Consider the following 127,130-nt stretch of genomic DNA (forward strand, 5'->3'; position numbering starts at 1 on the left):
AACAAGGACAAATTAACATATTTAAACCTTACTGAATTATTATGCATCAAATGCAAGTTTTATCCAAAAGTAAATATAACATGACATTTCCCTAATACAATTAAGTAATCTATAACTAATAATCTGATAATGGGGTCCAAGACCATAGTTTGAATCTATAACTCCATTAGCACAGCAAATTGTGGCTATAGGCATGTTATCAATCTGTCATAACTGGCAATATAACTTCTTAGACAACAGAAGTTAGCAACAATCAAAACTCATTTAGGTCTCTTGCTGATACCAACTGAGATAGTTAAGAGTTTTATAACTCGGCTTTTTAGCTTAGAAGCAAGGCTAACATATAGCATAAAAATGAAGAGTTTGGTTACAAAACATTTTCACATTGAAATCAACCTGAATAACAAAAAAAAAAAAGAGGGAACAGCATGATGTTCCTTAAACTCTAGAACAGTTTACAAAGGTTCCATTAATGATTATTGGTCTCTGTTACAAAATTGCTAAGGACTTTGAAAAGTCTTGAATTATGCAAGTACTAATAGCCGAGTCACTCTAATTTCCTTTTAAAATTGATTTTCTGAATTGGTTACTGACCTCTAAACTAACTTCCACATATATTAATTTTCACAATCACATTTACCTCAAAGATTATGTGTAATGAAAGATTGACATTGTAATGAATTTTCCAGAAATATTTTATTACCCAAGTCCCTGATATGTTGCATTTTGAGTATAACGTAACAGTTGTAGGAGTACAAAATATTGTTATATCTGGGACCTTGAATATAGTCATACACAGTAAAAAAGTTATTTAAAATTTGGTTGGTATACTGACAATAACGGCAAAGACTTAACCGTTTGATGCTGATAGAAAACCAGAAAGTATGAGTCATTGACATATTGATCAATTTAAAAGACCACCGATTTAATACAACATTAATGGAGGCACCAAAACAATTTACTGCTTTCAAATCAGGCCTGAATAAACACTGAAAAACTCAATACAATATCAATTAAATTTGGGCTATTCTTTAAACACATATAGAGAAGAACAAAAGATATTCATTTTAAAGTCTTCTTTACTAGGCTACTAATAAAGAAAATTAATACAAAAAGGGTATATTGAAACTACATTAAGGCTCAGATTTTAAAACAGGAGAACCAAAGAAATCCAGTTATGGCTATTACTGTGTTCGTACAGTGCCTAAGCAGGTCAGCCCTTAGAGGATGGAAACGCATGCACAGCTCATTATGTACAGTATCGTGGGAACTCAAAGGTAGACACGGCCAATTCTAGCAACCGTAGCCTTCAGTTTTAAATTTCTCTATTAGGTGGTTTAAGACAGACCCTTAAACGATTTTTAAATTCTCTTTTTATTGTAGTTATTAAAATATACATCCTAGCAAAAAATTTATGGCTCATTGATCAATTCATAAAACACAGTCTAACAACACCAACTGTTACAATATAAAAGAAACTTCTTATAAAAGAAGTTTAATTAGATGTCAAAAAACCCTGTTTAAACTCACAAATAAAAAGTATTTGTGTAAGGGTCTTTTTGAAAGCTAAAGGTGTCCAGCTGGAAGCTCATACCCTGGGACATCTGTCTCCAAGCCTTCTAATTTTGGAGACAATGGCGTTAATATCAGGCTATGGAAAACATAAGCTAATGAAGTCCATAGTTTATCTGCATACTCGGGAGAAGGCAGAGATAAAAATATATCATCAATGAGTCAGTGCTCTATTCCCATATCTGATCAGAGGGACAACTGCAATCACGTGGGTACTACAGCTCCGTGACCACTCCAGTGGGACGTGAAACAATCAAATGCTACCATTTCATACCTGCTCCAGGACTGGAGCTGTTGCAGTGCAGTCTTCTTTTTTTTCAGCACCATCTACCCCAACAGCTTTGGATGCCAACAAACCTTGAGAAGAATTGTAGAGAAATTGCTTGTTAGAAAAAATTAGTAATTTCTGCATAATAAACTTCTAAAATGATAGCAGATGAAATTTCCCATATATAGAAAGTATTAAAATGCTATCTTTTAAAAAATGCAAACACCCTTAAAAAGAGACTAAGTCAATATTGAGAGTTGTTCACAAACTTGGGTAGTATTTTTCTAGATATTACTTTTGAGATCCTTAAATACACACACTTATTTGGGGAAAAAGTTTCTGGCTTCAAAGTCCAGATAAAGATAGTTTATTTTGCTAATACTCATAAAACAGAGTAGAATATCATTCTGTCATCTTGCTAACTTTAAAAAAGTATTACTAAATTTTAATTCCAACCTATATTTTTTAACCTAAACTTTGTGCATTTGTATCAGTGCTTATTTATGTCTTATTTTCCTACAAAAGTTTCAAGACCATTTCATGGACCCATTTTATATAAAAGGGGAAGATTGTATAGTGTATGGGTCATTTGAACACCTGGCCTGAACAACTTCATTCTATAAATGGTGACAAAATGAAAAGTTCTATCACTAACACCTAATTTTAGAAGATAGAATTCTTGATTTATAATATAGCTATTTTCAAAAAACATCAAAATTCGGCTGCCTTCATTAATAAAGGCATCTAGTTGAATACAATTCTTTGCTCATTCATTCAGTACTTTCTGTGAGACCAGGTTTATCAGGACTTTAAAATGGCAAATACTCGGTTTTATGGCTGCTTTGTTTAGAAGAGGAAACATATAACAAGTGGTACCAATAGTAAACATGATATAGCAATTTTTATCAGCTTTATTACTGAAACTGTTAACATTACACAGAAGGGAAAGAGTTCCTTGAAACACTACAGGATAGAGAGCTACTCACAAGGCAACATGGCCTGACTTTCTCAAGTAACTATCCCAAAGGTATTAAGTGACCTAGATGGGAACACACATATTCACACGGCCTCCCTAAAGTAGTAAGAGAGATAAATATTACATGAGGCAGAAGGCACACTGGCTTTACTAGAAAGCTGAATACCTACAGCTGAGTAGGAAGTGGAGGCTCAGTAGAAAATAATGATTTTGTTACATCAGTGACTGGTACTCCACCTATTTTGAAACAACAGTCTATATAGTTTCTCCCTTTCCCACATAATATAGTTAGATTTAAGTAAGAAATAAAGAAATATAAACTATTTTATAAAGGTTTTAGCCCACAAATTCAATCTTAATCACACTGTGCATATTTTATATGAGTACAAAGGTGTAGTTTAGATTATTTCTTTAACATTTAAAACAACAGTCACTGTTCTTTTTTCTTTTCCAGTTAACATTCTTGAGTACAAATGAGCTACTGAAGTTTTGTTAAACGATACAGAATCAAGGTCTTTTTATGTTAGGAAATGAGCAGAAGTTCTATCTTTTAAAGCTATTCAAACATGACAAATATTTGTCATTCAATATATAAATTATACTTATTCTGCTTCATTTCATAGAAGTGATAGAATGGTTTTTTATATTCACCAGGAGATGAGACGAATTATAAGCTCAAATTTCAAAATATGGTACAAGTTGTAAAAGAAACAAAACAATTCATCCATAACCTATTGTAATAGTATAGACCATACTGATTAAAAAGCTATTTCCATATAGTTGTTGGGAAGAAAAAGGACAGTCTTTTCATGTGGCCATAGATAATAATGAGACACAACAAACTACTTAAAATTAGATTTAAAAATACACTGCTATCTGGAGAATTCAAAAGCTCCAATTATAAGCAATAAGACTTTGTGTGCCGGATATACCTATTTAAAATTAATTACCAAGCATAAACAAAAGGGGACAAATGACAAAATAGACACTTGAAGAGGATAATCTACTTCTGCCTGAAGAGAAAGTCCAAAACCAGTTACCTTTTCCTGCCAATTTTAAACCCGAAATAAATGAGAATTTGAATGCAACAGACGCAATAGACACAAAAGAAATTAATTTTAATTATTGCAAATACTTATTATCAATACATTACAAACAGTATCTTAGAGAATTCATGATACAGAATCAAGATATTAAACAGTAGGTAGAAATATAATATCAAATCATCACGAATCCTGTCAGCAAACAAATTCACTTCATAATAATCTACTACACTGAGAAGCAGGAGGCCAGAGCTCCCTGAAACACAAAGGGGAGTGCTCAAAATACTGGTGAACTTTATGTGTCACTAGTAAATTTAATCTCAGGATTTTTTTCAAATATTTCAAAAATCCCTGACATTGCACAAGCATTTCTTACTTCCAGCAATGCCTACAGTGATTAGAGTATACCAACTACTACACACTATTCTTTATTATCTTACCCTGTGCTATTATTTTACAGTTGCTATTTTCAAATCTATTAAAACTCAATTTCTTGCAACTTGTTTTAAAGTTATGAATTCTGGCTTTCAGTGTAAAACTATCTACCTCAAATGAACACACACACACACACACACACATATATATATATATATATATATATATATATATATATATACATATATATATCATATGATAGAACTGTCAATAAGGCACATCACATATTCAAAAGCAATAACCAAGGGGAATACACACATATACAGAATCCAACTACAATTTTATTTCTTCCTAGATGCAAACTTTGAAAACCTCATCACTTTATCATTCTCTATACAACAACTGGGTTAGAATCACCATAGGATTAATAGGAAGGGAAGGAAAACAAAACAGTGCATCATTACACAGTTAAACTTATCCAGTTGCTGGTTCACTAATCTTCACCTAGATTTTAAAAAGTAGAGTGGAATGAGAGGAGAGTAAATGAGAACAAACTGCCATGATTCTTGCCCATTTTCTCTTGTAAAGGAAAGACACACATAGAACTTGGTAAGTTTAAAATACAGCAAAATTTCAATATGAATCTGCTATTTTACACTAGTTCTCATTTCTTTTCATGGATACAAATAAAATTTTTTGTACATAAGCAAATCCAGGGTTAGTCAACTGAAGACAATCTTAACATCTAATGTCTTTTGCATGGCATATTGGTGACATGAAATCAAAAGTAGAAGCAGAGAAGCTAATTGTGATACATTTAAATCTTCTGAGTTAATAATGGGAAAAGGCCATAAAGGCTTCACATAGGTAAGACCTTATGTGTTATTCTTGTTGCTAAACATCACATTTAAAATTCCTATGGAAAACTGAAGAAAAAGTCCTTCACAGAAGGCCTGAGGTGTTACTAAGCAACCAGGATGACAATGTGAGGCACAAGGTAAAAGGTTCTTTTATCCTTACTACTGTCTCTCCAAAGCCATGCATCACTGTGGACTCACTTGTTTTTTAGTTTGGTTATTTCTTTGAAAAATGACCTTGCCCCTCCCATTAAGGCATTTAGAAGCAGGCATATGTCAAAGAATATTGGCTGAAACTAAAAACAGGTGATATGGCTGAAGGAGGAAAACCCATGATGCTGGGAAGCTGGCAATTAGTTGTATCCTGTCAGTGGCATTTCCGTCTTCCTTGGTCTTGAATCCTCAACAGTGTAGTTTCAATCTTTATCACAGTAGAGAGAAGCAGCTTTCCACTCTGCCCTGAAAGTAGCACTGAGTTCTGTATTTTAAGCCACAACCGAAGTCTCAAGTTGACAGCAGAAGAATCAACTTAGAGAAGATTCAGGCTTTCTCCAAGGCTAACAATTTCTAAAGAAAAGGGTTCATTGGGTGAAGTAATACTAAGATATTTCCTGTACTAAGGGCAAAAACAACCTGCATTATAGAAATCCATGAAAGTACTATAAAAAAAAATGGAATAAGCCTGATCCCTGCAGTGTTGAAAGAGTCAAAATCCTCAATGGGCCCTGTCATAGAGCAGCTCACAAAAGCCCTCTGCTCCAGGCATCTGTCAGTAGGTCTCCTCTTCTGAAAACAGACACAACCACACTTAATATTTATTTGTGGCCCTAAGAAAGGAGCTAATCTTCTTCAAAGTACTTAAATTAATGCCAAAGAAATTATTCAGTTTTATTAAACCAGAGGCCCTTGAAAATATTTTGTTCTTAAAAATCAGATGTCTGGGGAGGGACTTGGTCCTGCCTCATTGTGATATGATAAGCTTAGTTAACTCTCCATGGGAGGCCTTGCCATACATGAGGAGTGGATGGAGGCTGGGGAAGGAGGTGATGTGAAGCAGAAGGAGGGGAGGGAGGGAGAACTATAGTTTGTATGTAAAATGAATAAAAATTTTAAAATAAGAAAACAAAAAAATCAATGTCTGAAACATTAAAATATTTAAGCTTCCCTTTAAATGATGAATTATAATAATGTTGCATTTAAATACTAGAAACCAATAAGGCTGACAGCCTAGAAATGTCAGGTGTAGCATGTTTGGTCATGGCTATAATACTTCAGTTCCCTCTTCTGTCAGCACTAGCCTGGCTAGGGTTGTATGCATTTTCATTATCCCTACACTACTATATGCTACCTTACAAGAAAGTACTCTAGAGACCAACCTCAAGAAAAAAGCAGGGAGTAACAAATGAGTAAAGAACTTAATTTACTCAGATATTCAAGTTTTTATAACAAATGGTTCCATTCTTAAGCCTTGTCAACTGTAAGACGTTTATATGTAAAAATATTTAAAACCAGAGAAATGAAGCCACCACAAGTTGATAAATGCAGATAACTCATTCTGACAGAAACTATTCCTACCACGCAAGAGATTTCAAGACTACAGACTCTTATAACATGGGAACTGATGGATCCTCACAACATCCCTGTGAGGTAGGTAAGAAACTCATGGTATTTTCAGCTTGTAACAGACAAAGCTGAGAGTGTTGAGAGATGCTTACTTTGAAGAACCAGAAAGTAATCAACTCATTACACTGAGTCAAAAGATCCATTTTCCTTTATTAAAAAGAAACTACTCTAACATGAATCCCTTAGCCTCCCCCACTGCCAAAAGAATCATTGTAGTTTACCAGTAATCTTGTTAAGTCGTGCTCTCTTTGCCTGAAATGAGTTTCCTTGATTATTTTTCCTCTTGTTTGTTAATGTGCTCTCTGGCTGTGGAAAGACGATCTTTGGAACGCTGTCTATGTGAAGTCCTACTTTTAATAGAACACATATATGAGAATTTGTCTGGAATCCAAAATTAAAACATACAGTTAATAGATAGCAAATTAGTAAAAGTACTTTGTACATTACTGTTTTAAATCTAATGCTTGATTATGACTGGAACAAATAAAAATCTCTCTGGATTGATACAACAGAAATAAAAGTCCCCTTCCTTCTTGAAGGAAAGCTTGAAGAGAATAATTTCTTCTATACAGCACATGGAAACAGCACAATCCCTTAAACACTTAAACCAAAACTTTCAAGTAAGATCCTACTAACAAATATAAAATGATTTATATCAAGAATAGTGAAAGCATCTAATGCCAGTATTTGACAGTATCCTCATAATTATGTATGAGATAATAAAGTTAGTCACCTAATTAAACTAGGAACAAATAATTTAATTCTAAGTTCAAAATTATAGGTAACCAAGAGATTTGGGCTTATTGCTACCTCAGTTTACCTGTGTCACAAGAAAGGAAAGTAAGAATGTATTTTGTACCAAACGGTTCACTAGATGTGGGTAGCTCCTCCTTCTTCTCAGTCTCTACTGTGGCTCTGCAAGTTGGAGTTTCTGCCTTCCTTGAAGGCACTGTAAGCCACTTTCCCCCGTCTCTCTCTTTCTCTTTATTGCTGTTAGCACTGGTCCGAGGCTTAGTCACTGTCTTATTTTTTGCTGCAGCTGCAGCAGCTGCTTTGACTAAAGCAATCCAGTCCTCCAAAGGAAAACATAAAACATGAAGTATTAAAAATCCAAGTTTAATTTCACTAATAAATAAAATTATGTATTACATCTTGACAGCTACTCACACATACACACATGTATAGGCTAGCTATATTTATGTGGCAGATTATCATTTTGATTGAGTTTTTAGTTTAATAAATTAATGGTTGACTAAGTTTAAAATGCATCTATAAGATGAAAAATATTTAACAGCATATAGTTCTTGGATATGATTTTATATAATTAAATAAAAAAACTTATAAAGCCTATAGAAATATGGAATGCTATATGCTATTTCAGAATTAAAAGTGACATTACTTTTCTTTCCCATAATACAGTGGATAAGAAGAGAATTACATTAAACTCTTATAAGTATTGAGATATATTACTACTGTTCCTCTTTAAGAAGCAAATACAATTCAATTCACAGTTAATTTCTTAGAAATCAAACTATAATTTTACTTTTTAAACATTTAAACTTTAGGATCAGTTTGTCATATCTTCATAATACTTGTAAAGAAAATTTGTTACTTGCTAAATTAATTTGTTTTTTAAATTTATTTACTCTGTGTCTGTCAGGATGAGGGACACACATGCATTGGCATGCATATGGTAAAAATTTGCGAAAGTTCTTCCACTATGTGAGTTGTTGGGTTCAAACTCAACTCAAACTCAGGTCATCAGACTTGTCAGCAAATGCCTTTACATGCTGAGCCATCTCCCTTGCTTACCTGAATCTTAATGTTTCATTTTTAACTCAAAATTCTTTATTGTGAAAGTATAACACGGTGGTTATACTATACATAGTATAAAGTGGTACTATATTGAATTTTAGTAGGAAAATTTTTTAAATAAAGGCTTGTGATGTCTCTACAAAGTTAATCTTCCACTCATGTCCCTAAAGCATTGTCTAAATGGGCAATAAAGTTCATCCAACATGATTAATTCCTATTATAAGCAACTGAAATAATTTTAAAACAAAAATGAATTTAATTAGTGGATTTTATGAATGAACATAAGCAAATAAAATGATCATTAGAAAGTTTAAACAAAAAATAAAGGTACTAACTAGTTGCCCTTGAAAATACCCGGTGATAAAGAGGCCATCGTGAACAAACAACAAATGTATCCTTAGATATCCCTCCCCTCCATCAATGAAATGATCTGCAAATATCATGTGATTTACCTAACAAGGTTTTTTGTTTTGTTTTAACTCATTTTCTATTGAATGATACACAAGACAAGCCAGGTGTCAGTATAATACTAAAACACAATGGCTAATAAAATAGAAGGGGTTAGGCAAGAAATTTATAAGGCAATAAAATTAACCATAAGACAGTGTGACAGGGAAGAAACAGGCAAGGAAGATCAAAAGTTAAAAGTTATCTTCAGCTATATGGGAAATTCAAGAACAGCCCAGACTACACGAGACCATCTTTAAAAAATATACATATGGAGAAGAAAAGATAATGTGACAGGACACAGAGAAATGAAAATACTTGAGACAACAGAAGAGAGTATTCTGACTGAAAAGAAAAACTAATGGGAGACTTGAGGGCTAAGGGCATAGGAGATGGTCTCTAAAGACAAAAAGAATTGGTTGGAAAAGGGATAGCTAAAAAGGGAAACCAAGTCTTCCAAACAAGATTTAAGACACTAAACAAAGGTAAAGAAGCCAGTGTGAGATGTATGTGGAAGGACTTTAGGCGAAGAGAAAGTAGCTGGGGACTACTATAGCTAAAGGCTGAGCTTTGAGGCTCACAATAAAATAGTGTAGTAAGTCCAACAACAATAGGAATTCAGGAGTGGCCAAAACAGACGAAGGAGGAGTAAGCACAGCCACACCAGCAGCTCCATGAAGAGTTTACAAACTTATTGAAAGAAGGAAATGTGACTTCAGGTTCCACACTACAGTTGTTTTTTTTTTTTTTGTTTTTTGCTTTTTTTTGTTATTAGTGGTATTGGTGTTGTTGTTTGTTTGTTGTTTATTTGGTTCTTTTGCAGCCGTCAGAGAAATGTCAGACAAGGTTAGGGTCATTTCCAACTCGAGTTATTCTGCTCTTCGGGCTGATGAGGGAGGGGGGACTTGATTGGGGGAGGGGGAGGGATATGGGAGGCGGTGGAGGGGAGGAGGCAGAAATCTTTAATAAATAAATAAATAAAATAAAAAATAAAAAGACAGCAGAAGGAAAATAAGCCTGGCTTTCAAATTTTAAAAACTTAGAATGCTTTTCAATATTTTAAAGTATTTTTTAATTCTAAATACCATAGTCATGGCAAAAATTACAGCCATGCCATTAAATACCTCCAGTGTACCTCCTTTGAACTTTTACATAAGACAACCTCACTGTCAAAAACAACTGATGATGCTTTTCCATGAATCAGAATCAATGACATATTTGAAACACTCTGTAGCCGGTACAATAGAGGAGTGCATTAACAATGAATGCAGTTTTGAAATCAAAGGGTTTGAGTTAGGAGTCACTCAGCAAGTAATGGGAGAATGAAACCCTAAATTCTGACGTTTTCATTGTAAGGTTAAAAACATCAACTATGTATATATGAAAAAATCTGTTCCAAGGTATTTAAAATCCATTTATAAGACAATCAGCACACTTGCAGAAAGAATGAAGAAGATGTGAAGCTGTGGTTACAGACTTTAAATTTCAAATAAATGCCTTAGAATCTTGCCCTGCAGTTACTGCTGCTATGTTTGATAATAGTGAAACATCAAGGAGAATAGCAAGTAGTAACATAGGGTTACACTGAGTGTAAGAACTGATCTCTATCATGGTAAATGTCCTAGGATTCTTAGTTTGAACAGTCAATATGTCTAGCACTCCATATTCTTCAGTGGAGAACAATGTCTACAAACGTAGCACAAAAAGGCATACAGATTACACTTCAACAAAAGCATTTCTAAAAGTTCTCTGAAGGGTCAAGTTATCTTCAGAATCCAGCCAGAGGTGGAATACAATCAACCAACTGTCCCAAAGTTAAGAACTTTTATTTAATAGGACTTTTATTTAAGCTTAAGAAAATTATTCTAGAAGTTCATATATAAAATTGCTACTAAAGCCTTATCTTACATAATTCCTAAAGAGGGTTTAGGGGAGAAGTTTTTATTACATGTTTATTCTTTGTTAAGTTAGTAAAAGATTCTTCACTTTATATATTTATAAAAAGGTTCTCAAACGTACTCAAATTCTAGAAAAAAAATGTTAGCCTTGCCTAATTATTCAATTTATGATATTTCCTAGGTGAGGTAAAAATCTAGTTTGGGAAAAACTCATAAAATAATTTATAAAATATTTAGTTAATATTTTTAATCTGCATATAAATAAAAATTATAAGGGAAAATTAAAAATTAAATGAAAAGGAAATATGCTGCCAATCAAGTATACTTTAAGTAGTTTTGTATTTGGGCACTGACCTTAAAGTTAATGTATGCCATGATGTGACTAAATATTTCCAAATATGACATCCAATAAGTCTAACATCTATAGTCTGTAATTCAACCACAAACCAAATTGACTCAATGCTCCATTTTGAAAGTTTCAAGGCAAAATAAGAGGGTCATTTCATGAAATCTGAATAACTACAAAATCACAGTATTAAAGCAAAAGAAGAAACTGATTTAAAGTTATATGACAAACTATGCTCCCAATATTTTAATTAGTCTTCCTATTTCTGTAACTAAAAAGGACACCACTGGATGCTATAGCTATTTTATGAATACAAATTCACAGGAGGACATAAAGCAATTCACTGGTTGAAGGCACTTTCACTTTAATTTCATATATATATATATATATATATATATATATATATATATAAAATCATTTCAGAAGCAATCACACTTTCTATAATACCCAAAAATAATTATTTTAAATGTGGAATTAGACATTTGCAGATCATAAAATGTTCATGCCTAACTGAAACTAACCATGCAATTGTTAACACACTTCAGGATAACATTTTTGCTACATGGTATGGAACAAACAGGGAACATATTTTCACATTAGACATTTTCATAGATTACTTTCAAGTTCTTAAATTAATTGTAGGTCCAGGTGCTGAAAATCCCAAATAACAGCAGAACATGAAAGAAAACAGTTTTTGTTTCTAATGGCACCTTTCTCTTCAATGACTGAGGAAGCATATTCAATAAACAGAACATGGCTTTTAGCTCCATCCCAGATTCTCCTTCAAATGTTCACCATTCATTCCTGCTTTGAGCAGTAGCAAAGCATAGAATGCACTGCTTCCAATAGGCTATTTAGAGAGCCCTACCTGAAACAGCCTACAGAGTGTCAGGTAAGCGCCTTTTAAGGAAGGTGAATAACTATGATTTGTAGAAGGAAAGAAGAAGATAAGAAACTCAAGTAAAATTTCATATTAAAAATTAGCTCTCTAAATAATACTCCATACCAAATAAAATAAAACAAAATTTAAAAGCAAAAAGGCACTTACCTCACTTCCCATAGACTGGTTACACGATCCAGCTGGGTCGATAGGACAACACCAGCTTAGTGGATGCTGGGATTTCACCTGGAACAGAAACTAGTGACCTATAACTTTAGCAGGTCTAAAGCCAAAGAAGCAAAATCAATTGTATAATTTATTTTACAGTCTAAGCTTCTCTTTCTTGCTGCTATTTGGGGCTCTCAGCACATAAGCCTACAATTAGTTCATTCATTAAAATATATACATATGTATGTTGATCAAACACAATTCAGGAAGACATCCCTTAAGTAGCCAGGAATACTGAACACTCTTACCTGCCCCTTCGCATCCTCAGGCATGGCTTTAATGTGCATTCTTTTTAAACAACGGATTACTCCATCATAAAACTGAACAGTGAATGTTCCTGAAATAAGAGCAGTCAGAATAATTAGAAAGTGTCATGTAACAGTGATATGATGTAAAAAGATGCATTGTGGTTGCACTAACTCAAGCATAGTCTCCTGTAAGTATTCCATTGAGCTACAAAAATATATTTTCTCTCTCCATCTTTAAATAATTATCAACTAGCATTTCCCTTAAAATATGCACAAATTGCTGGGTGGTGGTGGCACATGCCTTTAATGCCAGCACTCAGCAGGCAGAAGCAGGGGATTTCTGTGAGTTCTAGCCTGGTCTACAGAGCAAGTTCCAGGACAGGATCCAAAACTACACAGAGAAACCCTGTCTCAAAAAAACCAAAAAAAAAAAAAAAAAAAGAAGCACAAATTAAGTCCTAATAACTTAGCTGCATGTAACTTGATCTTTACTGAAGAACTTTGAAATTTATTGTGAAAAGACATAAATATCCTTAGACTATCTCATAAAAATAAAACCACTATTTACAAAAACAATATCTCTACATGAATCATTGGCTCTCTTCAAAAGTTACTTTTATAGTAGGTAGCAGAGGAAAAGATTTGATATATGATGATCATTTTCTCGGGGAGATCTACAATAGTGTTAAAGTGGCAAAAAAGAATATCTTCAATATGACGTTTAAGATAGAAAATAATTTAGAAAGCATCAAGATGGAAGTTATTAGCAGGTCATCATGACCAACGTGAGAAGCTGAGGAGAGCAACTGTGTGATACTCATCTCATCAGCAGTATAGTCATTTCTACCATGCTTTGCTGCCAGCTGTGCCTTTCCCTTCCTGCATCTATCTGCTTGTAGGTCTTGAAGCAATTCACTTTCTGTGGCAGATCTCATGCCAGCAAATCAATATAAAACAGGGTTATTAGAAAAAGTAGTGTTAGATTTTACACTTACAGAAAAATGGAACAGCACTTTAAGTAGATACTTGGCCTTTACAAAGAAGTACAAATAAAAAATGTGCTCATGATTATCAACAGGTACAAAGTTAACTCCAGAGCTAATGCCACATATATAAAAAAGATCTTTCTTTTCTTTTTTTTGTAATCTGAAAATCACAATTTTATTTCACATTTTCATATAATTAATATAATTCTACAAATAATTACAAAGTTCTAAACCTAAGGTAGAACTTAAAAAAACTAATGGTCAAGTGAGCACTAGGGATGTAAAGACAATGGCAAAATTTTAAGAATGTCAAACTGTATACATACCTTGCACTATCATCATTCCTGCAACGGTTTCTTCAATTCCTTCCTCCATAAGGCACGCCTGGGTAGCCCATGTTGTTTGTATAGCTACTGGTGGGCCTGCTACTCCAGCCCTTGTTCATGCTATTTCCTCCATTTGGATGCTACCCTGTATCTCTTACTGCACTTAATTCTAACCACTTTTCAATGACCAACCCTATGCAGAAAACATCTCTGACTACTCTAGTTCATATTTCTTACCCCCTTTCTTCACTTTTTTCGTCTTAGAAAATGTTATATATGGATACATGTATCTTAATAATATCCATTCCCCAACTACTTTCTCCCTCAATCCCCACCCTCATAACTCATAACTTACTTACAAGTTCATGGTCTCTTTTTTTATAAAATAGCCCAGTGAATCTAATTACTGTGGCTCATGTGAATATGTACAGTTTGCTGGGGGAGAAAGTAATCAATGGTCTTAGCCTACATGTTACAATACTAACCCACTGGACAAGATGTGCTCATTAGTGTAGTAATGACAATATGCACCAGGGTGGGTAGATTCTATAGGCTCAGGACTGATACTGTAAACGTGGTCAAGACTGGCGCCTAGGAAAGTCATAGGCTCAAGGGGGAACATTCTGATGTTATTTTGCTAAAAGGTCATGATTTTAAACTGACTTCTATATATTCATGTTTATAATTATAGATTTATAGTGCTATCTCTTCACTTGTGTAAGCTTTATCACAAATATCTAAATGTCCACAATAGCTAGCTTCCTTTCACTTTTACAGTGAACTAGAGGTTCACCCACTCCTATTTTTCTTTGGAAGAAAGAGGCAAGCTCATCCACTATGTAAGGCACATAGAAATCAAAATTAATACTTCTAATGAAGAGTTAAAAAATAACTACCAATATTCAGAGAAGAATCCACAGAACTACTGCAGAAATGGCAGTAGTCACAGTACCAGTGGCATTTCTACTAATGCCAACTTAATTTTCTGTTTAAAAACCTGTGGGTGAATAGAATAGGATAAACAATGACAGTAGTTTGTTTGAGCATGGTGTGTATGTACACAATTGCACAAACACATCTTACAAATTATGGAAAGTCCTAAAATGCTCCATATTCATCAAGCTGATCGAAGTTACAGAGCATTAAGTGCTTTTTCTTTGTCTGGTTTGTGGTGGATCTTAAGAAAACAGATTCTTTAGTTCTTCTTGCCAACACTGCTACTGACCACCTACTCTGTGTTAGGCTCTGCACTGGACGGTGAAGAGTGCACAGGTACAAGACTTAAAACAATACACTATGGAACACAGCTCCACAGAAGTGTGAGCACCCAAAGGAAAGGGGAAAACAATCTGCATACTCAATGACAGAGCTATCTCACACCTCTTCCTGCACTAGAAATGAAACCAGTCTCAACTGCAGCTCCAAATCACTGCAACATTAAGATCTTTGTAAAATGATACCATGATTATCAGTTGGACTACTGTAATTTATTTTTCATACACAATTCCTTGACACCCTTTTAAATGTTTGCCAATTCTATTTTACCTTCTATTTCTTTCAAGCTCACTTTTAGTTTTAATCCAAAGTTTAAACTTACTCCCTGTCTTTTATCACTTCCAAATAAAATTCAAATCTTTTAGCAAGGTCCTGAAGTCCCACACATATTGATATTTGCCTCTTCTAACCATTTCCTCACTCTTCCACCCCAAATAGAATAAACAGCTATTCTGTAACTAATTTATGTGTCGTTCACAACTTAAAGGAAGTATCCCCTGGGTAGATCAAGTGCCCCTTGCAAAGAAGCTACCACTCAGTGTGCAGTGTTTGTTTCTTTGAAAAAACAGTAAGTAGTCCAGTTTATTATCTGTCTGAAAGATTTCCCAGGCTTATGGGAAATCTCACTAACACAACCGGTTTTTTCTTTTGATTTATGCTGTGAATAAATCATGCAATATATAACAATGGTCCCAAAAAGAACACTAGCATGAAACTCACACAGGACAACATGAACAAAAAAAAGATTCTATACAACAATTACATACCTTAACTGAAATTTAAAATAAAGGAATTTTCCTACTACATTTAAGCCTGAGGTCATGTCAAATGCATACCTTCTTTGTTAACTGCTTCAATCTTGGCAGGGTAATAGCGGCAGTCTGTCCAACGAGCCAGAACTTCTTCTCCAGCTTTAAAATCCTAGTCAAACAACTTATAAGATCAATTTCATGCATGATACCCATTTAATTAACAAAAACAGGCTGCTAAATTTGACACAATTCTTTTAAAATGTCATTATATAGATAGAAAAGCTTTAAATGGGAAAACCTTCCTACTTACAAAGAACTCTTCCTCATCTTTTAGCCCTTCTTTTCTTAGCGCAGGCCTTTCAAGGGGTCGCAACCTGTTGCTGTCCCAGTAAATCCACTCATCATAACGATGACTCCAGCGCTCAAAATGGACTAACATCTTCCCTTCTTCATAATCAATTTTTTCAATTCGTGATGGATACCTCAAAAAATAAAAAAGCTTCATATCAAGAGTAATCCTTATATTGTCAAGTATAAAGTATTAAACAGAAATATTTTAATGGGTACAACTTACCATCAAAATTATGAGAAAAAAACAAAGTCAGTATACTCCTAAACTACTAAACCCATACACTATGCATCGCTATAGTCATTTTTCAATGACTGCTCTCAAAAGCTGAGAAAATAAACCCTCAGATACACTCCAAATGCAAACCATAAAGTGCTATATGTTTAGAAAGTTAATATTTTAACATTTGTCAAGTAGTAAACACATCCCTACTTTTTTGACTTAATAATCCCAGTTATAAAGCTATATATATGAAATGTATAATTTACAATAAAAAATAGAAACTTGGTAAAAATATGGTTGGAAGAGCTAAAGACATTCCACAGTTACATAAACAATGACCTATCAAACAGAGTATAATATCAATCTTCAAATGTCATGTTTTATTACATAGTAAAAAATTAAATGAAGATTGTATTTAGAATTACGTATGTATATTACATTTAGAAAATATTTCAACATGTACAGCTGCTTCCTTTTGTGTGAGTGAATGCCAGTGTGAACCCACTAATGTGGAGGCTAGAAGACAATCTCAGCTATCACTCTCCACATGTCATCCACTTTATTTTTCTCGTCTTGCCAGGTAAGGAGAGTCAGTCCTGGGCATCTGCCTATATCTGCCTCTCCAGAGCTGAGATTAGAGTATACAATATCAGTTCCAGTTTTTGTTGAGTAGGTTTTAGGGGCAGACTTCATAATTTCAATTGAGCTTCCTCCCCAGACTATACATATACTTCCATTTGGTGTCAGCACACATTTTATTTTTCTACATCCTATTATAAGCATAGATGCCAGGAAGGAAAAAGCCAAGACCGTAAATTTAAAAAAATTTGCTTGTTTTCTTCACAGGTAGATTATCCTATGATTAATTTCAAAGTAAAAAAAAAATAATTCACTTAAACTTTGTATAAGGAAAACTACATTATTCCTAACATACTACATTAAAATGTCCACTCAGCTGTTTAAAATGAATAACATTAGAACTCAAATGCCATATTCGGAAAATGATTAGGCTGTAATAATTTGTCTCATATTTTTCTATTTTAAAAATAAATTCAAAGCTTTCTAAGCATAAAGCCATTTGTAACTTCGAGGTTACTACCTATTTTATAGGTCAGTCATGTTTAGTCATTTACACATCTAAATAAGCTGATTTTTCCTAACACGATTTCTTAGTTTTGTAGCATGACACTGAGCTGTTGTGGTTCCTCACACACCATGCTCCTTCACCTTCCATTCATACCTTTCAATTCTATGCTTCCTGCGTACCCTAACCTGACCTTCCTGTCCTTTTTTATGTTCATTATTAAGGACTTGTTCAACATGCGATGCTCACATCTGACTTCCTGGACTCCTTTCTGTTGCCTTTACAGAACTCCATATGTTAAAAGCTCCTTTAGATAGGCTCCAAAACTATGGGCTGGAGAGTGTTTCTACTGCCAGAGGCATTTATATGTGTCTCAAGCTTCCAATGTCAAATACTCCAGGGAAATACTATATCAAAAAAGTTATGTTACTTGAAGAATTATGGCTGCTATCAGGAAATGGAGATAAAGCACCTGATTTTACTAAACAGGAAATGTTTTTTTTTCTCAAAATATTTATCAAGTCTACAAACAATGCATAGCTAAGGATCATGACGCTAGAACACTGCTCTATCCTATGAGCTCTGGATGTAATTAATAATTAAGCCTTGCTCCTTTCCCATAGCCCCCAGCATCTGGCACAGCCATAACACACAAAAGCTACTGGAGCAGTTTTCATCAGGAATAGGAAGCAATGTGAATGGCAGACAGTCTTCATATTTCCTAACAACTATGAGGGCTGTTGGCTGAATCTAACCTTAACTATTAAGTCTTCAGGGAGAAGTAAATAAGGAAACATTTTGTTATAGAAAAACATCAGGCCTAGCAAACCTCGATTAGCTTTTGGGTAGACATGACAGCCACTTAAAATCAAAAGTACAAAGTTCATCATTTGTAGTGCTACACTTTTGTCTTGTTGCTCTAATTTTTAAAATATAAAGGTATTATAGCACACAGGAAAACTCTCAACAAGGATGCCCTATATTTGCAACATTACTAGCCATTGAAGCACCATAAAGAGATCTTTCCGTTAATTGTAAAAACTGGTAAATCTTTCTCAAGGCATAGGAGCTTTTAATTTCACTGATCCCATCCTCAAATTTTATGTAAAATCCAAGCGCTTTGCTCTCTAGGCTCCTTAAAATTCTAAATGTATGGAACTCTTTATATTTAAAACAGTCTTCAAAGTGAGAAGAGTCCACAGTAACAGAGTCAAATATATCTCTATTTCATTACATGATTTAATTCAGTAAAAACATCAGAATCTGAATGAATTTAAATAATGCAAATCTGGATTGTTATTTTTAAACAACTTAGGGTTTTCCAAAAATATTTTAAATTTTGTTGGCTGAAAGGATGCCTAAAGCAACAGCTTGAACAAATTACATCTTGGGGGACCTCTTCAGGGTAAGTTACAGCATGACAGTCTCTATATAAATGACTAGAGAATGACAAGCATACCTACACTACTGCCAAGAATTAAAACAATGCAAATGCACAGGATTATAATCTATTTTATTTTTCACAAGTTTAATTAGTTAAAGGTGTCAGAAATATTATCAAGAAATCCACCATATACTTAAACATCGAATAAGTCAAAGGTAGTAATGGATGTTTAGTTTAGTAACAAAGACCTTGCCTACAAGAACAAGGCCTGAAGTTTGGTTCATGGGCACTATGAAAAGGTGGGGGGGGGGAATGAAAGGAGGAAGGGAGGAAGGAAGGAAGGAAGGAAGGAAGGAAGGAAGGAAGGAAGGAAGGAAGGAAGGAAGGAAAAAAGGAAGGAAGGAAAAAAGGAAGGAAGGAAAAAAGGAAGGAAGGAAAAAAGGAAGGAAGGAAAAAAGGAAGGAAGGAAAAAAGGAAGGCAGGCAGGCACTGTTGGTAGATTACTAAATTCTATTAGCATTTCATCAGTGAGCTCAGTTTGGAGAAACGGATGAGCAATGCTGCCCTGTATATCGTCTTTGTGTACTGAAACTTGGTTCTTTATATATGCTGTATCTTGGTTTCTTTCCATGCTATAGATATAATCTGCTTTAACAGATAAGGACTAAAAAAATATACATGGTACAGTTTTCAGAGCAGAGGCTGATAAAAATCTTCTGTACCATGTCAGTAGAAGTGGGGTGAAGTCTATATATGAGTGGTTAAAACATACAGAAAAACTTCTAAGTGAATAGACAACCTTATTTCACATGCTTAACTATGAGGACAATGGAAACATCACTGAAGGTTCTTAGGAAACACTGTCCATATTCAACTTGGTGGGACGTTTGAAGAATTAAGACTCTGAGTACAAATGAGAGCATATAGTTAACTAAATGTTCATTATTAAAAATATGACTCTGAAACTACAGCATATAAGTCGTAGAGGAAAACAAGGAGCATCATTTGTCCTCAAGGACTTCACCTTCAGAGATTTAAGGGCACCTGAAGGCAACCATAGTATTCCATTTGGCTAGACTATATGATAGACAGTCCAGGGGATAAATGAGAACAGGAGAGCATTAAACTGGACTTGTTAGCCTGTTTCAAACTTAAGGGGTTTTTGAAATAGCAAGCTAATGAAATGATTCTTTGTTCTAAGGAGCAGAAGTCTTCTATTTAATTTGGCCTTTGGTTATACCTTAGGAAGAAAAAAGCATGCTAAGATCTTTGCAACACAAGTACAATGTACATTCCAACATGGCATTTCACATATAGTTCTAGACAGCAAAATATTTCCTCTCTTCCAACAGATGGCCCATACTAATAGTATATGTTTTGATACACACAGTGAAAAAAAAAGTTTGTTGAGCAAATTTATTCACAAATGCCTCTCTATCTTAAAGCATGTATTATTTTCACATGCTAGTTAGGCTTTACTAGCATTGAATTGAACATAAGATTTTTCTTCCTGAATTTGGAAGATGTGGTGTTAAATGTTTTTGTTTTTGACACTTTTAAAGGCTGAATCACAGAAAGCTGTTACAGTAAAGAATAGTGATTAGGCTTAGTCCCAGACATTTATGAATGATTCAGGAAAATATTTAAGTGGGAGATAAGGATTTCAGAATCCATAGTGTCAAGATGCCACAATGACTAAAGACAAAAGTGAAGAGGGAATCTCCATAGTTGCCCCATCTCAAAGATTTAATAGAAAGAGATGAAGAGAATGTCACCTTACCAAAAGGATGACTCCTCGATGCCAAAATCCTATAGAATGTTCTCTGGCCCTTTTTCTACTACTGCTGAAAAATAACAAAGCTTTCACTATTTACCTTCCCTGCAAAGAGTCCACCTCAAAAGGCAGATGATGTTAGTACACCAGTCTGGTCCAGCAGGATTTACTGCATTGTTCTGGGTTAACTTGGCTTTTCTAAGTCCTATATTCTGGAAGCTGGGAGACAGAATATATTTGACTTGAAAATATTTTTTTGCTAATTTTAATTGGCCTTTAGGTTTGGTATTTGAGCCTTTCCAGGTCTATGTCTTCTAACACCCAAATTTAACCACAGCCTGGGCTATAAAGAGAAATGCTATTGGCAAAAATAAAAATCACTTTCACCTTCTCAGAACTCTTGAGATTTCACTGCCTTGTCCAAATACTGTAATTTCAGCACTGTAACTGGCATTTCCAACTTGAATAAAAATTTGTTTATTTAGAACAGTAACTGATGCTTCTAACTTGTATAAGACTGTTCAGAGAGTAACAGGACCTATTGATTGTAGACTAAATCCTTAACCCAGTAAGAACCAGACACTGGATAAAGCCACAGGACAAAGAAGTTAGCTTCACTTGAACAGTTTCAGTTCCCAACTACATCAACTCCAAAGTGCTGGGAAAACACAAGGAGAACACAAGCAGTCCAAAAAAGGAGCCACCGCTGCTACTGAATACCAACCCTGGCTCACACTGCTCATTTTGTCTTATATTTGCTATAGGATATATATATTTGCTATGTGTGTATACACACAAATTTACAAACACATATATGCTATATAAAATATAAATATACATATATATGCAAAATAAACTTGTTATATATGTGCATGTGTGTGATTATATTTGTTCACTTTATAATTGTCTTAACTAATCCCCTAAAAGACTGGACAATTTCTTTGTTGCCAAATACAGCATAGATGTAGATGACTTTTCTTCAGACAGGTACTCCTAAACTGAATTAAGATTTTTAAAGGGGAGGGGGCATGAAAAGAAAATTTTTTTAAAGGAATGCCCAGAACACATATTTTCTAGAAAGCAAGGCAATCTACTACCTTCAGTTCTTTATTATCTTTAGAGAGCAGAGGCATGAGACAGCAGGCATGTATAACACTAGAAATAGCAATGTTAGATGATAATCTGATGGATTAATTTTAAAAACATTTTAGAGAAGCAGTAAAATAAGCATTATCTATATTGAAGGAATTCATTCTGATTTGTCATATAGCTTGCTACATCTTGATATATTTTTATACTGATAGTCAATTGTAGGAAAGTGACTTTTGAATCTTTTGCACACAAACCAAAGGGCAGAGTTGACAACTATTTTTAGGTTACAACTCAGCAAATATAACCAGAACAGGCTTCCAATCTTTTTGAATAAATGTCAAGCAAACAAAATGGCAAAGATATTTTAAAGAAATATACCAATAAGTTTTCAAGTTTTGTTTTTTAAGTAATAGTTATTTATGTCAATAACAAAAATTGTAATCTTGTAATTTAGGAATTAACAGTTCTTTGTTCATTTCAGTAAAGGAAAATCAAAGCCATGGCAATATAAGAATGAGTAATGACATAGTATTATATAACATTAACATAAAACATGCACAAGTATTATTTAAAAAAGAATATTAGGAAATCTTGACAAAATTAGGTAAGTTTCAAATGATAGTAATAAACTTGAAATAAGAGTTAAGAATAATCTAATGTTAGGACATTCAAGTAGGTAAGGACTGACAATAAAAGTTATGTAGATGAAAATTTCATTTATATCATGTAACTACTATAGTATATAAAACCTATTAGGATAGTCAGAAACAGAGGTAAGAGCTGCCTTATGTATGACTATTAGGTTGAAAGATCACTTGCCAAATAAAAATTAAGGTAAATACAATAGTCTTGTAACCTAATAACTGTTTTATTTTGTTAGCTTCCTAGAAGCACTTTAAGTTTATATTATGCATTGTCATTTTCAATATTCCTTCACCTATTCACTCCTACTACATTAAAGATGCAACAATATCACTATGCTAGTATGTTTAAAGTTACTGCTGTCTCACACGCATGCTAGTTTTTTACATTTTAACACAATAATGTAAACATAAATCATAATTTAAACTTGGTATTATAAAAAGAAATAAATATATGAAATAGTTTAGATTCTCAAGAACATTGATATAATAGATTATTGGTGCAGGAGGTAGTTTGGTGGTGGGACAGAAGACTACGGAGAAACCTGGTGCTAGGGTAACTCCCAGGAATCCACAAGGATGACTCCAGCAAAGAAAGACGCCCTAGCAATAAGTGAAGAAGGTGCCTAAACTGGCCATTTACTGTAATCAGATTGATGGCTACCTTGTCAACAGAGAGCCTTCATTCAGTATCTGATGGAAACAGATGCAGATGGAAGCCAAGCATTGGGCTAAGCTCTGGGAGTCCTCCTGAAGAAAGGGAGGAGGGATTGTACAAGTGGGAGTGGGGGTGGGGGTGTATCAATGTCATGACAGAGAAACCCAAAAAACAGCTGATCTAAGCTTATGGGAGCACATGGACCCTGTACCAACAGTTAGGGAGACTGCATGGTACCAACCTAGGCCCTCTGCATGTGTAAGACAGTTGTGTAGCTTGGTCTATTTGTAAGGCTCCTGGCAGTGAGATGAGGACCTGTCCCTGACACTTAGCTGGCTTCTGGGAACCCGTTCTCCATGCTGGATTACCCTGCCCAGCCTTTGTGCACGGGGAAGAACTCAGTCTACCTCAACTTGATGTGCCATGCTATGTTTAAGTCCATGGGAGGCCTGTCCTTTCTGAAAGGAGATAGAGGAGGATGAGGAGGGGAGTAGAAGCAGTGTGTGTGTTGGGGAGGGGGACAGGAGAAGAGGGAGGAAAAACTGTGGTTGGAATGTAAAATAAAGGGAAAAACTGTTAATTAGGGAAGAGTAAAAAAACCACACATCCTCTCTAACATTGAATTCTAAAAGTTCTCATCAGTGATTTCTTTTTTTCAGATTTTTGCAAACACTCCTGTGACACTTGTCAGCAGAAACTCTTTCTTCAATCTGCTTCTTAGTTTTGGACCCATTACATTCTCACATCATAAACATTATATTACTAAGGACTCCCTCCCACCTTTACTAAAGCATGCTCTTCCTTTCCCTGGTATTGGATTCAAAGTTCATGTACTTTGAACAATTTGTTTGAATTTCTAGAACCAGACTTTTAAAAATTATGTCAGCAAAATCCAGAGTTCTAGATATTTAGCATTCTGAATATTTCCAAAAATAGGGTTTATACCCCGACTGAGTTCTACAGATTTACACTAGCTCCTTGTTTCATTTGGCTCTACTGTATTTGATGCTAATGCTTATCATGTATCTTTACCATGAGGAAGAAGCCATGCTAAGTTAAGTTTTCAATGTAATGGGGATTTTAACCCTCAAAGGATTCTTTATGTGAGATACTACTTCCCCACTATTTGCTGTTTTTGAGACTGGGTCTTACATGCAGACAAAGCTTGCCAGGTCTCAAAATAATGTCTCAGCCTCTGTGTGCTAGGAGTACAGATATGTTACCACACCAGACTCTTGCTACTTTTTTAAAAAAGTGAGGTCACCAGTGTTCCTAAAGGTTCAGTAACTTGTTCAAGTTAAAGAAGTAATAAATGACAGATCCCTGAACTCAGGTTTTAGTCCACAATTTGTTTAACCAATTATTATAGATTCTCATTATGTATTAGTTGGTCAACTCATCATTATGATGGTTCAAATCCAGTAGGTTCTTACTAGTGAAAACAATATGGAAACTAAAATAATTTACCTTTTCTTGTAAACAGTCTGCTTCTTAGACAAACATGTCTGAAATCGGTTTCTGTTAGCCCAAGAATATAGGACAGTTATTATCTAAAATAAATACCCACTATGCATAATGGTATGTCAACAATGGTAACATTTAGTAAGAATGCTGAAAGGGATATGTAGAGAAATGGCTGCCTTTAAATCATGTATCAAACATTCACTCTTTTTTAGTTTGTGCCCAATCTCTGCCATTATATGAACACACAAAATAAAGCACAGTCAGCCTGAGATTTCACCTTCATATATTTACAAATCAATGAAGCCATAAAATAAAACTGTCAATTTAAAGATTGGCTTCTAAGCCAAAATCAGGAGGAAGTTCTTTGGACAGGCAGACCTGAAATTAGCTTGCCTTGCCTAAAACTGTAATCCTAAGAACAAGGGCACCTGAGGGCTCTTACATACCATGTACATACACCACTAGAGAAGTCAGGAACAGTGCAGACCTAGGCACATTTAGCCAACAGGTGAGTGCTCTTGGAAATCTACACGATGCAGTGGACTGTACTGGTGACCTCACCCTACCTGGACTGAAAGGTTTCTATCATCCAAATGTTTCAGACCCCTATATTTTGGTTCCAAGATATATTGGCCTTTCCCTACATGTCTGAACACCATTTCTTCTTCTAAGTGACTAGCAGTTATGAAAAGCTACCTATAGGTTCTTCATACCTACTTTATTTCTATCTCAGATCTGTGACAGGTCCATCTATAAATACAATTATCTGTCAAACCAGAAAAGGTGAAAAGAGATAAAGGAAACGGGTGTTGTAACTGGAAAAAAACCTACAATGGGACACACTCACTAGAAGAACACCAATGCAGAGACACAAAACACGTGACACAAAAAGCATTGACAACACATATTTTCTGGATTCTAATTAAATTTACTTATCAAATAACCCTTTTTTTCCCAAAGAAAATAAGGCTTAAAAAAAAAAAAAAACAAAAACCAACCAAACTTATAAACCAGAAAATGGATTTAAAAATACATCAGTACACTGAGACAAGGACAGAGGAACCAAGCGTGTTTTTTGATGAGCCCACCTACTTCTAATCTTGCTTTTCATACTTTTTTATCAGTAGGGCCTCATCATTAGCATCTTAAACACAGCAGGCAGAGCTCTAGTTTGTAGACGGTTAGTGTTTACACACAGGCACAGGCCCACCTTATGATCAGATTAAACATCAGAATTTAAAACGAGGTTTTTACCATTTCAATTTGAGTTCTCTGCACAAAGGGCCCTTAAACTGTTGTTTTGGTGTGTGTTGGTGTGTGTGTGTACGTGCATTTATGAACCTAATATATAATTCAATTATTTTGGTACTATACATACAACTATACATTTTTTTCCTGAGTTGCACCAGAAATCTGATTTTCAATGGTAGTGAATGACTCAAAATAATTACATTTCAAGTATTAAAGAAAATCTTTTGAAATTCCAAACACAAAAAGGCAAAAACTTTACTCACATCAGCTAAATAATCTCTATCCTGAAATTATTTGAACTCATCTAAGTCCACTTTACTTTTAAAGTGACTAATTTCCAGGGGCATTCCCTGCCAAATATATAGGCTACAAATCGCTTTATTCTTCTGAAAAGCCACCAATATAAAGTTAACTTTTTATTTTGGAAATGGGCACTTATTTTCAATTAGAGGTATCACTACTACAATCTTAACTTCTTTAACTTTCTCACATACTAAAATTCTGTTAGGAACAACTTAAACACTCATATTTGCAAATGTTCCAAACTCAAATTTAAACTGTTTTAGCAAACTCTCATACTTGGAGACATCTCCACATTTTTTAATCTCTCACTTTCCTTTTCTTTAGATCTAGAAGAGAATTAACAGAAATATTCGAAAAGAAGTCAGAAGAGTTGAACTCATCTGAATACTTTGACTGTATTTCAAATCTCCTAAGACTAACAGCATATCACTCCATCTGCTGTGTTCTCATAAATAAATTACTAACTGCAGAATAACAGCCTAATCAAATGGCAGCAGTTAAACTGTTAAAACCAGTATCATCACTTCTTACCAACTATATTCCACGTGGTTAGCTGCTGATGTGTCTACAGAAGCTCTGCAATCTAGAAGTCTACTGGAGGAGAAGATATGCTGAGCAGTTAAATACTAGGCTCCAACAGCCTGCTGCAATGGCATCTTTTTCCTATGTGAGTCTACCTCACTCTCATGCCAACATTACGGTCTACTAAAAGACTGGACACTGAAGACTTCAGATACACAGAGGTTTATTTTCTAGCTGTCCCTCTCCTTTTGCATTTATGTCAGTGTTTTAAGTTTGAAATTGTAGAATCCAAACCAGGCTTAGATATGTTTTTATTTGATTCTGAAAATATTGTATGGATAACAGTGTCAGTGGCACTGTTAAACAAAACCACACTTGCCCATACTTACCAGATCATAAATAACTGCATCAATTAAAAACCATCCACTTAGTATCCTTGGTAAAACTTTATTATAAATATTCTCTTTCTCCAAATATATTCCTATACCAAAATACTTGTTATGGTAGTCTTATGATGGCTTCCAGAGATAAAACTCAATGTCAAGGTGTGAATAGACATAGGCAACAATGGATAATATGATAGAAAACTACAATTTAAAACAGCTGATTACATTAGCTAATCTAGAACATTAAAGTCCTTATGCTGGTTGCTCAGAAAATAAGTTAAAAGAAAATGTCTTTAAAAAGATGACAAAATATTGAAAAATTAAAAGTAGGAGTTTACTCTGTGTAGAAAAGATCTAGGGAACAAAGGCAAATACAAAGTCAAACTCCACAATGACTTCTCAGGGCCTGTATTCATTAGTGCAGAGAGATAAATACATAAGCCATCAATGGCTTTCACAAATATAGCTGCATGTTTACTTTGCAAATAGGATGTAACAAATCACTACTTAATGATATAAGTGAATTTTTAAAGAGAAGCTATCTTTATGAACTTTAAGGAGAATGTGGTGTTGTTGGTTGTTCAAGAACTATTGATGGTATTCTTCCTAGGAAACAGATTGACATTTTCCTAGTAATTCAAGTCTTCATAAACATAAAAGAAGTTGCTTAACTTCATTTTATTTCTTCCCACTAAATTTGGTATATCCTTTTATTACTAGGACACACAAAAAATTATTGTTCTTTTTTTGTACATGAAAAACCTGTTATATATACAGATCAAACTAATTGACATTTTGAGAATTATACCATTATCAATATTTGTGCTTTTTTAGTTGTTGTCTGTTTAGGTGGGTGGTACAAGGGACTCTATCTTAAATTTTATGTATGGAGAAGTGGCTAGAAATGGCTCAGTGGTTGAGAACACTTGCTGCTCTTAGGACCTGGGTCCATTTAACAGCACCTACTTTGTGATTCACAGCCCTTTGTAACTCTCTTCTGATCTTTTCAGGAATCAAACAGGTAAAGGCTAACACATAACATAAAAATATTCTTTAAACGTGTGTGTGTGTGTGTGTGTGTGTGTGTGTGTGTGTGTGTGTGTGTGTGAGGGTACTCTAGAAGCTAGAAGAAAGGATCAGATCCCGTGGAGCTGGAGTGACAGGCAGTTATAGTAAGCCTTTGCATATGGATACTGGAAACTAACTTGAATCCTATGGGAAAGACACAAGTTCCCTTAACTATTGAGCTACCTCTCTATTACCTCTAATTATTCTTTTAAAATAAAATGTGATAAATTGATTCCACAGTAAGTGGTTCAGTGTACATGTCTTAAGATCAAAAAAAGTAAACATTTGCAATACTGCTCTACGCTGCTTGTCCAGTGACTTAACAGTTCAAAGTGTATATATATATATATGTATATATATACATATATATATACACACTGTATATATATATATATATATATATATACATATATATATACACACACACATATATTTATCAAATATGAACCAATAATTTTCAAATGGAACTGAATGTATATGGATGATAAAAGCATTCACTATACATGCAGAAATATTAAAGAATGGAGGGAACAAAAAAGTTCTATTTAGTATTTTGTTTTATTTTTGTTTTCGTTGTGACACAGGGTTTCTCTGTGTAGCTTAGAGCCTGTCCTGGAACTCACTGTGTAGATGAGGCTGGCCTTGAACTCACAGAGATACTTCTGACTCTGCTTCCTGAGTGCTGGGATTAAAGGCATGCACCACCACCACCCAGCTATATTTAGTATATTTTAAAATATTAGCTATTCTGTTCCTTATAAAATTGCTGAAGTTTTAAAAACCAAATTGTTATTAATTTTTATTTGACACTAAAACAAATATATGAAGACTTTACATGAAATATTGAATTTTTTACAAGTAAGATGATACACATACATACTATTCTGTATGAATAGTTAATTGTCTTTAGCTATATAACCACTTAAAAAAAACCAAACAAACAAACAGAAAGCTTCATATAACTTTTGTGCCACCTAGAAATTTAAGTAGATCTTAGCACTTCAACAGATGTTCTGTGGTAAACCACTTGATATTAAATTTGAGGTTGATTTAACTCTATTTCCTGATACTGACAATAAAAAAGCAAAACTCAATCTTAAGAAATTATTTGAATTACCCAAATGAGTGTATATGTATATATGTATACATATACAATACTCTGAAAGGTTTGTGTTTTTTTAAGGAGCCACATCAAGAATAGTGTTTATATAAATGAGTTTATAAAAATTAAAATCAGAACAAATTTCAGTGTTTGCCATGTGATTACTCTGGCCAATGTTTCTCAATGAGACCATTATCACTGAACTCACTAGAAATACAGGTAGACATTATACCAACTAGCATGAACCTCTTGTTGAGAAGCTACAATTCTGATGTATTTTCAGAATTCTACTTTGAAGCACAGGACACTAAAGTACAATCAGCCAAGGTCTGAACAAAAATTCTCTAAAAATATTTTTTAAATTTAATTACTAAATCAAATTTAACAGCCACTAAATTAGAATTCATTTCATCACCAAAAGTAAAGTTCTTATACAACAAGGTCAAAGTTATGTTAGTGTCTCTAAAAACTACTGCATGAACTAATAAACTAAATGGTTCTTCAAAGCTAGACAATAGCTCAATGGCACTTTGTTGATTGAGAGGCCTATGTGAATATATAAATATAAAATAACTTGTTATTCACAAAAGCAGTAGCTTAAAAAAGGTAAAGATTCACATCAAAAAAGGATTCTTTCTATACTCATACCTCACAAAGACTCAACAGTGTACTTCTGCAGTAAAACGATGTTGGCTAAATCACAAACAAGAAAGCCATTCTGCACAAACTGGCATCTTTTACTGCACAGTGCAAAATCAAACTTCATAGTTGTGAGTATTTCGTCACTGCCATCAACACATCCTCGCTGATATCTGCTAAGATCTGGAGACTGTTTCTTAATCACCCTTGCTATGATAAAACCTATTTCTCAGGTGTTTCCCAAGTTCAACGAAACAATATATGTACAATCCACCTCGTAAGAAACAGGCTCCTTACAAGAACTATCCACTAAGGAGCTAGGAGTAAGAGGCAAAATAATTAAATAATTGTCACTCAACCTTAAAGAAGAGTTCCAAACTGTCTAAAGAGCCCAAAATGAGGTCATTAAGCTAGGTGATAAAGACATGCGGAGGTCTAAGGCTAGGTTGTTAACAAAAGTCGAAGGCCAGTCTCAAGTCAATACTACAACTAAACCAGATTTCTGTTTGCCACTGCCAATTTGATAAGATGACTGAATGCAAATATATCATAAGTGAATCTACTGGCTCCCATCATGGCTATAATGAAGACACAGTGAGAGAAAATGTCAAAATGTGTAGTAAATAAAGTCCTGGAGTAGCTACGTTTCTAGGCCCTTCTCCAAAACAAGTGAGCATCAGGAGAAGAGAGCAAAGTTGCAAGACAGAAACTATCAAATGCTTCTCTCAGTGGCCCACAAATACCAACAAGCGGACATTAGCCTAACAGGCAGAATGATGAGCCTCCAATTAGAATGAGCAACTCATTCCCTCATCCTTATTCCTCTGTGTGCTACTTCCCTCCCCTCCTAACCAGATGGATATCACACTAGCATATCACCCTTTCCTACACCACTGTGTAAGTGACACGCATAGGGTGTTTATACTGACCATCTTTCATAGATGCACAATAAATAAGAGGAGAAAGTGCAGTTCTGGAAGACTGCCTTTCTCGTACAACAGGCTTTGAGGTTCTGCTCTTTAGGAAGGAAGAGATTAGATGTGATTTTGGTTTTCTGTGGGATAATAAAGGATGGACATGGATACTATAAAAGGGAAAATCCTAACCACTGATAAATAGCAAGAAAACAGACACGTCCAGGCCTCTGTCCAAATGTAGGAAGCCGATTACGTGAATTAACCTTCCTCCTCTCCCAAAAATAGCTGATAGTTATTCAATGGTACCATTCTATTTGACTCGTATTTTAAAAATCTCAACTATCTAAAGTACTGTACTAAACAATCTCTGAAGTTTATAAAGGCTACACCTAAAACCCCATGTGCACGTATATTTGTCAAGGGACAGATATACTCACTCGCCTGACATGTGGTTAGGATAGCCACCGACAGACTAAAGCTACATATTTGGTGTTTTGGGCCAAAGTTCTGTATTTTCCATACCATTTCTGTAAGTAGTCCAGTGCCTCCAAACGAGCACCAATCTCAAAAGTGATTCCAGGACGATTTGGGGGCTTTTTACTCATCTTGAGATCCTATTCTTCAGTATTTTCTTTCCACTACCTCAAGAGGAAAAAAGACAGTTAGATTCTAATGCATGAAATGCACAGGGAATATGGCTTAAAGGAACAAACAAAATTTAAGTAACTTTCAAAATAATACATAGAAAGTTATAATACTTTCCAGGTTTTTTTAGTTAGATGATTACCAATACCTGCAGGAAGCATGCAACATGAAGGCAATATTGGCATGGCATTAATAAAAGGAATACAGAAAGGAAAACAAGCTAAAAAGAAGGGACAAGCTATTAAAACTTAAGAATGGCTAAAATGCCTTAAACCTTAACTCAAAAATACCCAAGAAAGTTCCACCCAAGGATGAAAATGCTGTTTCTAAAAATTAAGACAATCCTGTTTATTGAAATCCTCGAGGGTAATATAGCTTAATTTCCAGAAATCTTTCAGGATGTCAAAATGTATAACCCTATATAAAACATTAGGACCCTGGAGGAAGCAGTAGACATGCCCTAAGGAACTGAGGATTCTAAGCAATCTTCTGTAAGATCAGCATGCATTAGTACATACTACCTCAGCAGTACACCACTCCATAATTTTGACAAAAAGTTGCAGAGGGTTATTTTTCTTAAATTTCATGTTTAATAATCAATAATGCTGGAGTTTGACTCTGAGTATGGTTTCATCATTAACTCAACATAGTGCCCACAATGATAATCATTAAAATAAATAAATAAATAAAACCTGCAAAGGAATTCCCTGTAGATCATTCACAGATCAAGTATTTGCTATTGTTTAGGTCACACTGGCCTCCTAGCACACTTGAGGCCTTTTCCACTACTAAGTATTTGAGGGAAATGAATACATTCTCCAAGTATCGGTAGTGGAGTGAAAATACAATTGGTATGCCAAGTCTTATCAAAACACAATTGGTAATCAGGAACATAAAGCTGGTATTGCTGGAGGAAGATGCTTAAAACATGTTTTACATTCCTACTGACTAGACTCTCTCCGGCTTATAAAAAGAACTTCACACAAACACAAAAACCCTAAAAAAACACCTCACATAACTGAAATTTATTTTTATAATGGTTTGGTTACTGCTCAAAACAGGGAAAAACATAATGGCAAACAGAATTCCAAATGTGCCTTCCTGGTTTTTTTTTAGAATCTGAAAAGGGAAACAAAAATAGGGGGGATCAAGATTACAAGCCTGTGCCTAAGGGGCTATAGAACATTCTGGCATGGTTTCAGTGAGGTTAAGATTAGTAGCCTGGGTGCATTGGGTGTAATGGCAACAAATCTAAATATTTTAAATAGCAGTCTTGTAAGTGTGCAACATACAAGGCTGTTACTTAAATGTGCGGAAATCGAATCTGAAGAGGCAACGTGCCAGTTAAGCTAACATTTCCTAAAATCAAACTTCCAGCCTGTAAATCTAATCCCCCCCGTGACTCTCAGGAATGAGGCACCTCCATTCTCTTGTGAGGAAATGGTGAAAATGAAGAAGGCATCTGAATTAAAAAACTTTTACAAGAGACAATCTACTGGAAAGATCCTTACAGCAAAACTGCTCAACACAGAGAAGGGTAGGTGAAACACAACAAGAATGGAAAAAAAAAAAAAGCAGGAAAAGCGGTAAAAAGAACTGCGGTGTGAGGACGGTGAAGTTAGCGGAGATGACAGTGAGAGGACAGAGACAGGAACACAGAGCAAGTGAGCGGTGAGGGAAAGACCGCGAAGCTAAGCAGAGGTGGAGGACAGGACGAGGCGGGCCCATATGGGCAAGGGTGGCAAGGGGAGCCAGGAAAGGCCGCGGCGCGGCTGGCCCGGAGCCCGGGAGCTGCAGGTTGACAGCCGACTACCCGGCAAGGGAAAGAAGGCGGGGGAGAGCGGCGGCGCGCAGACAATAGGGCCGGCGGGTGGCAGGGAGCCGGGTGCCGGCCGAGAGCGACGAGGGCGCGAGTGCGGCCCGGGGACCCGGCAGCCTCCAGGCCCCGCCGCCGCCTCTTACCGACTCGGCCTCCTCTCCGCACAGCAACCGGGCCGTCCGGGGCCGAGCCGGGGTGCGTCAAGGCAGCCAGCGCGGGCCTCGTCCGCGTCTGCCCGGGCAGCGGCCGGGGAGGGAGCAGGAGCCGAGCGAGCCCGGCCCGCGGCGCCGCGTCCGCCTGAGGAAACGCGGGGAGGGAGCCGGGTCCGAGCCCTCAAGCCCGCTCGGGGGTCGCTACCATCGCCGCCTTCGCCGCCGCCACCGCCGCCGCTGCCGCCGCCGGCCAGCCCTGACGCGACGCCGGCCGGGGACGTCAGCCGCCGGCGACGCACCGGAAGCGGGCTGGGCTTCATCACGTGACATGCGAGGGCCGGGCTCACGCGGCGCAGCCGATTGGCGGACAGCTCTGGGGGCGGGGCTTCGATCCGGGCTGGGCACCTAGGGAGTAAAGGGACCCTTAGTGCTGGGAGGAGGATGAAGGCCTTTTTTGCTGTAGGTTTTCATCTTATCTCTTTAGCTGACACACTGGGCAAACGAATGCACCACAGACTTTCCTTTGAGATCTGTTTCAGCCTACATTAACGACAGACGCAATGATCTCTATTACAAAATCAGAGTGTCTCTTGAATGGATTCTTTATCACTGACACTATTCTATAAAAATAACATGTATTAATCCCAACCGCACAATTATACTGCTCTCCAACCTCAGAAATTCTTACTAAACAACTAACAGACGTTCCTAAGAAGTGGAGCGCAGCTATAGCTGTAGCTACCATGACGTGACTTCCATGAGTCTACACAACTAGCGATACGTTTACTGGGTAACTATCATGCCCCAGAGTCTGTCTGTATCAAGCACAAGAGTCCCTGTCCCAGCTTTGAGAAAACCCAAAAGTGATCACAGACAAAATACTACTGAGAGGAAGCGTCTATTTTTCTCTCTCTTTCTCCACTCTTATCACTCTGCCTCCCACGTTTTTAAAGTGCATCATTGCATACAAATGGCACTTATATTTATCTTGCTTCATCGTGTACAGAGAAAACAGCAAAGTAACTCTAAGTTTCAATGATACTGAGATTTTGTAAATTAAGCAAACATACTTATTTCAACATTTTATTCAAAAGACATTCATTCAAAGATATGTTTCTAATAGCTGCACAGTTATACTGAGCTTGGTGATGCTATAAACAATGTAAATAAGACAGCTGATAGATGATTTTTGTCATCCAGTTTTTCTTTTGAATGTCTGAAACATTTCCTCCGTGGTTGTTGTTAGTTCAAATGAACTAAATATTTCTAGAATCTTTCTTCTGCCACAGGCAAAATCATATTTTCTATTTTTCTTAGTAATATGCTTGCTCATTTAATTTGCTATAAACTTAAAATATAAGCAATATTTATTACAGGTACTGGCAATGTATGATGCCAGAGCAACAAATTTCCTATGCCTCAAACTGTGGCTTGCAATGTTTGCAACAATTGCTATTTTAGCAGCACATGTCCTTGATACATCAGGATGAGCCCAGAAAACACACATCATCTACAACAAGCATGCAATTATAAACAAGAATTTAAACATAAAAATGTACAATGTTGAGAGGATGTGTGTGTGTGTGTGTGTGTATGAATTATTTGTTGCAAAGTCTAACCCTCCAAAACTAAAGTAATCTTGGAGGAAGAATCAACTTCTCACTAAATGGAATGAAAATATTAAAATCTAATGAGCTTAGTCTTCTTTGTGGCAAAAGGTCTGGCTTTAAATGCTAATTAAACCGTATTGCTTTAAGAATTTGTTTGCAAATATGGTAGCAGTGTTCATAATAATGAAAGATTTCTACACATCACATCACTGGCAGTACCACTAAAGTTTCTGACTTTCAACCTACACCTAAATCTTCTTTAAATCTGGCAGAAACCCCACTCATCTGTAAACCAGTAAATTTATATATATATGAATACATATATTTATATGAGTATATATATTCTTTACTATGTCGAGTGTCTACCAAACCAATTCCCTAACGAGTGATGACTCTGACAGCCAGCCTGCAGCAAGCAGGGTGGGCCCTTTGTTTGCGAGTTAACCAAGGAGCACGGAGTTTCGATCTGGGCACCAAGTGAAACATCATTGTGGTGAGTGAGTGCTGCAGCAGCCGGGAACAGGGAACTCAGACATACCTCAGCCCGCCTACATTTCCTGGTCATCCTACAGGGGCTATACTGCCCGATACCTCCTCTCTCTTCCTATCCCACCCAGCTTACATCCAGATCCCCCCACCCCCTGTCTCCCTCCCTCCCTCCCTTCTTTGGTGGCATAGCACCTCCCTGCTCAGCCTGCTCAGGCCAGAACCCGAATCGGGAGGGCAAACGGGAGGGTGGTAGCTCCTTTGTCTCCACAGCCAGCCTGGAGCAAGCAGGGTGGGCCCTTTGTTTGCGAGCTAACCAAGCAGCATGGAGTTTTGATCTGGGCACCAAGTGAAACATCATTGTGGTGAGTGAGTGCTGCGGCACCCGGGAACAGCCCGCCTACACTTCCTGGTCATCCTACAGGGGCTATACTGCCCGATACCTCCTCTCTCTTCCCATCCCATCCAGCTTACATCCAGATCCCCCCACCCCCTGTCTCCCTCCCTCCCCCCCTTCTTTGGCAGCATAGCACCTCCCAGCTCAGCCTGCTCGGGCGCTGGGACCGAACCCGAAGCAGAGGGCAAAGGGGAGGGCGGTAGCTCCTTTGTCTCCATAGCCTGCCTGCAGCAAGCAGGGTGGGCCCTTTGTTTGCAAGCTAACCAAGCAGCACTGGAGATCCGATCTGGACACCAGGAGAAACATCACTGGGGAGTGAAATCACTGGGAAGGTACATCAGTGGGCAAGAAGACCTGATCCTGTAAAAGAAGATCCTTAGGGGAGTATTGGGAGGAAGAGATGGGCAGATGCCAATGCAAGAATTCACCCAATAATCTGAAAACAACACGAAACCACCAGAACCCAGCGACCTCACAACAGGAGGACATGAACACCTTAATCAAGAAGAAGTAGAAAAAACTGACTTCATGAAAGTGATTGACACCCTTAAACAGCATATAAAAAACGCCCTTATAGAAATGGATGAGAAGTATAACAGAAAGTTCGGGGAATTGAGTAAATCAGTGAATGATACCCTAGGAAACCAAGGAAAAACAATCAAGCAGATAATGGAAACAGTTCATGACTTGAAAACTGAAATGGAGGCAAAGAAGAAAACACAAACAGAGGGCTGGCTGGTCATGGAAAATCTAGGTAAACGAATAAAGACTACAGAAACAAGCATAACCAGCAGAATACAAGAGATAGAAGAAAGAATCTCAGATTCTGAGGATAACATAGAGAAAATAAACGCACTGATCAAAGAAAACAGCAAGTCCAACAAACTCTCATCACAAAACATTCAGGAAATATGGGACACAATAAAAAGACCAAACCTAAGAATAATTGGAGTAGAAGAAGGGGAAGAAGTGCAGCTCAACGGTCCAGAAAATTTACTTAATAAAATTATAGAAGCAAACTTTCCCAACCTGAAGAAAGATGTACCTATGAAGGTTCAAGAAGCATACAGAACACCAAATAGGCTGGATCAAAAAAAAAAACATCCCCTCGCCATATAATAATCAAAACACAAAATATACAGAATAAAGAAAGAATATTAAGAGCTGCAAAGGAAAAAGGCCAAGTTACTTATAAAGGTAAACCTATCAGACTTACACCTGACTTCTCTATGGAAACCATGAAAGCCAGAAGGTCCTGGATAGATGTACTGCAAAAACTAAGAGACCATGAATGCAAGCCCAGACTACTATATCCATCCAAGCTTTCGTTCACTATAAATGGAGAAAACAAAATTTTCCAGGATAAAAACAAATTTAAACAATACGTAGCCACAAATCCAGCTTTACAGAAAATAATAGAAGGAAAATCACTAACCAAGGAGTCCAACAATGACCACAATAACTCAGACATCTAGAGACCCTTCACCAGCGCAACTCAAAGAAGGGAAACACACAAACCCTACTACTAAAAAAGTGACCGGAGTTAACAACCACTGGTCATTAATATCACTTAATGTCAATGGACTCAACTCACCTATAAAAAGGCACAGGCTAAGAGATTGGATAAGAAAACAGGATCCAACATTCTGCTGTTTACAAGAAACACACCTCAACCACAAAGACAGGCACCTACTCAGAGTAAAGGGCTGGGAAAAGGCTTATCAAGCAAATGGACCTAAGAAACAAGCAGGTGTGGCCATACTAATTTCTAACAAAGTTGACTTCAAACTTAAATCAATCAGAAGAGATGGAGGGGGACATTTTATACTCATAACAGGAACAATTCATCAGGAAGAAGTCTCAATCCTGAATATCTATGCCCCTAATATAAAAGCACCCACGTACGTAAAAGAAACATTACTAAAACTCAAGGCAGCCATCAAACCGCACATACTAATAGTAGGAGACTTCAACACTCCTCTCTCACCAATGGACAGGTCAATCAGACAGAAAGCTAACAGAGAAATTAGAAAATTAATGGAGGTAATGAAGCAAATGGACTTAACAGACATCTATAGAACATTCCACCCAAAGAGGAAAGAATAACCTTCTTCTCTGCAGCTCATGGAACCGTCTCGAAAATTGACCATATACTAGGCAACAAAGCTAACTTACACAGTTACAAAAAAATATTAGTAACCACCTGTGTCTTATCAGATCACCATGGATTAAAGTTAGAATTCAACAACAATGCTATCCCCAGAAAGCCTACAAACTCATGGAAACTGAACAGTCAACTACTGAACCATACCTGGATTAAGGAAGAAATAAAGAAAGAAATTAAAGTCTTCCTTGAATTCAATGAAAATAAAGAAACAACATACACAAACTTATGGGACACTATGAAATCAGTGCTAAGAGGAAAGTTCATAGCACTAAGTGCCCACTTAAAGAAAACAGAGAAAGCACATATTGGAGACTTAACAGCCCACCTGAAAGCTCTAGAAAAAAAAGAAGCAGACTCACCTAGGAGGAGTAGAAGACTGGAAATAATCAAACTGAGGGCTGGATCAACAAAATAGAAACACAGAAAACAATCCAAAGAATCAATGAAACAAAAAGCTGGTTCCTGGAGAAAATCAACAAGATTGATAAACCCCTATCCAAACTAATCAAACGACAGAGAGAGAATACGCAAATTAATAAGATCAGAAATGAAAAGGGGGACATAACCACAGACACGGAGGAAATTCTGAGAGTCATTAGATCTTACTACAAAAGCCTGTATGCCACAAAACTGGAATATTTAAAAGAAATGGACACTTTTTTAGATAAATACCATTTACCAAAATTAAACCAGGACCAGGTGAACAATCTAAACAGACCTGTCAGTCGCGAAGAATTAGAAGCTGTTATCAAAAACCTCCCTACCAAAAAAAGCCCAGGACCAGATGGTTTCAATGCGGAATTCTACCAGAACTTCCAAGAAGACCTAATACCTATACTCCTTAATGTATTCCACAATATAGAAACAGAAGGGTCATTACCAAATTTCTTTTATGAAGCTACAGTTACTCTGATACCAAAACCACACAATGACTCAACCAGGAAAGAGAATTACAGGCCGATCTCACTCATGAATATCGACGCAAAAATCCTCAACAAAATACTGCAAACCGAATCCAAGAACACATCCGAAAAATTATCCATTATGATCAAGTAGGCCTCATTCCTGACATGCAGGGCTGGTTCAACATACGAAAATCTATCAATGTAATCCAGCATATAAATAAACTGAAAGAAAAAAACCATACAATCATTTCATTAGATGCTGAAAAAGCATTTGACAAAATTCAACATCCATTTATGTTAAAAGTCTTGGAGAGATTAGGGATACAAGGGTCATACCTAAATATAATAAAAGCTATATACAGCAAGCCGACAGCTAACATCAAATTAAACGGAGAGAAACTCAAAGCCATCCCGCTTAGCTCAGGAACACGACAAGGCTGTCCACTTTCACCATACCTCTTCAATATAGTGCTTGAAGTTCTAGCAATAGCAATAAGACAACATAATGGGATCAAGGGAATTCAAATTGGAAAGGAAGAAGTTAAACTTTCGTTATTTGCAGATGATATGATAGTGTACATAAGCGAACCCCAAAACTCCACCAAAGAACTTTTACAGCTGATAAACAGCTTTAGTAATGTGGCAGGATACAAGATCAACTCCAAAAAATCAGTCGCCCTCTTATACACAAAGGATATGGAAGCAGAGAGGGAAATCAGAGAAGCTTCTCCATTCACGATAGCCACAAACAGCATAAAATATCTTGGGGTAAATCTAACCAAGGAAGTGAAAGATCAATTTGACAAGAACTTTAAGGCATTGAAGAAAGAAATTGAAGAGGATACCAAAAAATGGATGGACATCCCTTGCTCTTGGATTGGGAGAATCAACATAGTAAAAATGGCAATTCTACCAAAGGCAATTTATAGATTCAATGCAATCCCCATCAAGATCCCATCAAAATTCTTCACAGATCTGGAGAGGACAATAATCAACTTTATATGGAAAAACAAAAAATCCAGGATAGCCAAAACAATCCTATACAATAAAGGATCTTCTGGAGGCATTACCATCCCTGACTTCAAACTCTATTACAGAGCTACAGTAATGAAAACAGGGTGGTACTGGCATAAAAACAGAGAAGTCGACCAATGGAATCGTATAGAAGACCCGGATTTAATCCCACAAACCTATGAACACCTCATTTTCGATAAAAGAGCTAAAAGTATACAATGGAAGAAAGAAAGCATCTTCAACAAATGGTGCTGGCACAACTGGATGTCAACCTGTAGAAGAATGAAAATAGACCCATATCTATCACCATGCACAAAACTCAAGTCCAAATGGATTAAAGACCTCAATATCAGCCCGAACACACTGGAGCTGATAGAAGAGAAAGTGGGAAATACCCTACAACAGATGGGCACAGGTGATCGCTTCTTAGGTATAACCCCAGAAGCACAGACATTAAGGGCAACATTGAATAAATGGGACCTACTAAAACTGAGAAGCTTCTGTAAAGTAAAGGACACTGTCACTAAGATACAAAGGCAACCTACTGACTGGGAGATGATCTTCACCAACCCCGCAACAGACAAAGGTCTGATCTCCAAAATATATAGAGAACTCAAAAAACTAGACTTTAAAATGCTAATTAACCCAATTAAAAAATGGGGCACTGAACTGAACAGAGAATTCTCAACAGAAGAAGTTCAAATGGCCAAAAGACACTTAAGGTCGTGCTCAACTTCCTTAGCAATCAGGGAAATGCAAATCAAAACAACTTTGAGATATCATCTTACACCTGTCAGAATGGCTAAAGTCAAAAACACCAAGGATAGCCTTTGCTGGAGAGGCTGTGGAGGAAGGGGTACTCATCCATTGCTGGTGGGAATGCAATCTTGTGCAACCACTGTGGAAGTCAGTGTTTCAGTTTCTCAGGAAATTCGGGATCAACCTACCCCTGGACCCAGCAATACCACTCTTGGGAATATACCCAAGAGATGCTCTGTCATATGATAAAAGCATTTGTTCAACTATGTTCATAGCAGTATTATTTGTAATAGCCAGAACCTGGAAACAACCTAGATGCCCTTCAATGGAAGAATGGATGAAGAAAGTATGGAATATATACACACTAAAGTACTACGCTGCGGTAAAAAACAATGACTTCTCGAATTTTGCATGCAAATGGATGGAAATAGAAAACACTATCCTGAGTGAGGTATCCCAGACCCAAAAAGATGAACATGGGATGTACTCACTCATAATTGGTTTCTAGCCATAAATAGGGGTCACGGAGTCTACAATAGGTGAACCTAAAGAAGCTAAGTAAGAAGGTGAACCCAAGGAAAAACATATAGTTATCCTCTTGGCTAAGGGAAGTAGACAAAATTGCCGGGGATAAAATTGGGATCTTGGGGGTGGGGTGGGATGGGGGTAAGGGGAGATGGGGAAAGAAAAGGTAGAAGGGAAGGAGGGGGGACTTGGGGAAACAGGAGGATCGGGATAAAGGAAGGTTGGACAGGGGAGCACGGAACCACAATTCTTAGTTAAGGGAGCCACTTTAGGGGTGGCAAGAGACTTGACCTTAGAGGGGCTCCCAGGTGCCCAATCTGAGGTCCCCAGTTAGTTCCTTGGGCAGCTGAGGATAGGGAACCTGAAATGACCCTATCCTAGAGCAATACTGACGAATATCTTGCATATCATCCTAGAACCTTCATCTGGTGATGGATGGAGATAGAGACAGAGACCCACACTGGAGCACTGGACTGAGCTCCCAAGGTCCCAATGAGGAGCAGAAGGAGGGAGAACATGAGCAAAGAAGTCGGGGCCACGAGGGGTGCATCCACCCACTGAGACAGTGGAGATGATCTACTGGGAGCTCACCAAGGCCAGCTGGACTGTGACTGAAAAAGCATGGGATAAAACTGGACTTTCTGAACATGGCGAACAATGAGGGCTGATGAGACGCCAAGGACAATGGCACGCGGTTTTGATCCAACGCAATGTGCTGGCTTGGTGGGAGCCTAGCTAGTTTGGATGTTCACCTTCGTAGATATGGACGGAGGGGGGAGGACCTAGGACTTACCACAGGGCAGGGAACCCTGACTGCTCTTCGGACTGGAGAGGGAGGGGGAAAGGAGTGGCGGGAGGGGGAGAAGAGTGGGAGGAGGGGGAGAAGGGTGGGAGGAGGGGGAGGGAAATGGAAAATTAATTATTAAAAAAATAATAATAAAAAAAGAATGATGATCTTCTATTTCAGCTGGAGCACAAATACAGAGTCCCTCAAATAATACTGAGAAGAAGAAAACTGGGAAGGACTGCCTCCTTACACTTGCAAGGAACCCTGAACAAACTCAGTGGGCAACACACAGAACAGAGATGTGAAAGTGGAATGGAGACTTGCTGAGAGGAGTTCTAGTGAGAGAAGGGATAAGGAAGGGTAATGGGGTGTGAACATGATGAAAATTTGTCCTCTAAGTGTGTAAAATTATCAAAAACAGAAAAAAATTTAGCGGCCCTGAGTTCTAATGTAAACTGATGCCTTGAGTGGCTTGTGTTCCTGTGGAGTTCATACCCGCCCTCAGATTGCATGTTGGAAATGAGGATGTCATGTGTAGTTGTCACTAAGCTGCAATAGGAAATCTTTAGTACTCAACAAAAAGTCACCAGATCTGCTAAAAAGCCTGAAGTGCCAATGCAGCTCTTTAGCTTGAAGAATTACCCCCACGTCATGCATGACATCTGAATGTCCATCCAGATACTAATATGAATGAAAAAAGACTTGTTAAAAATTGAACATGCCTAAAACTGCGTCTCAGGTATAAACTCAAAGTAAGTTTGAAGGAATATTCAATTTCCAGAGAATGATGCCACTATGTTAGGAAGGAAAATTGTGCACTTTTTCTACCCATCAACAGGAGGCACTGCTAGGACAATCTTGTATCCATATGTATTTGTATCTATTGCAGTCAAGAGGAATTCAACTGAGATGTAAACACCTGAGTACTACATTGTATCTTTTTGTAAATTATGACTGAAAATAGTGCATTGAGCTATTTTATTGTACATTATTTCTACACTTGATCTTTTGGTTATCTCTGTGTCATTGTCTTAGAATTTTATTGCTATGAAGAGATACCATGACTACAGCTTTATAAAGAAAAACATTTAATTGGGGCTGGTTTACAATTAAGAGATTTAGTCCATTACTGTCATGACAGGAGGCATGATAGCAGGCAGGCAGGCATGGTGCTGAAAACCCTTACCCTATCCCTAACCTAAAAGGTAGGTGAGAGTTCTACATCTGGATTGCAGGAAGAAGGAAGAGAGAGTACCACTGGGCCTGGTTTTAGATTCTGAAACCCTGAAACCCACTCCCAGTGATACACTTCTTCCATCAAGGCCACAACTACTCCAACAAGACTACACCTCCCAATAGTGTGACTCCCTATGATCCTATTTGTGCCCATTTTAACTCAAACCACCACAGTTATATTGACATTTGGGGAGTGTACAAGGAATTACTTAATTACAGTAGATTAGTACATAATCTACTCTAAAATGGAGGCATTAGATGCGACAAAACTAACAAAAATTTCACCTAGGTCTAGGCACATGGTTCAGAAGTTAAGGCTCTTTCCATGCAAGTATAAGAACTAGGGTTTGTATCCCCATAACCCAAGTAAATGCTAAGCCGGTGGACAGACATGGTGGTACTCAGATGGCAGAGACGGGATCCTTGGTGCAAGCTAGATTAGTTGTAATGTTAAACTCTGGGTCTAATTGAGAGGCCATGCCTCCATGACTAAGGTGGAGAGTTACCAAAGAAGACTCTTACCATCAACCTTGGGCCTCTACAAGCACACACATTCACATACACCTACACTCTTGAAAAATTACTCACATACACATGAGGCCGAGGAGAAAGAAAAAGAGAGAAAGAAAGGAAGGAAAAAAGGAAGACAGGGAGGGAGGGAGGGAGGGAAAGAGAGGAAGAAAGAAAGAAAGAAAGAAAGAAAGAAAGAAAGAAAGAAAGAAAGAAAGAAAGAAAGAAAGACCTCACACATTGCATTTCCTCATTGTCATACGGAGTCTGAATTTAAGATCAGGGCATTGACACAGGGAAGAGAAGACTCTAAGAGCATCTCCCAGCCATGTAACTGAGCCATATATTCCTGCCCCCTCTCTATTCTCTCCACTCAGCAGACCCTCTTCCAGATGGTGGACGTAAGCCATCAGTCACTCCAACTCCAAATATAGAAAGAAAGGCCTTACAGCTGTGTTTGGGCAGAACCAAACAAGCAGCGGGAAAAGTATCTTGAAACAACACTTGTAAGGCAGGAATCATTGATCTGAATTCCTCCAACACTAGAAATATGAATGTGGAACCATAATGCTTGCTGGAATATTTAACAACTGAGCATGTATGTAACTTATAGCAGGGAAAAAGTCATTGCTAAATAGAAGCTATCCTCAGAAATACAAGACAGATATTTTTCTGTTCATCTAATATTTGTAATTAGCTTCATCAAAGACATAATAATTCAAGAATATTCATTAATGGACTAGTTTAATGAAGAACCGCTGCTGCAATAGTCAGCGCTGGCAAATATTCTCATTCTACCAGATTTGAAAATGGTGCTAATGTAACTTCTTTCAGCTGAATAAAAGCTCGCACGTCTTATTCTCTGACTATACCCAGTTATCAGGCTGTTCAGAATGTATCAATTACAGACAAACCTCCAAGCTAGCAGCAAACTGGAAGACATATCTCCAGATGTTACTAGACCTTTCTATTCACATAGCTAAAGAACCAATCTTATTGACTACCGGCTATAGCATAATACTAGGATGTCAGATGATATCATTTTACATATATAATTTATACGAATGTATAAGTTAATATAAATACATATTTATGAAATGTTTATGTGCTACTTATGTTCACTTGAGTTTCTGCAATTTTAAAGACTTTCTACTTTGGTAGAAGTATTTTAAGATATCACAGTTCCTACTTCTAAAAGTATATGTGTGTGTGTGCGTGCGTGCGTGTGTGTATACAGATATGTGTGCATGTATGTGTGAACATGCCCACGTGCAGGTGTACGTTTGCCATGAGAGAGACAATGTGTTGCAGTGTGCCAATTGTTCTGAAGCAAGAATGGCCTGCAGCCATTTATCCTGCAATCCTGGACACTTTTGAGAGTGTAAGAAAGTGCTAGTTATTAATAATTATTTTAGAGCAACAGGTGTACTCCCTGGCAGCCACAGACAGACATACAAAATCATGCCATATACAGCAAGAAACAGTGCTAATAGTAAGGTCAGGGCCAGAAAGTGGTGGTGCAAATCTTTAATCCCAGCACTCGGGAGGCAGAGGCAAGTGAGTTCAAGGCCAGCCTGGTCTACAGAGCTAGTTTGGGGACAGTTAGAACTCTTACACAGAGAAACCCTGTCTTGAAATATGGAGAGAGAGAGAGAGAGAGAGAGAGAGAGAGAGAGAGAGAGAGAGAGAGAGAGAGGAAAAGGAGGAGAAAGAGGAGGAGGGGGAGGAGGAGGAAGAAGGAGAAGGAGAAGAAGAGGAGGAGGAGGAGGAGGAGGAGGAGGAGGAGGAAGAGGAGGAGGAGGAGGAGAAGGGTACCTTATTTAAAACAGTATTTGACTTGGGAAATCTTCTTGAGGCCTCAAAACATGATCTCCTTAGCCATGCTAAGAAAGAAGTAGGGCTCTTTTCTTTCAGCTGCTGTGGTGGCAGATGGTACCTTCTCTGATTTTTCTTATTTGCTGGTATCATTTTTACTCTCTATAATAGCATCTCTCAAGTTTTACCCCCACCAACTCATCTGTATTAGACTTCCCTGGGTTGTTTGCTAAAATACAAACACCTAGGCTCTAATTTTTATTTGAGTTTGGGGGTGATGTCTTAATAAACCACACTATGGGCCTTCTGTGGACAAAATTATCAGATCCAAAGGGGGTGAGGACTTGTTTGTTCGATTGTGATTAATGGAGAAGACCTGGTTCACAGGAACTTGCTGAGCAAACATTAGGATTTGAGTTCAAATCCCAATCACCTGTATAAACAACAACAACATATCTGGTCTTGGCCATGTTTAGGCCTATAACTCCAATGTTGTGTGGCAAAGACAAGAGAGTCATCTGGGACTCTGGTTGCCAGTCTAACTCAAGATTTAGCAAGAGACTCTACACATGTGGAGCAAACCCCATATCTTCCAGCAGCCTCTGAGGGCAACACACACACATGAACACACACATGCACACACCACACAGGAAAATTTAATGGAAACAGTCTTAAACACAAAGAGAACTTACTAAACTGGAGAATTAGTATGAGATAAGGATATGACTTCCTTTGAGGTTAGTTTGACCTAACATCCTGCACTCTATTTCTGAGGCTGGCTTGGGTCTTAGCATCTATATTTTGGTTCCCAGCAGCTTCAGTTTTCTCATTGAAATACTCTGGAACAAAAAGACAAGTTTTAGAAGCCATTCTTTCACTGACCTAAATCAAGTTCAACTCTGACTGAAGAGTGCCCATAAGTGTAGCTTGTCCTGATCTGACGGAAACCCAAATCCCTACCCTGCATGTAAAAGTCAAAACTCTCCCAAACCCTACCAGCTGAGGGATGGAAGTGAGTGGGAACTTTAAAGGAAAGCAGGGATGCTTCCTCTAAAAGAAAAAGTGAGAGCTGGCAACAAAAATAACTAATATTCAGCTCAAATGGTGTAGACTAATTGTAGCTCCAAATTACAGTTTACAGCCATCCACCACAGCTGAGCATGTACTTCCTGGGCCGCAAAATTAGAAAATCAAGTCCAATGAAGGACAAATCCAGTGAGAGACTGGTGTGAGCTGGTTCCAGAGTCCTTGAGTGTTCCCTTTTCCAGCCGCTCTACAATTTAGGGATACAATTTTGGGAATTGTTGCAACTTCAGGGAAGAGACCGAGTAGCAGAACACAGCAGTCATACAAACTAACGGCCACCAACACTGTCCCTTTCAATAAGTGTATTCTTTGATTTAACTTACTGAATTTTTAATTCTGGATTTAAAAACCTCCAACTATTGTTTGGTGCAGAAGTACGTATACAAGTTTGGTAAGATGAGGCACAAATTATTGGCTTCAGTTTTGAGTTAGATAGCTTTGAATATACAAAATGAATACAAAATTATCAGGGTAAAGGAGTCCCTCAATGGTGGAAATTAAAAAGTACTCTTTTACCCTGTGTTCCATCCTTCAGTAGCTTAAAAATAAATAAGTAAATAAATTGTGTCAGAAAAAGATAAACCAAGGTCTCTAGGTGATAGCTTCTTGAAACATGCTCAGTCTGATGGCATCTTCAAATGCAATGGACAGCCGGGGGTTTGCATTCACTTACTAAATCACTTAAAAGCTTATGCCTCACATAAAGGAGGCAGATTAAACACCCAAAGTGTATGTCTATTCTAGAGACTTGGAAGTTCTAGAAAAAAAAAATGCCAGCCAATTTGGTTCTTGGAACTGTCATTGGTCTGCAGTTGGCCATCTTCTCATTGCTTCTTGACAGAGTGGTAAGAAGTCATCTCTGCTGCCTCTTCTAAAGCACAGATATCATTCATGAAGGCCCTGCTTTCATGACTCACATAATTCCCAATGGCCCGACCTCTAGGCACCACCACATTGAGGATTAGCACTTTAATATGAGAATTTAGGAAGTATATATTTAGGTCATCGCAGTCTTCAGGGTGTTTGTGTTTGTATTAGGCATCCCTTCTCTAATGCTAAAATGTGAGTGTCTTAAAGTATGGGTGTAGGAAGCAAAAAAGAAGAAAAAAAAGAGGCTTCTACACTAAAGTGAATTTCTGTGATGGAAGATGGCTACAGAAACAAACACGATGTGAGGCCAAAGATAAAACATCATGAAGTAAAAGAATTGTAGGAATCCATGCATTCTTCTTGGAGAGATCAGGAAAGAGTGCATGAAGAGAAGGGGCCAGACTTTTAACTAGGATTTGAAGGATAACACCTCTATGCAAAATTCAACAATTTATTTTAAATTTATTTTATGAGTATAAGAGTGTTTGGTCTATATTTATGTCTGTTCACTGTGTGTGTTCTTGGTACCCTCAAATATCAGAGAAGGCATAAGATTCCCTGTCACTGCTATTACATATGGTTGTGAACTGCTGTGTGGGTACTGTGAGATAAACCAAGGTCCTCTGAATAAGCAACAGGTGCTCTTAACTGCTGAGCCATCTCCCCAATCATCTCCTACAAACCGTAATTATTGGTCCCTTATAGTTCTTCATAAGTGTGAGTCAGTAACAACAGAATTTTGACTCTATTTCCATTTCTTTCACACAGGCATTTATTAAATATCCCCAGTGTTCCAAGAATCCAAGAACAGTGTGAGGCTTAACTGTGTGTTGGGTGGGTGTCAATTCACATAGCTTTGCCAGTACATGGACCTAAACATTCTTCTGTAGAGGCCAGAGCCAAAAATACTGATCTCTACCTTCCCACCTTGAAACAGTGTATTGCATTGAACTAGAGGCTCATAGGTTTGGTTAGGCTGGCTAGCTCAGAAGCTTTGGGGATCCACCTATACAACCCGTCTGGCTTTTGATGTAGGTCCTGCAAATTCAAACTCAGGTCCTTATATTTGCAGAGCAAGAGCTGTGACGTATTGAGTCATATCTCCAGCCTCCAATTCCTAGCCATAAGACATTTAATAGTGAACAGGTCATTTGCATTGCATACAAGGGTTAGCATGCAGGAACACACAATCATGTAAACTTGACCACTTGAAATTTGCCTCGCTGTTCGTCCTCTTATCCTACATCCCCAAGTTAACTGCTGGATGTTGAGATAGAGGAGGTTATTCTCTGTGGAAAGGGTTAGGGGAGGATGATCCCAGAGGGTATGTTGGCATCAGCATTGCTACCCCCCTGGCTTGCTGGCTTCCCCTTGTAAGATTCTGAAGCAACATCCACTGTGGTCAGCTACTGGGACTTCCTCTCTAGTGACTTGGCAAGATTCTACAGAAACAACTTTACCCTAATAAGGACAAGTATCCTTTGTTTTTCTTTTCTTGTTTTAGGACTAGCCATATCCTAAAGATTATAGAAAATTGTAACGTTGAAGAAAATAAATCTATTGGCTTCTTCCATGCTATTGCTTATTTCAGTAGCAATCCCAAACAGTAAAGTGTATCCGAGGCAGGGATTTGGAATAAGGTTAGAAATTAGGTTAGGTTTGATATGGAGCCAGCAGTTTAGAAAGTAGATATGTCTCTGGTTGGTTTTTCTTCATGTTAATGGGCATTGCAAAGCTGTTTCATGGAGCTGTAATGAGAATTGAATGGAGAAAACAAGACTCACATGCTTCCTAAACAATAAAGAATGTTCATATGCCAGAGGCTTCCCATTGGTCCTCTCACCTTTCTTGGTGGTCCATGTACCTGAGGGTAGCTCTACCTCCACTCATTACATGCTCATGAAAATACACATTTTCTGAGAAATATTTAGATATTTTACATATACCCTCAGGCTTTCTGCTGGGGATCATGGAGAACAATCCAAAACTATTGTTGCCTCCTAGCTGATGGTTTTCCTCATCTGCTCTCCTTCTCTCTCTATTTCTCCCTCTTGTTACCTTTCTCTTTTGAAAACACTCATGTTCTTCAAGTTTCAGGGAAATAGATAAACCCTAAAAGATTCATTAGGAACAAATACAGACAAAATTTAATCCGAAAGCAAATACTAAATGTGCTGAAATGAGTTTAATCACATAGAAATTATAGATTGCCAAACTCAGAAGGCTCCAATAGAGAATTCGTATTGTGTCACTATCTGGACAAGAAAGACCATAGCTTTTATACAGGGGTTAAAGTTGAATCACTTTAAGTGCCTCACAATCTACCTAGCCTGACGATTTTTCTTATTTGCCTTGTCCTACTGTATAACTTCCAACTGTATCATTATCACATCTTCCCTATACTCATGTGAATAATCTCTATCCTTCCTTCCACAATCTTCACAAGGTAGAATACCCTTGGTATTCATATCCTACAATATGGTGACAGATTAGACAGTCATTATGATCTACCTAGTTTTCATCAAACTTCAAACTTTGAAGACAGTGTGGTGGTTTGGATAAGAATGCTCCCCAGCTCATATATTTGAATACTTAGTCACCAAGGAGTGGCACTATGAAAGAATTTAAAGGATTAAGAGTCGTGGCCTTGTTGGATGAAATACATCATGGGAAGTGGGCTTTGAGGTTATCAAAGCCCAAGACAGGCCCAGAGTTACCAGCTCTCAGCCTGAGGATGAGGATATAGCACTCAACTCTTGCTTCAGTGCCATGTTGCTGCCATGCTCCCTGCCAAGATGACCATGAACTAAGCCTCTGAAACTGCAAGCAAACCCCCAGTTAAATTCTTTCTTTTTTAAGAGTTGCCTTCATCATGGTATCTCTTTAATAGCAAAAGAACAGTGACTCAGACAGTGTCCATGAATGAATCCTATGACACTTGGTGGAAATCCAAGAAGCAAGTCACAGATTTGGGCCCAAGCCCAGCATGTCAGCAATTAAGAACAAAGAAACAAGTCTAAAATGAATTATAGGTAGTGATACAAACATAAGGAATGTGATTAAATAAAACGGAAGAAATATGCCAACTGTGTTTTTGATGTAAAACATAGCCAAAGAGGTGCTAAGGTACAAGAAGATTATGAGAAAGAACCCACAGACTCAGAGCTTCTTGTCATTTTTCAACTTCTGCAAAGAATCAAGTCTGTTGGGGGAATTTTGCAGGCCCATGGAAAGCTCATCTTCTTAACTTTTGGGTGTAGATAATGAGTGCTTTGGAAATAAAAGCTTTTAGTATCCAGAACAAGATGCCCAAACCAGTTGCCCGAGGTGCTGGCTTCATTGCTAGAACATGCCCTGTACTGAGCACATTGATCACTCGCAGGATCCAGGGCTTTCACATGGGAGCATCAGACCTTCTAGTCTCAGAGTTCCATGATCTTGCCCTGTCCATCCATCAGTCCTCTTTCTAGAGTCTTGGTGGAGTTTATTCTGCGTGGTTCTTGTTGGACAGAGAATCCAAGATTGTTCCATGGCCTCCATATCAAGAGGGATCACATTGGGGAAGAGGTCATTGTGAGAGTCTAGATTTGAATTCTGCCATTATGATGGATTTGTCTCTTGAATGTCCTCTGGGGAGAAATGAATACACCATGCTTGAAAGTCAAGGGTGGAGAATGTATGTATCTCTGACATAAGCCTAGAACTATAGTAAATTAGAGATTATTTCAGTAATATCCTCCTCCTCCAGCTATCTGCTCTTTGTCTTGTCCATTACTCTGACTGTGATGATTCATTTGGTAAAATAAACTTTTTACTCTTTGGAGACATTGAGCTTGGCCATTCAGGTTGCTTCAACTCATGCATGGCATACGAGTGGAAATTTCAAACACCTGTTGTACAAAAGAGCTTTGCAAGTCATTATGTGTTTCTGTAAACTCTCTTGTTCTTTTCACTCTGCATTAAAATGAGGATGTCTGTGCCTGGGAGGTGGATCATCAGTTAAGAGCTCTTGTGGCTCTTTCAGAGAACCTGCGTTGAGTTCCCAGAACCCATGTAGTAGCCACTAACAAACATTTGTAACTCCAGTTTCAAAAAATCCAATGTTCCCTTCTATGTCCCTTGGTCACTGAATGCACATGGAGCACTTTCACACATGCAGGCAAAACACTCATACACATGAAATAAAATAGAAGACCTTTTTGAAAATAGAATTTTGAAGAAAGGGAGATGCTTATCATGGGGCTGATTCTCCAGTCTTTGATACTAAAACAAGCTTGGCCTAGGGCTAGGGCTTTAGCTCTAAGTAGAGTACTTGCCTAGTATGTGTAAATTCTTAAGTTCAATACCCAGTACCCCCAAAATAAAATACTATAATAGCCCAAAGTACATAAGACTGTAGCCATTGTACAGCTAACTAACACAGGACAGGACATGAGAATAACTAGCAATGACGCGGGTCATGCAATTGTAAAATCGGGAGCAAACCTCACACAAGTATACACGATTTGTTAGAGTCAAATTTGGTGCTTTTTTTTATATTTTTTGAGACAGGATTTCTCCGTAGCTTTTTGGTTCCTGTCCTGGAACTAGCTCTTGTAGTCCAGGCTGGCCTCGAACTCACAGAGATCCGCCTGCCTCTACCTCCCGAGTGCTGGGATTAAAGGCGTGCACCACCACCGCCCAGCCGAATTTGGTGTTCTTATAAGCAGTCCAGAATGGGAACACAAACAACAGTTGATGAGGTTCAGAAAATTTGCATGGAGGGGAGAAAAGCCACGGAAACTGAAGTGTTTAAGAATCAATCAGAATCAGATCTGTCGCTGACAGCTGTGTCGTCCGGCTCCCACCCGACAGTCCTAACCCTCAACACCTCAGATGCTTTGAAAAGAATCTGAGGTTGTCTCTTCACAGCCATACTTACTTACTTCTCTCTTAGGCTTTGTAAAGCTGGTGATGAGGACTCAGTAGGGACTGGAGCTTTGGGCTCAGCCCATAGAAAGATCCAAATGTCTTTTGCAGGTATGTATGAGTAAGATATAAACAGTCTGACCTACACAAATTGTTTGCTTGTTGTAACAAATAGCCTGTCAAAAAGCAACATGGGAAGGAAAGAGTTTATGTGGACTACAATTCCAGGCTGCAGGGCATTATTTTGGAGAAGTCAAGCCAGGAATTCAAGCGGCTCGTTGCATTGTATCCACAGTTAAAAGCAGAGACAGAATATATACACCCTTGCTTTCTTGCTCTCAGTTGGCTTTCTCTGTTCTTAATATAGTCCATGAAGCGCTGCTGTCCACAGTGAGCTGGATCTTCCTATATGATCTAACCATATGGTAGCCCCACAAAGATTTGGCCACAGGCCAATCAGATCTAGGCAATTCCTCAATTAAGACTTCTGTCTCAGTTAAATCCTAGTTGTGCCAAGTTGACATTTGAAAGTAACCAGATGTGGACCTTTTCATAGCCAGCCAAGGCTCCTACTCCATTTCTACATTTCGCCTTCTGTGCAAGTTCGTGGGTAGAGAATGAAATGCAGAGAAAAGTTCGGCTTAGTCATGGTGACCAATTGCAAAGCCACCACCTGTTAAAGTAAAAGCATATCACCATTAACAACTAAGGTTCAAACATTTGTTTTTTTCCTGTGGAGTAATTGCTGTGATAAAATGACTTCCCTACAGCTCTTTAGGGGTTATTAACTTTCCCTAGCTATGACCAGAAGAGCAATGCCAGGCTGTGATCAAATTCTGTACTCTGTGTGTGAAAAAGCACAGACTGACTTAGATGGAAAACACACAACTCATGTATTTTTGAGTTCCTAATGTGCAGTGGACCTGGAAATAAATGTAAAGCTGGTAGATGGCAAGAAAAACAGACCATATGCTCCCAACACTCACAGTAAAGCAGAAGATAGAACATCAACAGACTCTTGGTTCATTACCTGTAGCTACAATGCACATTCCTAAGGACAGCGTAGAGAGCCACGGACTCTATAGCTCAATGTAGGAGGGACAGAGCGGGTTAAAGAACAAGATGGAGAGACAAAGGTGGTACGTTACAAAGGCTCTAAGGTGAAAGCAAAACTGAGCAAGATCAAATGCTAAGGTCAGAATGGTTGGATTTTAGACAACAAAATGGATGCACTATGAGGCTAAAACTAAGGCAACACTGGACCTCATAGGACTTTAGAGGCCACAGGGATGATTTTGAACTTATTGTGAGGAAGTAGCAAAGACTAGCCCTTGAAGGTTTTAATTTAAGGAATGACATCATCAGATTTTCATAGTGAGATAATTCTGTATGTAGTATGCATAATGTATTGGAGAGAGACCAAGTGACAGTTGGAATGTTAGCATAAAACCTCGGCAGAACGAGGTGATAGCTGAGGGCTTTAGGAAGAGACAGCAGAGGTGGGTTCTGTGTGTGAAATAATACTGATGTCTCCCAGCATCAACAAAACATCAGTACTGTAAGGATTCCTAAGAACTGATGACACCAACTTCTCCAACAGACTGACCAAGCAACTCTTCAAAGAGAAGTCAATTGATAAAATCTAATAAGGAATGCATCTTGCATTTTTTTCTCAGATACCCAGCTATTTCTCTTGTCTTTCATCTCATTTAATTTTCCAAGGCAACTTTGGGAGTATAGATTATTACATTTAAATTTGAGAAAATCGCAGCTCAAGGAAGCAAAGTAACAAGTAGGCCATTTTAATCTTAGCCTGTGAGACTGTGAATCCCAGGCTCTTTCCACTACTTGGTGTTAGCTCAGTGTTGCTGGGATGATTTAATTCTATTGTCGCTTAAAAAGCATCGATGTTTACAGAAGCACAAAGTAATTTGAACCCTAATAAAAAGTAAATGTAGAATGTTACCCGTTGAACATTTTGAAAAAAATCAGACTTTTTTGATTCAACAGTTTAGTACTGTGCAAATTCTCATAAAAATCACACAATCATATATCTTTATAGCATCCTGAATTTAACAGCTTTGATATATTATCTTCCATATAATTAGGTTAATTGGACCAAGAACATAATTATATACTACCCATAATTAAATGTGATCAGAAAATGACAGACAGGAAGAGTTGCTTGATTAAAAGTTTTTATCGTGTTCATACAGGTTGGGGTGACACAGTAACTCTAAGAAGCACCCTTCATTGACCAGAAGGTATCCAGCTGACCTGACTCTGGGTTGTCCATGTTCTACCACGGTCAAGGAGATTTGCTATCTTCACCATGTTCCACTATGTGAACACCACTGATACGATCATGACAGGAAGTATGACCTCACTCTGCTGCCCTGCCTCTGGTTCAGAAGGCTGATTTTGAAAGTAAACAAGGGCTGCGAGGCTTGACTCTCCCAAGAATGACAAGCTATTCTATTCTAGGAAACAGTTAAAAGCTCCAGAGGCCACCGAAGAACTAAACTGCACTGTGGATGCCTCCAAGTAGCAGGGATGCGGGCAGTTTGCACCAGAAGGGAAGACGGGATTCCCTTTGTGAAGGAACTTCTGCACCTGTTGGCATTCTAACGGGCTTTCAGCTGAAGGACTGCGGGGTCCAGATTTCATCACTGCCAACCACGGGGAAGCTTCGTATTTCAGTAACCATCCTGTCATTTGTCAGTTGGAAGAAGAGCCTGGGGACTCCCTGTGGAGGAATATGTATGAGCGAGTTCTATTTCAGAACACAGATGCATTGCTTTGATGAACGGGTAGACGGAGTCTGTTTCTTGAAAAGTTCTTGAGCTGTTAACGCAAGTTGTTTTCACAGTTACTAATGCTTGACTAACTGGCGTTGTCCTCACTGTACACAGCTACTTGCTTTTGTAAGATCAAACAGTGAGACCTTCCTTGCTTTCTGCTGCAGAATGTCACGGCTTAAAAATAAGCAAGTGAAACTAGCATACAGTCACTTGGACCAGATATATTCTTATTGTATTTGTCAATGATGAAGTGACAAGTGACAAGCTAATATGTTTGTGTGCAGTATCTTATTTTTCACATCAGTAAATTTTAAATGTGTGTTTTGGTTTAGAAACCTTCAGAGAATTCTAGAAATGCCTCCTGTCTTCTTTAAAGGGATCTTATAAGCTGCAGTATATGATTCCTTGAACGGTTCATACATACATCAGTAAACTGTTCTATATTGAGTCCTAGAATTGATGAGATTGATTTAACGTATTATGTTACAATAGTCAATTATTAGTTGTCATGTTTATTACAAGTATAAACAGAGATACTGGATCATAAAAGACATGAGTTTCACCTTACAAAACTACCAGGGTAGTGATTATACACTATACACACACACACACACACACACACACACACACACACACACACACACACACTAGCCACCTGGAGATAGAACTATGTGATAAGAAGTAACTGATCAAAATTTACACAAAGAGTACACTTGGATGTACACTTACTTTGTAATTGAAAAGTAAATTATATGCTTTCAGGAATGGAGCTTTGTGATCTGGGTGGTGGTGTGCTATTTGTAGCTCAGGGTAGCTTATGCTCTTTAGGAATGTTCAAACTGATAGTCACCACAAAAAGCACCAGGCTTCTCCATGGCCACTTGTCAATGGTTCATGTTGTTGAGCAAAGAAGACAGGCACCAGTCCGTAAGCACTGTCTGCAACTTGATAATATAGCTACATTCTGCAGGCTGCTTTAAATAACATGAGTTTGTTTCAAGGACTCTAGAACCAGCCACGCTTTCAGATTTCTTAATTAAGTAAGGAACACTATTTAATCTGGAGGACAAATCAACCTTTGTAAGTATTGCTTTCCTCCCAAAAACGGGGTCCTTATTTACAGAATATTCAGCCTTATGCAATGAGACAATGAAAAATAGAATTTGAAGTCTCTGAAGCAGGCACCACCTCATTGAAGTTCCACAATCTGGTCTGCTGTCTTCAATCTTACGTCTCTCTATCATTTCAGCAAACAAATCTCACTAGGACAATTAGTAGATGCCATCTGTTTGGGCATCATTTGTCTATTTTTAATATATGGTCCATCTTTTTTTTTAAACGTCTTTTGCAGAAAAAAAAAAAATCTGTGAAGTTTGAACAAGCGGCCTTCTCAAGATGTACCGAGTCTCTCAACTGATGTCGACACCAGTAGCAAGTAAATATGAAACTGCTCTGTGCAATTATCTTTGAATGATTAGAGTCCTCTTAGCAATTTCCTTGCTTTGATTTTGCTGATACTTAGACCATTAGCCATCTGTCAGTAGCTTGTGTTTCTTAAATGCCAGTGTGTGCTTTGGCAATGATTTTGACTTCATTTCTTTCCTTGAGAGAAATGTGGCATTTTTTTTTCTTTTCAGGAGAAAAAAAAATCACTGTTTTTTAGATGCTTATGCATAAATGTGAAAGCAGACTGTTTACTGGCTACAATTAAGATGCAAAACTGTCTACAAAAAAATGCTGAAAGATTGATAGCTACTTGCCGAAAATAAGGGCGTTGTTGAAACGCTAGTGGTTTTGAGTTCCTTCCTTCCTCTTATTTTTCTGCCTACACCCCCTTTCTCTCCCTCTCTCACACCCACAGTTTTCTACTCATAATAAAGGTCCAAGCTGAAAGTCTAAATTACCTTATTTGTTTTTAGTAGTATTTGTCAGTAAGGAAACCAAGTTTCACTAAGCCCCACTGTTAGAAGTCTTGCTACCATCAGTGCCTGTTATAAAATTATGTGGCACAGCTTAGGCTATTAATAACCTGCAACCCTCCTCCAGGTGAAGCCCATTGTCATAGGCCAGAGTTTGTATTTAAGTCTTCTTTAATGAAGATCTCACAGGCTTCATGCCTTTAAGAATCATATATTTAAAAGAAACAAAATCAAACCCAGGGCCGGGGATGTGGCACTGTGATGTGAAGTGTTCACCATGCGAGCATGAAGACCTGGATTCAGATTTACATAGCCCACAGAAAGGACTGGGTATGATGGATGATGGTACCTGTAATCCTGGTACTGATAGTATACGTTCTAGGAGAATTGATGAGATCTAGAGAGAAACTTTATCTCAAAAAGGTGAAGAGCAATAGAGGAAGACACATGCACACACACTTGCACACACAAAATGAAATTTTTATACTCCGCCCAAACAATGCCTTCTGTTTGCTGTTGTAAAAATCTACAAACACACAAATAACAAAACTTGTGGCCAGTGATTTAATTTCTCAGATTATGGAGTAACCTACCATAACCAACACATTGAGCCACAGATTTTGATTTTTTTACAAAATCACACACATTTCTTTCTCTTTTCCATTCATAAACTCAGTTTGGTGGCCATGATTTAAAGAAAATTTTCAAGGACTGTGGAGTGTGAGAAAGGACAGAAGACAGAAATTTCTCGATTGTTTTATGCTTCCCATAGGGAATAGGTGACAAGTTGGTGGCTTCCCCGAAACTAGCTTTTCACACCGCTCTATTACATTGCTGTCTTCTTGCTAAGACTGGGACATCTAGACATACCTGCTCATGGGTCTCCACTGTGGCCAATTGTGATCACCAATGTTGGTGAGATGTTGAAAATTTCTTTCTTTTTTTCCTTACACAGATTCCACCAGGTCACACAAAGGACATTCTGGAGAGCTGTCCCCCACATGCATTTTCCCAAGGTATGTCACAGGGTTCTTCTCTGTCAAATCAAACTTCCTTCCTGCCCATCTTATTTTGTCTTCCTTTAAAAGGACCATGGCTATTTATTTTCCACCCTGTGCATTAGTAACTGGAAACTTGTCTACTTGAAGAATGACTTGTTTTTCCTTTTTAGTGTGAGTACGTAGGCAGGTACGATCATTTCTTTATTGAGTGGAAAACTACATTGAATTCTTAGATATCACTGGGTTTTTTGTTTCTTAAGCTGGTGTCTTAGCTGCTTTCTTTTGCCATGATAAAGCACCATGATGACAAAAACAACTTATAGAAGAAATTGTTTATGGATGCTTACAATTCTAGAGTGTTACAGTTCATGACCATCATAGAGGGGAACATGGCAGTAATGGGACAGGCATGGTGCTAGAGCAGCAACTGAGAGCTTACGTATGATCCAGAAGCAAGAGACAGATAAAGAGAGAACTAACAGGAACAGGCATGGACTTTTTAAACCCTAAAGCCAATCCTCAGTGACACTTCTCCACCGACAAGACCATACCTCCTAATCCTACTCAAACAGTTCCACCAACTGGAGACCAAGCATTCCAATGTGCGAGTTTATGGGGATCATTCCCATTCAAACCACTTTTGTCTTCCACTTCATTTTACAAGGGTCAGAGTATTTACCAGCAAGATGGCCATATTTCATATTCTGCTCACACTAGTTGATTTCATCGTTTTCTTCTACCCTGCAATGGAATCTTTGTTTTTCTTTCCATAGGCTTTAGTCGAGGTTTCCTCCAGCATTTTCTGAAATGTACCTGCAAGATAAGAGAATCTAACACCGATATTAGAATCTGTCCTTCCTGTAAACATCAGGTCTTCTGATACTACCATATGAATGAGCCAAGGGTACATAGGCAGAAATATGAATTTGTGTTGGGTCAGTTTAACTAGGATTCCATCCTAACTCCCCTGTATGCTAAGTATCCCTGCCTTTTAGAGAGATTTACAAAAGGCAGAACAAATAAAAAATTGGGGGCTATATACATGGTGCAACTTCAATAATAATTTCCTTTTCTTTTTAAAGATTTATTTATTTATTACTTATTATGTATACAATATTCTGCCTGCATGTATGCCTGCAGGCCAGAAGAGGAAACCCAATCTCATTATAGATGGTTGTGAGCTGCCATGTAGTTGCTGGGCATTGAACTCAGGATCTTTGGAAGAGCAGCCAGCACCCTTAAACTCTGAGCCATCTCTCCAGTCCATTCAACAAATAATTTCTATTAATTAGTATATTATTAACAGCAAGCTCATATGTTAATTGTTCATAGGTTTTTAAATTGAAAAGTTAGAAATGTCTGTGGGAAATATAGAAAGAGGGGATGAGACATGACTTACAACCGACAATAGATGAATAACTACACAAAGTTTTTAAAGGCTATGGTAGGGTCTGCCCCTTCATCAACACCAGAAATCAAAATTCTCCCAGGACTTGTTCAGTCATCTCTCAAGACAAGAAAGGACTTGGTGTTAGAAAAAACTGGGGTTGATAATAATTGTTGAAGATTGAACCTTAGAGGGCAGCTAGAAATGCAGGTCCAGAGCTCTGTAGTTCCCAAGTGGCCAGTGCACTATGGATATCTCCAATGATTCTTGAGAAGGCAAACAGTATGGAGAGGAAAACATAGGTAAAGAGGTCAAAAAATAATAACAATAGAAATGTGTAACTCACCTCTCACTCAGAACCATCAAGATCTTGGACAATTATTATCTGTTGTTATTACTGGTGTCTTCCTTTCCTTTTCTAAAAAAAAGAGAAAATGATGAACAAAAAATGATGCTGAAATGAAGTGGTCCAGGCCTCTCTGGAGAGAGGTCATTTCTGGCCTTTCCAAAGTCTCAGGTCCCTGTACTTGTACTGTTCAGTATTTTCATCAGTGATTTAAAGTAAGAACCTGGCACCATCAGTAAGTCTATAAGTTGTTTTTTATTGGCAGGAAAGTATTAAAAATTATTGGGGCATTTTTTTGAACTGACTGTGTTTCAGTGATTCTCCTCCCTCTGTTCTCCCCACTCTTGTTGCCCCTAGGCTTCCCTTCTCCTCCTCTAAATTCTTTCATCAGTCTTCCTTTCCTCTTTCATGTGCTGTGTGTCCTTTGTCCTACCCTCTATCCTTCTTCATCACCCATTTTTATCTTCTCTCAGTATTCTTTCTAGTTTATTAGCTTTTACCTACATTTCCATTTAAATGAAATTATACAAAGACATTAAAACTATTACATTGATGGAGTTAGTGTCATAGTTACCTTCAACTTGACAGTTGACACACCATTAGAGTCACTTGTGAAGAATTATCCTCCACCAAAGAATTGTCTCGCCGGGCAGTGGTGGCGCACGCCTTTAATCCCAGCACTCAGGAGGCAGAGGAAGGCAGATCTCTGTGAGTTCGAGGCCAGCCTGGTCTACAAGAGCTAGTTCCAGGACAGGAACCAAAAGCTATGGAGAAACCCTGTCTCAAAAAATAAAAATAAAAAAAAAATAAAAAAAAGAATTGTCTCAATTAGATTGACCTATGGCCATGCCTATGGGGCATTTTCTTACTTGCTGCCTTTTTGAGTGGTGCCAGCCCTAGACAGTGGACATGGGCTATGTAAGAAAATTAGTTTAGCAAACTAGAGGAAGTAAAACAATAAGCTCTATTCCCTCAGGTTTCTGCTTCAAGTTCCTGCCTTGTCAGTCCTTGAGGTTGGACAGTAACCTGTAAGATGAAATGAATTCTTTCATCCCCAAGTTGCCTTTAGTCCAAAAGCTTAACACAGCAACAAAAAATTAAATTAGAACAGTAAGAATCTCTTCCAAATTCAAAAACACAAAATATGAACACATATAAATAGTAGCCAACGTGTTTGGTTTAGAATGTTTAGAATATACAAGATATCAGTATTAAGAACTGTTCATGAAATTATTTCATCTTTGATAAAAATCTATGAGGCTTAAATAACCTTTAGTGTACAGATTTTTGTACAGGATGTACAAGAAATAAACAGGAAAATAGCATGTTTCCAACATCCAGAAAAGGCTGTTTGGCGATATTTTCAAAAGAATGGACCAATATCAAGTGTGTAGTAAATCCATCATAAGGTGATGAAGCTGACTGGCCAGAATGTTGTCACCAAAATTCAAAACAGAAATAACTAAATGCTGTGTAGTTCAAAACCCTGAAAGTTAAGAGCGCCATTGCTAAGCCCTGAGGAAGTAGTTGGCAGTCTTTATTATGAAGAATGAAATTACTTTCATAGTGTCTAGATGGTCCTATGGGGTTTGTGTGATTGTAAGTACTTGGTAGTGACTTAAAGGACCTTTTCTTTTTTTCCTTTTTAGCTTTGATTGTGGCTTCCTGGATGGAGAGAGTTCTTTTGAATGCTGCTCCATAGACCCCCTGACAGGCTCCCACTATGTCTGTCGCAGAAGCCCCCGACTCCTCACCAATGGCTACTACATTTGGACTGAGGACAGTTTCCTTTGTGACCCAGATGGCCACATCACTCTGAACCCCTCCCATACCAGTGTTATGTACAAGGAGAACTTAGTTAGGTAAGTAGAGAACACTGTAAAGGCCTTGTCCTTTACAATGTTAAAGGGCCATTCTGCACACTACTCGTTCATCTACATAGCTAAACACAATGCTGCCCAAAAGCATGAGAATAAAAGAGTAATTGGAAGCAGGGGAAGCAAACATGAAAACAAATAAAAATAAAATGAAGTGATACACAAGCTGGGGTGGAAGTTTTGAATTCTAAAAGATTTAGGTTGCCTGTTAAAGTAGGAAATGGAGAGCCATGGAGAAAGGCACAGGCAAAGGATTTTGAGAAACCCTCATACAATTGGGAAAATGCAAGAGTCTTGGTGGGGACACAGTTTAAGGAAGGGGTTTACTACAAGAAAGAAGGATAAAATATCCGAATTGAGAATCATGAATAATTAGGGCTTAGAACTTGCGGAATGTCTCAGAGGGTCAAATGCCTTGCGTACAAGCATAAGGACATGAGTTCAGACCCCTAGCACCACACAGAAGCCAGTCACCCACAGCATTGTGCATCAGTAATCCCAGTGCTGGGAAGGCAAAGACAAGTACAATCATGGAATTCATTGACCGCACAATCTAGTCCAATCAGAAAGCTCCAGGTTCAGTAGAGACCTTGTCTCAAACAATAGGATGGAGAGTGATAGAGAAAGATACTCAAGCAGGACCTCTGGTCTACACACACACACACACACACACACACACACACACCATGCAAATTAAATAAATAAAACCCACGGCGACTTGCTGTAACCTACCTTTACACTATGGGAAAGCCACTTCAAAATGCATCTTCTGAGATTGATTCTAGATGCCCGTCTGAATGTTGCCATGATAAAAGCATCCATTTCCTTTCTGTGATACTTGGTTTTGGATCAGCCCTTTCACATTTCTCACTGACATAATGTGTTCAGCACAGGGCTTGACACATTCCACACAGGTGGACAAGAAGTGATATTGTCATGAATTTTCAATATCTCCTTGATCCTCCAAGTCATTCTTTGTGGTTTGGAAATAAAACCTGAGTTACATCATTACCCATCCTTTTCTCAAGTCACACTCCTGTGGTTTCTTTTACTCTAACATTCAACCCCAGGCTCCCCTAGGAAACATGCAGGACTTTTTGCTATCTTTCCATCTTCACATTTAACCATGACCCAATATGAAAGACATTTATTTTTCAACAATCGTCTCATATAATTTATGCTTTACTTACCCCAGAAAACTTTATTGAGTCTCAATTATTCTGACAATTCCAGTTCTTAGTGGGCATTTTCTACATAATTCTTCAGAGCACATATCTTCAACATAATATGATGGTTAGGAGCATTGTCTGTGGAGTCAGACTGATTAGATTTGCTTCCAAGCTATGCCATTTCCTGGTTGGATGACCTTAGCCAAACCATATAGCCTTCAGGTAGCACAACCAAATGAGAAACTCTACTATAGGTCCCAGGCGCAATCAGACTACATTCTTAGCTTTTAGGTCAGTGGAATTTATGTCAACAGATTCCAGCGGGTCTCCAGGAATAGTCACAAACAGATATGGGCAATGAATTTCTATAAATGGACTAAAGAGAACCTAAGATAATTTGTATTTATGCTCTGGCTCTGCAACATTCAAGCCTTTCTACAGTGGATATATGTTTTAAGGTATGATTACTTTGGGGGAACTTAAATTCACAACCCCAGAACACAGTAACCTGTAAAAAAAAACTTTTGAGGAATTGAGTGTATGGGTTTGTTGTAGACCTACTCTGTGCATCAAATCATTTCTCACGTGGGATTCCGCTCTGTATGCTGTGATTACCATTAATGAATAAAGAAACTGCTTTGGATCTATAGCAGGGCAGAACTTAGCTAGGCAGGGAAAGCTAAACTGAATGCTGGGGGGAATAAGGCAGAGTCAGGGAGAAGCTATGAGACAGATGCCAGAACTTTAACAGGTAAGCTACAGCCACATGTCAATACACAGATTATGGAGATGGGTTAAATTAAGATGTAAGAGTTAGCTAAGAAGAAACTAGAGCTAATGGGCCAAGCAGTGATTTAAATGATATAGTTTCTGTGTGATTCTTTTGGGGCTGAGAAGCCGGGAACCAACAAGTGGCCTCCTACAACACATTTCCACTGGATTGTTTCCAACCTGAGGTGACTGCTACTCACTGCTTTCATTTCTTCCCAGAATATTTAGAAAGAAGAAGAGAACCCACCATTCTCTTTCTTCTCTCCTGGACCCCAGAGCCTCTAAATCTTGGCTGCATGGAAGAATCTTTGGAGATGCTGATTCACTTCCAAGCGAGGACATCTGGCTGGAGGGAATCAGAAGCTTGGGTATGTACCACTGCAATGAAAATGGTGTTCTTAGCTTTTGCATTTCATGATGCAATGCCATTTATGAATGACAGTCATATGGTCCTGACCCAAGACATGGTCTAGAGATGACTATCATTTTGGTGGATAGGGTAATGCCAGAATTTAAAATTTCATTGACATGCTTCCACATACCCAATGACAAAATATACAAAGGTCATATCATGCAAAAATGTCAGAGTGTAAACTTCTGCATCAGAATATTGATAGTACTCAGAAAACATCAGCCCATTTCCTGTACGGCTTTACATGTATGGAAAAGAAGTGGAGAAATAATAATGGAGACAAATTTAGAAGACCTGTATTGGAGACAGTGACCTGGAATCAGGGTTCAAATCTCAGTTTTGGCATCCTGGTGTAGCACCTTTGTTAAGTCTCAATGACTTTAGTTTAAAAATATATGCATGCCTATGCCTGCAGTATGAGGCTGCTTGCTCACTCCCAACTGCCCAGAATGGTTATTTGAAATAACCACCCAGAGACTGTACTAATTAAATCACTGCTTATTATTATTATTAGGTCTTAATAATATATATAATATATGTGATAATTAAATATATTATTAGCTCTAGCTTCTTTTTGGCTACCTCTTACATCTTAATTTAACCCATTTCTATTAATCTGTGTATCGCCATATGGCTGTGGCTTACCAGTAAGGTTCTGTCCAGTGTCTGTCTCTGGCAGGGCTATATGGCTTCTCCTGACTCTACTTTCTTTCTGCAAGCATTCATTTTAGCTTTTCCCACCTACCTCTGTTCTGCTCTGTGAAGGCCCAAGACATTTTCTTTATTAACCAATGGTATTCACAGCATATAGAGGGAAATCCCACATCATATGCTTATACATATATGTGTGTGTTCTGTTGAAATAGATGATATATACATATATAAATTACTTATCTAACATAAAGATGTGCTTATGTGTATATATATGCTAGGAACTCAAAGCCCATTCACTCATCAAATCCTTTACTACATGTTCTATGGAAACCACTGTGCTAAGCACTTTTTCTAAGCTAAATAAGACACAGTGATGACCTTGGGAAACTCCTTTCTCAGATAAGGAGGGAAGTAGGTTTGCAAACTGTTACAGTATAATGCCTTACGTGTTGTAGCAGGGTTAGGAAGATGGAGAGAATGGTGGTGAGAAAGCTAATACATAAGCCAGAACAATAATATGAGCTCAGCCTAGATAAGGCCAGAAGGGTTTCAGGTATAATAACACCCAAGAGGGTCTTAAGAAAGAAACGGCTTACTAGGCAGATGGAAGCCAGAATGACATTGCTGCCTGCTCTATTCCACTTGCCAAATTGCTGGGATTATGACCTTTCCAAGGTATACATTGTGGCTAGTTTTTCCTTAATAACACATATAAATCCCTTTGGCTTTCTTGTGATTCTTAGAATAGACTTAAGTTTTAGCAACAAGTACAAGTGAGAAGGAAGAGGCTTGGGCAAACAGTGTGAAATGTGGTAGTGGTGTGCTGAAGTCAAGTGAGGCACACCTGAGCACAGGTCCCTGCACAACCGCTCTCACCTCCATCCCATGTTTCTGGTCCCATCTTCAACATCACTTTCTTTCCTTTCCCTTACATACATTGTACTGTGATCACCACAGATACACCATTGTTTGCAAGAATGGATCATTTCAATGAGTGCTCTCAGGTTGAGAACTCTACAAGAATCCATCCCTTAAATTAGGAAAACTTTTTTCCTAATGGAGCCCAAAACTGTCTTTTTTCTGAGTACAGTGTTGAACAAAGCCAATGAAGCTAGTGATTCTTATGGACACTATATTTTGTTGTAAGAAATAGGCCAAATATACTATTTATCATGTTAGAAATTGTGACTTACACAGAGAAAAATTAAGGGGAAAGCAATGATACAAATTTGTACCATCTCTCCAGTTTATCCTAGTTTGGATAATATTCTGAAGTACTGTACATTGTTGCCAAAAGGGAAAAACTGGATGGATACTACAAATTTCCCAATTGACATGATATGAAGATTCTCTTGTGTGTGTGTGTGTGTGTGTGTGTGTGTGTGTGTGTGTACGTGTGTGAGGGTGTGTATAATGCTAGATTCATTTAAAAGAATAAAAGCTCATCAAATGAAGAATCAATCACACGATAGGAACAAATGATTAATGGAACCAACTGCAATCTTGAAGGCGTAAGTCACAAACAATGCCACACCAACTTGGGATTATGATTAATAGGGTGATATTTATTTAAAGGGGAAAAAACTTACAGATCACTGTCAGCCCTCTGCGTAACCAGGAAGGAAGTCAAGTCACTGGCGGAGCAGGAAGTGAAGAGAGCGAGGAGAGGGAAGTGGCCGCTTTTTTAAAGGGAGAGAGACCACACCCCAAGGGGCTGGTATCTCAGCGGCGATAGGCTGGAGGAGTGGGAGGACCTCCCGTAACACCTCCCCCTTCTGTTTAAATAAGAGAGTTCTAAACCTACTATGAAATTATATACAATAAGTACAAATATCCTATTCTAACTAGCTTAGGTCTTGTATAATAAATAACTTGGCCAAGTCATGAGAGAAAAGTAACTACATCTATATAGTCTTCAACCCCATCGAAGATCTGAGAAGGGAAATAATGTTACCTGGTTAATTAGGAAGTTCAGTAAAACAACTTCCAAAACATGCAACAAATCACAGAGACAACTAGCTACCTAGGCAATCACCCAAAGTCACATTAGCAGTGTTGAAGCAACCAACTTTGGCTAAGGCCTAACATAACTGACACACCATTTTCAAAGGCAAGCAACTTTTCAAAACTATCTTACCCTGTCTTGGCAGGATAAGACAGCCCTGTTTTATACATTGATGCATGCTCTGTATCTTTGTCAGTGGTTGAGGTATGGGCATTTCTTTGCCCCAAGGCCAGTTCTGCCAAAAGGAAAGGCTCCAGGTGGAGTGTCTTTGGTGCTCAACATTCTCTCGGGAATAGAGTGGTGTTGCCAGGAGCAATTGTGTCTCACTACCACAAAACTCTGAGTTAGATTAAAGGCCATTTTCTACAGCTCTTTGAAGAAGTTGAAGACTATCTATCTATACTGAGTATAATCTCTATATATCTAAAGAATCTGATTAGTCTAATTATAAATGACAAACTTAGATGACTATTAGTCTATATAAACAATGTACAAATATACATTGCAGTAGGTAAATATATATCAATACACAAACATTATATAAGTATCTTAATCAGAGGTAGAAATGTACACAGCAATATGGTAAATATATACAATACAATATATGTCAATACATAAAAATGTTTTAAACAAGGTAGAAACATGCATGCATCCAATAGTCAATATAATTTAACTTTGTATCAATATACAAGAATCTATACCAATATATTTGTCTAAAAACAGTAACTCACAATTACAAATCTATTATCCCATCATCCCTCTTTTTTTTTTTTTTTTCAAAATGATCCCTGAGCTTATAAAATTCCTCCCCCAACCCTCAATCGTATACTAATTATAATCAACCCCTAAATGATGTCCCTAAACCCAAGGGCAAACTTTACTGGGAGAGGGGACGTCGTCCTCTAGAATTACTTCCAGCTGTCATGGGGGCGACGTTCTTTCTGGGGGATCCTGTGAAAGTAAAATGATGGTTAAATTTCAAGATCAAGTCTTTTAATATTGCCAATAGTCTCTGAGTATTTTGTGCAGGTCTGGCCAAAATGTTGTATAAGATGTGCACCATTTCAGCTAACCAAGTTGGAACTGTCTTGTGCAGCTGGTACCCAAAGCAGGTCTTGTTGTAGCGCTATCAGTATCATGACGTCATATCAACCAGGTGGAGTTGTTGTTATGGGGCCCCATCTTCTTCCTGGAAACTTCAAATGTCACTTCAGGAAAAACTCATTGTTCATTATGAAAAACTTAAGCATTAATCATATAGACATATATATATATATTCAATGAAAGACATGATAGATATATTCAATGAAAAGTATGATAGATATGAAGAAAAGCAAAGATGTTTTCTAAACTCATATTTCTTTCTGTCCCACATCATGGCTCTTGACATGAGACAGAAACTCCAGAAACTCTGGGTTTTTCTCTTACTAACAGGCTTGGAATTGGAGAGGGACTGAGCCAGAGTCCAACTTCAAAACCAGCTTTATAAATTTAGAAATATGGTTTAATATTACTTACACAACCCATTCAGTTTTCTTGATATTTCCTATCGGGCAGGTACTTTTCCATCTGTCAGTATCCAAACATCCAGGGTCCCTTGAATTTTTCAAAGATGAGTGTTTTCCTGTGGAGATAAGAACAGAACCCTGCCCCCATTCTATATGTTTTTCTTACCATCTGTATGAATATCATCATTGTAGATAAGTTGTCATTTCTCCTTTCCAAGAGGTTTTTCCTCTTCAAATCGAAACTTTATTAATTTTGATGGTATCCACAATTTTTCTTCTCCTGTGGAAACAAGAGCAAAACCCCTTCCCCAACGTAGCACATCTCCTGGCTTCCACTGAGCGGTCAGCACATCTTTGAAATAAATCGGTTGATTTAGTTCAGCAGACTTTTCCATTATCCAATGTCTCTCTGCTGCTGTCGTTCCTTTCTCATTAGCGTTAAGAAAATTCAAGGTTAATAAAGCATTATGTAATCTATTTCTGGGGGTATTTTCGGTCCCTTTCTGTTTGTTCAGCATATCCTTTATAGTACGATTTGATCTTTCTATAACTGCCTGACCTGTAGGATTATTTGGTATGCCTGTAATGTGTTTTATATTATAATAATCAAAAAAGCGTTTCATTTTCTTAGATACATATGCTGGACCATTATCTGTCTTTATTTGCGCAGGTATACCCATGATGGCCATAACTTCCAATAAATGTGTGATTACTGAATCAGCCTTTTCTGAGCTCAGGGCAGTAGCCCATTGAAAACCTGAATACGTGTCTATGGTGTGGTGTACATATTTTAATTTACCAAATTCTATAAAGTGGAACACATCCATCTGCCAGATTTCATTTCTCTTAGTGCCCTTTGGGTTACTCCCTGCAGGCAACGGTGTTTGATTATAGAAAGAACAAGTAGGACATCTCTTTATAATGTCCTTAGCTTGTTGCCAAGTAATGGAAAATTCTTTCTTTAGGCCTTTACTATTGACATGATGCTTCTTATGAAATTCTGAGGCCTGCAACACACTTCCAATCAATAATTGATCAATCTCAGCGTTGCCTTGGGCTAGAGGACCAGGCAGACCTGTATGGGACCGGATGTGTGTTATGTACATCGGACAAAGCCTGTTCCTGATTATGTCTTGTACCTGGATAAACAATGAAGTCAACTCTGTGTCATCTGGTATAAATTCAGCGGTTTCAATATGCAAGATAACTCTTTCTGCATATTGTGAATCTGTAACTATATTAAGAGGTTCTTTAAAATCCCTTAGCACCATAAGAATGGCATATAATTCTGCCTTCTGGACAGAATTATAAGGGCTTTGTTCCACCTTACTCAATTCATCTGACTTGTAACCTGCTTTCCCTGATTTATTTGCATCAGTATAGAACGTACGGGCTCCAGTTATTGGAGCATCACGTACAATTCTAGGAAGAATCCAAGAAGTTCTTTTTATGAGGTTAAGTCTACCACTTTTGGGATAGTTGCTATTAATTTCTCCCAAAAAATTAGCACAAGCTCTTTGCCACGGTTCATTGTCTTCCCATAACTTTTTTATTTCTTCAGTAGTAAAAGGCACTATAATTTCTGCTGGGTCTATACCTGCTAGTTGACGAAGTCTCAGCTTACCTTTTATAATTAATTCAGAGACTTTTTCCACATAAGTTTTTAATTTTTTACTTGGTTTATTAGGTATAAATATCCACTCTAAAATAATATCTTCCCTCTGCATTAGAATCCCTGTAGGAGAAATTCTGGAAGGCAATATGACTAGGATGCAGCTAAGATTTGGGTTCACCCTATCCACATGTGCCTCCTGTAATTTTTCCTCAATCATTGTCAGTTCCTTTTCTGCTTCAGCTGTCAGTTTTCTTGGACTATTCAAATCTTTATCACCATCTAAGGTTTTGTTTAAATGAACTATTAGATCAGGTGTTATCCCAACAGCTGGTCGTAGACTGGAAATGTCTCCTAACAATCTTTGGAAGTCATTAAGAGTCTTTAACCGGTCTCTCCTAATTTGTGCCTTTTGCGTTTTAATTTTCTCTAACCCTATTCTGTAACCTAGGTAATTAATAGAATTTCCTCTTTGAATCTTTTCAGGGGCAATTTGTAATCCCCACCTAGGCAAGACTTTCTTTACTTCTTCAAACATCCTTTCTAAAGTATCTTTATTTGAATCAGATAACAAGATGTCATCCATGTAATGATAAATAATGGACTTGGGGAATTGTTTACGAATTATTTCCAATGGCTTACTTACAAAATATTGGCACAGTGTAGGACTATTGAGCATACCCTGTGGGAGGACAGTCCATTGATATCTCCTATTGGGCTGAGAATTATTATAAGTAGGCACTGTGAAGGCAAATTTTTCTCTATCCTTTTCTTGTAACGGTATAGTGAAAAAACAATCTTTCAAATCAATAACTATAAGAGGCCATCCTTTTGGTAACAGAGAAGGCAAAGGAATTCCAGATTGTAGTGAGCCCATAGGTTGAATTACTTTGTTGACAGCTCTTAGATCTGTCACCATTCTCCATTTACCAGATTTCTTTTTTACAACAAACACAGGAGAATTCCAAGGGCTGGTTGATTCTTCAATGTGGTGAGCATCTAGTTGCTCCTGCACCAGCTGTTCCAATGCCTGTAGTTTATCTTCAGCTAGAGGCCACTGTTTGATCCATATTGGCTTCTCAGTTAGCCATTTTAAAGGTAGGGCTGTTGGTACCTCTAAAGGTTTGGTATTTGCTGTATGTTCTTGTACAGCCTGAATGGCTAGTGACCTTTTTCCATAATACCTCATCATATACTTCCCAGAATTATGAGTTCCTGGAACTACAGGAATGTTAATCTGGGTATTCCATTGCTGTAGCAGGTCACGGCCCCATAAATTTATGGCAATATTGGCTATATATGGCCTTAGTCTTCCTATTTGCCCTTCGGGCCCTATGCATTCAACCCATCTTGTGCTTTGTTTTACACGAGATAGGGTTCCAATTCCCAGGAACTGAACATCTACCTCTTGAAGAGGCCAATTCGGATGCCAAGATTCTGGGGTAATGATACTTACATCCGCACCTGTGTCTAATAAGCCTTCAATAAAAGTGCCATTTATACAGACTCTTAGCTTTGGTCTTTGATCATTAATAGAAGTCTGCCAAAATATACGTTTACTCTGTCCAACTGGGTTTTTTGACTCATCCTCCACATGGATTTCATCATTTAGACCAGTATTACTTTTTACAGCAGAAATTGGAGCTTTTAATTTTCTTGGTGAGGCACGTTCTCCACTGTGACTGGGAATGACTGGGCCACTGTTGGCTTGGGGGCCTGCGAGAGGCCCCTCAAGGAGTTTCCCGACGGTATCGGGTTGCCTTGTTTGTCTGTTGTTGACCTGCATTCATTGGACCAATGTCGGCCTTTACCGCATCTCCTACATATACCTGAAGGCCTAGGTCTCCTATCTTTGTCATTCCCAGAGGAGATAATATTCCTAGAAATTCTGTGCCTGCAATCCCTTTTCAGATGTCCTAATTTACCACAATTAAAACACCTGGCAGTTTGATGTCTCCTCATTGCTGTGGAAATCGCTTCTCCTACCCAAGATTCATCGTTATAGCTAAACGTCTCAACATTCATCGTATGCTGAATCCATTCATCCATAGGTGCTGATCTAGACTTTAAAGGCCCAATTATCTTTTTGCATTCTATGTTTGCATTCTCAAAAGCTAGAGATTCAAGAAGTATTCGTCTAGCTTCTGGGTCTGTTACCCCTATGTCCAGAGCCTTAATTAATCTTTGCAAAAAGTCAATAAAGGGTTCTCTCTGTCCCTGCCTAATTCTGGTATATGATTCAACCCTTTTTGCTGGATCTTGTATCCTATTCCAAGCATTTAAAGCTGCTTGGTGACATAGACACAGTACTTCATCATCATAAAGAGCTTGGACCTGTGGATCAGCATATTCTCCTGCACCAAGAATTTGATCTTGGGAAACCTCAATACCTTTTGCTCTTCCTTGCTGTTCCATATGTTTGGATTCTTCTCTAAAATAAATTCCAAACATCAAGGAAGGTCCATTATCTAAAACTGCAGACACTAACTGATGGAAATCATGGGGGGTAGCTCTAGCATTAGAAGCCCAAGTCCTTATCATTTCCTTTACGTATGCAGAGTGCAAGCCAAAATTAACAATAGCTTGCTTAATTTCTTTTAGATCATTCATTGCTATTGGCGTCCATCTAGCTTCTCTGACTCCCTTTGAGCCTTTAGAAGTTGACGCTTTGTCAGAATTAAGTATAGGGTATGCTGCTAAAACCTTTGGTAAGCCAGTTCTAATAGCTGGTGTTGGCATTGTATCCTGTCCTTGTGCCTTATTACTCTGTTCACCAGCTCCAATCATTTCTTCAATCATTTCAAGTCTTCTTATTATTGTCTTTATTATTGTCTCTTTTGAATCCTGAATCTCCTGACCTGCATGAGTTTCTAGTAAAGATTGTATGGTTCTTAGGAGTGCCATGATCTTCCTAAATGATAGAATATTCAAAAGAATACTGAAACCTAGTAACCAGTAAATTAAGTTATCCCCATAGTCATATAAACCTTGCATGATATAACCCATTGTATTGGTAACCAGAACAGTAAAATTCGCGTTGGAAACGAGAACTGCCATATTACCTATTATCCAGCAGGTGGCGCTGTTGCCAAGTCTCGACGAAAACACGGTCCTGTTTCAGAGTCCGCCTAGTATTTGTTAAAAACTGGAAAATGTAAGTTGCTCAACAAAGTAAATGTAATTAAATCAATTCCAGAGATGGAACCAGAAACCTAGAATCCAGGGGTAGAGAAGAGCAATCTGGAAGCTACTTATGCCTCCACGTGACAGAGTCACCCTGAGGGGTTGCAGCTTTCAGCAACCGCGTGCTCTGGTTCGCGCCACTTAAGAGCTGTGCTTGCAAGGGAGATTTGAAAACGACTCAGAAAAGAGCAAATCACGCGGGCAGAGACTACGCGGGCCTGTGGAGTTTAAATCCACAGGCAGCAGCTGAGGAAGCAAGGGCTCCCGCCAAGCCGAACAAGCGCCCGCCAAGCCGAACTTGCGGCCGCCAAGCCGAACTTCCGGCCGCCAAGCCGAACTCGCGGCTGCGAGCCGGGAGAGGTTCTAAAACCAAACGTTGGGCGCCAAATGAAGGCGTAAGTCACAAACAATGCCACACCAACTTGGGATTATGATTAATAGGGTGATATTTATTTAAAGGGGAAAAAACTTACAGATCACTGTCAGCCCTCTGCGTAACCAGGAAGGAAGTCAAGTCACTGGCGGAGCAGGAAGTGAAGAGAGCGAGGAGAGGGAAGTGGCCGCTTTTTTAAAGGGAGAGAGACCACACCCCAAGGGGCTGGTATCTCAGCGGCGATAGGCTGGAGGAGTGGGAGGACCTCCCGTAACACAATCTAGTTCCAATAACAAGGAAATCTAAGCAGGACACAGACAGGAGGCAGGACTCGGGGGTTGGACTAAGAAAGACCGATGGTGGAGGCCTGAAGAACCTTCTGTGCCTTATTGAAAAGACAGAGCTTATTGAATGATTCAAGGAAATTCTGACGGATCGTAAGCAGGGTGAAGACACATCAGATTTTGATTTTCTAGTAGTATGCAAGTGAAGATTGGATGGAGAGTCACTGGCAGGAGCTCAAAAGTAAGAAAAGCAACAAGCATTCCAAGGAAGTGCAGAAGAACTAGAAGGAAAAGAGTTAAGGGCTTTTTAAAAAATATATAGAATTGACAGGTTTGTAACAATTAAATGAGACTGTGAGGGGAGTTTAACAAATGGATGGATTTTATTTGGGGCACGGTATAAAGACACCTGAGAGTGTCAGCTCTGACAGACAGGAAGGCAGAGTGATGAGAGGACATGTCTTTTGGGTCAAATGCCCCTGAATTCAAGTCCTGGAAATACCTCTTCCCACTTGTGTGTTCTTGGGCACACTGATTAACTTTTTTGATCTTCCACTTCTTTGTCAATATAATGACAAAGATAATACCATGTGGACTGCTGTTAAGATGAAATGAGTAACTCATAAAAAGTATCAAATGAGCTTGGGATTGATGTTCTACTCAACACATTTATTTTTATTGTTTTTAAGTATCCCTCAAGGCCAGAGGGCTAAGGACCCCATGGGCTGGAGTTACAAATGACTATGAGTTGCTGTGTTGATTCTGTGAACCAAACTGGGGTCATATGGAAAAGCATCAAGTGCTCTTAATTGCTGAGCCATCTCTCCAGCCCCATTTGTCAATCAACATGCTCAGTACTTAACAGACTTACATTTGTGTGTGCATGTGTGCAAGCGCATGTATGTGTGTCTGTGTATTTACTTTCTCACTATGACTATAAATAATTAAGATCAAATTTCCTTTAAAATAAAAGCACAAAAGAGACAGCAAAAAACTGGAAGTGACCAAAAGAAGCCAATTTCCATAAGGTAGCAAAGAACACAAAAATGGTGCCTGGTAACTATAGCTCATGTCTCAGTGGTTGTTTTTCTTGTTCTGTGGCAAAATTCAGGACAAGAAACAATTTAGAGGAGGAAGGATTTATTCTGGCTCACAGTTTTAAGGTATACAGTCCAGCACCACAGGGAAGATGTGATAGCAGAAGAGTGTGTATGGGTCTGGAAGCAGAGAGCAAAGAGGAAGTGCAGCTGTGTTTATAAAACCCTGAGGCCTACTTTGAATTACCTACTTCCTCCCATAAAGTTCCACCTCCTAAGAACCCTGCCACATGTTCAACCAGGAGGTGACCAATACATGAGCTCATGGAAGACATTTCACACCTAGACCACAGCCCTGGGGAATGGTTTGTACAAAGGCCACTTTCACGTATTTGGAAATTGGCATCTGGCATCCATAGTTGGTTCTTCCAAATGTGCCCAAACAACTTGAAAGCAGTTGGACCACGGTGGTGCTGCACATGCATGCGGTACCTTATTAAGATTCTCATGGTTGTCAAATATCTTCTAAATATAACAAATCAAACCACCCCTTCCAAAAATCAGTAATTAGTCAACCTGGGTGCACACAAGACTTGGAAAGCTCTCATCTCAGCTCTCAGCTGTAATCAAATTTCCTCAGACGTCTAGTTTTCCGGTTTTACCCAAGGCCTCTTGATTTATCAGCCATTTATTTTTCTCTGGAAATGGAGCCTAGTTAGAAGACTCCAGAAGAATTCAAAATTAAATTGTTTTCTATTTTCTCTCTGTGCGGCGGCTGCAATCAAACACTATTTCCCCTGATTTTCTCATACTTCGTTTTTGAGACGAGAGACTCTTTTGCCTACTTGGTTTGTCCTCCTCTCACCCCTTCCCCAGCTGCACACAGATACCTTCCCTCATTAGTCGCAATTCATTCTTTAGCCCTGGCATTTTTGCAGTTCCCAAGTTCCCACCCCCACCCCACACTGCAATTTGGAATGTGTTCCTAGAGCTGTGAGTCACCCTGAAAGAGAACAGAGAATTAGCACAGGGAGAACTGAATGGAGCAGGGTCTTCCTTTAGCCCCATCTGTTGGCCCTTGGACAGGCAAGTCCCAAGCTTGTGTTCTGAGATTTTCTCTAGCTAGAACTTCTGTATGTGCTCTCAATGGTTATGTTTATCTGTGGCTTTGTGCTTCTCTCTAAAATAATAAAATGATTATTTTATGTAAAAAGGTGTAGAAAATGTTCATGTATGTATATATATATATACATACATACAAACTTGTCCTTTTTAAGCAAATACAATCTGTCTTGAATTTAAAGAAAATAGATGAAACAGCATAAAATTAATGCTTTCAAGCATAACACAACTAAATATATTTTCTGAAATATTGATGTGTTAAGAGCCATTCATTTATTATTAAATTTAGCAAAAGATGAAAGTCAGTCAAAGAAAAGTTTGAGTTGGGGCATATTATGTCTTTTTGGAGACAGATATCTCCTTGGTCATTTTGAGTATTAAGAATTTTTATGATTTCTGTGTTTAATGCTATCATTTAAATGTTCTCTGTAGGATTGCTAACATGCCCCATAAGAGGAATTTGCTTTATTTAATTCAATTATCAGTGCTAATTCTCTAAGTTAGACCAGGTAATCCTGAAAAACAGCATGGGATATTTTTTTTTCCGTTGCCACAGAGCCTGCCTCATGTTCTGGGATCATAACTAGCTTTTCAGGAATGTGTGATCAGCCAGGATATCCTGGACCCTTTCTTACTTCCATATTGATTTGGTCATCTAGCCATCTCATTTTCTCTTTTTAAACAGCTTTACTGAGGTGTAATTGATACACAAAGGAATGTACACATTTAATATGCACAACTTAATGAGTTTACTATATGCAGACACCTGTTAGCTATCAGCATAATTAACATAAAGGAAATACAAAGTTACTCTTTAAGACAATTTATGTCCTTCTCTGTGTTGTGCACAGATGTAGGTGTGTTTTAAGAACAGGTAACATAATCCATCTTCTTAACAAATTGTTAAATACAGGCACCTAACTGCCACACACATCCTTAAAACTCATCCACTTAATGTAATGGAAATGCTAAGCTCCCATTTTTTCTTCACCTCCCAACTCTCGAAGCCCTGGTAACCATAACTGAATTTTCTGCTTCTGTGAGTTTATCTATTTAGATCCTTATAGAAGTAGTCTCAGTATCTGCCCCTTTGCACTGAATCAATCATCTTAGCAAACTGTCATGCAGGTCTTTCCGTGTTGTTGCAAGTGGCAGGATTACCTTCCTTATTTAAGGCTGAGTGACATTCGATTAGATACGCATGCCACATTTTCTCGATGCATTCATCTGTGGGCAGCCACTCAAGTTTCATCTGTGTTTGGGCTGCTGTGAGCATGCCCTAGGACAATCTCTACCATGTGATCCTTCCTCGTTATCTGTTGTTTTCTTTTATCTATGGCAACCAATAAAGATGTTTCCTTAGACTGCTTTGGCAAGTGCCCAGAAGACATGGGAGAATGGCAGGAAGGGATATGCATGTGCGGCAGGGACTCCACCATCCAAAAGTACCAGCTCATTGGTTCAGTATCTAGGCTATGTATGACCACAGCTTGGATGAGGCCACAGGGTTGGACTTCTTAAAGCCTATGTCTCACATCAGCCTCAGCTTCCATAGGGGTGAACACTGACCCACTGCCTATGGTTACCGAACCCTTGTACTTGTCTCAATTTCTCAGCCTCACATGATCTCCACATTCATGAGCATAGTCAACTTTTCTTTTTTAAATTGAGGACAAGCTATGAACTAAGTACTGATTACATTTTCTGCTGCAGATGAGGTTACTTGTTCTTCTTGGAGCTTTTAATCTAATCGCTGATGGAGATGGGCACGAATCAAAAGGTCACATGAATTACATATTCCACAGTCGAGTTTTATAAGATATTGTAAATTATGAAATGTCTTATGAAGGCCGAGAACAGGATATTTGGATAAGAGTAAGGGCAAACAGCTAACACAACACTCCTCAGAGTGATTGGAAGAGTTCTAAAGCTCACAGCACTTTATTATCTTGGTCTGTTATCCCTTTGACAGAATTCTCCAACTTAGTATAACTGGCCTTGGGGGATGGTTGTGCATCAGTGTGTCAGACATCCGGTATTTTAAAGCATGTTCAGAGCATGCAGCCTCTATTTACAGATGACAGAAATAGCCTACACATCCCCAGTTATGATAAGCAACAGTGCCTTCAGATGTTATCAAAGAGTCCTAGAGAAGACAAATATCACATAAATAAAAACTCTTGCTATAAGGGGACCCCAAGTGTCTTAGTATTCCCAAACCCGTTCTAGTTCCAATGAGGACTCAGGAGTTCTAAGGGCTCACTGCTTAGAGTGTTTTAGCCAGGAGGCTTGTGTCCCATTCACATTGGAGATTCATCAGTGACTCCAAATTCCTAATAGAGTAGTCTTAGAAACCGAACATGACAGGAGGCTTTGAAAATATCATATTACCTAAGCCCAATAAGAACCACCTTGAGGTCTCCTTCACCAAGCTCATTCTTCCATCTAGCCGTCTAGCTCACTGGGAACCTACCATATTGTCTCTTGAGATGGATGTCTTGGCTTTGCCCTCCCTTCCCTCTCATTTCCTCCCCCTGTGCCTGGCCCATTCATTATCTTCCTACTACCTTCTAGTAGAATTCCTGCTCATCCTCTAGGTTTCTGCTTCAGCCCTGCCTCCTCTGTGAAACCTTACTGTGTTCTCCCAGGTAGACACAGACATTCTTTCTAGACTTTCCCTATAATAGGACTTGGCTCCTTTAGTTCCTTAAATAACAATCCATTCAGAATATACAATAAGTGCATCGAGGAAATAAATAGACTTTCCCTCTCTACTTCTGAGAAGCACCTGTCTTTCCATGTTTTGCGGCAGTTTTTGAAATCCTCTGGCTTGAGAATTTCCCTGAGGTGTCACTGGAGCCTGCCTTGCTTCTGTCCTCCCATCTGGCATCTTTCTTCCTTCTTCTCATGTGTTGGGCTTTCCCTGACAGCAGTGGAACCAGAAAAAGCCTTTCTGATTGTTTACTAGGACTGATCAACTTCAGCTTGCTTCCCTCAAGGTTCCGAATGCATGGGAAAAAAAACTGCCTTCCAGACCGCTTCTTTTTTTTCTCCCCCCTTCTCTTCAGTTTCTGCTCTCTCTAAAATCATTTTCGGGCCATAGCTATTCCCCACCACACTTCGGTTGTGTCCTTTCTGGAGATCCTCTCACTACACATTCAGCCAGGTAAGGAGCAGGTGGCAGAGGATATCATTTATCCCACAGTAAATTCAGGGGAGGTTAGAGTACGTGATAAGTAATGGAGCCTAGGAAAATCTGGGGGAAGAATCAAGAAATCCTGCAGGGACAATTTCCTAGATGTCCAATTCAAAATAAAAAAAAAAGGTCCTTTTGCCAAGGAAATATTCTGAATAATCTGTCCCATCTGGAAACATCATTTGATGACAACCCAGATCTTCCTGTCTCCACCCCGGAAGTGACCATCCCACACTTAACCACAAACTCTGCATATTATAATGCATATTAATAGTAAAAGCTCCGGTCCTTCATCTATCCCACGCCATGAGATGTTTACATTGTCCTCATCTTCCTCAGTCATCACATCACTGTGGAAGTTGGAAACTACCTGCTTTAGAGATGAAGAAATTAGAGATCATAAAATTAAAATAAAACGACCTATGTTGCTCTTATTATAATTCATATTCCAGATTTCCTGAAGCCTAAGTCTTGGCAGTTTCCATCCAATTTTATGATGTATTTTAATCAATAAGATCTGGTTACATGCATCTCTACCCAACCAACAATGCCTTTCTTCCTGTCTCCCCCTGATTGAGCTCCCCCGCCCCTCTTCACACTAGGATTTTCACCTCCTTTGGGTCAGTGTCTGACTCTGTTCCCTTTTATCCCTCCCATATAAATGTAAGTGACCCAAGATATATGGACTCAGCAAACATTTTGAGTCTGTGATCTGAATATTCCACTAGTCATGGAACCAAGACACCTATGAACCCTGAAATTATTGTCTAATTAGACATTCGAAAAAATCAGGTGATATTGCAAATGAGAGAAAAACAAAATATCCATCTCCACTCCATCATCTTCCCTAAAATAAAATTAAAAAGTTTCTGCACCCCAATAAGTCTCTCCACTGACACAATAATCAGAATCAGGCCAAAACAAACTGAATTAGAAAAAGCCCAAGTTTAATGGATACAAATGCTCCTGGATGGCTTTCTAGCCCTCTAGAGAGGAGACAGGAAAGGAAGACTGGACGTTGTTCTCTGGGAGGCAGTTTAAATACCCTGTGGGAGTGGTCTTGAGTATTCCTGGAGGGATTGTAGTTTGGTGAGCTTTCTCTGGGGTGGGGTCTGGATTGAGGCAACTCCCAGTGGGAGGGGGCTTAGGATGGAACTTCCATCTGAACATTCCAGACTCTTTGGATATATTGATGCCAGGGGCTGGGATGAGGCTTCCACCCAAACAAAAATAAGTTAGAACATTTTCCCCAAATACCAGGCCAGCAGGTCAAAACTGAAATCCAAGCAATGATGGCAAGAGTACTCTGGGCATCTATTACCTAGGGTTCTCCATCTTTCACAACCACATTTGTTTTTCTTTGCCATGTGAGATGATATCTCTGTACATTTCACAATGTAGGATTGTAAGCAGCTCTCTTAGACATTCTCTGAAGGAAGCCATGCAGTTTGGATGGAGTGATGCTATACGTAGGCTTTATACTGGCTCCTGGCAGCTATCGAGGGCCAACACTGGTGGAAGAAATATTAACTCCTTGGATTAGTATAAATTTGAACTTGAAACCCACTTTCAAGAGAGTTTCAAGGAGATAGTTTTTTGCCTGGGTCTGAGCTATTGAATGTATTTTTGTTCATTTTGTTTTGTTTTGTTTTTTTCCTCATCTTTTCATAGGGGGAACAGAGTATTTCAACCCTGCAGGGACTTGGTTCTCATTTTCTGCCTCTTTTAAGAATAAGGAGCCTTTCTTCATGCGCTATAGCACCATTTCAACAGGAACCATTTAGTTATGACTTTCATTCAAATGCTCCTTTCCATCCCCCAATCCCTGTCAGTTTCAGCCACAGCTCTTGTTTAGGGGTGTGACTGGCCTCAGCTTGCCTGCTGGGAATGACCTTTTCTTTTGAGTTTAAGTATGCAGCTTGAAAAGAATGTGTGTTGGATACTTGCCATCCTTTAAGCCAGCCCAGGAAACACCTGCATTCCAGGCAGGACTTCTGCCTGCTCTTTGGGAATGTCTGTGTCTCCAAGCCAGAGTGTTCTGCATTGTCTCAAGTTCTCACCTACAGACAGGGGAGTGAAACTAAGCTTTGGGTAGATATCACACAAACCATCAAAGCCGGGGCCTTGAGAATTCTTAGGACATTCATTCCAGATTAATCAAATCAGTGGATTCTACCTATATAGTTGAAAGTCATCCTGACTTACTGATTTCATTCTTTCCAGCAACGTTCTCACTTGGAAGGTTTGGGGTCTTTTAACCTTAGATTCAGCTCAAGAGTCAGCAACCAAGTGACCCATGTTGAGGATACCAGATGTTCCTAGGAGTTATCTTAGCATGTTTCAACTTTTTGTGAAACAGGATTTGAGATTAAACTTGACCGTTCTTTGGGAGGCATTGGTAGTCTAGTTCCAGAGTTAGTAAAACGTATTTATGAATGAACCATTATAAGAGAGCACATGTGTGTTTTATAAACTATTTGCACCAAGCATCCTCTGTGAATGATAAAACAAAGCATGTATTTGCTATTCAATATTTCATTCAGTGTTTCCATGTGTTTTATAGACAGTGGATTTCCATAGCAACACCTATCACAATATATTCTGCCACTTACTTCCTACCTGAATATAAACCTCATGAAACAAATGGTGACATGTGTCTAATTGACTATTGCTTCTCAACAGCATGGTCTGATATACAGTCACATTCAATAAATGCCAAATAAGTGAAAATGCAAATTGGAAGGAGGAAATATCTTTGTTATGAAGTTTAATGTTGTAAAGACGTGATGCTCAATTGCTCACATGTATACTTCAAAAAAATCCATTCACCATCTAACATCACATGGAGGCTGAGGGTGAGGTAACACATCTCCTTGCCTACATGTGTATTAGAATACCATTTCATTATTTCTTCCAGGGCCACCTGGATTTTACTATATATATCATACTGTATGTTATTTTACCTAGTTGAAATACCATATGAATGTGTACATGGTGACACCCTTACTAAGGCACAGTTCATCACTCCCCTTCATCTATAAATGGATCCCCTACCCTGGGGAAGTCAGTGTGTTCTGTGATCTGTCCTCTATCTTGTTGTAAGATTATATTTTCCTGGATTCTATGGGGTCATGTTATTGTCACCGCTATAGTTGTCTTCCTTCTCAAAACACTCATCCCTCTTATTTTTGCTTAGCATTCTGAAGATAAGTCTTTTAGATTCCAAAGGATAGGGACATATTAAAATACCATCTTATCCAGAAAGGCTCCTCCTCCTCTCCCCCACTAGTGCAGTAGACACTGATTGTTGGGAACCGTACATAGGTCAGCTTTGTTGATCAATTTCTACTGTCAACTTGACACAACCTAGGATTTGTCTAGATCAGGTTGGCCTGTGGGCAAGTCTATGGGCAATTATCTTGTTTATTAATTGATTCAGCCCACTGTGAGATGCACCAATTCCTAGGCTGGCACCCCGGACAGTGTGAGAATAAAAAAGCTATCTGAGCAGAAACAAGCAGTTGGTACGAGTAAACTTCTTTCTTCTAAATATTGCCGGGGTGGGGGTGCTCCGTGACGAGCTGCTTGAGTTATTTCCTTAAATTACTTGAAATGATGGTCTGTAACCTGGAACTATAAGCCAAATAAAATTTTTTCCCCTAAATTGCTTTAGGTCAGGGTGTTTCATCATAAGAAGAGAAATAAAACTACAATAGCATCATTGGATACACACACACACACACACACACACACACACACACGAAGAAAGAGAGTGGGAGAGGGAGAGAGGGAGAGATTAACTCTTTTGCTTTCCCAGGAAGTGATCTGGACTGTTCTTCCCTGAGTGATGGCTGGGACTCTCAGAAGCCAATCACAGACACTTCAGAAGCCTCCTCTTCTGGCGACATCCTGTCTCAGCATCTCAAAGAAAGCGCCGAGAATTCCTCTCTTCAGCCTCAGATGAGAACATCAGGACATTTCCAAAAGAACATTTTGGTTCATTCAAGTGAGTCCTTTTAATCTTTGCCACACCCAAAGAATTCTTTCTTCTTGCCATCTGAGAACGAGTTAACAGTGACTAATATTTGCTAAGGAACTGGTATCAACCTGCTCGAGGAAGGGGCAGCCTAGGCTCCTGGTGGTGTGCAGATGACGCAGAGGAAGTGCCTGCCTTTGAGTGTAGTCGTGAAGTCCTCAGCAGCCCTGACTTTACAGTGTCTTCTTTTTCAAGATAAAGTTGTGAAGGAGCACAGGTCTTGATTATTTGTGCCTTGATTTTTGAGCTGTGTGCTTGGCATACTCAAAAAGAGAAACATTGAAGAGAAGAAAAACACACCTTTTAGTGCTAGGCCCCCAGGAAGGAAAATGGTATTCAGCTCTTAGTATATCCTTACGTGAGTAATGAAAGAAGCTCATCGGTGTGCTGCCGACTCCAGTTTTGCACATTAATGACATTTTCATGCAGTCTCATCCAGGGAAAAAGAGCTGGGCTGGTTCTGTTGAGTTTGCCAAGTATTTAAGTTCAGGCCTCCACTCATAATTTACAGCTCTACGAGCCACCATAGGGAAGAAAATGTGCTAGGCTCTGAAAATTTTTTTCATACCAATAAGCCTCTTTGCCAATGCAATAATCCAAATCAGATCAAATGAAACAAAATTAGAAAAAGCCCAGGTTTAATGGATACCAATGTTCCTGGGTGGCCTTCCAGCACCCAAAAGAGGAGGTGGGGAAGGAAGACAAAAAAACCATGTGTTTGTTCTCTGGGGTACAATTTAAATACCCTGTGGGAGTGGTCTTGAGCATCTCTGGGGAGGGGTTATTGTTTGGTGGGCTTTCTCGGAGGTGGGGTCTGTACTGAAGCAACTCCCAGGGGAGGGGGTTTGGGATGGAACTTCCATCCAAACATTCCAGATTTTTGGGGTATATGGATGTCAGGGGCTGAGGTGACACTTCCAACCAAACATCCCAGACTCTTTGGGTATAGGGATGCTAGGTCAAGGCTGGCTACTTCCTTGGGGCATAGGGCAATGTGGGGGAGGGGAGAGTTGGCAGTTGGTGGGCTCACACTCAGTGGGAGGTGTGGTTGGAGAGGCTTCTGATTAACTGCTATTCTGTCAGGCATCTGTTTCTTGAGGGAGATGAGAAGGCAGGTTGCTAGGAGAAAAAATAGATTGTTATTACTGGTCCTACAAATGAGGCTAGCCATGGGAAGGGGGATGAGCTACCAGAAAGAACTGCCCTGGTTGTACAGGAGAGGCTCAGGTGAATAAGTGAGACATGAGAACTGATATTCCCTTTAAAAGCAGAATTGAGTTGTTGGGTAGGTGCCCATTTTAGCTGGGAGAGGTGGTACCAAGGTGAAGTTCCAGGAGCTAGTGCAGGTGCTGGCATTATCTGGAGGGCCCTCTGTAAGTTGAACTTGGTTCAGACAACAGGAGTGACCTGTAAAATATGCTGGGGTGGAATCAAAATAGACTCTGGAGACTCTTCACCAGACCAGATTTCTGGATACAGCAGCAGAACTTTTCCAATGAACCTATAGGTCTCTGTAAGATAGCTTGAGCATATTTACATCTTGGTGTCATAGCAAACTTTAGGTTAAAAGGCACAAACATTTTAGAAGACAATTAAAGAAAATTGGAAACTTTGAACCTCTGAAGAGACATCTTAAACCTGTTAATTTTGGACTATGAAGCCTGTGAAAGAGGTACACCTGTCTGTATCTTTAGCAGGGAGCTTAACAAAGGAAGTAATAAGCTACCAGTACCAGTCATCAAATGCCATCAGACAGATCTAAGAGGGATAAGTAAATGAGCAGAAGCAAGACAGATTTTTTAGCTATGCAGGCAGTCCCAAGTCTCTCTGTAGTCTTTAGCAAATACCAGTCTTAGAAGCAGTGCTTTTAGTTGCTGAGCCCAGGAGGCCTGGTGGACTTTTGTGGGGGTAGGGTTCAGTCTACCTGTCTTGGCAGAATGAAACGATTGATCCCTCAGTGTAGTGTCCAGGAAGTAGATGAAGTGGAAGGCAACTTTTTGCTCTGTGAGTGGCTTTGCCATATCCAAGGGCAAGCCTCCAGGACAGTCTTCTGCAAGCATGCATCTTCTTGGAGAAGTTATAGGATGCTGCAGGAGCTGGCATGTCTCTCTGTCATAAGATTGACTTTTGTTAAATGTCATACTCTCAAATCTGTAAAGGTACTTGAGAGTCAGGTGTATTTAAATTAGACATAAGTTAAATTTGGACATATAGTTTACCCAATCAGTTACAGCTTACCAATGTTAGTAGAGGCAAGAAGATTAGAAAGAATATTTTAGTAAGCCAAAGTATATTGGAGGCAGAGTGTCTCCTTGATAGGGCCAGCACATGTGGGTACTCTTACCAAAGATGGCACTGAGGTTTTTACTTTGACTTCAACCAAAAATGGTGGCTATCCACGTGTTTGTATTTTCCCAGAGCTGTTGTAATCTGGAGTTACAAGTTTTACAGATTCTAAAACAAGCACACAAACACGCACAGACATAAAACAACAAGCATATTGTGGTCACATTGTTTACACATATATATATTAACAGACAGATGGACAAAACTTTTTTTAGGAACCTGTGTCAGCTGACCAGCTTAAAAATTTTGGAATAGGCTGCTAAAAGCAGGCGAGTACACAGGTGGTCTCATTAGGGTCAGATCAGTAGATGCTGTAAGGGAGAACAGAAACAAAAGGACAGAACACCTATGCCGTTTTAGAGTGGAAGGACATGGGGAACAGATCCATTGTAAGGAGAATGCTAGCGTGACCAGATCACATGCCAGGAATGCAGACAAACAGCAAATAGCTAAGAGAGAGGTGGGGAGGAGGAGCGGGAGCACAGCATCCAGAAACTGTGGGCATTGCAGCTGGGGTTTGGGGTGCGGTGGGGGTGGGTGGGTGGTGTTTACTTGTTCTCATGCCTCCAAAAAAATTTTAGGCATTAGGGACATATTGTGTTCGATAGCCCCAATTTAAAAAAGACTTGGTTAAATTGGCAGGCTTAAAAGGTAGCCCAAGAGCATTTGGAGATTAGGCCACGAATTGTAGGTGACCATTTCGCAAGTCTATGCCAGGATCCATAGCCTAGCACAATGCATCCACTGTGGTAGACTTTGGATCAAGAAAACAGAGGGGTGTAAGAAATATCTACAACAGGGCATCTCCTAAAAAAGGAATCCCACATGGACAAGGCAGGTCCTTGTCTTGGGTCAGGTCAGGTACCTGGTTTGGCCACGTCTTTCGTAGGACAGTCTGAAAACTGCATGAGGCCCTGGGCTTCTAAGGCAATTGACTTAGAACTAGAAATTTACCCAGATGAAGCCAAGCTTAGCCTGGTGGAGAGCAGGTGCAAGGGAGGGTGCTTTCTTACCATTTGGCCCTGGGCAGGTGAGAAAAACAACCTTTTGGTGGGACCTCCAGATGGAAAGTTTCTGTGCCCCGATAATCCTCTCCACCCATGCAATAATCCAAATCAGACCAAATCAATCAAAATGAGAAAAGCCTAGGTTTAATGGATATCTATGTTCCCAGGTGGCCTCCTAGGCCACCAGAGAGGAGACTGGAAAAGGAGACCAGAAAACCATGTGTTTGTTCTCTGGGGGACAATTTAAATACCCTGTGGGAGTGGTCTTGAGCATCTCTGGGGAGGGAGTCATCTTTGGCGGACAGTTTTGGAGGTAGAGTCTGGACTGAGGCAACTCCCAGGAGAGGGGACTTGGGATGGAACTTTCATCTGAACATTCCAGACTCTTTGGATATATGGATAGCAGGGGCTGTGGTGTGGCATTAACTTAAACAGGCTCTGCAAGCAGGTTGCCAAACTCTAACATTTAATCCTGCCTCTGTGCAGAGAGATAATCCTACTTTTTACTTTGCGGTGTCTAAAATGGTCCGAACGATTTAATGTGTCTTGTTCACATGAATACCGAACAGATTTGAGGTTATCATTGCAGGGGGCAGAGATTGAGTGGACATGATCTTTATTTACCTTGATAAACCACAAATGAATAGTGTCCCACTAAGCATCCCTCCAAAGACTCACTCATGCCCTGTGCTTTATATTCTCACTGTTCAGGAAGTGCTCAAGGTTCTTTAAGTTCCCCATGAAGGAGTTTCAATAACAGAAAAGCTAGCTTTGAGTTCCTGGTTAAGTGCCAGGCTACTGAAACTCAGCAGCCACCTCTTCCAGGGAGTCTAACCCTTACAATTCTGATTCCCAAAACTCTTCTTTATCATGCCCATGAGCTGCACCACTATTGCATGCTTGTCTGTATTTCTCCTCATTCTCTGATCCCTAACTAAGGTGCCTTGGCAGGACAAGTTCTCCCTGATTGTGGTGAAGCAATTTCTAAGTGTATCTGTTTATTGTGCAGATGAGTTACTAACATTCTACAGATGGAGTAAGCCTTTGTATTCATGGCCAAGGATGTGACCATGACAAATGCATGCTCTTGTTGTATCTGGGGTGTCTGTTGTACCTGCTGTACCTAGATGGCCCCTGTTCTTCATCAAAGCCCACTCTAAATGGGACTACTTCTGATGGACCTTCTTTGAATCTTTATGGTTGGTGGATGAAATAAACTATTTTCCTATGATTCCAGGGCACTTTGCATGTATTGCTTCACTGAAATATTTATTGTCCTTTATTGCTGGGCTCTGACTTTCTTGGCCATCTCCATCATTTCTGCTCTGTATGTGTAGGACCCGAGTGAGCATTTTGTTCCAGGTGGTACAGAAGACGTTTAGAACTTAGCTCAGTGGTAGAGCGCTTGCCTAGCAAGCGCAAGGCCCTGGGTTCGGTCCTCAGCTTCAGAAAAAAAAAAAAGACAAAATAACAAAAAAGACCAAAAAAAACAAGGTAACTAGAACACTGGCCTGCATCATTATTTGTATTAGTCATGGCTTTTGAGTTCCAGGCCTAAGTTACAGAGATAGGATGTACTGTCTCCTGCAAGTGCTAATTCCTAGCAGAGACCTGTTTACCAGTCTTTGCCTCCTGCCCTCTCTTCTGTGTTGGTGTTGTTCCTCAGAGCCCATCTTCCCATGATGGCTCCTTGTGATTCTGCAAACACATACCTTTCAGATTTCTAATCTGTCAGGAGAGATTTCATTCATTTATAGTTATGATATGAGACCTGAAATTGCTACATCAGTTCTGGGAGGATTCCATTTTCATGGCAAAAGCAGTCACTTTCTTGATGAGTATGTAAGGTTCCAGAAGTTGTTGAATGTGTCAGATGCTGAGATGAAAAAGAAAAGAAATCAGCTGCTCCACCCTCTAGCAGAAAAAAGTGATTCACCACCAAGAATAGGCATTGCCTTCAAAACCAGGAGGTAGATGGTGTGTAGGGACAGATTTTTTTTTCAGTGGGGAATAGAGAAATGAAACAAAAAAAAAACTTATATGTGAAAAGATGTTAAAGTAAATAGAAGGTGGTAAAGTGGGAGGACAGAGAAAGCATCTACAGGTTGGGAGAAGTTGGAGGAATCAAGGCCAGATTCCTGGTAAGATAAGCCAAAATAGGTACCAAGTCAATCACCACTGAAGGAGCAATGAACATAAGGTCCAAAGTCACACAACTGATTTCTTTATCAAATTCAAAGATACACCCACTCACCCTTCTGTGTGCACAGCCAGTGATCTTTTTTTGTGTCTCAAACTGGATTTATTTTCCTAATTGGCATGAAATCTGGATAGATAGAGGATTCAAACACGCTTTAGATGGATGGTTGACATTCCACTGAACTCGCAATAATTTATTTAATTCACACAGTATACATAAATCCTCCACACTTTGAGTGACATAATTTACTACTGCTCCAGTTTGAATTGCCAGACTTCAGGATTCCACTCTCACCAGGGGCTCAGTGAGATTTATAGCTAACTCTACCCGATATTCAGCATAAATCACAAAAATAAAAACACTCACAGTAAAACTTCTTCTGAGTTTTAAACAACTATTGTAAAATTAAACCCCTGAAGCCTTTGGGGAAAATTAAATTGAAATCTATTCATAGATATTTTTTAAAGTCCTCATGTGGTGGTAATCTAACTCAGCTCTGATTTCTTATAGGTGTTAGTCTGAGACTCAAGGTCATGATTGTCATGATTCTTGTGGCTGTAACTGCTGGAAGCTTTGTACTTCTTTCTACCATGATTTGACAATGTTGAAATAGTTCAGAGCTTTCAGAGTTTTGAAAGGACTATTTCATAATACATATTTTTTTGTCTCTTTGGTCTTTAGAGATTTCCAGTATGTGAAGTTGCAATTGTCTTTCTATGCCTCATTTCAGACAAAACATTATGTCCTGTCTAGATGTGGTTTTTAAATCTTGGTGCTGGCACCTCATAGCTTTCTGATCTTGGACTATTGCATCATGTCTCTCAGTCTTGGTCTACTCATCCACATGCTCCCTACTTTGCATGGTTTGGGGCTGATGAAGTAAGCTAACGTATGAAAAGTATTTGTGAATAACAAAGCGCTCTGTAAACTTTAGGCGGTTTTATTATTGTTGTGGCTGGCACAGTCATAATCATCATCACATTTTAAGAGTTCTGACTTTAGCATAAGCTCTACAAAGGCTTCCTCCAATATCAAAGCAAACAGCAAGCTAGGGAGATTTAGAATATAGACTCTTGTTATAAAAGGATTTTTTTCATTGACTGTGTAATTTTCTAATCAATGGATTCATATAATATGACATATTTTTTAAGAAAAGATCTTTCAAATTTATGAGTATATGTACATATCTGCATGAGCTTATAAGTACCACGTCTGTGCAGGAGTCAACAGAGGCCAGAAGAAGGCATAAGATCCCCTGGAACTAGAGATGTGAGCTACCTACCATATAGGTACTAGGCGTGCTCTTAAACACTGAGTCATCATTCCACCTTGTTACTGATGGTCAATTGTTTAAACTGGCATACATTTAAAAACTATGAAGCAACGTTGGCAGGAATTTGTTCTTCAGAGATATTTAATCAGAAATCTATGACTCATTTCTTTTTCGTCCTGCAGAAGCTGGTCTGATGCATAAGATCTCCTTTCAAGCAATCCTGCTCACAGTGTGCTTAATCATCTCTGCATGTGCAAGGTAATTCTAGTTTTGCTTTCTTGCATTAACAATTCATAATCAATGGGGAACTATAATTGGTAGATGATTTCCTTCCCCCCCTTTACAAACCATTTTAGGAAGCTCAGTAGCTAAACCTTGTTCATTTATCTGCCATGATAGTACCTTTTATTCTTTACATAGCCCCTCCATCCTCTACAGTACATAAACAAGCCAGTGTACCTTGCTTAGAAGTGGATTTTACCGTGTGCTATCTTCTGTTTAAGCAGTGGTGGCAAGGGTAGTTACAATCTACATTCCCATTCCAATGCATTCCAGAACACTTGAAATTCCCACTGAGTCTGCACTTCTCCTATTGTAGTTTGTATCCTAAAATACTGAAGAATCAAACGATGTTCTCTAAAGAGTAGCAATACTTATTTGGAACTAACAGATTGCTGCTTGGAAACACATAGGCAGCCATGGGTGGATTCAGAGGCTAAAAGAAAGTGCTGTTTATAAAGGGAGAAATAAAGAGAAATATACCACGTAGTTTGAGATGACAATGCTTGGCCACAATGACTGAGAATAAGAATGATGTATTGAGATTGAAAGGAAGTTGTTGGGCAAATGTCCCTATAGAAGTACTTAGATGTAAGGTTGCATTGGGCTGGGAGAAATTTTTGGGCCTGGGTGGAGTCTTTTGGAATAGTTACTGTCAGGCAATTATGTTATTAATTTTTCATGTCTTGAGTTTAATACCTGGAACCCACACTGGAACAAGAAAACCAACTTCTAAAACTTACGCCATTACACACATGCACCATGAAAACATATGCACATGTACGCACATAAATCTTACAATTAGGTTGCATGCACACACAAAATAGGTAAAATTTAAAGTATTTCTTATAGAATATGGACAATCCAGAAGGGCCACCGATGTATTGTCCTTACTTCCATATCCTCAATGACAATAGTTCATTGGTACTTTTGTTTGACTGGATGAGACGAAAAGAACAGTGAAGCCCTGAAAGCTCCACAGTCTTTGGACTCTGGTGGGAAAATGCTACACACTCTGAATTCCTGCATCCTGAGGGTCAAATGTCTCTGTATGGCTCAGGAAGGTTGATTTTTATAATACCAACTCCTAGATCCTCTCATCTGAGATATGAATTTAGTCCTGTTGAGAGTTGGTATTTTAAAACAAGCCTCCCACTTAATTATGAGGTTTGAGAAAGATTTTAGATCACAATGGGACCAAAAGAACAAAAGGAGGATGATCTCTGGCTAAAAATGGATTGTAACATTCTTCATTGCATAGTTCAAGCTGGAAACTGATAATGTGAGTTAGGACAATAATGACTGGAAGAAATTATGCAGAGCAATCACAATCAGCATTCTTTTAACTAAGTGTGCTCCAAACTTCCAAGTTGGTCAGGAAACCCCATTAGACAGGGCTGTCAGTGAAACATTCCTCATGACTTAACCTATGTGAATGCATTCAGCCTTGAGAAGTAGAGCTTAACTCTATGTTGCCTTTGTGTGAGCTGTGTTTAGAAACTCATATCTGTATAGACACAAGGACTTTTTTAAATGGGCTTCACCGAATTCATTCTTTGACAATTTCATACATGTGTATAACACATTCTGATAATACTCATCCCTTCACCCTCTCTATCATCTTCTCACTTTACAGAATTTTAACTTGTACTCTGGGATTATAATTTAGCACTATGGTTTGGTCACCTAAAAAATTTTCTTGCTCAATACTTCTATCAGGAACTCTTGCAATCTTGCAGACTGGCTACTATGGCCCTTTCTTATACCTTTATATTTTAGATTTACTTGTGCATGTGTGTGTGTGTTTCCTATAACCCAGGATGCTCTTTAATTCTTTATGCAGCTGTACTTTTCCACCTCTTGACTCTATCACCCAAGTGCTAGAATTACAGGCATGTACTACCACACCTGGCTTTTGCTTTTCAAATCAACCAACATGTATAAAATGTGCACATTTTAATTGAAATAATAACAGTATAGCAACGAGGAATAAAAATATGAAGACATAGTCCAGTAAGAATGCACCACCATATGCTGACAGTGACAGTGAGTCACTATCATCTGTAAGTTGACTCCTGATTTAAAAGAATGTACATGTCCCTTTAAACTGATGAGATAAGGCTTGTTTGCAAAATTGACATTCACTTGGCCAACTCAACCAAATATCCTTAGTCACACTGGGTTTATATTCTCCTCATGCTTTTATTCTAATTTCCCAATCAGTAAATCTTATTTCTGCCTCAAAATATATTATGAATCTTCATTTCTTAGTACTTCCATTATTCCTTATATTTTTTTTAGAAAACAATTAAGTAACAAATAATTCAGACTCATCTTGTATCTGCCCTAGCTTTAGTCATTTCTCTGAAATCCGCAAAATAGGTCAGGGTGCCAAGTGTACTCATTGGTATTAAAACGTCATTGCTTCTAGGCCATGTACAGACAGAAATGAAGGATATTTGTGCGTATATAATACCCTTGACACACACACGTGTGGAAATTATGTATATATAAACACATATAATAACCCAAATGTGTTTATATTAATATATCTAATCCTGACCCAATATCATACGATTCAGTCCAGGTTTTCCTGTCACCTTAGTTATCCACAGGTTTCCGTCCTGGCAGTCATGGAACTGATTTCCACTACTTTGCACTGAATTGATTCAGTCTTACTGTATATGTGCAGGAGTTTTTGAACTAGTAACTCATACCCGCTAAAGAGGCAGTCTGATGCAAACACAATGGTTATGCTTAATGCCTCCCATCTCTGGTCTTAGAGTTCCAGTTGAACCTCCATTTCCCGAATTTATCTAGATTGGTACCTCTTGCCTTCTTCCAAGTGAGGCTACATCATCCATAGGTAACACAGTTATTTTCTTTTGTCAATATCTTATCCTCATGGTTTCCAATATCCTGATTGAATTTTTGTTTTTTTAGTTCTAACACACTGATAGTCAGTAACTTAAATGGCTCTCCTCAATAAATAGGTCATCCGGACAAAAACTAAACAGATAAACACTTGAATTAAATAATGCCATAATCCAAATTTACCTAACATCTACAGACTATTCCACCCAAACACTAAAGAGCATACCTTCTTCTCAGCAGCTCATGGGACTTTCTCCAAATCTGACCACATATTAGTGCACAAAGGAAGTGCAAACAGCATTTTAAAAATTGAAATAATACCCTGCATTCTATCTTACCCAAACTGATTAAAGGTGGTTAGCAAAAGCAATAGAATTAGCAGAACGTATGCAAACCCATGGAAACTGAACAAACGACTTATTATTAAATAAAAACTGGGTCAAGCAGATGCCAAGAGTGAAATTAAAACATTTTATAGTTGAATAAAAGTGAAAATAACAGAATGAAGGCAGTATTAAGATGCAAGTTCACAATACTAAGTGCTTATATAAAAAATTATAGTGAACTAATATTAACAACTTAATGACACATCTGAAAGCTGGAAGAAATGATGCTCTAAAAGAGTAGACAGGAGGAAATAAACTTAGGGCTGAGTTCAATGGAGTAGAAGCAACAATAACACAAATACAAATAATCAATAAAGCAAGGAGAGGGTTCTTTGAGAAAAATCACCAAGATTGATAAATCTTTAGCCAAATTAGCCAAAAGACAGATAGAGGAGATCCGAGTTAAGAAAATTAAAGAGAAAAATGGGAGGCATTACAACAGACACTGCGGAAATTCAAAGAATCATAAGGACATACTTTAAAAAAAAATCTTTATTCCACCAAACTAGAAAGCCTCAACAAATTGGATGAATTTCTTGATCTATTTGACCAACAATAGTTAAATCAAGATAAAATGTACAATTTAAACAGACCCATAACCCTTAATGAAATAGAAGCGGTAATTAAAATCTCCAAACCAAAGTAAAGCCAGTACCAGATGGATTCAGTGCAAAATTCTGTCAGACCTTCAAAGAAAACTAATGCTGATAGTCCTCAAATTTTATATGAAATAGACACTGAAGGAGCAGTTCTAATTTTGTATACAAACCACTATCACCCTGATGCCAAAACCACACAAAGATCCAACGACAATAAAATAAATTGTTGTTTGTATAAAATATTTTTATAAAATATTTCTTCTGAACATAGATGCATATATTCTCAAAAATACTGAATTTTTATTAGCAAAAATTAAGTTTTTTTCTGTTCCCTAGCTCTATGAGATTTTTCTCATGTAAATAATTAATATGCAAAACCATCTACTTCCTTAACATGTGTTCCTAATAGCAACAATAAATGTGACATTATGACCTTTCACTTTTGTTTTTTGTTCAACAATGTCCCACTGTGTAGGTGTATGTCAAATTTTTTTTTATTTTTTAATTTATTTATTTATTAAAGATTTCTGTCTCTTCCCCGCCACCGCCTTCCATTTCCCTCCCCCTCCCCCAATTAATTTTTTTTGTAGTCGCCGGTCAAAAGTATCTTGCTGGCTTCAATTTTTAAAATTTTTTAATAAAATCTATACAAAGAAAAAAGGCTTGATTGAGCTGGATATGAACCAATGAATGAAAATGTAGGATAATATAATAAGTCTGTCTTTAATTTTGAAGAAGTGCCAAACTATTCCAAAATATTTTCACCATTTTTCTTCCCATAAGCAATGATGGCTCTGATCCTGTCACTTGTTTTGGCCATTTAGAGGCTTAACTGTTCTGATAAATGCTCAATTATTGCTCAGCATTGCAGTTAGAGCTATGCTGATAAATTAGCTTGCATTGTCTAATAACAAATGATGTTTACATGCTGATCTTCATTTACATGGTATCTTGGCTGACATATAATGTGTGTTCACATTTTCTACCCATTTGGAAGGTTGTTTGTTTTCTGGTTGTTGAGTTTTATTTTTAAATTATCATACAAAGTAATGATTTCATTATGGTATTTCATATATATGCCATTATACTTTGTTATTATTCAGACCCTCTTATGTATTCTGGACAGGACCCTTTGGTAGATTTGTGATTTGTAGATATTTTCTACTGAATTTGCATTGTCTTTTCATCCTCTTGACACTGTTCTTCCTGGAGAAAAGCTTTTGCTCTTTAATCTTCAGAAAGCTCAATTATTCAAGTTTTTTCTTTCAATAGACTCTGCACTTTATACTGTACTTAACAACTCATTGCCAAACACAAGGTCATACAGCTTCCATCTTTGATTTCTTTTGGAAGTATTATACTTCATGGTTTATAATGTTGTCTCTGATTTATTTTACTTTAAATGTTATGTGAGGTAAGATATATGCTTGAGGGTTCATTCTCATGCTTTCAAATGTTCAATTCTTTCAAGACCTTTTGTTAAAAGTACTTTCTTTCCATTGAATGGCTTTTACATTTCTGTTAGAAATCAGTCTACAGGATGACAGAGAAGGCTCACCAGTTAAGAATGAATGCTCTTCCAAGGCAGTGACCTCCACAGGAACAGGTACAAGGGAGCAAAGGCTGAGGGAGCAGGCCCAAGCCAGAGACCTATTCAGGACTGGGCCCAAACCAAGGACCTCGGCGGGAGCAGGCCCAAGCCAGGGGCATCTGTGGGAATAGACCTGAGTCAGTGACCTCCTTCAGAGCAGGCCCAAGGCAGCGACCTCAGCAGAAGCAGCCCCAAGCAAGCAACATCTGTAGGAGCAGGCCCAAATGACCCCAGGGATTGCAGAGTGATCCCCAGGATCTCTGAGCAACCTCCAGGAACACCCTGTGACCTCCTGGGTGACTGGAACTGTGGCCCTGATTGCACCATGAGGAGCAACCATCTGAGCCTTGGATCAATTGGCACCTGGAAGATTGATCACCAGAAACACAGCCCCAACTACACTAATCAGAGGACAATATCGGTAAACAAGATAAGAACATACTCAACACCACAAAGAGCAACACAACACCAACTAAAACTAGTGGCCCTACAACCAACAAGACTTAAACACCCAAATACAGATGAAGCAGAAGAAAGCGACCTAAAAACTAACTTTAGGAGACTGATTGGGGCCCTTAAAGAGGAAATGAAAAATTCCCTCAAAAAATGGAGGAAAAGACAAACAAAAGATTGGAAGAAATCAACAAATCCCTTAAAGAAATCAAGTAAAAACAATGAAACAGATGAAAGGAATGATTCAAGACTTGAAAACCAAAATAGAAACAATAAAGAAAACATAAACCGAGGGAATTATAGAAATGGAAATTGTGAGAAGATGATCAGGAGCCACAAATGCAAGCATAAACCAGAGAATACAAGAGAAGGAAAAGAGAATCTCAAGCACTGAAGATACAATAGAGGAAATAGACTCAATGGTCAAAGAAAACATTAAAGGAACTAATGGAGGCATTACAATCCCTGACTTTAAACTCTACTACAGAGCTACAGTACTAAAACAGCCTGGGGTTGGCATAACAACAGACAGAAGGACCGATGGAACAGAATAAAAGCCCCAGACATCAATCCACACATCTACAAACACCTCATATTTGAAAAAGAAGCAAAAAATATAAAATAGGAAAAGCATATTAAACAAATGGTACTGGCATAACTGGCTATCAACATGTAGGAAAGTGAAAATAGATCTATATCTATTGCCAGGCACAAAGCTCAAGTCCAAATGGATTAAAGACCTCAACATAAAACCAACCATTCTGAACCTCATAAAGGAGAAAGAGGGGAGTACATTTGAACACGCTGGAACAGGAGACCACTTCCTAAATATAGCTCCAGTAGCACAGATACTTAGAGAAACAATAAATGGGACCTCCTGAAACTGAAGGAAAACCTTCTGTACAGTGAAGGACACAGTCAACAAGACAAAACAGCAGCCTACAGGATGGGAAAAGATCTTCACCAACCCCATATCCTAAAGAGGACTGATCTCCAAAATATACGATGAACTCAAGAAACTTGACATCAAAAGAACAAATAACCCAACAAAAAAATGGGGTACAGACCTCGACAAAGAACTCTCAACAGATGAATCTCAAATGCCTGAAAGACACTTAAGGAAATGCTCAACATCCTTAGACATCAGAGAAATGCAAATCAAAACAACTCTGAGATTCCATCTTATACCTCTGAGAATGGCCAAGATCAAAAACACTGATGACAACCTATGTTGGAGAGGATATAGGGTAAAGGGAACACTCCTGCATTGCTGGTGGGAATGCAAGCTGGTACAGCCCCTTTGGATATCAGTATGGTGATTTCTCAGAAAATTAGGAAACAACCTTCCTCAAGACCCAGCAATACCACTTTTGGGTATATACCCAAATGATGCTCAATTGTACCACAAGGATATGTGCTTAACTACATTCCTAGCAGCATTCCTCAGTTTTTGTGTAATGTCTTCACTGGAAGAATTTCTACTGCCCTAGTTTGTTCAGTGAGGTTTCTTTCTACTGTGTCTACTTTGCCAATAAATCTATTAAGAGAAAAAAAAGAACAAAAGCTCTTACAGTGGTCCCAAGTTCAGGTTCCAAAACCCGCATTGGGTGGCTCATAATAGCCTGTAACTTCAGCTACAGGGTGATCTCATACCTCTGACGTCCACCTTCGTGGGCTCTGCACTCACAGGCACAGACTGTCCCTCCTACATGCATAGAAACACACATAATCAAAAATAAAAATAAATATTTTTTTTTAAAATTCATTTAGTGCATTGATGTGTTTCTAGTTCAGGATTCTTTGTCTCTTTTGTCGCCCTGTCTGTCCTTTTGCTGAAACATACTATTTTTATTCTGCATCTATACAGTCAATTTTGACATTCAGAGTCTCTTTTTGGTCTGAAAGAACACTGGATATGTTGGGAATACAGGATTAATATGTTACAATGACACAATTATGTTTTTTCAGGTGGTTTATGGGAGGAGAATTAGCCAGCATCTTTACCTGCACAGTGGTGGTCACAACAGCATGTAAGTAAATTTTCCAAAGTTGGTGCTCTAATTCTTGAACTTTGCTCAAATCATGGTTATTTAAATAAAAGTCAATGTGTATTTCTCTTTTCTACCCAAGACGTTGCGAAGCCTCTGTTTCTCAGCCTTGCCAGATATTTCAAAGCCACCGCCTGGGCTAAGTAAGTGCTGTTTTTGACGTCATCACTGTCTAATCAAAGATGCCAGAATCTGGTGTTTGTGGCAGGTCTCTGCTGAGTGAGAGATGGTGAGGGCCACATAGGTGATCAGCCCCATCAGCACGTGAAGAACATTTTCTTTTACTGATAAAAACTAGCAACAGTCATAGAATTACGCTTTAGTCTCAAAATAACTAGAATGAAAAAGATATAAAAAATTACTAGAATGATATTTTAGGGCCTGAAGATATTGGAAATAATAGGAAAATCAGTGTCCTCAGTTCTTTGTAAAAGTGTCATTAGAGATTCATGGCATTACACTTTCTAAACATCTCCTAGTAAGACATCTTTGTGGTACAGCTTCCCAAATGTCTGGCAAAGTGCCCGTGAAATGATCTGTTCTGAGCTACAATCTTTCTGTCCTCTCTAACTCTGCTAATGAGTATTTCAGAGGGCTTCTACGGTCTAGGAGATGCTCACAGAATTTAAATCAGACCCCCTCGGGCTCTTCTCATTGCAAGACTGGCTGTGTTGTTGACCTTCACTGGGGTTGTTGAGAACAGCTACCTACAATGGCTTGAAGACAGAGCAGGGTCTGCAAATCAAATCAGTTTATTGGCCAGTGCACTTGCCTCTCTGCATCCTTGTTTATGAAATCTTGGTCCTGATTCTGAAATCACAGTGGGTTGTGTGGAGATTTATTTTCTTTATAACTCTAAGTAGTATAGAGAATTTACTGATACACTGAGTGACATTTCCCATAATTCCCAGCCATTCAGGTTTCTGAAGACAGCCATTGATGAAACTAAGATTTATTGAATCTAATATTGAGATAACTGGGTATTGGTAACATCTCCCAAGTCCCTGTTCTTTAACCCTTCTTAGTCACATTTGTTTAAAATTCTTCTAAGATAACTGTTTACCTCCTATTTATGTTTGAGGTCATTTTAGATCTAAGTGGAGACTCACAGGCTTCGTTATCCAGTCCTACCTACAGGTTTTTTTTTTCTTTAGGTAGGATCAAGTATGCTAAGTCTTTATTTTTGACAGTTTCATTCATATGTGAATATATATAGTTTATATTATATATAATAATTTTAGTCACTTTTGCCCAGTCTTACCCTATTTCAGTTCCTCCTCTTCTGCTGAAACCCTCCTTCTTACTAAGTACCCCTCTTATTTTTCATATCTTTTTTGTATCTGTGACCCAATGAGTTAAAATGAATATAGATGGAGTTTATTTATTGAAGCACGAGCAACTTATCAGTGGTGTAGCGACTCCCTTCCCCTAACCATCATTCACTGTCAAAAGTCCCTCGGGGAAGTGTGTGGACTCCTGAGCCCTTCCCCTTCCCATGATGACATTTTGATGGGCTCAGTCTCATACAGCTCTTCTGCAAGCAACCACAACTGCAGTGAGTTCACAAATACACCATGTGCTGTGTGTCATGCCCGTGTAACTCAGATTCTCAGTGCTGCTCCCAACCTCTAGGTCTTATATTTTTTTTTACCTCTGTTATTCTGTGATGTTCCATGGTAGTTCAGGTTTGTATGCTAAGATGACACCAGACTAACAGACTAACAGAAATGGTCCCAGCATTCCCTAGCATTCTCAAGACCTTAGGTTTGAATCATCAGAGCCACCAAAATGAAAGGGAGCAAGAAGGTGACCTGAAGGTTAGTAGCCCAGCTGTATAGAGTTTGCTTCGGAATGCACAAGGCTTACATTTGATCTCCAGCATCACAATAAACAAACAAACAAGAACTTTTTTGTTTTACCCAAGGAACTATTTTAAAAACCAAAATTCAGTTGCAATAACATCGTTAAGGTTTGCTAGTGTGATATATACAAATTGCTCCTATTAAAAGAATTAAATGTACAATTAATTGGAAAGATACATTGCCATCAGTTATAGAAGAATTCCTCAAAGTGGGGGTGATGGTAGGGTCTCTAGGCTCTAAAGCCATGGAAGAGCTATCTTCTGCCCCCATTCTAGGCCTTCTGAATCCAAGTCCTGAAGGACTTATAACAGTCTCTCTGGGTAATTCTTTGCAATTTGCAATGATAACCTTGGAAAGATGATTTATGTACCTTTTAATCCTTGATTTGTGGCATTACTTAGCCTACCAAACTCTGCAGGGAACTGTACTCTGTACCAAGTACAGTGCTCAGTTTTTCTGAACAGTCATGAAACAAGTATTCAACATGGGTTCCAAGGTCACAAAACCAAGGCCCGTGGCCAGTCTTAATACTTTAGAGCTTAATAATAAACACATAAATACAATAGGCAGGGTAAAATTTTTCTGAATGGTAAATAAAAGTATGGAGCTAGTAATTAGGCCAAGTGAACACCAGAAAGGAAGTTTCTCCAGACTGGGAGAGGCAAGCCTTCCTGGAAGAGGTACCGTGTGAGATGAGCTGCCACAGTTACTTTCCCAAGTTGGATTTTAGGCACCTCCCCATTGCTCTGAGTTCTTTCCTTATTCTCTTCTTGAAGCAAATACATCAAGACTGCAAGTCCTTCTGCACTGACATTCTCATATGCATCTTCATTTATAGGAAAAGATCCTTTCTCTAATGATTTATATAGATACTTTGGCCTCCCCCTCCTCTCCTTCTCTTCTTCCTCTCTTATTGTCTCTTCATCTTTTCCTACTTTCTGCGCACCAGCTTGCCTGTACACACTCCCTTACATTGAAGACCTGTGAAGACAAGAACTGTAGACACCCCAACGCCTTTAAAATAGTAGGTGCTCTATGCATATTCATCAGCCCAAAGATGTTTTCTGCATCATTGCTTGAAGGACTCCTTTTACAGCAAAGAGTTCTTTGCCTGTACATTAGCGATGCTGCAACTCTTTCCTTTTTGCATGAATGTATCTAAAAGATGAGACACATATGTGGTGATTAATATCAAGAGTCAAGAATGACTCATAAGTCTCCTCTCACAATCAATGATGAGTGTCTAAGGCATTGGGGGAAATCACTGAGTTCAGTTCAACAAACATCCACACTGCAATCCTCCCACACTCATCTTGCACTTTGTGAGGATGAATTCGATGAGGTGCCTCCTTCTTGGCATTTCAGTCCTCTCAAGTCATATCGCTTTTTACACCTTAAATCGATTTCTTTCCACCTGCATTCCCCCTTGAATTTGAAGTCTATAAGTTGTGAGGGCTATACTACTTACTCAACGTGGCTGGAGCAGCCCTTACTCATGAAGGTCATCACAGGTGTCTTATGCCTCCAATTATTCTATTTTTAATCATCAGTGTGAATGCTCTGCATACCTATGACAGACATCCTGTGCCAGAACAGGTAGCATATTGCCCCAGTTTCATTTATGTGGCTATAATAAAATGTCCTGAGAAAAATCAATATAGGAGAGGAATGGGTTTGTTTGCTTAAAATTTTAGCTTATAGTCTGTCACTAAGGGGAAATCAAGGCAGGAACTCGAGTATCTAGTCACATTGCATCCACAGTGTAGTGCAAAGAGAACAAATGTATCCTTTCTCCTTTCAGCTCGTTTTGTTTGTTTGTTTGTTTGGTTTTGATCTTTATATAGTCAGGGCTCCCCTGTCTAGGCTGCCCACAACAGACTGGGTCTTCTCACTTCAATTAACAGTTATAACAGTTCTTTACAGACATGCTGATCCAGGTAATTCCTCTCCTGAGGTTCTCTTCTCAAGTAAGGAGGTTGTATCAAGTTAACAGTTAAAAGAAACCAGAATACACATGTGCTTTCTACTTGTTAGGTGGAAACTTTTCATTCATGCTTATGATATATGAATCAATCAGCTCTATGGTTAAGTCATGGAAACTACAGCTATGTTACTCTCTAGGCCAGTGGTGGTTCTCAACTTGTGGGTTCTGACCCCATGTGGGGAGGAGGGGGCTGATGACCTTCTCACAAGGGTCACATATCAGATACCCTGCATATTAGATATTTATATTATCTAATATGTAGAAATGACAATAATTTTATGGCTTGGGGTCACCACATCATGCAGAACTGTATTAAAGGGTCTCAACATTAGGAAGGTTGAGAACCACTGCTCTAGGCTCTCCTCCTGTGATGATGCAGATGAGAAATTTTTATAAAATGGTAATTAGCCAATTTCTGTGGTGAACTTCAAAGGTTAAAACCTCTATAGTTTCTGAGGAAAGGTCACTGAAAACTGCCAGTGGGAAATTGGTGTAGAGTTAACCCAAGTTGAGCCTCTGCTCTTACTAGTTGTGATTGTTCAGGCTCCTTTGTGTATGATTAGATACTGCAGTGTGTTGTGTGCGCACGCACATATTAATCATTTATTCCTTTTTTCTTTCTCTAATCTAGATTTGACAGCCCTTGAAGAATACTGGTAATGAATATCTTCAATCTGAATATCCGGAAACACAGTTTGTAGTCTCCTTGGAATGAATCAACCACTTTATTGGAAGGGGATGAGTAAATGGATAACTGAGAAAAAAAACTTTAATTTGATCATGTAATTTCTTTCTAAAAATCTCAATTTCCACATGTAATAGTAATTAGCTCGTGACATCAATATTAAATTTCCTTTCTTTCGTGAACACTGTCAGTTGAAAGGGAAGGGATGGGAGAAAGTGACAGAGCACAGACCTCCTGGGGTAATGTTCCCCTGTTGTTCCCAAGGCGATGGACCTCGAACATTAATTTTAATTAGAGAGTTCTGTGAGTGGCTCGGAGCATAAATGTCTCTGGTCTGCCAGCATGTGGCTATGCCTTGCTGACTTGCTCTAAACAATGCAAACAAGCTTATATAGTTGATACATGCTGTATAAGAAATAGGAACAGTTTGTATATACAATATATTGTTGCAAAAATTCATCCCATTTTGAAATGTCCATTGATATTAGATGGTGATATTTGGTGCTGTGATTTGTCTCCAAATGTCCATGTGTTGAAATCTTGATTGTCAGTGGGGACAATGTTAAAAAGTGGTAGGACATTTAAGAAACAGGACCAGTGGAACATCTTTAGTTTGTTGGGGAACTTCCTTCAGAACGTGTAAATGGTCAAACCCCCAGTCTGCCTCTAGCTTTCTGTCCACCCCTCAGTCCTTAGGGAACTTTTATGTATCACATTTTAATCACAATTTGAATGAAAAATGATCTTTATTTCACAGAAATTAAAAAGAAACTTACCAATGAAAGTCATTCAAGAGAAGAATTAGTATTCCAACAAACAGCTCTCTCTCTCTTGCTCATTTTTCATCTTTGGTTCCCATTACTATAATGAAATACCCAAGGCAGAATAGCTAGAAATGAAAGAGGATTCCTATGACCCACAGTTCTGGAAGTTCAAATGCAGGTGCCAGCATCTCCTTCATTCTAGTGGTGATTTCAAGGTATTTGGCATCACATCACATAGGAGGTGTGGGAGGAAGAAGTCATTTATTTATAGATTACTAAACCAAAGATGCTCTGGTGTTGCTAGTGGTTTTCACTGGAGACTTCAATAAGTTATGAATATTTCCAGGTTCCTTTTTTAAAAAGTTATCCTAAACCAGGCAGTGGTGGTACACACCTTTAATCCCAGCACTTGGGAGGCAGAGGCAGGCAGAACTCAGTGAGGCCAGCCTGGTCTACAAAGCAAGTTCCAGTACAGCCAGGACTGTTATACAGAAAAATACTGTCTCAAAAAACCACACACACATACACCTTAAAAATAAAAAAATCCTTAAGTATAAAATAAAGGGAAAATTATAGTGTTTGAAAACACAAGGAAATGATAAAACTAAGTAATTGGCTGAAAAGTTATAGAAGACACTTATTCTTACCTCTCACCAGGAAATTTCTGATATGGACTGCTGAGGATGTTCTATGCTATCTCCTCTGATGAGAAACTTCTGTGTGTAGAAAACTATATACATTAAAGTGATAATGCCACATTAACGGCTTTTGTAGTTAACCCTGTGGCAGTTAATAGTCACTGTCAGCTTGACTCTATGTAGCATAACCCCTTAGACACATCTTTAGGCATGTCTGTGGGTTGTTTCCAGAGAGGTTTAACTGAAGAGAGAAGACTTGCCCTGAATATGGGTACCAACATCCCATGGGCTGGCATCCTGGGCTGGTTAAAAAAAAAAAGAGGAAGGGAGAAAGGAAGCTGACTATCAGCATCTCTCTCTTTCTTGGCTGTGGACACAATGTACTCAGTTACACAGGCTTCTGCTTCTTGCCTTCCAATCATGATGGACTGTATCCCTTTAAACATTGAGCCAAACCTTTTTTCCTTAAGTTGCTTTGGTCAGGTATTTTATCAAAGCAATAAGAAAAGTAACTAATATAATACCGTTTTTTTTTGCTTCTGTACCTTTTGGTTGAACGAAATTATACTAATAAGTAAGCAGACTCACCATCAAAATACATATATAGTATGTGTGTCTTATAGTTTATATTTACCTATGTCCATATACCTTTCACACACCTATTAGCCTTGATTATTAGGATTTTCTGCTCATTGTTTTTACTAGTTTATTTAGGTTTTGACCGTTTTTTTTGTATTTGTTTTCAGAAATAGGATCTTTCATTCTACAGTCCCAAATGGCCTAGAATTCTCTCTGTAAATCAGGATGGCTTTGAACTCATGACAATCCTCCTGTTCTAGCCTTCCAAGTGTTGTGATGATAGTCATGAGTCTCGAAAGGCAACTGTGTACTTTTACTTTAAATTACATGACTGTCCTATGTATTTTATGGGATAGATAGCATAGGGATATTTTTTCCTAAACTCGTCGCTTGTGTTTTTCACTTTGTTGATTGTTTCTTTAACTGTGCATAAGTTTTTAATTTATTATACTCCCACATGTTTATTTTTATTCTTTTTGCCTGAGATTTCTGTGTGGTAATAAAAAAAAATGATTCTGAAGCCAATATCAACAAGCCTTTTTTTCCTCTCCTGTTTCCCGTGGTTTCAGGGCTTACATTTAGTACTTCAACACATTTTGAGTTGATATTACATGTAACATGTTGTAGTTTGGATATGGAATGCCCCCACTGGCTCACATGGTGAAGGTTTGGTTGACAAATGAAGACACAGTTGAGAAGTCGTAGGAACTTTAGAAAGTGGACCTAAGAAGGTAATTCGTCACTGCAAATACACCCTTAAAAGGCACGTTGGGACCTGGCCCCTTCCTATCCAAACTGCCTTGAGTTAAGCACCCTTGTTTTAACACCGTCTCTCTACCATGATATTTGCCTTCAAGTAGCCAGGGGTCGGAATGCATAAAATTGTGAGCACAACTGATCTTTTCTTCCTGTGCTTATTTATGACAGGTATCGTTGTAGAATGCTGTTAGGTACGGATTTGATTTCATTCTTTTGCATGTAGATACTCAGTTTTTTCAATAGTGTCGCTATTATGTCCCAATAGGGCTTCAAAAGTAGTCACGAATGAGATTTTAAGACAATCTGATCACTGATGCTCTAGGTGATTCTGTCTTTGTGGTTTTTTTCTTCTTCCACTATTAATCAAGAACCTAGAAACTCTAACCACATGTTCTCTAGAGAGGAGGTGCTGGATTTTGTGGGATTTGAGGATGAACATAATTGTCCTCTATAAATCCATTGTCATCCCCATCTTGACCCATCAGGGATGGTTCCCACCCATCTGTTCCAGTGAGTGATGCCAATAACTGGCAGGGTATTGGTGCCAGATGTGGCATTTGGCAGCAAGCATGGTGAGTATGGAGAGGAACACCACCCCTAAACAACCTGGAAGAACACAGGCCTTCTCTGGGTCCAGTGCTCATTATAGGAGGCGTGGCTGATGTAGTGGAGACCTCTAAGTATTCAACCTAATTTGATTTGTTTACTTATGGACTTTGGTTTCTGCCAGTAAAACAAACAAACAAAAAACCTGTCTCTAAAGATACCCCAGGATCCAGGTAGCCTTAGGGTAAAAGTCTTAGAGAAGCAGAGAGGTGGGTGGTACAAAAGTAATACAGTTGTAAATTCTTAAGGACAAATGTCCTGTAAGTAGCAAACATGAAAAGAGATAAGATTTTTCTAGCCACATGAACAGGCCTCCAGCTATCCTCATCCACATCCCCGCCTGTGTCCTGTCTTTTATGAGTCCTTCAGTGCATTGCTTTGTACTTTTCCTGCCAGTGTGTACTCTAAATACCATTCTAGAGCATGGCCCGATTTTCTTTGCTTATATTATGTAATATCTCTGCGGGCTCTCTACTATACACACACTTCCTCCAGCTTCCACCCTTGGTAAACTGTGAAGCTTTCTTTCTTTTTTTATTATTTAATTTATTTATTTATTAAAGATTTCTGCCTCCTCCCCGCCACCACCTCCCATTTCCCTCCCCCTCCCCCAATCAAGTCCCTCTCCCTCGTCAGCCCAAAGAGCAATCAGGGTTCCCTGCCCTGTGGGAAGTCCAAGGACCACCCACCTCCATCCAGGTCTAGTAAGGTGAGCATCCAAACTGCCTAGGCTCCCCCAAAGCCAGTAAGTGCAGAAGGATCAAAAACCCATTGCCATTGTTCTTGAGTTCTCGAAGCTTTCTTATTGGGGATTTCATGCAGAAGAAACCATCCAACTTGCAGAGGATCCCCCACTGCAGTCTTCTGCATTCCTGCTAATAGAAAGTCGATTGTGGTGGCTTAATCCTTTTAAGTTTTGAGGTTTGGGGGCATAGCTGCTTCAAACATTTTCTAAGCTATTCACTGAGAGGAGCACAATAAACAATTTTGATGTCAACAGCTATTTCTGCTTGCTAAAACTTTAAATTCATTAGCAGATGAAAATGGCATTCCAGTTCAGTTGTGTCCTTCATTTGTTTATTAGTATGGACAATGTGCTGCCTGCTCTTTGGTGATGCAGTATGCATTGGCTAGAAGAATGAATGCTCAATTTTCTTTACTGAGCTTCAAAACAAAAAGTTACCATCTTTCAAAGGTGACGAGGATGCTGTGCAGGAATTTGTTTCATATACAGATTTCTCTCAGAAAGCATGCCTTTAGCTTCCAATATTTGGGCAGTTTATATCTCAAAATCCCAAAGGGGAAGGGAAAAAGTACAAAAATATGTGTCAAGAGAGTAACTCAGCTGGCATGTATTATTTTTGAGGACACACTACTGCAAGAACTGGGGCAGGTAAAAAAAATGATTTAAGATTTGGCACATGTCTTCAAGAACTTTGTCTAGTAGGGAAAGAAAGTATTATGTAAAACAAGAAGAATATAATATAGCCACTAGTGACAGGACACACTGAAGACCTTGCTCATTGAAGGTCTTAGTTCTGGATGCTGGATAAAGTGATATATGTCATTATTTAAATAAAAACATTTATTTCTCATACATTTGAAGGCTGAGAAGGCTGAGCCCTAGTTACTGATGATTCAGTGTCTGGCGAGGGCACTATTAGTTTGCAGATGGCCATCTCTTCATTGTGTCCTCATTTGGAGAAGAAAGGTACCGTATCCCTTCCTCGTCCTATGAAGTCACTGAGCCCATTCACAGGAGGCCATCTTCAGGATCTAGTTATATTACCACATCTACCTGTTAATACCATCACGCTGGGCACAAGGGCTTCAGCATATGAATTTGGACACGAACAAGACAAAAAAAAGCTATGATGCTCACTATGGTTATCTCTAATTGACAACACAACCTAAAGTCACAGTGAGGGACTGTCTACATTGTGTTGGCCTTTGGGCATGTCTATGTGGGATTATCATATTTAATTTAATTGGTGTAGAAAGACCCAGCCCACTGTGGGTGATACATTCCCTTGGATGGGGATCCTGAACTGTATTAGAAACTGATGTGGGCACAAGCAAGCAAGTATATGGGCATGCCTGCATTCATTTCTATTTGCTCTTGACTAGCTCTGGTAGCTGTTTGAAGTTCCTGTCTTGACTCCCTAACAATGACAGATTAAAATTTAGGATTTAAGCTTAAATACGTTCTTAAATGAGTTTCTTTTAGTTGGGCATTTCATCACAGAAACGAAACTAGAAAACATATGCCCAGCATTAAAAGATTCAAATTTGATTTATGTGAATTTTCTAATGATCTTTACTATAGATATTATTTTTGTTCTAGAAGCTACATATAATTTATAGCTATTGATCTTATTCACCTATATAAATTTTAAGTCATTCATTATAATTAATGGTCACAGATAATCAGGAAAAAATGTCTCTCCAGGAACATGTGTCAAAGACTTAAAACTAACCAAGCGTATAATTTCAAATGTCAAATATGCTCAGGGACAAGATAATATAGACATAAACAAAAACATTTACAAGGCCTTTACAAAGACCAAAGTTTCAGTAATTCATGTCAATTCTTCCTTAAGGATACTGAGAACCCAGGTATTGTAGTTCTCTTGAGAGTAGGGAAAGACAAGACAACAAACCATTAAGAACCATTAAGAAAAGGAAAGATGAGTGTAAAAATGACCATAGTTATGAGAATTAGCAAGCAGTGAAAGGAAAGAATCACTGGAAGAACATGCCTTTTACCCAAACCTGCCCTTGCAAGGGCTGCATTACATAATCTACCATACGTCCCAAAAACCACTCCATCAGGTTAACACTGTGAGTAAACTTGGTTAGGCCATGGTGTCCAGTTGTTTGGTCAACACTGGTCTCAACGTTGCTGAGAAAATATTTTAAAAATATCAATAACATTTGCAGTGGTGGGCATTAAGTAAAACACATTGCCTTCCATGGTGTGTGGGTGCCGCATCCACTTAGTCAAATGTCTTTGCAAACAAAGAGTGAGGCTTTTCAAAAAACAGAATGAATTCAGCTTGAGATTGTGAATGTAAGCATCCTGACTGGGTCTCCAGCTTATAGACCCGAGACAGCTGCATATCATCTCAACTTGAATCACTAGGTCATGAGTTACTCCCAATGATTTTTGTACTAGCTAGCAACCACAAGCCTAGAAAATCCTAAAATCATTGTTCCTGGTAGAGCTCCAGAGATGACTCCTTAGTCAAGAGAGCTTGATGCTATCCCAGAGGACATACATACTCTTGTATGTATGTATGTACATATGTATGTTTGTATGTGTATGTATGTATATGAGTATGTACACATATAAACACACGATGAATACACTGTCAAGCTCTCCAGAGAACAGAATCAATAGAATTTATTAGTTAATGCATATAATACAACTATATATAGCATGAATAGAGAATACAACTTTATAGTACAGCATATACAGTATATATAATATAGTATTCAATCTGCAATATATAAATTTAATCTATGTTATGATCAATGGGATATAGGATATAGAAGATGTTATTATAGATAATATACATCATATACCACATTGGTGATATTTCTCTGGGGCAATTGGTTATTCCAACAGGTATGGAAACTTTCATTCTATACATCTTATAGCTAACCTAAAGGTGTCTTTAGTTTCCCGAGGAACAAAATAGGAGCTCTAAATTTCAGTCGGGCTTGTCTGATCCACTGTAGTGCTCTCCCACTGCTGACTGTCACTGAGGAGTATGAGAGGGGGTGTTACCTCAAAGATCAAATAGTTCAAGAACCATTTCCATTAGATAGCTAACTCAGGAAACTTTCTCCTTGAGGTGGAAGACGAATTAAAAGCCAAAAGAGCTATGATCTTTTTTTTTTTTCCATTTGTATCTCAAGGTCCTCAAAGCAGTATTCCAGAATTTCTATGAATGAGCTTCATAGTAAGGACAATTCGATTGCTTGTCCTGTTTCAGAATGTCTGCTGCAGACAGAGGCCTATGTAGCTGTAATGGCTCATAAGCCAGCTGTTTCCTTAGTGGAGCACCTGCAGGTGCCTAATGCTTTCCCTACCTCACCTGCAGGCCTCATCACCATCCTCTATCATGTTGCTGCCACGAAAAGCCAACTCAGGTATCATTCTAGACAGTTCCCCTTCATCTTACAAGAATTCCACCCCCACCCACCACACGCAGCCTCCAAACTTGCTTGGCGCATCCTTTCTAGGAAAGGCTTGCATGGTAGCAGGCGAGATCAGGGAAACACCCAGGTCTGGTGTAGTTCTACTGCACTAAAGGAGAAGAGGTCAGCTGTGAGAGTGGATGCATAGCTTGCTCCAAGTCCCATGGCTCAGTGAAGACCAAAGCTCGCTCCACTGCCCCAAGTCTCGAAGGTTCCTTTGCCATCAGCCTCATCCTACCTCCACTGCAAATCTGCTCCAAAAGCTATTTACCATGGTTACAGCAAACAACTGAGATGCAGAATGATCAGCCTGCTCTGCCGAGCCTGCCAGCCTCCACCCAACAGGAATCCCACTACTGCTCACACACAACAGCAGACCCAGGCACCTGCCAACTTGGCACACTTTGCCTCGCTGCCACATTTCCGTGGCGGGCCTTGATGAAGGTCTGATCCTCTATTATTTTTCTCAAAATCTATCCCACTGTGTGGGCTGTATCCCATCCATCTGCCCATGCTGGGTGAAGTCTGCTACACCTGCTAGAGGACCAGACAGGGTACCTTGGGATGGGGGCACATAAGCAGGTGGATGCCAAAGACTGGCAACCACTTTGCAAAAATTGTCTCATTCTTTTGTAGCCTCACAGGAAATAAAAACAAAGAAAATGAGATGGCGGTGTGGTTGGAAACAGGATGGTATGCTAAGACTCCAATGCAAAAATCATTTTACATTTGAATTTGCATTTAGAAAAGAAAGGGCAGCCTAGTCTTCTGCCCAACTCAACCAAAGCAGCTACCTTTGTGTAAACGAAGCTCAAGTTCCGTTCATAAGTAATGGGCTTGTGGGAGTCTAGTGAGACCCAGTGGCATCTTCTCTGTTGGCCTCTTTTTTTCTTTCTCCTGTTTTCTTTTTCTGTAAAAGGCAAAATAAAATCAAACACTTCATTCCAATGTCTTCCACATTGCTCATCTTTCTCGTTGTGTTTTCTTCCTCCTCCTCTTTTTCTACTTCTTCCAACTCATCCTTTTCCCTCTCTCCCCCACCCCTGTATGATGTGTGTATGTATGTTTGATATAAGTGTGCATGCATGAGTATGTGTGAGCAGGCACATGCAGGCTAAGACTGACACCATAGTATTGACCAAAGGAAACTTATTTGCAAGGCTGAGAGGCTATGGAAACAGGCCACCCAGAGAGACGTTGGAAGGTACAGAAGCTACCATCTGTGGTCGGTCATATGCCATTGCCCTGTTGGAAGAAGAGGCACTGACCAGATGACAGGCCCAGATCCTGCTGTGATGATTCTGGAGGCAATAATATCAGTGGTCATGTGGTACTACTATCTTCCCAGCTCTGCTTTCTACATAGGGCAAGATGAACACATGGAAAATTACCTTTAGACCTTTTATTAGAAGTACCCTTAGAGTGTTCAGTGTTAATCAGTTTGCCCTCCCTCTCTTCTTCCTCTCTCCCTCTGTGTTTCTCAGGCATGTGATCACTCTCTGCCTGGGGCCTGTCCAGAGCCAGCTAAGGAGGTACACAGTGAATGCTGGCCAGGTGATACTATTAAATAATGTCTAACTTGGTGATGTTTGCAGCAGAGAACTTTTTTCTTGTGCTGATACTGGTGCTGTGGTTGAAATATCTGTCTCCTAGAAAACTCAGATTGAAATGGGCCATTGTTATAGCATCCAAGAGTGGGATACTTAAAAGCAGATTCAGCCTCATGGATGGTATTGGTGCTATTATAAAAGGGCATGTTCTACCCAATCTCACTCTCTTGCCTTGGTCTTCCACTTTCTTCCCTGGGATGATGCAGTAAGAAACTGCTTGCCTAAAGCCAACATTTCCATCCTAAACTTTGCAGACTCTAGAACCAGAACCAATAAGATGCTCACTTGTTATACAGCCCATAGGAAGCAATGAATTGCAGGTTCAATGACAGACCCTGTCTCAAAAATTCAGATGGGGAACAATGAGGAAGACATCTGAGGTTGATTTCTGGCATTTGGGGATGGGTTCAGTGGGTAAGAACACTTGCTGCTCTTTCAGACAACTAGGGTTTGATTCCCTGCACCCCTATTGGGCAATTGACAACTCTGTCTTCAACACAACAGAGCACAGGGAGATTCTGAAGGTGGAGTTACAAAGAGTGTACTCAGGAATCCATCCACAGTTCATTCTAGACCATGGAAAGCTTTCATCTTTTTGATAGATTTGCACTGTCTAGGGCAAGATGCGTTTTTCGTCATAAAGCTGCGGACGTGCGTGTTTTGTATCTAGTTTCAAACACCTCAGGGAAGGGGAGATAATGAGGTGGTTCCTGGAGGGTCACGTCTCAGTTAGTATTTGATGGGCTTGGTGGTAAGTTAGCACACAATGAATGACAGTGTGCATAGAAAGCAAAAATAGTATTATTTGGTGGTTGGTGTCAGACACAGTTAGGCTGAGCTTCTGAACTCCCCACCTGTGCAAAATCACTTATCCCCTAGGATGTTTTGAATAAGAAAGGTCCCCAAAGGCTAATAGATTTGTATATTTAGTCATCAAGGAGTGGCACTACTAAGGATTTGGAGGTGTGGCCTTACTGGGGGAAGTGTGTCACTAGGGGTGGGCTTTGAGGTTTTCAGAAACCATGCTAGAGCAAGTGGCTCTCAACTTCTTCCTGTTCCCTGCATATCCAGACGTGGAATTCTCAGCTCCTTTGCATCATGCCTACCTGTGAACTGCCATGCTTCCTTCCATAATGATAATGGACTAAGTAAGCCTCTGAAGATGTAAGCAAGTCCCCAGCTAAATTCTTTCCTCTGCGAGAGTTGCTGTGGTCATTGTGTCTCCTCACAGCAATAGAACACTGACTGAGATGTCCCCTGAATTTCTAATTCATCTTCATCTGTAAGTCAATAAACCCAGTTTCTTTATACACATGAAGATTATTTAGCAGAATGCAGTAGAAGCATTAGAAGAAGTCAATGAAGGTGGGGCTTACCTACTAATGACAAGAATGGCGACAGCTGCTTATCCACCACGTTGAAATGAAACAGTATTTGCTTTGGGGAAACACACTTTCCCTGGACCTTAGTGACAGAGAAAAACAAAGACTGGTTGGATCAGTGTTGCGGGAGGTCCTCCCACTCCTCCAGCCTATCGTCGCTGAGATACCAGCCCCTTGGGGCGTGGTCTCTCTCCCTTTAAAAAAGCAGCCACTTCCCTCTCCTCTCTCTCTCTTCACTTCCTGCTCCGCCGGTGACTTGACTTCCTTCCTGGTTACGCAGAGGGCTGAAAGTGATCTGTAAGTTTTTTCCCCTTTAAATAAATATCACCCTATTAATCATAATCCCAAATTGGCATTGTTTGTGACTTACGCCTTCATTTGGCGCCCAACGTTTGGTTTTAGAACCTCTCCCGGCTCGCAGCCGCGAGTTCGGCTTGGCGGCCGGAAGTTCGGCTTGGCGGCCGCAAGTTCGGCTTGGCGGGCGCTTGTTCAGCTTGGCGGGAGCAGTTGCTTCCTCAGCCGCTGCCTGTGGATTTAAACTCCACAGGCCCGCGAAGTCTCTGCCCGCGTGATTTGCTCTTTTCTGAGTCGTTTTCAAATCTCCCTTGCAAGCACAGCTCTTAAGTGGCGCGAACCAGAGCACGTGGTTGCTGAAAGCTGCAACCCCTCAGGGTGACTCTGTCACGTGGAGGCATAAGCGGCTTCCAGGTTGCTCTTCCCTACCCCTGGATTCTGGTTTCTGGTTCCATCTCTGGAATTGATTTAATTACATTTACTTTGTTGAGCAACTTACATTTTCCAGTTTTTAACAAATACTAGGCGGACTTTGAAACAGGACCGTGTTTTCGTCGAGACTTGGCAACAGCGCCACCTGCTGGATAATAGGTAATATGGCAGTTCCCGTTTCCAACGCGAATTTTACTGTTCTGGTTACCAATACAATGGGTTATATCATGCAAGGTTTATATGACTATGGGGATAACTTAATTTACTGGTTACTAGGTTTCAGTATTTTTTTGCATATTCTATCATTTAGGAAGATCATGGCACTCCTAAGAACCATACAATCTTTACTAGAAACTCATGCAGGTCAGGAGATTAAGGATTCAAAAGAGACAATAATAAAAAGACTTGAAATGATTGAAGAAATGATTGGAGCTGGTGAACAGAGTAATAAGGCACAAGGACAGAATACAATGCCAACACCAGCTATTAGAACTGGCTTACCAAAGGTTTTAGCAGCATACCCTATACTTAATTCTGACAAAGCGTCAACTTCTAAAGGCTCAAAGGGAGTCAGAGAAGCTAGATGGACGCCAATAGCAATGAATGATCTAAAAGAAATTAAGCAAGCTATTGTTAATTTTGGCTTGCACTCTGCATACGTAAAGGAAATGATAAGGACTTGGGCTTCTAATGCTAGAGCTACCCCCCATGATTTCCATCAGTTAGTGTCTGCAGTTTTAGATAATGGACCTTCCTTGATGTTTGGAATTTATTTCAGAGAAGAATCCAAACATATGGAACAGCAAGGAAGAGCAAAAGGTATTGAGGTTTCCCAAGATCAAATTCTTGGTGCAGGAGAATATGCTGATCCACAGGTCCAAGCTCTTTATGATGATGAAGTACTGTGTCTATGTCACCAAGCAGCTTTAAATGCTTGGAATAGGATACAAGATCCAGCAAAAAGGGTTGAATCATATACCAGAATTAGGCAGGGACAGAGAGAACCCTTTATTGACTTTTTGCAAAGATTAATTAAGGCTCTGGACATAGGGGTAACAGACCCAGAAGCTAGACGAATACTTCTTGAATCTCTAGCTTTTGAGAATGCAAACATAGAATGCAAAAAGATAATTGGGCCTTTAAAGTCTAGATCAGCACCTATGGATGAATGGATTCAGCATACGATGAATGTTGAGACGTTTAGCTATAACGATGAATCTTGGGTAGGAGAAGCGATTTCCACAGCAATGAGGAGACATCAAACTGCCAGGTGTTTTAATTGTGGTAAATTAGGACATCTGAAAAGGGATTGCAGGCACAGAATTTCTAGGAATATTATCTCCTCTGGGAATGACAAAGATAGGAGACCTAGGCCTTCAGGTATATGTAGGAGATGCGGTAAAGGCCGACATTGGTCCAATGAATGCAGGTCAACAACAGACAAACAAGGCAACCCGATACCGTCGGGAAACTCCTTGAGGGGCCTCTCGCAGGCCCCCAAGCCAACAGTGGCCCAGTCATTCCCAGTCACAGTGGAGAACGTGCCACACCAAGAAAATTAAAAGCTCCAATTTCTGCTGCAAAAGGTAATACTGGTCTAAATGATGAAATCAATGTGGAGGATGAGTCAAAAAACCCAGTTGGACAGAGTAAACGTATATTTTGGCAGACTTCTATTAATGATCAAAGACCAAAGCTAAGAGTCTGTATAAATGGCACTTTTATTGAAGGCTTATTAGACACAGGTGCGGATGTAAGTATCATTACCCCAGAATCTTGGCATCCGAATTGGCCTCTTCAAGAGGTAGATGTTCAGTTCCTGGGAATTGGAACCCTATCTCGTGTAAAACAAAGCACAAGATGGGTTGAATGCATAGGGCCCGAAGGGCAAATAGGAAGACTAAGGCCATATATAGCCAATATTGCCATAAATTTATGGGGCCGTGACCTGCTACAGCAATGGAATACCCAGATTAACATTCCTGTAGTTCCAGGAACTCATAATTCTGGGAAAGATATGATGAGGTATTATGGAAAAAGGTCACTAGCCATTCAGGCTGTACAAGAACATACAGCAAATACCAAACCTTTAGAGGTACCAACAGCCCTACCTTTAAAATGGCTAACTGAGAAGCCAATATGGATCAAACAGTGGCCTCTAGCTGAAGATAAACTACAGGCATTGGAACAGTTGGTGCAGGAGCAACTAAATGCTCACCACATTGAAGAATCAACCAGCCCTTGGAATTCTCCTGTGTTTGTTGTAAAAAAGAAATCTGGTAAATGGAGAATGGTGACAGATCTAAGAGCTGTCAACAAAGTAATTCAACCTATGGGCTCACTACAATCTGGAATTCCTTTGCCTTCTCTGTTACCAAAAGGATGGCCTCTTATAGTTATTGATTTGAAAGATTGTTTTTTCACTATACCGTTACAAGAAAAGGATAGAGAAAAATTTGCCTTTACAGTGCCTACTTATAATAATTCTCAGCCCAATAGGAGATATCAATGGACTGTCCTCCCACAGGGTATGCTCAATAGTCCTACACTGTGCCAATATTTTGTAAGTAAGCCATTGGAAATAATTCGTAAACAATTCCCCAAGTCCATTATTTATCATTACATGGATGACATCTTGTTATCTGATTCAAATAAAGATACTTTAGAAAGGATGTTTGAAGAAGTAAAGAAAGTCTTGCCTAGGTGGGGATTACAAATTGCCCCTGAAAAGATTCAAAGAGGAAACTCTATTAATTACCTAGGTTACAGAATAGGGTTAGAGAAAATTAAAACGCAAAAGGCACAAATTAGGAGAGACCGCTTAAAGACTCTTAATGACTTCCAAAGATTGTTAGGAGACATTTCCAGTCTACGACCAGCTGTTGGGATAACACCTGATCTAATAGTTCATTTAAACAAAACCTTAGATGGTGATAAAGATTTGAATAGTCCAAGAGAACTGACAGCTGAAGCAGAAAAGGAACTGACAATGATTGAGGAAAAATTACAGGAGGCACATGTGGATAGGGTGAACCCAAATCTTAGCTGCATCCTAGTCATATTGCCTTCCAGAATTTCTCCTACAGGGATTCTAATGCAGAGGGAAGATATTATTTTAGAGTGGATATTTATACCTAATAAACCAAGTAAAAAATTAAAAACTTATGTGGAAAAAGTCTCTGAATTAATTATAAAAGGTAAGCTGAGACTTCGTCAACTAGCAGGTATAGACCCAGCAGAAATTATAGTGCCTTTTACTACTGAAGAAATAAAAAAGTTATGGGAAGACAATGAACCGTGGCAAAGAGCTTGTGCTAATTTTTTGGGAGAAATTAATAGCAACTATCCCAAAAGTGGTAGACTTAACCTCATAAAAAGAACTTCTTGGATTCTTCCTAGAATTGTACGTGATGCTCCAATAACTGGAGCCCGTACGTTCTATACTGATGCAAATAAATCAGGGAAAGCAGGTTACAAGTCAGAAGAATTGAGTAAGGTGGAACAAAGCCCTTATAATTCTGTCCAGAAGGCAGAATTATATGCCATTCTTATGGTGCTAAGGGATTTTAAAGAACCTCTTAATATAGTTACAGATTCACAATATGCAGAAAGAGTTATCTTGCATATTGAAACCGCTGAATTTATACCAGATGACACAGAGTTGACTTCATTGTTTATCCAGGTACAAGACATAATCAGGAACAGGCTTTGTCCGATGTACATAACACACATCCGGTCCCATACAGGTCTGCCTGGTCCTCTAGCCCAAGGCAATGCTGAGATTGATCAATTATTGATTGGAAGTGTGTTGCAGGCCTCAGAATTTCATAAGAAGCATCATGTCAATAGTAAAGGCCTAAAGAAAGAATTTTCCATTACTTGGCAACAAGCTAAGGACATTATAAAGAGATGTCCTACTTGTTCTTTCTATAATCAAACACCGTTGCCTGCAGGGAGTAACCCAAAGGGCACTAAGAGAAATGAAATCTGGCAGATGGATGTGTTCCACTTTATGGAATTTGGTAAATTAAAATATGTACACCACACCATAGACACGTATTCAGGTTTTCAATGGGCTACTGCCCTGAGCTCAGAAAAGGCTGATTCAGTAATCACACATTTATTGGAAGTTATGGCCATCATGGGTATACCTGCACAAATAAAGACAGACAATGGTCCAGCATATGTATCTAAGAAAATGAAACGCTTTTTTGATTATTATAATATAAAACACATTACAGGTATACCAAATAATCCTACAGGTCAGGCAGTTATAGAAAGATCAAATCGTACTATAAAGGATATGCTGAACAAACAGAAAGGGACCGAAAATACCCCCAGAAATAGATTACATAATGCTTTATTAACCTTGAATTTTCTTAACGCTAATGAGAAAGGAACGACAGCAGCAGAAAGACATTGGATAATGGAAAAGTCTGCTGAACTAAATCAACCGATTTATTTCAAAGATGTGCTGACCTCTCAGTGGAAGCCAGGAGATGTGCTACGTTGGGGAAGGGGTTTTGCTCTTGTTTCCACAGGAGAAGAAAAATTGTGGATACCATCAAAATTAATAAAGTTTCGATTTGAAGAGGAGAAACCTCTTGGAAAGGAGAAATGACAACTTATCCACAATGATGATATTCATACAGGTGGTAAGAAAAACATATAGAATGGGGGCAGGGTTCTGTTCTTATCTCCACAGGAAAACACTCATCTTTGAGAAATTCAAGGGACCCTGGATGTTTGGATACTGACAGATGGAAAAGTACCTGCCCGATAGGAAATATCAAGAAAACTGAATGGGTTGTGTAAGTAATATTAAACCATATTTCTAAATTTATAAAGCTGGTTTTGAAGTTGGACTCTGGCTCAGTCCCTCTCCAATTCCAAGCCTGTTAGTAAGAGAAAAACCCAGAGTTTCTGGAGTTTCTGTCTCATGTCAAGAGCCATGATGTGGGACAGAAAGAAATATGAGTTTAGAAAACATCTTTGCTTTTCTTCATATCTATCATACTTTTCATTGAATATATCTATCATGTCTTTCATTGAATATATATATGTCTATATATGTCTATATGATTAATGCTTAAGTTTTTCATAATGAACAATGAGTTTTTCCTGAAGTGACATTTGAAGTTTCCAGGCAGAAGATGGGGCCCCATAACAACAACTCCACCTGGTTGATATGACGTCAGATACTGATAGCGCTACAACAAGACCTGCTTTGGGTACCAGCTGCACAAGACAGTTCCAACTTGGTTAGCTGAAATGGTGCACATCTTGTACAACATTCTGGCCAGACCTCCACAAAATACTCAGAGACTATTTGCAATTTTAAAAGACATTGATCTTGAAATTTAACCATCATTTTACTTTCACAGGATCCCCCAGAAAGAACGTCGCCCCTATGACAGCTGGAAGTAATTTTAGAGGACGACGTCCCCTCTCCCAGTAAAGTTTGCCCTTGGGTTTAGGGACATCATTTAGGGGTTGATTATAATTAGTATACGATTGAGGGTTGGGGGAGGAATTTTATAAGCTCAGGGATCATTTTGAAAAAAAAAAAAAAAAGAGGGATGATGGGATAATAGATTTGTAATTGTGAGTTACTGTTGTTAGACAAATATATTGATATAGATTCTTGTATATTGATACAAAGTTAAATTGTATTGACTATTGTATGCATTCATGTTTCTACCTCTGTTTAAAACATTTTTTATGTATTGACATATATATATTGTATATATTTATCATATTGCAGTGTACATTTCTACCTCTGATTAAGATACTTATATAATGTTCGTGTATTGGTATATATTTACCCACTGCAATGTATATTTGTACATTGTTTATATTTGGAGGTCATTGTCCTCATTTGTTTCACAGTCGTTTATTGTCTTAGTCTTTAAGTTAGATAGATATTGAGAATTATATAGACTAATAGTCATCTAAGTTTGTCATTTATAATTAGACTAATCAGGTTCTTTAGATATATAGAGATTATACTCAGTATAGATAGATAATCTTCAACTTCTTCAAAGAGCTGTAGAAAATGGCCTTTAATCTAACTCAGAGTTTTGTGGTAGTGAGACACAATTGCTCCTGGCAACACCACTCTATTCCCGAGAGAATGTTGAGCACCAAAGACACTCCACCTGGAGCATTTCTTTTTGGCAGAACTGGCCTTGGGGCAAAGAAATGCCCATACCTCAACCACTGACAAAGATACAGAGCATGCATCAATGGATAAAACAGGGCTGTCTTATCCTGCCAAGACAGGGTAAGATAGTTTTGAAAGTTGCTTGCCTTTGAAAATGGTGTGTCAGTTATGTTAGGCCTTAGCCAAAGTTGGTTGCTTCAACGCTGCTAATGTGACTTTGGGTGATTGCCTAGGTAGCTAGTTGTCTCTGTGATTTGTTGCATGTTTTGGAAGTTGTTTTACTGAACTTCCTAATTACCCAGGTAACATTATTTCCCTTCTCAGATCTTTGATGGGGTTGAAGACTATATAAATGTAGTTACTTTCTCTCATGACTTGGCCAAGTTATTTATTATACAAGACCTAAGCTAGTTAGAATAGCATATTTGTACTTATTGTATATAATTTCATAGTAGGTTTAGAACTCTCTTATTTAAACAGAAGGGGGAGGTGTTGCGGGAGGTCCTCCCACTCCTCCAGCCTATCGTCGCTGAGATACCAGCCCCTTGGGGCGTGGTCTCTCTCCCTTTAAAAAAGCAGCCACTTCCCTCTCCTCTCTCTCTTCACTTCCTGCTCCGCCGGTGACTTGACTTCCTTCCTGGTTACGCAGAGGGCTGAAAGTGATCTGTAAGTTTTTTCCCCTTTAAATAAATATCACCCTATTAATCATAATCCCAAATTGGCATTGTTTGTGACTTACGCCTTCAGATCAGGATGACAGTGGCACCACCATTTTGTTGGAGGGAGATCTTTTTGACATTGCTCACGGGTGCTCCAAAGTGCTGAGAATGATGGCTCATATGTAGGAGCTGCTCCAAAAATGCCGATTGAATGATTGAGCAAATCATTTCTATCATGGGATTTAGTCACCAGTGTGATGTAAGAATTCACCAAGTGGTAAGGATATATAACCACTGTCTAATTGGAGTGCCAACATCCTTTGGGGTTCTACACAAACTCTCCCTCTTTGATTTCTGCTTTGTATTAGTATTGAACTGGGCATGAATAAGACTTTGTGGTAGATTCTATGGAGACAAAATTAGAAAATGAATGCCAGGTGGTGGTGATGTGTGTCTTTAATCCCAGCACTTGGGAGGCAGAGGCAGGTGGATCTCTGTGAACTGGAGGCCAGCCTGGACTACAGAGTGAGTTCCAGGACAGCCAAGGCTACATAACTCATAAAAGCAAATAATAATAATGATAATAATAGAAAAAGAATGGTTTCTGTCTGCATGAAGTTCACAGCCCAGAAGATGTACAGGCTGGAAAAGGTTTAAACCAAATCCGACAAGTACTGAACCCAGAAGCAGCAACGAAGGAGTTGACAGGTGGACAGAAATTGGTATCATATCTATTGTATCCAACATCTGGAATCTACATGTAAATTCATATTTCTCTAGTCTTCCCACTCATTCTTCATCTCAGCAAACACTGCACACAGGAAAGTTGGAAGACCAAAGATTGCTCTCCTTTTCTCCCTCAGTGAGTCCCAGGGTCTCCTCTTCCTACTACCATCTGCTTCTCTCCACAACTACTGTCCTCCCTCTGGACCCGTTGCCATGCCACCCACCTTGTTTTCTTGTCTCTTTTATCTTTCTCATGACTGCTGTTCCCGCCTCCCTCGCTAGACTTCCTCGTATCCACTGCCACACCACAGCCACAACTGTCCTTTAGAGCTGCGATAAAGCACACCTCCTCCATTGCACTTGGAACCATACCCAGTCTCCACACGAGCCTGATTGTCTACCTCCCCCTGGCATCTTATCCTCACTCACCAGTCACTCCCCATCAGCCTCCCACTCCTGTCCTTCTAGAAAGCCAAATTCTCTCTCTCCACTGTGAGCGTTTTGCCTTGCTCTTTCCTGATGAAGTCTGACAGTTCTCCATAGAGCCGTTTCCTTCTTACTGCAAGTCTCAGCCCTTGATTGCAGTGACTTACTTCAATTACTGAAAGAATACTTCCTCCATGCTTCTTCTGTCTCCATAGTTTTCTTTCTTACCCTGTTTGTAGACCTCAGTCTAATGTAGTATTCTTTTGTCTATCATTTGCAAATCCTCTCCAGGAGGAGAAAAGGAAAGGTGGTTCAGGCCTTTCTGTCTTGATCTCTATCCTCAATCCCAGGACCTCAAGAATGATTTCGGAAATTAGTTAATGAAGTAACGGCTCCCTCCTAAGCAAGCAAATTAGAAAATTTTACATTAAAAGCATGATACTCTAAGGCCAATTATTTTAAAAATGTGTGTATAAAACTAATGTGTGTGTATGTGTGTGTGTGTGTGTGTGTGTGTGTGTGTGTGTGTGTGTGTGTGAGCACACTTGCAGGCAAGAATGTGCCATGTGGATGTCAGAGAACAAGTTTCAGCAGTCAAATGTCTTTTTCCATCTTGTTTAAACAGGGTCTCTTCTGTTTCTGCTGCACTTCATATTCCAGGCATGCTGGCCTGTGAGGTTCTCTGTGATGGTCTGGTCTCTCCACCTCCCAATTACCATGGGAATGCTAGGATGATGGATGGATGCCACCACATCCATGTTTTACATGGGTTTGGAAGACCAAACTCAGGTCATCAGGATTTCCCACATGGACATCTATCCGATGAGTCACTTCATAGCCCTAGACATGATATTCTTGAAACAATATTTTGTCATACACACATGACAGATGAAAGATGTATACACACTTAGGGTCTGTGCCCACAGGAAGCAGTTAAAATACAGAGTAGGCTTAGAAGAGTACAAGCCTAGATTATTGTTATGTATCACATGCACATGTATTGAATAATCATCTTCTGTTGCCTAAAAAAGTGCAAACATCATTTGATAGTTTGGAAAATGCGGACACTGGCTCAGTGTTTTAGAAACACAGAAATATAAAAACAGGTTCCAGTATAGACAATGTCATTTCTCTTCCTGGAGCCAAAGCCTTGAAAATGCTTTTTTTCTCTCCAAGCTGGAATGGACAGCTATGAATTCATTCTAGAAGTATCTGCAGCCCATGCCGCCCCTCTCCTTCAGGGGTAAATGGTGCCCAGCAGGGCTGTGTGACAGAGAAGGTGAGATCAGGTTCAGCTGCTGCCACCAAACTTGAAAAGGGTTGATTGATATGACGAAGGCTTTTTCACAAAGAATATAAATCAAAGAAGATGACTGGCAGCAAGATAAACATTCTAGAACCAGAGTAATTAGGAATATATTAGCAAGTAAAATAAACTTATTATCATTAACAAAATTGGCAGCTACTTTCAATTTCCCTAGAGGCCCCATTTCACTTTCTTTCCCTTGTGGATTATATTAGGAAGGATTAATGGGTTTGGAGACACTGTTGTAATGCAGACTGTATTTACTTCTGTCCTTATCTGGAGTTAGCTAAGTTCAGTGGTTCAAAGATAATAAATAATCTGTAGTCATCAGGTTTTTTTTTTCTGTGAGCTGGCCCCAGGTGTTGTAACACTGAGTCTGAATAAAACTGTTGTTTACTCAATTCTTAGAGAAAATTAAATTAGATAAGGGACTGTTTTTCTTAAGTTCTTTTTCTAATTTTCTCCCTTTTATTTATTTATCTTTTCAGGCCTTTAGCATCTATTGCCACTTATTTCTAGGAAGTGCCCTGAAAGGACAGAGTCAGTGAATTTGAAGCAAACCAAACAACTGAGGGAAAACTTGGGCACTGCCTTGCTCAGATCAGCAGTGTCTTCTTTCCTTGAGACTGCATGCTGTGGGACGAACTTTTCTGCCACCAGGAGATGGGCTGAACATGTAGTCTCCTATGTCCTCTGATCCTGGCATTCCTCCCCAATGTGAATAATGCCTCTGAGCTTTCCAAGGCATAAACTTGGTACCAATGAAAGTTTCTTTGTTCTCAGCACTGTAGATAACCCAGGCAACAGAATTGAGAGAACGGAACAAGTATCAGAAGGTTCTTATACATAGTGGATATCTAGGGAGGGATGTGCTAGAGCTTTGATCAAAGAGAGGTCTGACATTCATCCTCAATGTTAGATAATTTCTTCCTGGCTTTATTTGGGGACTTGGAATCAAGTGATTAGCCTGACAAAATGATTTATGGAGAGAGCCAATTGCACCCACATATTTTGGGGTGAGGGATTTCTACATTTGAAATACCAACCTTATAATTGGGGTTGGAGGTAAATCCTCTAAGTCACATGACGTCAGTTGACCTAAAGACTGAGATTAACTAACCACATGGTCAATGAATCACCCCTATGTGGTGGAGCACATATTAAAAAATGTCCTGACCCCAAAGCTTAGATCAGCTTTCCAGGTTGACATGTATTTTCCATATAAAGGATGCTGGGAGAATGACTTGCCCTTACCACAGGGAGAAAAGCAGGAAGTCCCGCCCTCTGTTTCAAGGTCTCCCCCTTCAGTAGATATCTATCTACCTAATCTTCCTGTGGGAAACTATCTGAGAGTCCAACAACTTGCGGTAAAATATGTGAGTTTTTCCAGACAAGATCTAAATTTGAAGGTGATATTGGAACCCCCAGTCCAAACTTGTTGCCAGTGTCATGTCACAGAACGTTGTATACAGGGAATTTTGTACTTCATCTTAATGAGGTGCAACAGAGATGGGGGAATTTGCAACCTCAGAAGCTGGAATGCAGTGGGTGCTGCAAAGCTAGAGCCAGGTTCAATAGCGGTTGTCTTCCAGATGAAAGAGTCTGGCCAACACCAAGAGTGCAGGTTTCCCCAGTGTTTTCATCAGTGAGAGCTCCTTCCAATAAAGGCCCGCATATGATACCCTCTCATCCCCTACCCCTCGCATACACATTGGCTGATTTTTCCAGAATTGAAAGAAAAATATGATTACTTTAGCTTTTACAACAAACAAAAAATCTGGGTCATATGATTGCCTTGTGCCAGGGAAAAGTATCTGATACCAAAACATGAAAAATGTGTGCCCTAAGTATAAGACTATGAGACATGATCAACCCAAGCAAGATTTCACTTAGTACAAGACTCTGAAGAGTCTTTTCACTGAGGATAGGAACAGCCAGAAATATCAACTAGCTATCTTTTCCTAGAGACACTGGAAGGATGGAGCTGAGAGGATTGAAGCCTGCAGAGAAGTACAAATAAGAAAACCAGTCAGGAGATCTTGAAAGAAACATGACATGCTAGGTACCTAGGAGAGAGAGGATGATGTAGGGCTGGGGGGCGGGTAACTTTGCTTGTAGAGTGCTTGCCTTAGTAGGCTTGAGCCCCAGGGTTCAGTCCTCCAGCATCGCACAAACTGGGCATTGCGGTACACAACAGTATTCCAAGTACTCAGGAGATGGAGACAGAAAAAAATCAGAAGTTCAAGTTCATCCTCAGATACATAGAGAACTTGAGGCTAGCCTGGGTTATGTGAGACTCTATCAAAAAAAAAAAAAAAGAAGAAGTTTGAGTTGATCAGGTCTTTTCTATCAGATTGGGACAAAGTGGATAATATTAGTATCGATGTTCTAGATAGACCATCTATGGTGGTGATTACTTTGCTAGAAAAAAAGTAACTCCAGAACAGACTAGCTAAATAATGCATGTGTTAAGCCACTCAGCAAATATCTATTGAGTATCCAACTATCAGGATTTGTACAGAGAGGACCCAGAGATGGAAACTAACTGATGAGGACCAACCTACTGGATCCTTGCCCTCCTGTAGCTTTCAATCTAGAGTATGAAGCAACATAGATTTCAGGTTAGTTCCTCTAAGATTTTTAAATGAACCATGCCAATCATCTTTCATAGAGACTGATACATGGAAGAGTGAAAGGAAAAAAATAAGGGAGAGGTAAAGAAAGAAGGGAAGGAAAGAGAAGAGAGGAAGGAAGGGAGGGAGAGAAAGGAAAGGAAGTGTGTTGTAAAAGTATGTGTAAACTCAGGAATTTACAATGAGGTAATAGATTTTGCAGTGAAGAAATCCTCTTGAAGGAAAATAAATAGCAAATACAATGGCACCGTGGCCACTTGAAGTGGCTACACATTATCAAAACACTAAATTGTGTGTAACAATGGAAAATAAGAGCACATATCTTTCTAGGTGGGTGTCCTTGAAACTGACGCAGTCCCAAAAGGAAAGCAAAGAAGTAGGAGGACTAGTTTGCTGTTACTGAAACCTTAACACTAGAATGCTCTTTGAGATTTATTTAATTTGTTTCCATACACAAAATGTTGCAGTGGTTTGCATGGGCGGGGGGGGGGGGGGGGGGGGGGGGGGGGGGGGTACTACTCATCCTGGCTGTCTTTGCAGGAGTCAAAGAACTGAGTCTTTATGAGCCAGGTTTTGCATAAGTAGCACTCATCCTGACATCTTAAATTACTTAACTCACTTTGAAGTGAACTTGGCTTTACTTGGAGACCTCAAGCTGTTTCCCAATAATCCCTGTTCTCAGTGAACTCTGTAACAATCACAGCACATTGCACAATGCCCTTATACCTCTTGGGTCCTCTGTTTCTGAAAAAATGCCATGCTGGGTTGTCAGTCAAGGAATGGCAGGGCATAAGCAGCCTAGCCTAATCTGTAACAAAAAGCAATGATATCCCTGGTTTCAAAGCTGTCCCACCAGAGTAGTGGGGCAGTCTCTCAAGACTCTGCACATGGAATAGCTCTCATCCTAGATTTTGTTGCAAATGACCCAAGATGAGAAACTGTCTGGGATCTTCCTGGCCTATTTGCTAGACCCTTCCTGCATGGATGTCTGCATAGTGATTTTACCAAAGCCACATGTGTGATTCTTACACAGGGGATGACTGAACTTGTGGACAGATTGGACCATGAATTTCTTTTATTCACTCACTCAGCAAACACTTATTAGTATCCAAGTATCAATGTCTGTTCAGAGAGCTGGGACTCAAAGGTAGAAACAAACCATCAGGTAAAGAACTCTGTCCAGTAGCTATCAATCTAGAACACTATGG

At 39.0% G+C, this 127,130-nt stretch overlaps 2 protein-coding genes across 8 annotated transcripts in view; one reads left to right on the forward strand and one right to left on the reverse strand.

Moving 5' to 3' along the window:
• Phf20l1 (PHD finger protein 20 like 1) overlaps positions 1-33,650 on the reverse strand; it is a 67,112-nt gene extending 33,462 nt beyond the window's left edge. Inside the window, exons 1-9 of one of the 7 annotated variants that reach the window (XM_075960892.1) lie at positions 33,379-33,650; positions 31,294-31,409; positions 16,226-16,397; positions 16,000-16,084; positions 12,577-12,665; positions 12,269-12,358; positions 7,574-7,787; positions 6,936-7,064; positions 1,847-1,929 (exon numbers count right to left, since the gene is read on the reverse strand). In XM_075960892.1, the coding sequence (XP_075817007.1) occupies positions 1,847-1,929; positions 6,936-7,064; positions 7,574-7,787; positions 12,269-12,358; positions 12,577-12,665; positions 16,000-16,084; positions 16,226-16,397; positions 31,294-31,376 (945 nt within the window). In that variant the 5' untranslated portion in view covers positions 31,377-31,409; positions 33,379-33,650. Of the gene's footprint in view, positions 1-1,846; positions 1,930-6,935; positions 7,065-7,573; positions 7,788-12,268; positions 12,359-12,576; positions 12,666-15,999; positions 16,085-16,225; positions 16,398-31,293; positions 31,414-33,378 lie in introns of all 7 variants that reach the window. The other 6 variants (XM_075960895.1, XM_075960894.1, XM_075960893.1 and 3 more) reach the window with 6 other exon arrangements.
• Positions 33,651-54,891: 21,241 nt separating this feature from the next.
• Positions 54,892-105,246, forward strand: Tmem71 (transmembrane protein 71). Its single transcript, XM_075960898.1, has 10 exons — positions 54,892-55,222; positions 56,615-56,698; positions 58,138-58,198; positions 61,566-61,778; positions 63,953-64,101; positions 82,937-83,125; positions 90,164-90,239; positions 98,132-98,193; positions 98,294-98,354; positions 102,689-105,246. The coding sequence occupies exons 2-10, from the start codon at positions 56,659-56,661 to the stop codon at positions 102,702-102,704; spliced, it is 867 nt and encodes a 288-aa protein (XP_075817013.1). The 5' UTR covers positions 54,892-55,222; positions 56,615-56,658; the 3' UTR covers positions 102,705-105,246.
• The last annotated feature ends 21,884 nt before the right edge of the window (positions 105,247-127,130 follow it).

Source organism: Microtus pennsylvanicus, chromosome 2 (genome assembly GCF_037038515.1).
Source record: "Microtus pennsylvanicus isolate mMicPen1 chromosome 2, mMicPen1.hap1, whole genome shotgun sequence".
Taxonomy (NCBI): domain Eukaryota; kingdom Metazoa; phylum Chordata; class Mammalia; order Rodentia; family Cricetidae; genus Microtus; species Microtus pennsylvanicus.

What these genes read in the sequence shown, in the direction of transcription:
- Tmem71 (XM_075960898.1), top strand. Translation starts at nt 56,659, where the DNA reads ATGTACCGAGTCTCTCAACTGATGTCGACACCAGTAGCAA. An exon ending in GATGTCGACACCAGTAGCAA is followed by an intron (nt 56,699 to 58,137) that starts GTAAATATGAAA and finishes TTCCTTACACAG; the next exon opens with ATTCCACCAGGTCACACAAA. An exon ending in AGTGGTGGTCACAACAGCAT is followed by an intron (nt 98,194 to 98,293) that starts GTAAGTAAATTT and finishes TTTCTACCCAAG; the next exon opens with ACGTTGCGAAGCCTCTGTTT.